The sequence below is a fragment of the Cupressus sempervirens genome, chromosome 7, assembly GCF_028749045.1.
Source record: "Cupressus sempervirens isolate cs-2001-9-10 chromosome 7, ASM2874904v1, whole genome shotgun sequence".
In the NCBI taxonomy this organism is placed as follows: Eukaryota; Viridiplantae; Streptophyta; class Pinopsida; order Cupressales; family Cupressaceae; genus Cupressus; species Cupressus sempervirens.
Window position 1 is genome coordinate 101474545 of NC_143124.1, and position 144179 is coordinate 101618723.

Consider the following 144179-nt stretch of genomic DNA (forward strand, 5'->3'; position numbering starts at 1 on the left):
GTAAAAGTTAAATGTATTTCACCTCCAGCCTCCCTTCCCTGACTGTAAAGATCACAAAGTTTCTTTCACACATTACAATCCATCCATCATTTAAACCAAATCAAAAATATTCTACCATATTACATCGAACATCAAAAAGACTGTAACCCTCTCTTAGCTACAAAGTTCTGAAAAAGAGGCAGAAAATAATGCCTATGCTTTGCTTCTCTCTATCCCTCAAGAAGATGAAAACTATTGTGTCAAAATTTCCTCCTTCCTTTCCTGAAGCCCAAAGTCTGTAGTCTGGAAGCTGGAAGAATCCCCTCATCTTTGCTATTGTTGGGTTATTTAGTTTCTTCTATTGTAGGTTCCTTTTTCAGTTTGGGTAGCTGATTCTTGAAAGAAAACTATCTCCCCCTTTTGATCAGTTCATCTTCCAGTTATAATTGATTTGGAACTGTTCCCACTTCCCTTTTTACTCATAATCATAGAACACCGTATATTTCCGCTTTCACCAATATGACTTCTCCATATAATATTTTATCGGGTCCATACTTTATAGGCATTATATCAATTAGGGACAAAGTAGTGGGGTGGTTTTTATGGAATTAAAGGTGAATGTATGTTAGGAAAAGTGGCTTTATTAATCAAATTAGGAGTTTTGATTCACAAACCAATGTATTGGGAAATGAAGGTATTCCTTTTTAACATTACTCGCAATCAGAATCCTTTTGTTTCCTTCATCCTTTTGCTGACAGGGGATGAGGCATGGCTTGAGGTTGAGTGGTAGACACATGTACATTTTGCCATCAATTTACGTTGTTTGCAATTACCTTATTTTTTCTTGTGTCTTCTTTTTCAGGTTTTGGGCATTATGCCAAAAAATTCATACACACACCTTGCCAAACATCCCATGACTTTCTTCACATCTTTTTGTGTGTTCAACTTATGGGATGATGCCACCTATCTGTAAGTTGAGCATAAAAACTACTTGGGCTTCCAAGATAGCCACTGATGCTTCAATCACACCTTTCTTTGAACCTGCCATCAATCAGATCAGAAGAGAAATGACTCCAACTGCTTCCATTATCTTCACCCGATATGCAACCACGTGACATAGACAAACCAAAACCTTGAGGGCAAAGTGAAGCACGTTATTATGTTGGAGCAGTGTTAAAAGGTCCTCTAATATATCTTCCAATGACCCAATTTATATACCCACCTTAGACGTTCATTTTCTTACTCTCTAATAGAAGATCACAAAATTAGGCAAGATCAATACATTTCAATAATCAAACTTGGATAGAGAAGGTTTTTGTTCCTTATTTAATCATGACTAGGAAATGACCGATGATGCCATAAGGAACTGCGGGTACGTTCCTACCCATTGACAACCATTACAACTTCCAAAAAGGCATAATGGGCCATCCTTCATTGTAATAGTCTCGTGGTTATCCTAGTACTCGATTTGAGTACTTTTCTGGTTCTTTAAACACTCGAGCCAGTCATTCTCTATCTAGAAGATTATATTATCCTCTAACAAATTAGCCTGAGCTTGTGAGCTACTTATGGTTTCTAAACCTTAAAAATGGGTCTTGGTATCTAACTTTCGTGACTTCATTGAGAGATTGTGAATCATTGAAACCCTTTCCTTGTCATCTTTCGCACATGCATGATCTATGTGGATTTGCACCGCTTAATACGTGATCCTTCATGTTTGCTATCAGAAACATCTTTCCCAACTTTAACATAATGTGTCACCTTTTGTTGAGGTGATTTCCTCAAACTACCATGAGGCCCACGGCTCCATACTGCCCATGTTCACTGATTTTTGGTATCTCCTTATTCATTAATAAGATCATCAATGATAATATCTTCTCTGAATAGAACCTCAGCATTATGGACCTTGTACTCATGCGGGATTTGATAACAAATTTTTTCATCCACGAGAATTGATGACATTGGAGGAAGAGTCATCAATTTTCTTCCTTTCAAAATTATCTAAGGTAGTCTATTTTTTAAATGTGATCCCACTGATTCTAACTCCCTTGTCAGCATTTGTCGATGATTCTCACTTTAGAAGCATCAAGGACCACTAACGTCAGATCTGAGGATTTGGCAACAGCAATTACCTGTCGCGCCATTTTGAATTCTATCTTTTTGAATAACAATGAAACTCCTTTTTTGTTTCAATGGCCTTTTAAGAATTTTTGGTATCTTTGTAGACACTCTAAATCTTATCTTGTTAGATAGTTCACATATCATCATGCTAGTGACTAAAAAGTCAAATGCTTCATTAACTCCTTTTCAATCTATAATTTGGATTCCCTTGAATCAAGTAACAGCTTGCATTTGTACCCAAGTTACCTTATTTAGCTTTCCCAAACATTTATTTAACTCTTTAAAGAGTCTGGAAGAGATTCATGAAGTCACTTTGAACCTAATTTGAAAAACTCCTCTGAAATAAAGAATTGGGAATTGAACTCTGAATTGCCGAAACAAGATGAATCAAAAAATAAAATCCTAGAGCCTTAATTATTGAACCAAGATTCTAAGCCTCCCTTGCACATTTCAATCTTTAGAACTTCAAACCGCTGAATTTCTATACCAAAATATTGAACTTGACAATTTCAGCCAAGACCTGAATCTGTGAGTGGAACCAATGAGCCACCGTGAACTTCTGTGTTGAACTTTGAAAACCAGTCCTGAAATTGGAACTTGGAATTGGATTTTGCAAACTTGAATCTTTGAAGCTCTTTGTGAAGTCATTTGATCTTGAATTAAATGGTCTTTACACCTCTGCACCGGATCATAGACATTGAAGACATTGAATCTGAAACCTGTCTCTGAATCTGCATTTTTAGCCCAGAATTTGAACTTCACTTGTTTTGAACCTCCAGGATGAGTCAATTGAACAATCAAACCACTTTGAACTACTTTGAACTAAGGTTCAAAGTGGTTCAAAAACATGAATTACAAGTTTTAAAATTATGACCATATCGGTTACTAACACATATGCAAGTAGAGTTCTTACTTCTTCCATCCTTGAAACAGGGGCAAATGTTTCCCCATAGTCTAGTCCTTCTCCTTGTGCATAACCTTTATAGACTAGTCTAGCCTTATTTCTTGTGATCTCACCATTCTCATCTAGCTTATTCCTGAATACCCACTTGGTACCAATCACATTCTTATCAACTGGTCTTGGAACTAAAGTCTAAGTTTTGTTCTTCTCTATTTGCTCTATCTCTTCTTCCATAGCTTTCCACCAATCATCATCTTTTAGTGCATCTCTCACTATTTTGGGTTCAATCTTTCTTATAAGACATGATTCATTTCTTAGTTTGTTCCTTGTCATTGGTCTAGCTTCCTTGTCACCAATAATTTGTTCAGCAGGGTGATGTCTTCTCACATACTTAGATAGCCTTGGTTCTATCCTTATTTCCATGTTTGGTCTTTCAGCATTAGATTCATTGTGCACATCTCTTTCAAGTAGCTCAGCATCTCTTTTATCTATTATAATTTTATAATCAGAATATACATTTTCTTCATTCTACAACTTGGCTTTTGAATGCAACTCGACATTCATTGGTGGTGACTTGGTAGATACTGAAACTTGTTGTTGATTCCCAACTTGATTGGTAGCTTCTTCTTCTATAGGTATTTCTTCATAGAAGTATACAAAACATCTATACTCTTCTAGTTTCTTGATGGGTTCATCATCTTGAACTTCTATATGCTCATCAAAGTTTACATTTGCACTCTCCACAATTTTGTTAGTGTTAGTGTTTAAACATTTATATGCTTTACTTCTAGTGGAGTATCCAAAGAATATACCTTCATCACTCTTTGCATCAAACTTGCCATTTTTAGAATCTTTAAGAATATAGCACTTACAACCAAACACTTTGAAATTTTTTACATTGGGTGAGTGACCATACCATAATTCAAAAGGTGTTGCATTTGTACCTTTCTTGACTTGTACTCATTTCAAGGTGTAGACAGTTGTACTTATAGCTTCTCTCTAGTTCTTTAGAGTAACATTCTTCTCCATCATTAATGTTCTAGCATAGTCCATCACTGATCTATTCCTCCTCTCTGCAATTCCATTATGTGGGGAAGTTCTAGGTGCTGATGTTTGTCTCTTAATTCCTTTGTCATTACAGAACATCTCAAATTCTCTTGATGTGAACTCTCCTCCTCTGTCTAATCTTAGGCACTTTAGACTCTTTCCTGTTTCTTTCTCAATCCTGGCCAAATACCACTTAAACATTTGAATTGCATCAAATTTTTCCTTTAAGAACATGACAGTCATCATTCTAGAGTAGTCATCAACAAACAACATTATATATTTGTCTCCTTTGTAACTTTGCACTTCTATTGGACCACATAAGTCATTATGGACTAACTCTAGTACTTCTTTGGAAGTATAGGATTTGCTTTTGAAACTTGACTTGGTCATCTTTCCTAGCTGATACTGTTTGCACATTGTATTGTCAAGCTTCTTCAATTTAGGCCAACCTCTGACTTTCTTCATATTGTTGATGCTAATCAAATTGTCAACTTTGACATGACATAGCCTTTTGTGCCATAGCCACACATCATCAAATATTAAAATAAAATAGGTAGCATCCTCCATATCTAGGTAAAATAGATTATTCCTATTTTGGTCTCCTTTTCCTATCATATTTCCATCAATGTCATAGATTTTGGCAGTTTTGTTTCCAAATTCTACGGTGAATCCTACATTGCCTAACTATGACACACCCAGCAGATTGTAGTTCAATCCTTCAACATAATATGCATTATCATGTGAAATTTTCTCTGTAATCTTAATGGAACCTTTTCCTTTGATTAGAAATGGAGCATCATTTCCAAATCTAACACTATTTCCATCATACTGAGTAAAGGTAACAAACTTACTTTTGTCTCCTATCATGTGATGTAAACATCCACTATCTATGATCCACCTGTCATTCTCATTTACACAAGTTACCAGTGTTGTTGCCTCATCTTCATCTGACTCATCCTTCATAGCTACATAGACCACCTCATCATCATTTTCATCAGAATTCTCTTCCTCAACAATGTAGTCTCTACTATCATCTTCTCTTCTATTCTTATACTTGTTGCCTTCTTTGTAGTTCTTCTTATGTGTACACCTTGTAGAAATATGTCCTACTTCATTGAAATTAAAACAAATAATAGGTAGCTTACCTTTGAATTTTCCTTTGCCTCTTTGAAATCTTCTAGCTAGCAATGCTTCCAACTGTTCCACATCTTCTTCATCTGTGTTGCTATCAGTAGATGCATATTTTATCTTTCTTTTCTTCTTCTTTGGTTTCACCTCTACAGTGTCTTTCAACAATAGCTTGGCCTTAGAGGCTGATTCAAGATTCTTAGGTCTATAGTCATCAAAGTTGGATAACTCAAATACAATAAGTCTTCCAACTATACCTTCAAGAGTTAGTTTGTTTCCTGGAATGCATCTCAACTCTTGGATCATTGATACTCTAATAGCATAGATGGGGAGTAAGGCTCTTAAGACTTTGCTAATAACTGTTTCATCATCTAAATGACTAGTTGCACTTTTTATTGCACTTACTACTTCCTTTATTCTAGAGGCATATTGAGCAATGTTCTCACCTTCCTCCATTCTCATGTCATCAAACTTTCCTCTTAGGCTTTCTCTTTTTTCCCTTTGGACATTCTGATCTCCTCCATAAATATTTGTCAAGGCTTCCCACATCTTCAATGAAGAGGTACATCACTTGATGTCATTAAATTCAGCATAGCTGATAGTAGAGGCAATCTCCAACATTGCCTGATTGTGCTCCTTCTTTTTCTTCATATCTTTTATATTAGGGACACCAGCTAGATCAACATGTTCTACTATGATTGAATTTTGTGCATGATCACCTATAGATCCAAGGTGTAGCTTCATTAAACTTATTCATGTAGCAAAGTTATCTTTGTTGAGCTTGGGAACTTCTCTCTTAGACATCTTGACATTTCCTACTTCTAGTACCTTTAAACTAAATTAGCAGATGCTTATGATACCAATTGTTAGAAATGCTTGAGATGAACTGAGATGGGGGGGGTGGGGGGGTGAATCGGTTATTCAAGGTCCAAATTTCCTAATAAAAATTTTCATATAGTATAGCGAGCCCATTCAAACTAACCATGCAGCCAAGCTAAACATTCTTCTTAGCAAGTTACTGATAAATCAACATGTGCAAATAAGACATGAGAAAATCAACACATAGCACAATGATTTACATAGAAACCTAATGTGAGAAAAACCACCAATAACATGCTACCTTGTTTCTCACTCTTCTAAAATGATGTCCTGTGAAAGGCCTACCTTGTTAAAGGCTACAAAATGCACTGTTAAATGTGACTCGATTAAGGGATTTCAAACACCCTGTTAGGAGTGTGCCTAGTTAAAGGACTTTAGAAAATTCACTTGGAATGTCACCCTATTAAAGAATTTCTCAATGGTTGCTAGACCAACCTAAGTCCATAGGATGTTTTCCTAACTGATACAATTGCAAGAGAGTAACAATAAGGGCTTTTGATCTGATTTAACTCACAACATAACTTGCAGATTTTAGATTTCAATTTAGCTCACAAATTTTCCTAGCTTTTAGTCTCTACAACTCTGACAGCTTGTCCTCCTTTCAAGCTTTATCTCCTTGAGTCTCCATTCTCATTGTGCCAATGCAATCACCACTATGGTCTCTTATCGAAGTAGAGTCTCTATACTTTTTTCTTCCCTCTCAATGCCTTCTCCTTGACACCACACACTCTCTCTAGCCAAACTCTTTTGCTTCATGACCTATAGCTCCTTAAGTAGGAGTTTGGAATACTTTTCCTGCTCAAATCTTTCCACTCATATTTTGGGTTTGAATTGATTAGGTAAGATACGATGTATCTTCTTGTCATCTTGTTTCTTCTAGAAACATCATGTGGAATCCACCTGTATTCCCCTAAAAATAGTTAACCTAGAATTCTGTACCACTAGCTCAACATCCTTATCTTCCATCTGGTTCAAAAAATTCAAGGTAACAAACTTATTAGCTTAGATCTGGTGAATCTTTGACCTTTTAAATAATGCAGCAACTCAACACTATTGACTTTCTAATACTTGGTACATATTGTGTTACTTGGCACCTACTGTGGATTCAATCAGAATCAACTAAGTGTTACTGATGTTTAGAACATACTGAGTTCCTCGGCACCTATTACATTTTGTCTAGCTCATCACCTAAACTTTCTTGGCACCTATTTTTTCACTCAGCACACACTAGATTTTGCATTTTCTTGGCACTTACTGATAATCTACTCGACTTGAACTAACTTGCTCAACACCCACTAATGAATTTAGTCAAGCTTTGTAGACAGACTTGTTAAAACTTATTCTTCTAGAGTTTCTAAGTATAGCCAACCTCTGTATCTTCAAGTGTATTATCAATACATCATTTTACCATTGTCTTCATTGATCCTTGTACTTCATTACAAAATCATAACTTAACCTTTCCCTTAGATGCTTTTGTTACATCTTATTGATTAAATCATCTTCATCAATCAACTAAGTGATTGTACTTGGATCTTATAAGCAATTATCATTCTAGCAAATAGTAGGTTTGACATTAGCGACAAAACAATGATTGAAAATATTCTTTGTCAACAATCTCCCTTTTCTAATAATGATATTATCAATTAGATTTCAAAAACTAATACAATTGTTAGAGAGTAATAGTAAGGCTTGATCTGATAACAACTTACAACTTCATTTGCAAATTATAGATCATTATTTTAGTCCTTAGTTCTGCTTGGCATTCTTACTTTTTAGCTCTGACAACTTTTTCACCCTTCAAACATTCATATCCTTAAGCCTTCTTGCTCAACATGCCAATGCAATCTCTTCTCTTAGGTCACTTGATGAAGCAAAAAACCTTGACTCCTTGTCTTCATTAAGTTCTTGCACTTAACCACCTTTTCTTCTGACTAGCCATTCCTATAAATAGGAAATTAAGATCTTTTGCCACTCATTCTCCATCATCTAAATTAGGGTTAGGATTAATTAGGTAGGATACAATGAATTTATCTTACATTCCATATCTCTTCTAGAAACTTCTACTTGAATCCTCTTTGAATTTGCCTAAAAATGGTTCCCCTTACTACCAGCTCATCAACCTTATCTTCCAACTAGTTTAGAAATTCCAAGAAAACAAATTAGTCAGCTTAGATCCATCAAATTCACAATCTTTTGAATAATATAGCCACTTTGCATTATCTGGCTTCTGATGCTCGGCACATACTGCATTGCTCAATGTCCTTTGTAAAATCACTTGTCATGAACTAAAGTTTACTAGTGCTCAACATAAACTAAAATTTACTTAGCATCCTTTGTTTTTCTTGGCATACTCTAGAATGAACTTTTACTTGGCTCCAACTGATTTTTTGCTCAGCTTCTTGGCACCTACTATCCACTCCATTAAGCTTGGCAAACAAACTTTGTGTAACTTACTCTTCTAAACTTGTTTAGTGTAACTAGCCTTTGTAAACTTAATTAGATTATCAATACATCATGTTATCACTCTCTTAACTAATTCTTGTACTTCTTTACATAATCATAACTTCACCTTTTTTCTAGGTGCTATTGTTACATCTTTTGATCAAATCCTCTTCATCAATCAAATAATTGATAGTACATAGTACTTTAATCACATAAGCAGTTGTCTTACTAGAAAATAATAGGTTTGACATCAGTGACAAAACAATGATTGAAACATATTGATCATACTTGTATGTTCTCAACAATCTCCCTCTTTTATTATTTTCAATCTATTCTAAACAAGAAAACTTGATTTATATTATTCAAATGATATTTTTTTCATAATTTTCATAACTAAAATATATTCTTCCTTTTTACCACTTTCCATCTTTATGAATTGATTATCATTAGCTACACACAAAATCTGACATTACATCCATTTGATACACTTTCCAATCATTTTGTGTAGCTATTGCTACAATAGTTCAAACTGTGTCAAGTCTAGCAATTGGAGAAAATGATTCATTATAATCAGCTCCATATTGTTGTGAAGAACCTTTAGCAAATAGCCTTGCCTTATGCTTAACAATTTCACCTTTTGCATCAAATTTAGATTTGTAGACCCATTTGACTCCTATACATTCTTTCCCATGTTTTATTTCTTGTAATACAGTCCATTTCTTCATTGATTTCCTTGATCCATTTATCTTCTTTAATTGCTTATCAAAATACAATGGATCACAAAAAAATAAAGCAAAACTTGAGCATATGTCTACATTCTCTTCTTCCTAATCATATATCTCTTTTAATCTTCTTGTTTTATTACCTTTGTACCTTAGTTTTAAGAATATAGCATCTAATTCATTACTTACATTTGAACGTGGAGGTGAGGCTCCTTGCACAAATTTCATTGGTGGAGTACTAGGTGGCATTTGAGTACCTTCTCCTTTTGATTCATCTTCACTTGGAAATATTGGTACTTCACTTGTGACTCATTTATTAGAATTTCCATCCCATGAATCTTCTTCTTCAAATTTAACATCCCTGCTAATGATCGATTTCTTTGAAATAGGGTTATATAATCGATAAGCCTTTGATTCTTCACTATAACCAATAAAGATGAATTTTTTACTTTTATCATCCAATTTCTTTCTCAACTCTAATGGAACCAATTAATAAGAAACACATCCAAAAACTCTAAAATGGGATACATTATTTTTCATACCATTCCATGCTTCTTGTGAAATTGTGTTCTTAACACTCTTTGTAGGACTCTTGTTCAAGATGCATACAACACATGCTACTGCTTCTACCCAAAACTCATTGGATAAATTTTTAGCCTTAAAAATACTCCTTTCCATTTCCATTATGGTTTTGTTATTCCTCTCTACTACACCATTTTTTTGCGGTCTGTACCTTGTGGTAAATTGCTTCTTAATTCCATGAAATCTGCAAAATTCTAGAAACTCGTTAGAATTGAATTCACCACCTCTATCAGATTGTAATAACATGATGTAGAGACCACTTTGTTTTTCAACAAAAGTTTTAAACTCCTTGAATTTTTCAAAATTTTCACTCTTTTGTTTGAGAAAGTATATCCAAATCTTCTTGCTAAAATCATCAATAAATGTTGGGAAATATATATTTTCTCCTAATGATGGATTTTGCATAGGTCCACATATATTAGTGTGAACTAATTCCAATGGTTCTCTTGCTCTATATGAACCTCCTACTGGGAAGCTTTCTCTATGTTGTTTTGCCAATATACAACTTTCACATGAACTTGGTGGTTGCACTATTTGAGGCAATCATCTCACCATATTTTTCTTTTGTAACAAGCTCAAAGCATCAAAATGAAGATGACCATACATCAAATGCCATAGCTATGATTTCTTTGAGAATATTGTCTTGAAACTAACTTTTTTTCCTCCTTGAATGCAATGAATATGAAGCGGGAACATTCAAATTTTGTGTCATGTTGACCCTTGTAATTAACCCACCACCAGGACTTCTATTCAAGATTGTGCAAACATCATTATCAAAAGTAACTTTTTAACCTTTTTGTACTAGTTGACCAACACTCATGAGATTGTGTTTTAATCTAGGTACAAAATAAACATCATGAATATATCTATTTCCTCCATTTTTTGTCAAGACATTTATAACACCTTTTCTCCATTACAGAGACTTTACTGTCATTTCCTAGCTTTACTTCAGATTTTACAAAATCATCCAAGCTATCAAATAAATCTTTATTTCCACTCATATGGTTACTACATCCACTGTCTAAGAACCATATATCACTAGAACTTTCTTGAGCAACATTACAAGTTATGAATAAACTTCCTGAATTGTTATTAGATACATCTAAGTAATTAGCACCATTTTTTTCAATATCCTCTTGTTTCTTTCTACATTCACCTGAAAAATGACTAAATATCTTACAATAATGGCATAGGATTTAAGATTTACCAAACCTTGATGATTGGTGTTGAAATGAACTTCTACCATGTCCTCTGTTCCAACTCTAAATGGATTGATTTTTTATTTCTTCTTGATTTGGACTTCCATGTCCATCTATGCTTCTATCTCTTCCTCTACCTCTGTAGTTTGATCTTCCTCTTCCTCTACCAAAAGATACTTGTGATCTAAAAGCATTCTCCAAAGAAGAACTATCCTTTCTATTCATTCTAGATTCATGAGATAAAAGTGACCCCATTAACTCATCAACAGAGAGTATTGTCAAATCCTTAGATTCTTTAATGACAACAACAATGACATCAAATTTTCTAGGAAAACTATGAAGTATCTTTTCAACAACTTTTTGATCTATTAAATCATCACCATATGATCTAATCTAATTAACCACATTCATTATTTGATTTATAAACTAATCAACTATGTTTGAATCCTTCATACACAAATTTTTAAAATCACACCTTAAAGTTTGCAATTTAGCAATCTTAACTTTTGATGTCCCTTGATATGCTATATCTAAAATATCCCATGCAATTTTAGACTTTTTAGTTATAGAAACCTTAGGAAAAATTGGTTCATCTAAAGATTGATGAATTAGAAACAATGCTTTAGCATCCTTTTTACTATTATCTTGTATTTTATATTTTTCATCTTGTGATAATGCAAACTCATCTTGTGGTTCATTAAAACCATTTTCAATAAGATCCCATATGCCTTGAGAACAAAACAATGTTTTTATTTTTATAGCCCAAAATTCATAATTTTTACCAAAAAATATTGGAATTTTTGATTGAGCTATACTACTCCCTAAAGCCATATTAATACTCATAGCTCATAGTTACAATTGCAATTTAGAATGTTTTCTTTACAAAGCAAAAATACTGAGAAAGTCTAAGCCAATGAAATGTGCTTAAACAAATAACAACTTATTTTCCCCACATATCTTCCCATTTGACTTCAAATCATACCTTCTTTCAACCATTTAACTGATAGTACCTTTGTAGTAACTTTACTCCAGCTTTACTTGACCTGCAAGCAACAAAGCATTAGAAACTCTATTCACTGCTACAGTAGTTACAAATATTTATTTTCTTCCTAGGCCCAACTCTTAATGCTCTGATACCAATTTGAGGGCAACAATTAAAGACAAATACACAAGAAGGAAAAATTATTATATTGCCTTACTGCCTTACTAAATACATTACAATAAGCCTCTATTTATAGAGCTCTACAACACTTTGGAATACAAACCATACTTATTATAATTAATATTATAATATATTATATTATTGCATAGAATTTAATATGGGCAGCTAAGTCAAGCAGTTGGAATAGCTGGGATGGATAATTTTTTGCTATCGACAATGGTGGGAGGCGAGTAGTTAGTGTGGACGGCTGAAGTGCGGATTGCTGATAGTGGGTGGCTAGAAGAAATTAATACTGCCAACATATATCTCCCCTTCTCTTCACATTTAGTAGATGCCTTGGTATACTCCCTTTACTATGAAGCAAAGAGCGAAAGGTTTTACTATGGAAAACAATGGAATGATCTGAACTAACTCCTACGACAACCATGCAGAATAAATTTTATCTTTTGGATTGTTAGACTAATTGTTAGCGTCTCTTTTAATAAATCGTAGCATCATTTAATAATTTCTTGTGTTTTTATAAGTCTAATTATTAAATCCAACATTAATTATAGTAATTGCTCTAACATGGAGAAAGATAGCTAGGGCAAAATAGATTGAATAACATTTTCAAAATTATACAGGCCTGAAATGCACCATCAAGAAAAAGTTAGATGAAAATGAAAAGCTAGATTAGGAAAGAAAGTTAAGATCAAAAGTAATTGTTTTATAAAACATCACTATCTTGGATAGAAATTCTAGGATGTGGCTATTCTATGATCAAATTTCAAAAAATCAAAAACAAAAAGATTTATTTTAAAATTTTCAATATTTGTTCTTCATGATCTATATATTTTGTGATTGAAACAACAAATTTTTTTAAAAAAGATCTCTTTGTTTCTTCCTAAATCTAAAAAAAAACATATTTTACTTCTTCTTCTTTTCCTTTGGTACATTTTATCCAAAGATTAGAAAGTGCCAAAATTTCAAATTAGAAGGGTTGGGTTTTATTGGTGAATGTTTAGATTTAATGAGGAAAGGTAAAGATAATGAAGTAAAGCTAAAGAAATGTTTGAGGTTACAAGAAATGTTAAGAATTATGAAACATTTACAAGGAAGACTTTCTCAAGCAACCAAATGCTTGAATGTTCTTATCTTAAATTATTATTGTTTCATATTCAAGGGTTTTGGTCATTAGGTTGTTTAGTGCAATATCACCAAGGAATAGGAGGTTCAATGCTTTAGTTGTCATAAGTCTAGGCATAAGAAAAATCAATGTAGAAGTCAAGTTTTTAATTTAGGTAGGAAGAATGGAATGAACAAGATATTTCATTAATTTTTTTATGACTGTATAGAGAAGGATATACTATTAGGTTGATCTTTCCATGGTCAATACTTCCAAATCTACATAAGTGGATCTCTCCAAATTGGAGTCTTATGGCAAAGGGTAAGATGAAAATTTATCCTTGTGGATTTGGATTTTTCCCCCTCCTAAAGATTGAGAATCTATTCTTGACATGCGGGATCATAAGTGAATTCTCATCCTCTCTCTTCATCTCTAGATGCTCCACTTTTAATCTTTAAACGAGTATAGTTATGTCTCCCTTTTATGGGTAATACTACTTTGTTTTCTCTTCTATATTTAGTGGAATAGAAACTATGACATTATTGGTAGTGCTTTGTGCCATTTCCTAAAGGTCCAATTGAAAACTAGCTATTTTCTCATACATCATTTATCCATATCCTTGTTGATACAGATTTGTTAAAGGATTTAGTAGGTGAGATTGTACTTCAAATGATTTTCCTTGGACTCCAAATATTTATTAAGATGACATTACTTTTCCTAAAGATGATTTTTTTTTCAAGGTCATAGGCTTCAACCCCAAGGCCATAGAGCTTTTGGGGCAGAGGAGGCTACAAAAGCCACCCTATTGCACAAATTCAAATCTTTAATGGGTTTGATATTAGGATCACATAGAGGAGCATCAGAAGGTGGAAAGTTTGGGCCCAAACAATGTTGTTTGATATCATCTATAATTTGGCACTTTCTTGTCCAATTGGTTCTATATTTAAATATATTGTATCTACAAATCCACCAAATTTACTATTCTCTATTTAAAAAAGTTTGCATATAATTCAATTTTATGTCATTTGCACAATCACATTAATTCCATATGAAATTCATAATGCAAATATCTATATTATATAATCACATTAATTCTATACAAAATTTACAATCTAAATGTTTATATGCTAGAATTTGATCAAGATTTAATGAGTTCATATCAAGCTGTATGGTAATATTTGACCAAAGGTCTATTAGTTTACATAAAGTTTGTCAAATATTTTATTAGAATTTTGGAAGTCGTATCAAACTCTATCTTTATTAATTTAAATTTAATTAAAATTTATATCTTTATGTTTTGTCATATAATATAATAATTAGTTAATACACTCTAATAAAAACTTTTCACACCTTTTTTTGCTCAAAATTATTTTTTTCTTGTCTAAAAGTTGTGATTTGTGAGCCCTCTTAGCAAAAAGTTTTCTTATCCAACTATACATTTCAGTTATTTTTCATATTTTCTCATTATTTTTAAAAAATTTAACATATGATTTGTCAAATCGAAAGTTAATCTATGTTTTCTATTAGATGTAAAAGTTATTTTATTAATTTTATAAGTTAAAACAGAAAAGTATATCTGATAGAATTTTCAATGTTGCACAATATCTAAATAGAGTTTTTATGTCAAATTTACAAATCTAGTCCCCAACCAACAACAAAAATAAAAACTCTATATTAGATTGAATTCAAACAAAATCTATGTTACACAATCCACATGAACACTATGTTTGATGTAGCTGGGAAACAACTTTATCATTTCTTTCTTCCAGAATTAACACAGAGTTAAATGAAACAACATAAGCCGTAGGTAAAAATTACCCTTTTATACACATAAATCAATAGACTATCCACCATAGATCTGTGAAGCCCTTCTCACAATGATGTCAAAGCTAGGGAAATTTTGTTCATGTGAAATAAAAAATGTATAGTGGCAGACCATTGAAGATTTTATAGTAACAAGGCAAAATTTGCAAAAATCTAAAGTTGCATCAGCTGGGCTCGTGGAGGATTCTAGAAAATATTTTTCCTAATTTTTAGAGTGAAAAATCAATCTTATCCCCTAGTAAGATTGTTGGTAACCAATTTAAAAAAAAAAACTTTTTGATTAAATATTAACTAAAAAATAAAATGGCTTTTGAACTTTATAAGTTCCTTACTTTTGATCATAAAAAATAATTATAAATTGCAACCTAGAACATTAGTACCCTACCTATAAGTGAATTCTCATCCTCTCTATTCATCTCTAGATGCTCCACTTTTAATCTTTAAAGGAGTATAGTTATGTCTCCCTTTTATGGGTAATACTACTTTGTCTTCTCTTATATATTTAGTGGAATAGAAACTATGGCATTATTGTTAGTGCTTTGGGCCATTTCCTAAAGGTCCAATTGATGAATAGCTATTTTCTCATACATCCTTTATCCATATCCTTGTTTATATAGATTTGCTAAAGGATTTATTAGGTGAGATTGTAATTCAAATGATTGTCCTTGGACTCCAAATATTTATTAAGATGGCATTAGTTTTCCTAAAGATGATATTTTTCTCCAAGGTCACATGCCTCAACCCCAGGGCCATAGAGCTTTTGGGGCAGAGGGGGCTACAAAAGCCACTCTATTGCACAAATTTAAATCTTTAATGGGTGTGATATTAGGATCACATAGAGGAGTACCATAAGGTAGAAAATTTGGGCCCAAACAATGTTGTTTGATTTTATCTATAATCTGGCACTTTCTTGTCCAATTGGTTCTACATCTAAATATATTGTATCCACAAATCCACCAACTTTACTATTTTCTATTTTAAAAAGTTTGCATATAATTCAATTTTATGTCATTTGCACAATCACATAATTCCATACAAAATTCATAATGCAAATATCTATATTACATAATCACATTAATTTTGTACAAAATTTACAATCTAAATGTTTATATGCCACAATATTTGATCAATATTTAATAAGTTCATATCAAGTTGTATGGTAATATTTGATCAAAGGTCTATTAGTTCATATAAAGTTTGTCAAATATTTAATTGGAATTTGGGAAGTCATATCAAACTCTATTTTTATTAATTCAAATTTAATTAAAATCTATATCTTTATGTTTTATCATATAAAATAATGATTAGTTAATACACTCTAATAAAAACTTTTCACACCTTTGTTCGTAAAAAAAAACAATTCTTGTTTGGAAGTTGTGATTCGTGATCCCTCTTAGCAAAAAGTTTTTTTATCCAACTATACATTTTAGTTATTTTTCATATTTTTTTCATTATTTTTTAAAAATTTAACATATGATTTCTCAAATAGCAAGTTAATCTATGTTTTCTATTAGAAAATCTAAATTTAATTTTGACTTTTTAAATCGATTTAGATTTTTATTTTATTTTTTAAATTAGTTTTTTTTAGTTCTATATATATTTTGTTTATCTTTTGACTTTATGTTTTATCCTATTATTTTTTCTTATATTATTTTTCTATTTATTTTTTATAATTATTTTTATATGAAAATTATTTTAGATAATAGTCTTATCCATATATTATGAATTACATATAAATAAATAAAACTTTCACTTACTTTATATATATATGTATACATATATGTACATATATGTATACATATATGTATATATATATATGTATACATATATGTACATATATGTATATATATATACATATATGTACATATATTATACATATATGTGCATATATATGTACATATATGTATATATGTACATATATGTATACATATATATATGTATACATATATATATACATATATGTACATATATGTATGCATATATGTACATATATGTATGCATATATGTACATATATGTATGCATATATGTACATATATGCATACATATATGTACATATATGTATACATATATGTACATATATGTACATATATGCATACATATATGTACATATATGTATACATATATGTACATATATATATATATATATATATACATACATATATATATATAATTAAAATTAATTAAAATTTAATTCATCACATTAAATTATATTTAAATAATAATTTAATAATTAAACATTAATTTTACCTTAATCATTATTTAATGAACTTGACAATATATGCAGTAGAACAAGAGTTCTAGAGGAGTTAGAGTTCTTGCCTTTTGTGGGAAATGATATATAAATTTATGTTTTGTACATAAATATGTACATATATGTACATATATGTACATATATGTATACATATATGTATACATATATGTACATATATATGTACATATATGTATATATGTACATATATGTACATATATGTATACATATATGTACATATATGTGTATATATGTATACATATATATATACATATATGTATACATATATGTATACATATATGTACATATATATATATATACATACATATATATATATATATATATATATATAATTAAAATTAATTAAAATTTAATTCATCACATTAAATTATATTTAAATAATAATTTAATAATTAAACATTAATTTTACCTTAATCATTATTTAATGAACTTGACAATATATGCAGTAGAACAAGAGTTCTAGAGGAGTTAGAGTTCTTGCCTTTTGTGGGAAATGATATATAAATTTATGTTTTGTACTAAAATTGAAGATGCTTACATTCAGATAAGTGGTAAAGAATTTTTTAAAATATTAAAAAGTAGAAAATTATAAAGAAATGAATGTTTAAAGCGTTTTTCAAATTATTTAAAGAGTTGTTGTCTTGTGTTCTAGCAATTTGTATTTTGAAAATAAAATGAAAAATAGATTATCAAATAATTGTTGTAAACTAGAGAGTGAATTTAGATTTTCTTTTAATATATTTATTTCAATTTGAATTTTAAATATAATGATAAAAAATATTGCTTGGTAATAGGAATTTTTTAGTTTAAATGCAGCGATAAAAAATTAATTGGTATTATATTTATGAATTATAGAAACTTATCTCCAATATGGATATATTACATTACTTTAAGTATTTTATATTTATTGATTAACAATAAAAAAACATTCATCTAATTTAATTACTTAATTCACATATTATTCATTAAGAATAAAAAGATAAGAAGCTAATTTAATTATTTAAACTTAAATGTAGAATATCTAGTATTGGGCCCTTCTTTTTTTCAATCAGATAATCTCCTAATATTCTCAATTCAAATTTTACTAAAGTATCTGTTGGCCCCTAATTTAACAGAGTTTAAACAACCAAGTATGCAAGGCAAGAATGTGTCTATGGGCAGCTATCTCCAATAATGGACACACTTCACCAAGAACCTAGGCCAACTATAAGGCTAGACCCTTCTTTTTCTTCAGGCTCTGCAAAACCTAGGCGGGTGAACCTATAGATTCTTTATATGGTACCAGTTGTCAAAGCATACATTGAATCTAATGTAAAGCAAATAAAAACTCCTAAATCTTCTAAACTTAACCAGGAATCACAAGCATGAAATAGCTAAGAACATAACTCATGAAACTAGCAAGCTAAGTGCAGGTTAACATTTGAATAGCTTTCAACATAAAAGGGAAAAATGATTTAATATGTTGATATCAGCAAGACCCAAGTATGAGCAACAGAACTTAAATATCCTATCTATGATCAGTGCCTTATCTATTGGGAAATTAAATGAATCATAACCATACATCTCCTGAAAACCTCAGACATATCCCTACATCAAGATCCCTGATCTATCTTTCACCTTGTGAATAGACATCTGCTACAAAAATAATCTCATACTTAGAACATCCTATCACGAAATCTGCAAACCCTATGACAAAAATCAACCTTTACCCCACCATCCGGACATTTTAATCACATATATTCCTAAACGAAATGCAACCTAATCTATGCTCTTTGATCACAAATTAGAAGAAATAACAGATCCATAATCAGGAGAAAAGATTTAGACAGAACTTAAAACCTTTGATGCTCTTTATTTGCTTTCCTTGAAACCAAATACATGAAATGTACAAAAAACAACTCATAAATCACCTAACAGACCAGAACTATCTGCATAAAACATGAATGTTGCTCAATCCAAAAGAGAAATGATGGGTGTGTGGCTTTCACAGCCTGAGCAGAGCTCCAAGAACTAGAAATAGAAAACCAACCAACAACCTGTTTCAGAGAAGAAGAAAGAATATGTATGAAGAGGGAAATTCTCAGATTGAATTTGCAGTCGACAAGTGTACCCTCAGAATTCCTTCCCAAGATAACTAAAAGCTTCTCTCTACATTCTCTCTGTAATTGAAAATCAAATCCTTTAATTTTGACTCATAAAACATCTCAAAATGTAATTATGAAAGGATGTAACTAATTCTTGATACTAAAATGAATTCATCGTAAAAGTGAAAATCTAGTTCAATGTAACTTCTAGAATGTAAGAAAACTACTTGAGGATAATTTTCTTCACATTCGGGTTCCAAAAGGTCTTCAAAACTGCCCTATAACTGATTCAGATGTTCAAAGATTAAATCTACTTGTTCTATTGCCAATACCTTGGATTTCACAAATTGGCCTACCACGTGAACCGATGAACACCTGTGTATAATCTGACTCCAAAAATAAAAAATTCAGCTCTTCTCGATTTTGACGGTATATTGGAGTGCCTATTTTGGATTAAAATAGCCCCAGTTATGTCGCTCTGAAAATCAGGCTTCAAGTCACAGGTTTGCACATTATTTTGCAAAAATTAAAACCTTTTATATAGTTTAAACTATATTAAAGTTTCAAACATTATTTAAATGGGAGAAATAATAAAATTTTTAAATTTGAAATTTCTCAAATTCTCCACCATTTTCTATCCGGGTCAAACTTGGTTGATCGACCTTGACACATGGCATATTCTGATTCGTTCCTTCCATGCACAGCTGTTAGACACCTCCAAGTGGGTGCCATGTGTCATCACCAGATTTGTCCATCTCATGGCCATGTCACCGATCGCCATGTCATCATTGCCACGTCATAGTCGTTATGTCATTGTAACATGTCAGCATCTACCATGTCATCAGCGACATAGCGACCTCGCGACACGTGTCACCCTCTACCACATCAGCACCTTGGGAAGCGTACCACGTCAGGAAGCATTTTTCACATGTCACCTTCTGGTTCGATGCTCCATATCCAAGTGGGACCCACGTGCTCGTTTTACCTTTTACCTGGATTTGAAATTTTTCGGCAGGTCGCCAACTCGCTAGCCGAATTTTCTGAGATTTTTCGGCAAGCACCATATCAACCTGCTGAATTTTAGAGTTTTTCGGCTGCTTCAATTTGCTGACATCATCATTTGGGCATGCATTTTCTTTCAAAATTTACTTTACTCCTTCTGGCCGATTGGGACCCACGTGCAACTCCCTTGCCTTTTCAAAATGCTTTGTCTTGTTGACACTATATGTTTGAGTGCAAAAGTATATAAAAACTAAAAATATTCCCCACCTGCTCAATGTGGGATAATGTTCCTCAATGGTTTTCCCTCTTTATGTTTGTTGTGATTGCTAAATGCATGGGTTTTCTTTTGCTGCATATGTGTGAGTTGTTCCAGCTCCTTTGGCATGAGTTTTTTATTCTAAATGTGAAGTTCCATCCTGCTGGTCATTTTTTGCTATGAATCTACAGACTTTTCATTGTAATGGTCATTTCTTATGCACATGGTCATTTAAAATTAGCTCCCCCCTTCTAAAAAATGTGATACTAACGTGAATACATGCTTCCTTGAGCTTTGTTTCAGCAAAAAATTTGTTCATTTTACTAAAAATGTGGATTGCTACATTTTTTGCTGCCTTGGAAAGTGGCATTTCCCCTTACAAACTTTGTTCTTCTCTTTGGATGCCTTGCAACATGTGGATGCCCCAAAACGTGGGTTGCTTTCAACTTTTTCTTGGTCTACTCTTGCTGCAACTTGTTTTATTTGCCTCGCGTATTTAAAAAAATGTAAAACTTAGCAAACTTATAATACAATCTTACTCCCATTGTATTCTAATTAGCAGCCAAATCATTTTTCATGGAATGCTCTACCTTATTAGCCGGTTACAACATTCTCCTTCATTTGCTTTCTTATTTTCATATGGCATCTCCCTTACAATTGTTTAAACAATTTCCCAAGGTCAACTTTCAGCCATTCTCTAGTGCTCTCTTGTATCCATGGAACATCTAATTCTTGATTAAAAGATCTTAACACTCTGCTTGTTGTTCGAGCATAAGAAGAAGAATAGCTCTGTATGCTTTGATTTTCCTTTTTCAAATTTAGCATGAGCTTTTTAATCAATTTGCCTATTATCATTCATAATGTAATAAAATTTATCAAGAATGTTTTGCCTTCCTTGATTCATATTTCCTTCATGATGTGTCTCCATTTATCCCAATTTGTCTTCATTTGAATCCCTCTCTGTATTTGAGAATTTTTTAATCAAATCTGAAAATTGTAAATTTGTGTCTGGAGGCCTACCAGCTAGCCTTAAAAACTGACTCAATCAATTAACCAAGCCATAAAAATTGGCATGAGTGTTCAATCATGCACGCTCTACCATACTGCAAATTTTTAGCGCATGAGGAATTCTCGATCAAAAGATTTTAATTGCCGAACATTCATACTTCAATTAACCTGCAGGCAAACAGTGTTAAAAAACATAAACTGGGCTCGGATTTGGCATTATAAACTGGGTTATTGATCACTTGGGGTTTTGAAAACTAGGATATAGGTTCTTTGCCATGAAGAGAAACTAATTCCATGTTTTGGGCTCATGAAAAATCACAAGGCACATTTGGCCAATTTTCGAAAATAGGCACTTGGAAATTTTAACTAAGAAATGTGTCAAAAAGTAATTTTTAGCAAATGTACGGACATGTGAAAGTATGCAGAAGGATTCGTCATGACTTAAGAACTGGCATACTTCAAGGATTTTCAGGACACAACACAATGGTACAATTCACTTTGGCTTACCAATCATAGGATCAAAGTTATAACGTGCCGAACAGGGGTACGGATCAATCAAGATACCTTAGCCATAACAAAATAATAGAAATTAGGTTTTTAATCATGTTTGCAAATTGATCAAATGGATTCCTCATGATCTCAAAATTGAAACATATGAAGTGTCTGACCCCTGAAACACAATGAAAATTTATTTTTTTCATTTGGGTCAACTGGGTCAAATATATGATTGGTCGAACACGGCTTCCCAGAATTGTGAACAACTAGTCAAATGCATAGAACAGTAAATGACCAACTTTGGGGGATGCAAAACCTCGTCAAATGGATTCAAAATGACTTGAAAATTGAAACATAGGTTCTTTATTATGCATACTAAACATCTCCAAAGTGGCTAGCCATGACACACTCCTAGGTAAAAGATATTCAGATGCAAACTGGGCCTTTGATCGCTATTTAATACTCGGGTAGAATTGCAAATTTTGACACTAGCTCAAAATGGGACTTCACAGAATGGTTCAAAATGTCAGTTTAACTTCATAGAACATATAGACGCACTAATTGAAAGGTTTTAGAAACATTAAGCACCTCTTAGGCCTCAGACTGACAACCAAGTACAATCTCATTTAAAAGCTTAAGGGCTTGATTTTTTCAATGGTTCTCAAAATTGACCATACAATTTTTAGTCCTAACAGTGGCTCTGTCTGGGGATGCATGTCCCTTGCAGGTATGGCAAGATTTCAGATCTTTGGAAGAAGCAGACCACAAACCTAAACAACAAAACTTTCTCGAACAGCTTTATTGAAAACAGGAATCTACTCTAACTATGTACAAGCGATGGCCCCGGACCACCAAAAAGTTTTAGAACTCCTTACCTCTGTCAAAAACCTGATTCTCATTCACATTTCCCTGAGGTAAATTAAAATTCTCATTATTATTTGTTTCACCCAACGTATCAACATTTGCAATTAGCTCAATAGGCCAAACAAAACTATCATCATCTTCATAGTGCGTATAAAAATCAGACATACTTTCTTCATCTTGCCCACTATGAAAATATGGATCAGCATGACCATAACAACTAATATCAAACTGAAAATGATCACTACTAACTGCGTCATGGATTCTTTCAACTAGAAACACAAAGTTCTCATATTCAACTTCATTTAACGTGTTACATGGAGCAGATTGTAACTCACCTCGTGCCTCCGTAAATGAAGAGTATGTGAAATCTGATCGTTGCCTACTTAAAACCATGTTACTCATCGAATCAAATTTATCCTTCTCTGAAACCTCTTCACATTCAAACAACTGATTAGTCACCAAAATTGAAAACTCATTCTGAAAGTACTGATCGAAACTATGCTGATGACTATCATCTTCTTCATCAAACTAAAAGTCAGAATACACCTTGAACTTATCTTCACAAGACCTATCAGCATATAAAGAAAATCTATAATCGGATTGACAACACTCACTGTTTTCCACTTCACCATATGAAACATCAAAACAATGTTCAACAAGATCAACATAAAAAGAATCTGAAACAACATTAACCTTCCCTTCATCAACATTCTCTACATCCAACAAATCGTCATGTGCAAAAATATTCGAGGTTCTGTTATATACACCTCCAAAGTCTAAAAAAGATTGTTCGGATTCTACCTCTTTTTCCACATCAAACTTTGGGAAATTGATTTGATTGAATGAGAAAGTATTATGAGAGAACATATGAAGATCCTTAGAGATACTTACATGCTTTTCAAACTCACGAGCCAACGAAATAGAGATTTCATTAGAACTCAAGAAGATTGCCTCACAAATCTTCTCTTGGCTATGATTGTCATCTGGGTAACATGAAGAACTTGCAACAGAAAGATCATTAATGTAACAATATGGAAAATCAGAATTATTACAACATGCTTTTGTATCATGGCAATCACTGGATCTACTGTTGTTACAACTTTCTTCAACTTCATTTGTACTCTAACTTTATTTATCTTCTCTTTTATATCCATCTTTTTCATGTTGATTGCTATTACCTGATTCATTAACATTTGGATCCACCTCTTCACAATCAGAAGATAGATTATCTTGCTCTACAGACTCATTGTATTCATTACTACCTTGGCTTTCAGCACACTCATTATCATTAGGAGATATTTCATGAAATCTATAATCACCACTTTCCATCTCCTCAATGAATTTTTCAATTTGCAAAATTATTTGTAACCTTATAGGTGTTGGCGAATTGACTGAATCGGGTACTAGAACATCAAGGAAAACACTAGGCAGTGAAGATTCCTCAGGTCTACAATGAAAAGGCATCTTACTGATTACTAACTTAAGCCTTAAATAACATTGTTCGACACTTAGACCTTGAGTACTGCCTACTTCAGTTCTTATAATATTGACAATCTTTTTGTAAATCAGTCTCTTCAACATAGCAATGTTATTATTCACGATTTCTAAACTGTCAGAATTTGGTAAACTAATCTCAGATCTGAGATCTAACTCCAAATCTGACTCCATTATAAAACAAAATTTCTACCTCTTCTTTCTAGTGCTGAAAATCACTGAATAGAGGCAACTTTTTTAAACACTTGACTTCCATGAAAAGAAGCATGAAAATCAAAATACCTCCAGTGTTGATGTTGAACTTTGATCTGCTGACTTGGCATAGGTGCAACACTCGAATTCCTTTACACCACTCATCAAACTTTGTAGAGTCGCCACCTCTTTGCAAGAGGAATAAAATAACCACTTCTATGATTGATTTTTTACATTTCAATTTCTTTATAACAACAGATTTCAAGCAGCACTTTAAAACTTATCAAGAATTTAAAACTTCCTTTCAAGAAACTACCAACAGTTTCAGATCTGCCCACACAACTGAAAATTCTTCAAAAATTTTACAATGAAATCAACTAGGAACAACTAGTACAGAGATTTGAGAGTCGCCACTCACTCATGTGAGAAATAAAACATAATTTGTCACTTGACAAATCTGAACCAGACTTTCAATGTAGGAGAACTTGTAGATCATAATTATCTTGAAAAGAAATTACACTTTATAAATTAATTCTTGACTCTGAACTTTCTCAACAGTACTTGCAAACTGAACTAATTGAAGATAGACCTATGACAGTCATAGAACATAATTTTTATCCAATTTTATAACCTACTGCTGATCATGAATAAAGCTTAACTGGGGAACATGAAACCTCAGCAAGGAAAAGGAACACATCTTGCTCTAGATTTGCTATATCCAATCTGTTTCATGGCAGAGATTTTGGTTCTTTCTATATGCAACTCCCCAGCAGAGTCTCCATTTTTTTGGCTCCTGATTTAACAGAGTTTAAACAACCAAGTATGCAAGGCAAGAATGCGTCTATGGCCAGCTATCTCCAATAATGGACACACTTCACCAAGAACCTGGGCCAACTATAAGGCTAGACCCTTCTTCTTCTTCAGGCTCTGCAAAACCTAGGCGGGTGAACCTATAGATTCTTTATATGGTACCAGTTGTCAAAGCATACACTAAATCTAATGTAAAGTAGATAAAAACTCCTAAATCTTCTATACTTAACCAAGAATCACAAGCATGAAATAGCTAAGAACATAACTCATGAAACTGGCAAACTAAGTGCGGGTTAACATTTGAATAGCTTTCAACATAAAAGGGAAAAATGATTTAATATGTTGATATCAGCAAGACCCAAGTATGAGAAACAGAACTTAAATATCCTATCTATGATCAATGCCTTATCTATTGGGCAATTAAATAAATCATAACCATACATCTCCTAGAAACCTCAAACATATCCCTACATCAAGATCCCTGATCTATCTTTCACCTTGTGAATAGACATCTACTACAGAATGAATCTCATACTCAAAACATCCTATCACGAAATCTGCAAACCCTGTGACAAACATCAAGCAATTACATGGTTCTTTGCCCCACCATCAAGACATTTTAATCACATACATTCCTAAACAAAATGCAACCTAATCTATGCTCTTTGATCACAAATTAGAAGAAATAATAGATCCATAATTAGGAGACAAGATTCACACAGAACTTAAAACCTTTGCTGCTCTTTATTTGCTTTCCTTGAAACCAAATACATGAAATGTATAGAAAACAACTCATAAATCACCTAACAGACTAGAACTATTTGCATAAAACATGAATGTTGCTCAATACAAAAGAGAAATGTTGGGTGTGTGGCTTTCACAACCTGAGTAGAGCTCCAAGAACTGGAATTAGAAAACCAACCAACAACCTGTTTCAGAGAAGAAGAAAGAATATGTATGAAGAGGGAAATTCTCAGATTGAATTTGTAGTCGACAAGTGTACCCTCAGAATTCCTTCCCAAGATAACTAAAAGCTTCTCTCTACCTTCTCTCTATAACTAAAAATGAAATCCTTTCATTTTGGCTCATAAAATATCTCAAAATGTAATGATGAAAGGATGTAATTGATTCTTGATACTAAAATGAATTCACCGTAAAAGTGAAAATCCAGTTCAATGTAACTTCTAGAATGTAAGAAAACTGCTTGAGGATAATTTTCTTCACATTCGGGTTCCAAAAGGTCTTCAAAACTGCCCTATAACTTATTCAGATGCTCAAAGATTAAATATGCTTGTTCTGTTGCCAATACCTTGGATTTCACAAACTGGCCTACCACGTGAACCGATGAACACCTGTGCATAATCTGACTCCAAAAATAAAAAATCAGCTCTTCCCGATTCTGACGGTATATTGGAGTGCATGTTTTGGATTAAAATAGCCCCAGTTACGTCCCTCTGAAAATCAGGCTTCCAGTCATAGATTTGCACATTATTTTGCAAAAATTAAAACCTTTTATATAGTTTAAACTATATTAAAGTTTCAAACATTATTTAAATGGGAGAAATAATAAAATATTTAAATTTGAAATTTCTCAAATTCTCCACCATTTTCTATCCGAGTCAAACTTGGTTGACCGACCTTGACACATGGCATATTCTGATTCGCTCCTTCTGTGCACAGCTGTTAGACACCTCCAACTGGGCGCCATGTGTCATCACCAGATTTGTCAATCTCATGGCCATGTCACCGATCGCCATGTCATCATTGCCACGTCATAGTTGCTATGTCGTTGTAACATGTCATCATCTGCCATGTCATCAGCGACATAGCGACCTCGCGACACATGTCACCCTCTACCACATTAGCACCTTGGGAAGTGTGCCACATCAAGAAGCATTTTCCACATGCCACCTTCTGGTTCGATGCTCCATATCCAAGTGAGACCCACGTGCTCATTTTACCTTTTACCTAGATTTGAAATTTTTCGGCAAGTCGCCAAGTCACTAGCCAAATTTTTGGAGAATTTTCGGCAAGCGCAATATCAACCTGCAGGATTTTTGAGTTTTTCGGCCGCTTCAATTTGTTGGCATCATCATTTGGGCATGCATTTTCTTTCAAAATATACTTTACTCCTTTTGGCCGATTGGGACCCACGTGCAACTCCCTTGCCTTTTCAAAATGCTTTGTCTTGTTGACACTATATGTTTGAGTGCAAAAGTATATAAAGACTAAAAATACTCCCCACCTGCTCAATGTGGGATAATGTTCCTCAATGGTTTTCCCTCTTTATGTTTGCTGTGATTGCTAAATGTATGGGTTTTCTTTTGTTGCATATGTGTGAGTTGTTCCAGCTCCTTTGGCATGAGTTTCTTATTCTAAACGTGAAGCTCCATCCTGCTGGTCATTTTTTGCTATGAATCTACAGACTTTTCATTGTAATGGTCATTTCTTATGCACATGGTCATTTAAAATGAGCTCCCCACTTCTGAAAAATGTGATACTGTTGCGGGAGGAAGCCATGGGCTTCAAAAACGTGACTACATGCTTCCTTGAGCTTTGTTTCAGCAGCAAATTTGTTCATTTTACTAAAAACATGGATTGCTACATTTTTTGCTGCCTTGGAAAGTGGCATCTCCCCTTATAAAGTTTGTTCTGCTCTTTGGATACCTTGCAACATGTGGATGCCCCAAAACGTGGGTTGCTTTGAACTTTTTCTTGGTCTACTCTTGCTGCAACTTGTTTTATTTGCCTCACGTATTTAAAAAAATGTAAAACTTAGCAAACTTATAATACAATCTTACTCCCATTGTATTCTAATTAGCAGCCAAATCATTTTTCATGGAATGCTCTGCCTTATTAGCCGGTTACAACATTCTCCTTCATTTGCTGTCTTATTTTCATATGGCATCTCCCTTACAATTGTTTAAACAATTTCCCAAGGTCAACTTTCAACCATTCTCTAGTGCTCTCTTGTATCCATGGAACATCTAATTCTTGATTAAAAGATCTTAACACTCTGCTTGTTGTTTGAGCATAAGAAGAAGAATAGCTCTATATGCTTTGATTTTTCTTTTTCAAATTTAGCATGAGCTTTTTAATCAATTTGCCTCTTATCATTCATAATGTAATAAAATTTATCAAGAATTTTTTGCCTTCCTTGATTCATTTTTCCTTCATGATGTGTCTCCATTTATCCCAATTTGTCTTCATTTGAATCCCTCTCTATATTTAAGAATTTTTTAATCAAATCTAAAAATTGTAAATTTGTGTCTGGAGGCCTGCCAGCTGGCCTTAAGAACTGACTCAATCAATTAACCAGGCCATAAAAATTGGCATGAGGAATTCTCGATCAAAAGATTTTAATTGGCGAACATTCATACTTCAATTAACCTGCAGACAAACAGTGTTAGAAAACATAAACTGGGCTCGGGTTTGGATTGATCACTTGGGGTTTTGAAAACTAGGATATAGGTTCTTTGCCATGAAGAGAAACTAATTCAATGTTTTGGGCTCATGATGAATCACAGGGCACATTTGGTGAATTTTCGAATACAGGCACTGGGAAATTTTAACTAAGAAATGTGTCAAAAAGTAATTTTTAGCAAATGTACAGACATGTGAAAGTATGCAGAAGGATTCGTCATGACTTAAGAACTGGCATACTTCAAGGATTTTCAGGACACAACACAATGGGACAATTCACTTTGGCTTACCAATCACAGGATCAAAGTTATAACGTGCCAAACAAGGGTACGAATCAATCAGGATACCTTAGCCGTAACAAAATAATATAAACTGGGTTTTTAATCATGTTAGCAAATTGATCAAATGCATTCGTCATGATCTCAAAATTGAAACATATGAAGTGTCTAACCCCTGGAACACAATGCAAAAATAATTTTTTCATTTGGGTCAACTGGGTCAAATATATGATTGGTCGAACAGGGCTTCCCAGAATTGTGAACTAGTCAAATGCACAGAATAGTAAATGACCAACTTTGGGGGATGGAAAACCTAGTCAAACGGATTTGAAATGAATTGAAAATTGAAACATAGGTTCTTTATTATGCATACTAAACATCTCTAAAGTGGCTAGTCATGACACATTCCTGGGTAAAAGATAATCAGATGCAAACTGGGCCTCGATCACTATTTGATACTTGGGTAGAATTGCAAATTTTGACACTAGCTCAAAATGGGACTTCGCAGAATAGTTTGAAATGTCAATTTAACTTCATAGAACACATAGACACACTAAATGAAAGGTGTTAGAAACATTAAACACCTCTTAGGCCTCAGATTGACAACCAAGTACAATCTCATTTAAAAGCATTTAAGGGCTTGATTTTTTCAACGGTTCTCAAAATTGACCATGCAATTTTTAGTCCCAACAGTATCAATTAAATTTAGTATACAAACTTCTTTGAATTATGGACCATATAGACGATGTAATTTTTCAATTTGATTGATTTCAAAGTTTGCTTTAGGTTTCTTAAGGAAACTTAGAGAACATCTTAAAAATCTAGATTTTAAAAAAACTAATTGAATGAAAAGTCAACCTTGATCTCCAAGACATCTTGTCATTATATTTGTTCTTTTTAATTAAATTATATATGTATGTATGTATAGGTTACTTCTTAATTTTGTATAATTAGTTTGAAAACTACATATTTCAACATAACATAAATGTATTCACAATCTTTTAAGACAAATTATCTTAAATAAAATATTATTTATATTTTTTTGATGAAATTTTTATAGTAGAATAATCAATAATATAAAATAATAACAATAAAGTATAAATATCAATCATAAATAAACCATATTCATCATTGATCTCATAAACTTAAAAACCCTTCTATTCTCTTCCATAAAAAATATATATATTTGAAATGTAAACAAAACTGTCAAATTAAACCTTGAGAGACCCCTTCTCTTAATGCTTCTCATTTAACCAGGAAACTCCTCTAGATGCCTCACAATTAATTAAAAAAACTGATTACAAGACAAAGTGAAATTATACGGATTTGACCGGGGGGTTAAATGTAATTTATCCATTGCTAGAGAATTGTAGTGGCCTAAGTGTAAAAAAATTGTTGGATCAGCAGTTCCCCTGCAGATGATCTATAATTGTTAACTCTGTTTACCCAAATCAAACAACTCTTTACCAATAATCTGTTTGGGCTAGGCGCATGATCAATTTTAGAGAACCACAGATAATGTTGGCATTTCGGCAAGATACAAAACTGGCATACAAGCCTTCATATGAATTATTTCTGGAAAAATTATTTTATTAATTATATAAGTTAATAGGAAAGTATATCTGACAGAGTTTTCAATGTTGCACAATATTTGAATAAAGTTTTCATGTCAAATTTGCAAATCCAGTCCCCAGCCAACAACAAAAATAAAATCTCCGAGTTGGATTGCATTCAAACAAAATCTATGTTACACAATCCAGATGAACACTATGTTTGGTGCAGCTGGGCAACAACTTTTCCATTTCTTTCTTTCAGAATTAAACGACAAAACATAAGCTGTAGGTGAAAATTCCCCTTTGATACACACAAATCGATAGACCATCCGCCATATATCTGTGAAGCCCTTCTCCCCATGATGTATCAAAACGTATAGTGGCAGACCATTGAAGATTTTATAGTAACAATGGCGAAAACTGCAAAAATCTGAAGTTGCTGGTAACCACTTTTTGATTAAATATTAATTCAAAAATAAAATAGTTTTTGAACTTTGTAAGTTTCCCGCTTTTGATCATAAAAATTAATTATAAAGTGCAAACCGGAACATTAGTTCCCTGCCTATATAGGCGGGGACTAATAAAACGTATGCAACTTTCCTTGAAGAATGTACAACACTAAAATTATGTCTCGACTCTCTATGAATTGTCGTTATGCTTTTGCTGTCTTTTTCCATTCTTACTGCGACGACACATCACGACAAACGATAGAGCATCTTTTCTCTAGTCTTCCTATTTACTTTGCAGGGTTCTGCTGCGCTGCACAAATGGCCAGATATTCACTACAAGTTGAAATAGCATATTCTTTAACATCATACCAACTTCAATGACTTCGCCGTAAAAACAAATGTAAAAACAAATGTAAATGACTTCGCCGCACAACCATTTGCATTATTGGAAAAATATGTACAACACTTTCATACAATTAAACAAATTAACACTACTATAGACCGTAGAAAAATAGAAAATGTGTTAGAAAAGCGAATGGATCATGTTCAAAACTTTCCATTTGGAAAGCCCAATAAAAAACTTGAACAAATTGTGTGAAGACAGGGTGTTGAAAAAGGCCCTAGATGTGTTACTAAGAATGGATTAATTTGAAGTGAGGCTTGATAAACACATGTATGCTTCATTGTTAAAGGTTTGTTGTAATTTGAGAGCATTGGGAGAGGGGAAAATTGTGCGTGTCCATAAGATTTAAGTGAAATTTAGGGGATACTATTTTGGGTACACCAAGCTTGTTATAATGTACATGAAATGTCAGATTTTGGAGTTCACACGTCATGTCTTTGAGAAAATGCCTCAACAAATGTAGTTTTCAAGACTATCTTGATTGCAAGATACACACAGAGTGAGAGAATTAAATATGTTCAGGCTAAGTGTTTGACTAATGAAAATTTATGGATTTATTTTTGTAACATAAGAAAATCATCGGTGCAAGTGTGATAGAGATGTTTCTCTTTTAAATCCCTATAGAAAAAATTGATCTAATTACAAATGAGCTTATCCAAGCTAATGCTCTCTAAAACCTAATCTTGTATTAAAGAACTCTACTTTTCTTCATCAATTTCTTCTATCATAACTGAGTATTGGATTTGCAAGTGAATATATATGTATTTCACAAATCAACTATTCTTTTAGAGAACTTATCATAGAGAATCTAATTAGAATAAATTCATAGATTTATTGTGTTTATGTTCTCATGGAAACTCACAATCATTAAAATTGATTTGTAAAGTAAAATTATGGTCCCTTGATTTTTTAACACTTTTGAGATCTTATTTAATGATTCGTTCTCCTATTCCAATCACAAGCTTTAGGCATTCTTGAAAAAAATGTTACGTATTTGGTAACATATTCATCCACTCATGCTATCATCTTTTACACTCGATGGATCAGACTGGTATCAATGCAATCTCAATCTAATATGTTGGAACGACTAACATCTAAGAGATTTGTTAACCTAGAAGGTTTGTAATCAAACACTTTTTAGTCCTCTTTAACCTTAAGTAAAGGTAGTTTCAATTATTAAACATAATATTTTATCGCTGATAAGAAAAAGATTTATATTTTTCAAATGATATTTTTTTCATAATTTTCATAACTAAATTATATTCTCCTCTTTCACCACTTTCCATCTTTGTGATTGATTATCATTAGCTACACGAAAAATCTACATGTGAATATCCCATAAGCAGGAAATTCTTCAACATTAATTCAATGTTAAAAAAAAAATCTATCCCCCATAATAAGCAATTTGAGTTGTCTATCTATTTCTTTTTGGTATTTTGTTATATAGGTCTCTATTTGTATAATCTTTGACAAAGTTGGAAATTTGTTATAGTAAGACATTGTATATCATTAAATATGGGTTGACTTATGGGTCCACATTCTATACTCCTTTCTTTTCTCAAAGTATTTGTACGGATGTATGCATAGAGAAATCTTTTCCTAGCTTTTGCTCTGTTAAAAATGTACATAATGTTGGAGTCTTTTTCAACAACATAGTATGACTCTTCAATGAAATTGGGCCCCATTTCATCCATCCTATCATTATTCCTAAAATTTTAGTTTCATTTAGAATGAAATGCTTATCAAAAAGGTAGTTTTCGATTTTCGATGTCAAATGTTTTTCTTACTATAGGGGGTCTCTTTGACCAACAACCTAACACTACTAGGTCTCGGGTAAGATATTATCTAGATCAGTAGATTCTAGCTTTATATGTCTTTGATATCTACATGTTGAAATTATTGTGACAATGTGATTTTGGAGCAATGGACTTTTGATATGCACATTTGCATGACTACATGATTTTGGACATCCACCTACAATAACTATCATCAAATACTTAGATGGGATAGGTGTGACCACTAGGCAATGAAATATATAAGATTATCGCATTGCACCTAAGAATATAGATTAACATTTTCTCTGTTATATATATATAGTCATAGTACATGAAAATATTTTAAAATACTTTATTTTGACTATATAATATTGAAGGGTAATTTATTTTGGGTTTATGCAATATCATCTCCTCATTTGCTTTAGTTTTGAATTTGCAACTTATCACTTCTTTTGTATCTCATATTTGATAACCAATCTAATACATTTTGTTCAATTATAACAATGTTACAACACAGTCCAACTCATACATTACAAGTTATTCAATTGATGTTACACATTCTAAGTAAGTATAACTCCTTTTACCCTTACTATTATTATTCAATATTGTACAAATGAGTAATATTGTTGGTGTAGAAACTTATATAATCACTACGAAAGAAAATACAATTGATATTGATACTATTTTGGGAAATGAGATTTTTTTAGCACTACACACAATACATTATATTGTTAGGGATTATTCGTTTGATAGTTTTAAAGTTTTGTTTAATTTTTGTTATATTTTCACTGAAGTCCAAAATGGTTTTATTGATTATTTCATCTTGTTAGTCCCTAATAATGATATAGATGCATCACAAAATTTTCATTATGAGTTACATTCAAGTGTGTTGCAAGACTTGCATAGGTGAGATAATGTGTCAAATTATCTTTCCAATTTTTTCTTGCCTGCATTGCCTTCTCTACCAAACCTAGAATAGGGACTGTGGGGTGATACATTTTGTATACTTTGGGTATGTACATGACTAAACATGTCTGTTTGATTGTCTTAAACTTCTAGGGAAAAATTTACACTTAATCAACTCAAATGCACAAACATATTTTATTTTATTTCATGACGAGAATCCTCCTTGTGGTTAGTATGAACTATTGATTTGTAAGAAAAATAATATATGTCACAACATTATAGTGCCAAAATACCTTTCTATTTTTTTTTTTTGAAATATTAAGATCAATATCACTGCATATTGAAAACTAAATAATGATTCATGGTCTAAAAAGGGTGTATTTATTAAGAATAGATTTTGGTGAAAGAATCTTTCATCCAATATGTGATTTATTCACTACAAAATTTGACACTCAAACTTTATAGTTGTGCGTTGCACAGTCCTTTTTTTAATGTAAAAAATCTAATGCTACAAGAAAACGACATCACATACATAAGTACATAAGAAAAAAATTACTCAAAACAAATACGTTGGTTATGAACTAGAAAGCTTATATTATTTGATTGGTAATACCTTATTAACAAGGTAAAAAGGAGATACTTTTTGTCTATAATGGGTAGAGTGTATTTTCAATACCAAGATACCTTTTTTTTTGTGTTTAACTACTAGGTAAATCAAACAAGCTTTTTGAATATAAAATGACATCAAAACATCATTCAACATGATGTCATTCCAAATAAAAATTACACATATGCACTATGACGCACTTCTTTCTACATGTGTGAGGACACTCTTTGTTTAAAAAATAAATCTCAACATAGTTTTTTCTCATATTAACTATTTAGTTCATGAATATAATATAAACAAAATCAAAAAGGGTAACTAAGTTAATTTAAAATATAATTATGAAATAACGAAAAAAGTAGAATAAATATTAGAGTGGGGTTGTCTTTGCACAAAAATATTGATCAATCAATGCCTAATACAACCACTCAGCTTTTGTAAAAAAGAGGCAATTAAGCCCTTTTTGTGAATCCCGACAGGAGCATTAAACAAATTTCTAACAATCTCCCCCTCAATGCTACCCATGGGTCTGAGGGTTCAAACCTATGACCAAGCTTTGATACCAATTTTTTTAAAGCAAAGTCCACTAAGATAATTGAGAGGAGGGGGGCAAATCAGTTATTAGATCAATATAACTTTTATAAATGTTATTAAACTTTAGCATGTGATGAAAATAATCAAAAACCATAAGAAGATAAACATAACCAAAAGCACCATATATGTTAACTTGTAAAACCCTTGATTAAAGGGAAAACCCTAGTGGGGATAGTATGCACAAAATGATGTACTAATATATAAGTTCCTTGTAAGAGGATGTACTCTGTTGGGAGACAATAAAATATGTTCAATATATATTAGTCCCTATTAGGAGACTTTGAAGCTCTGTGAGGGTATTCCAATGCTATTAGAAATTCTAGAAGGAAGAAGGTGCTGGAAATATAAGAGGAGTAACTAAGAGGGGAGGGGTGAATCAGTTACTACAAAAATTATTTCTCAAATCCCTTAGATGTTAGTAAAAATAAACTTAACTCTGCTAATGCTTCATAAAAAAAGAAATGATACAACTCAGTAAGCACTAAGAATACTCGATAATTAACATGCAAATCTTAAGATGTTATCTATTATTATTATTTATTTAACTTAGTTGCAAACATAGAAAAGAAATAGCATGAACACAATTGACACCAAAGTTTAATGTGAAAAACCAATTTGGGAAAAAACACCAATTGCAACTAGTTACTATTTTCACTCTCCTAAAGTGAGCCATGTTAGGAGCCAACCTTGTTAAAGGTTACAAAACACACTGTTAGGTGTGACCCTATTAGAGGATTTAATCACCCGGTTAGGAGTGGCCTTGTCAGAGGTCTTTAGACAATTCAATAGAACTACCACCTTGTTAGAGGATTTAAAAATGTTTGTTAAACCAACTCTGTTAAGAGATTTAGATCATTACTACAATGGTTAGAGAGTAACAATGAAATGACCTGATTGTGATGCAACTAAATTTTTGATTACAGATCTCGATTCTAGTTTGTACTTGACCCTTCTTGACTATTTTTATCTTTCCAGCTCCATAAAGACATTCTTCTTATCTTATGATTCACTTCCTCTTAGAATTTATTAGATCTTCAATGATTCCACTTCACTCATTCTATCCACAACTTGACCTTCTACTTATATCATTCACCTTGTCAACTTAGCTAGAATATAACTTAGAGTAACTAATATTCATTTCTTGTGTCGGCTAGAACCAATAGATAAATTAATTCTAGACTTTATATGCCAAAATAAGAAAATCCTTTGAAAGTTGGCCTAGCTAGGTAAACACTAACTCAGAAGCGATTTTCTTGTGTTAACCAAGTGAAGCTCAGTCAACACTACATACTGGAAAATTCCTTTGGTAATTGAGTGAGCTCAGTTAGCAATGGTTCCATCCAATATTTTCTTCATTAACTAACTGAGCTTGGTTGATACTCATCATCTACTGACTTCCTTTTGGTGCCTAAGTGAATTTGGTAGATACTACCTTCTAAACTAGGCAAACTCTAGATTGCTTGGTAGCCACACAAAACTATCTTCAATGCTCAAATGAGCTTGGTGTATGCTGACTGATAATGATATGAGATTTTTGTAACATGAAAGGCAAAAATCAATCAATCAATTGTATCCAACAATCTCCATCTTTGGCATTGATGGCAACACAACATGTCATAACACAATGAAATTTTGGAGCAAGAATAAAGTAAGTAGCATATCCTTATTTTCAATCAAATTATTATCCATGAGAACTTCCTTTGTTAGTGTGAACTATGCCTTCATTTTTCTCCCTTTGTCTAGTATAATTATATCAAGTTCATTCTCCCTCTTTGACAATTCTTTTCTTCATCACTTTATCAAACTTTCTATAATAGAAAACTTCTTCTTTTCAAAAAAAAATTATGAGATATGATAGTATATTTCTCCCTCTTTGAAATCTCATGCCACGGATAATGCTCAGTGAATATTAATGTACCTCATGTACAAATTTATTTCCAATGTGCCTTTGTCAATACTACACCAATTGATTGATCTTCAATATGCTCTGGTTGATGCATCACTAATCTTCATTTAGTGAGCTTCAGATAGGAGAATGACCCCTAGCTTACCTTTTAGATATTAAAATGCATCCTTAGGTAATGGCTTTTTGAATATGGCTACAATTTGTTCTTTTGTAATCACATATTCCAATCTACCTTCTTTATCTTACACAAGTTCTCTTACGAGATGATATTTCATAGCAATGTGCTTTGTTTTTGTATGCATTACTAGATTCCTTGATATATTGATTGCACTAGTGTTATCACAGTATATGATTACTGGATCCTTAATTTCTATCTTCATTCCTATCATCAGTTGTTTGAATCAAACAACATTTGATCAATTGACTATTGCTGCCACATATTCTACCTCTGTTGTGGATTGAGAGATGCAATTTTGTTTCTTGCTTGTCCAAGACACTAGTCTTTTGCCAAGATAGAATGCTCCACCACTAGTGCTCTTGCTATCATCAATACTTCCTACCCAATCAACATCAGTAAATAATTTTAGGTCTAAATTGCCTCATTTTTTACACTATAAGCCATATTCTTTAGTACCTGTCAAATATCTAATGATTCTTTTGATCACCATCATGTGATTTTCTTTGGGATTTGCTGAGAATATTTCCACCATAGTGAGTGCTAATGTAATATTAGGCCTTGTATGTACTAGCTACTACAATTTTCCAATCACTTATCTATATGTAGTCTGGTCTACCTCTTTGGAATCATCAGTTTTGGAAAGCTTATGTCTACTAGACATAGGAGTTCCAACTGGTCTTGAGTCTTCCATTCCAAATTTCTTTAGTATCTCATTGATGTATTTGGATTGAGTAATCTACATACCATCTTTCTTCTATTGAATTTGTAATCCAACAAAGAATTTTATCTCTCGAAACATAGACATCTCAAATTCCTTGCTCATTTCTTCTAAAAATGCTTTGCATAAGTCATCATTTCCTTTGAATGATGTGTCATCAACAAATATTTCAGCCAAGACAATCTTCTTGTCTAGTCCTTCTTTGATATATAGACTATTGTTAACATTTGTTCTTTCAAAACCAATTTGTATGAAGTAATTATGAAGCCTTTCATTCCAAGCTCTAGGAGCTTGCTTGAGACCATATAATGCCTTGTGTAATTTGTAGACCATGTATCTTTTGGTAGGATCTACAAAATCTTTTGGTTGTTCAATGTAGACTTACTCATCAATAATTCCATTCAAAAGTGTAGATTTAACATCCATTTGATAAATTTTAAATCCTCCATGAGTTGCATATGCAAGTAAAGTTCTAATACCTTCTAGTCTTGCAACAAGGGAAAAAGTGTCACCATAATCAATATCTTCTTCTTGAGAATATCCTTTACTTACCAACCTTGCTTTATTTCTAGATACTTTTCCATCTTCATTTAGCTTGATTTTGAACACCCATTTTGTGTCAATTATATGTTTATCCTTGGGTCTAGCAGCTAGAGTCTAGGTTTTGTTCTTATCTATTTCTTCTATTTCTTCTTTCATTGCTTCAACCCAACTTTCATTATCCAATGCATCTTTAATATTTCTAGGTTCAAATTCAGCAAGTAAACATGTACCTTTCAATTTTCTTCTTTTCATTGTTTCATCATATTTTTCTCCAATGATCTGATCAAGTGCATGATGCCTTCTGACATATCTTGCTAACACAGGTTCTTTGGATTTGGAATAAGTTTCACTAATTTCATCAGGCTTGGGTTCCACTATTTGTGACTCAGGTCGATCAAAATTGGTTTACTCTTGAGGTAGCTCAATACCCTTTGACTGCAACTCGGGTCCTTCAAATTGTGACGCGGGTTGCACTATCTACAACTTGATAACTATTGGAGATTTTATGGACTCGAGAATTGAAGCCTCTTTTCTTTTAGATAGATTTGGTAGGGTATAAGGTTCATAGTAAACAAATCTTTTGTAATCCTTTGGCTCTTTATTGCTTTCCTCTTCACTCTTTTCTACAAACTCATCAATTCTCACATGTGCACTTTCTATGATTTTATGGGTAGAAAAATTCAAAAATTTCTATTCTTTACTTCTACAAGAGTATTCTAGAAATATGCCTTCATCACCTTTGGCATCAAATTTCTCTTTTCTAGATATTTTCAAGATATAACATTTGCTACCAAAATACTTTTAAGTAACTTACATTAGGTCTATAGCCATACCATAATTCATAAGGAGTTTTATTAAAATATTTCTTCAACTTTACTCTATTTAAGGTATGAACTATAGTGTTGATAGCTCCATTTTAGCACTTGATTACAACATTCTTTTCTATCATCAATGTTCTTGCACAATCCATGATGGATCTATTTCTTCATTTAGCTATACCATTCTGCTCTAGTGTACTAGGGGTTGATACTTGTCTTTTAATTCCTCTTTCAATATGAATTCATTGAAGTCATTTGAGATGAATTCACCACCTCTATCTAATCTTAAGCATTTAAAATTCTTTCCAGTTTCTTTCTCTACTCTTCCTAAGTACCACTTGAATTTTTGAAAAGCTTCAAATTTTTCTTTCAGATACATTATAGTCATCACTCTAGAATAATTATCAACAAAAAGAATGAAATTTTTTTCTCCACTATAACTTTGTATTCCAATAGTTCCACAAAACTTTGTATGAATAAATTCTAAGACTTCTTCAGAATGATAGTTTTTACTTTTGAAACTAGTCTTTCCCATCTTACCAATTTTGCAATTTTTTCATAGACCCATATCAAGTTTCTTCAAAATAAGTATACCTCTTGCCTTTTCGTGTTTAGTTATCTGGACCAAATTATCAAAGTTTATATGACATAACCTTTTGTGCCATAGACAACTTTCTTCTATACGAGAAATCAAACATGAAATTTCAATAAGATCATGACAAAATAGGTTACGTTTTGTTTGTTTGCCAAATCTAGCTAGATTTCCTTTTTCATCCAGTAGTTTTGCCTTTCCATCCATGAATTCTACCTTGAATCCAATGTTGTTTAACTATGTCACACTTAATAGATTTGGGTTTAGTCATTCAACCCAATAAGCATTATCACATATAAGTTCATTGGTTAATGAGATATGACTTTTTCCTTTTATGGAACAAGGTTCATTGTTTCCAAATCTCACACTACCTCCATCATAATGTTCAAAATGTTCAAATTTTGTTTTATCTCTAGTCATATGATGTGAACATCCACTATCAATAATCCATGTATCATTTTTTCTAACATGAGAGATAAGTACCAACTTATCTCCTTCATCATGAGATTCATCTTTTATAAAAATATACACCATTTCATCTTTATTATTATCAGAATCTTTGGCCACAAAACAAGATTTCTTACCTTTGTCCTTGTAGTTCTTGTAATTTTTTAATTCCTTCTTGCCTTTTTACTTTCTCTTTTCATCCTTTCTTTCTCTATTTGGACATCTAGCAACAATAAGACCATCTTCATCACAAGAAAAGAACATTAGAGGAATTTTACCTTTGTACTTCCCTCTACCTTTAGATTATTTCTTTACAAGTAGGGATTCAACAATTTCAAGATCACTATCATAAATTTATTCAGTTTCTTCTTCACTTCCTGATTGATTAGTCTTTGATTTCTTGCTCTTTTCCTTGAGTGAGAGTTTGGCTTCAAATGCAGACTCAATATTCTTGGAATTAGGAACATAGTTATCATAGCTGTCTAATTCAAAAGTTGTCAATCTTCAAACTACAACATCCAAGGTTATTTTTTTATTTGGATCACATCTCATTTCTTGAATAGAAGATACTCTAATTGTATAAATAGGAAGAATATTTCTGAGTACCACACTTACAATAGTTGTGTCATCAATGTATGCTCCAGATGCTTTGAGTGTGCTTACACTAGCTTTGATTATTTCCACATATTTTGTAATGTTTTCATCTTCTCTCATTTTCATTTGATCAAATTGTCCTCTGATACTTTCTTCTTTGGCTCTTCTTACATTGTCATCTCCTCCATAGATGTCTTTCAATTTGGTCCACATTTCATGAGAAGTTATATAGTCTTTCACCTCATCAAATTTAGAATAACTAAGAGCAGATGCAATATCAATCATCATGATGTTATGATTCTTTTTTTCAGCAATATCTTCAACTAATAATGTTCTAGTGGGAGTTTTATATTCAATATCAAGATATTTACAACCTGAATCACTAATAGTAGCTAGATGTAACCTCATAAGTCCTTGCCATGTTGTGAAATTGTCTCTATTCAACTTGGGAATCTCTCTTTTGTAAGACATCTTAATCTTTAACTTAGGTCATTGACAGCTTCTCTACAAGCACCAAAAGCTCTAATACCAATTATTGGAAATATAAGCAGAGTAATTTAGAGGGGAGGGGTGAATTATTTACTATAAAAATTATTTCTCACATCCCTTAGATGTTAGTAAAAATAAACTTAACTATGTTGATGCTATGTAAACAAAGAAACATTATAACTACAACTTGTTAAAGGATTTACTACAGCCTGTTATGACTACTCCACCTAGGAGATTTAACTAAAATCACCTATTAGGATGTTTCAGCATAGATCTTGTGATTGGCTCTGGTTGCCTGATTAAAGATCAAATCTGTACATTGTCCTTCTTGATCCTCTTTGATTTTCTATAGCAATTTTTGTATCCTTCTATTCTTTTTTCTCCTCCAATTGATTCTACAATTCACTCTCACTGCTAAGTCACCTTGAATACTCTGTGAACAAATTCAATCATTCACCCCTTGTTACCTCCTGTAACATGATTTTTTTTAGTCCCTCACTTCATTATAATTGTTGGGGCTTCATATTCCTTATAAAGACTTTGGTTGCTTAGGGTTAGGTATGAATTTATGTCTGAGATTCATTCTTTTTGCCACTTAATCCTTCCTATTTTTTGATTGGCTGGATGCAAATATATAGGGATTCTACGGATAGATTTGTCCTTATCTTCAAAGAATCAAAATCTAACCTTAGGTTGGTTTCAAAATGGTTTACATATTTTTTTGTGCAATCACAAGCAAATATGTCCAATCTATGTTACTCAAAACTTGAACTTATTGGTGCTTGACACATACTATAATTCTATTACTAACTCAGCATCTGAATTGCTTGGCATCTACTATTCACTTGGCACTTGAATCACTCAGCATGGCCTATCTACTTGGCACTTGAGTGACTTGGTACATGAGTGACTTGGCACTCATTGCAAATTGACACAGTCTTGCATTTACATATTATACTTGGCATGCATTACTAGTTTGCAATAAACTAAGTAAATGTCTTAAGTGTCTTCACACTCAATTGCCAAAACCTATTTGGGATCAACAATCTCCCCCTTTGACATGAGTTTCAAAAACACTTAACTATACATAATCAATCTAATCTTCTCAAGTATAACATATTCACAACTCAGCTTATATACAAAACTTCAAAATTTCAAAAAAATTGTAATAACTTATGTACCCCAAAATTTTATTTCTCCCCCTAAGTTAATGTGCCTTATTTTCATGAAAAATATGTTCTCCATTCTGAGTAGATTTTTCTCTTTCTAATACTCTTTGACTTCACATTCTAAGTAGATTTGTCTCTTGCTGATACTCTTTCATCTGATATTCTTTGCTTCTATTCTTTTTTTGTCCGGAGCTTTCTTTCTCCTTTGTTTATTTTTTTTGCTCCCCTTTCATTATTCTCTCCTTTCTTTACCTACTTCTTTCCTTATTTCCTTTTCTTGCTATCTTACTCTCCCGCTTTGCTTTATCTCCCCCCTACTCTTCTCTTTCTCTCCCCCTTTTTTGACACTTATGTCAAAGGATCTCTACACTTATAGTGTATTTGTCCAAAAAGGATTTGTGGAATTCCATAATTATCTTCAAAGATGCATCCTATTTGTTACATGCAACATCTGGTGACTTGAGTTGGATTGCCAACTCAACTGCTAGGTGAACTAGTCCTTCTAGTGTCGAAAGATGAGGGTCTTTCTTTAACAAATTTTCTGCATATCCTAGCTCTTTATCAAGTATTTCAATATGTGGGTTGAGGAAGGCTTTAATGTTTTTCAACTTGGTTCTTATATTAGCCTCTTCTATTATTAACATAGCTAGTTGACTCTGTGATTGAAGAAATGCGTAAAAATACTTCTCACTCTAAGCTAGGTTTTGAGGTAGTTGCATACCTCATATATTGACATTTCTCTCTAGACTCAGAATTATATGTCTTGTGTCTTGAGTGAAGAGTGTGGGGTCACACAATTTAGTGTACAATGAGAAAATATTCTCAAGTACCTTCTTCATATCTTCAACCTTTGAAGTTAGTGCAACTTGAGTAAGTAAAATCTCACCAGATATTTTCTTGTTCACTTTACTCTGGAATTTCTTCTCTAAACACTCAAGAAGTTTTGCACCAGTGTCAATATCTTCATTGTTGGCCTTTTCAAAAAAAATTGACAATTGTTCCAATAGAGGCTTTGTTTCTTCAAGTGTAGGCAAGTTGAATGCATCTAAAAGGATTTCCTTGATGTCTTGTAATGCTTGATTTTTCCTAAATTCCTTTCTAAGTACTTCTTGGTGCTTCTTCTTTTCCAAAGCTTGTTGTAATATTCCTATTTCCTCTATAGTCATTGTTTCATAATCAAACCGAGGTTTCACTAATTCTTCATCCAAGGTTACATCACCATAGTGAGTTACCTTGTCAACTTTTGTAGAGCTTGAGCCTGGTGATGAAATTTACAAGGGTACAGCTTACGTGCTTAGCTTTTGAAGGATTTTTGTAGGAATGTTTGATGTTGGTAATGTTACCAATACTTGAATAGTTTCTTGCTCCTTTTCCTTTGGTGTATCCCTGCTCTCTTCAAATCTGCTCTCATCAATCAAAATGATTTGAGTTGCACTTTGTTCTTGTATTTTTTCTTTAGGTACAAATACATCTATCTATAATGTTTGCTCTTTTGTTGTCTGCTTTTCTTCTACTTGTCCTTGTTCAACTAAATCAACTATAACATTTGTGTCAACCTTAGCGGATGTGTCTACTGATGTTTGAATCGAAGGTTGAGCACTAGTAGCTGAAGGGATGGTAGAAGGTGGTTCGTGTGTATTCACCGTATCCCTTGAGATTTTAGCTACTGCCTTTTAAAGTTTATCTACACTGACCAATACTAGATTTTCACATAGTCTTGCTTGAAGTGTAGATTGGTCTAGTATCTTTTTTAGATCTTCTGTAGTTAAAGGATTGATGTTCTAAGTTGAACTATCAGGAACATCCTTAACAATTATGGTTTATGTAGGTATACTAGTGTCATGAGGAGGACTCATACTTGGCATTTGTGTGTCTTGCACACTCTGTTATTCCTACTACTCTTCAGCTATAGCCATGTCTTCATCTTTCTTTTGTGTCTCCTCCATAGTATTGTCCTTTTCTTTATCTTCCTCCTTGTCAGCATCTTCATCTCCATTATTTATGGCCCCAAAGGGATCTTCTTCTACTTTTTTGATAGTTGTCAATCCATAAATCCATTTCCACACTTGGGTGGATTTCTTCACAACATATTTAATGTTATTCTGAAGAATGTTGAATGCCCTATATTTTGGAGCAAACTTTTCACCATATTTCTTTTTGGTCTTGGTAATCTACCCTTTTGTCAATTTTGGCATTACCTAAGCTAATGTAGACTCTCTAATTTGTTTCTCTAGGTTTAAACAATAATGCCACTTATTTTCAACAATAGTATATAGTTCCTTTGGCATAGTGTTATCTAATTCAAGTGGGGTGTTCTTGAGTTTAGACATCATTTCATATATTGATTCTTCAATCAAATTTTTCTCTTCTTTACCAAGTTTTTCAAAATTAATACTTTTCAAACCAGTCAAATCTACATTATTTCTAACATTTTCATAGATATTTTCAAGATCAAATTTTGGTGGATGACTTACCACTCTAAATTGGCTTGTATCCTTTAATTTTGTTCTCTTATCATCAGTTTCTAGTTGTGCAATGTATTTTTTTCTTTGTTTCTTCTACTCCTAACCTCCTTGTTCTGTAGCCTTGGCCTTTTCTTTGGCTTTCTCCTTGGCCTTTTGTGTGGTGGCTTGTGTTCTTGCCCTGGTTGTTGGTGTTGTTGGCTTTTCTGGGCTTGTCTTAGCAATCTTCTTTGCCTTTTTTTTTTGCCACAGGATGTGCCTTGGCCTTTCTCTTCTTTGGTTCTACTTGTATTGGTGCTTCCTTGGTTTCTTCTTCCTCAGCACCTTCTACTTCTTCTTCATCCTTATCTTCTCCCAATCCTTAGGTTAATGCAAGAGGTTCTTGAGCTTGTTCTTGTTCTTCCTCTTCATCCTCTTCGTCATCTTCTTCTTCTTCTTTACCTTTACCTTCACCAAATTTGACCTTTAATTTCTTCGCCAATTTGTCTTTCTTCTTCAATGGAGAGGCAATCTTTAATTCCATCTCAACTTTGGACTTCATGACATCATAATTTCCAAATATTTTGGTCATTTTATCAACTTCTTTAGCAAGAAGTGCAGTGATGGTAGTTGAGGCTTCATCAACATTAATCTCATATCCTAAGGGTCTTAGACATCTTACCCTAGGTATGGTAGCCTGTACATATGTATAATCAATATCAACAAGAATGTATATGTCATTCTAATACTGTTCAACCAAAGAAACATGTATTCTCATCCTTTGTTTCATAGACTTCTTGAAGTCTTCAAAATAGCTTGTCATGATAATTTGAAAGTTTCGACCCATTTTCTCAATGTATTCAATGATTTGAATTGCAAACGATTTCCTTGTCTTCCAACTCAACTTTCCAAAAGATGGGAATGTGTTGTGAACATAGAAAAATATGAAAATTAGGATTGATCCAAATTTGCACTATGCACTCTTGGTTTTTCTAATGGTGCCTAGGTTCTCCATTACTTGTTGCAATTGTAGTTCAGCTAGATCATAGGTATGATCCCTCTTCACAATTTTGTAGCCCACATCTACTACAATACAGGGTATACTATTCAATCTGCTTGATTGATAAAACTTATGAGAAATTACCCTTATGGCAAAGTCCAATAGAGGATTTGTAATGGTATCAATTGTCATTTCACATTTGTTCCATTTGGTTCCTATGTTTTTCTCAATAAATTCCTTTGAATCACTTCATAGAGTCTTTGATTGATCTAGGGTTGGAAAACTAGTTACCCTATGAACTATTCTCTTTGGAATTTTGATAGGACCATCTTCCAACCATAAGAATCCATCATGTATTCTTCTCAACACTATCTTGATCCATTCTATTTTGAACACCACATGAGAGTCTAGGGCATGGGTTAAACCCTTCCTTTCAATAATCTTAAATTCTTCTTTCAAAATGTCATTTTCACAAAACTTCTCATAGGCTTGCCTTATTTCCATGTCACTTATTCCTCCTATCTTGTAGTTGTAGCATTTTATGTTGGAATTCTTTAGAATAGCTGAGGGGTGGGGTGGGGGGGGGTGGGGGTTGGTGGGGGTGAATCAGTTATTCAAGGTCTAAATGTCCAAATAAAATTTTTATAATTTAGTGAACCCATAAAACTTTCTTAATCATGTATGCAATCATTATGAGTTAACCAAAACTGATATGTTATAGATAAACTATCATGAAGAAATGTAAAGCATAGAACATAACACATTCACATGACACAATGATTTAACATGGAAACCCAATTTGAGAAAACCACTAGTAAAATGTTATTCCTTTCTCACTCTTCAGAAGTGATGCCCTGTTAAAGGCAAACCTTGTTAAAGGTTAAAACACGCACTATTAAATGTGACCCGGTTAAGGGATTTCAATCATCTTGTTAAAAGTGAGCCTTATTAGAGGACTTTAGGCCATTCACTTGGAATGCCACCATGTTAAAGGATTTTTTAATGATTGTTAAGTCAACATTTCAAGAAAGGATTTACTTCTAATTTGATACAATTGTTAGAGAGTAATAGTAGAGTTTGATCTGATACAACTTACAACCCTACTTGCAGATTACAGATCACTATTTAGTCCTCAATTTTGCTTGGCTTCCAGTCTTTCTCATTCTGACAGCTTGTTCACCCTTCAAGCATTCATCTTCATTAAGCCCTCTTGCTTAGTTTTCCATTACAGACTTCTTTACTTAATTCACTTGATGAAGCAAACCTATTTTCATACTCCTTGTCAGATTTTTGCATCCAAATAACTTTCTAACCTCTTTCTACTTTTGCTTCATGACTAGACATCCCTAGATATATGGAATTAGAACTATTTTTCCTACTCATTATCCATCTCAACAATTAGGATTTTTGATAAATTAGGTAGGATACAATGTATCTACCCCATATCTTGTCTTCTCTAGAAAATTCTCCTAGAATCCATTTGAATTCACCTCCAAAATGGTTTACATAAGATTATGTGCCTCCAACTCATCAATCTTATCTTCCTCCTAATTCACAAGTTCCAAGAAAACAAACTTGTCAGCTTTTATTCGACAAATCTTCAATCTTTTTCATAATGTAGTAGATCGGCATTATCAATTTACTGATGCTCGACACATATTGTGTTACTTGACATCTATTGTAAAATCATTCAGCATAAACTAGATTTTACTGGTGCTTGACACATATTTAAAATTACTCAGCACCTGTTAGTTTTCTCGACACCCACTAGAAAATTCTTTTACTCAGCTCCAATTGACTTTTTTCTTGGCTTGCATTATCTTTACTCAACACCTTCTATCAACTTGGTCAAGCTTAGCAAGTGAACTTTTTTCAACCTTTTTTCCATCTAAACTTTCTAAGTGTAGCCAAACATTTTGTAACACCAAGTAGATCATCAATAAATTATGTTATCCTGTCTTAATTGATTCTTGCACTTCAATACATAATCATAACTCAAACTTTCCTCTAGGTACTTTTGTTGCATCTTGTTGATCAAATCCTCTTCATCAATCAACTAAGTGATAGTGCTTGAAACATATAAGCAATTGTCTTACCAACATATAGCAGTTTTGAGATCAGTGTCAAAACAATGATTGAAAAAATTTCTTACAACAATGTTCTAACTGAAATGATATTTTCAATCATATATCAACATTTTCTGATGTCTCGGACCATTATGACTTTCGAGGGAATCATGGAAAGTGTGCCTAATGTGTCTTGTTTATAAGAAACATCTCAAATTGTTCTAAAATCTGGTTGTTTCATTTCATTTCTAACTAATTGAACATTTAAAACTTCTTGTCCCTCTACAATGCTTGAACTAGATGCCATTTGACAAACTAGCATTTATACAAATTTCAAACTGTGCGACTCAGTTTATGAGAAATACCTTGGAAATTCGATGAACCGGTGTTGCACATTGCTAGAATCTATACAACCACTTTGAATTGGTTTTTGAGTCACCTTCTGCTCTCCTTGTATTCACTCAAATTTGAAATGATGAAAAAGGAGTGAAATTTGACCTTATACCCTTCAAAAACCTTGCAATTAATGCTTAGTGCTTGCATAGCTGTAAACTTGGCATCAACATGATTTTTATTTTACTCGACATCTAACGACATGACCATCACTCAAAAACTATTGCACGCTTGGCCTCAATTGGCCTACCTAGCAGCTTGACACTAACTAGTGTTCCACTCGGCATACATAAGGAACTTTTCATACTCAGCAACAACATGAAAGCTTTGAAGATTTAACTTGAATTTTCACAACACCTTGCATCTTTATTCATGTTGATCGATACTTTTCAGTGCTATTTTCTTTTGGAACTTATGTATAATATAATACTTTAAGTATCAGTCCCACATATCTCTTGTTTGCTTAGTTTGATGAGGTGTGACCACTTGACCCATTGGGTGAAGTGATCCCTTCTCCATTTGATGTACTACAACCATCTTTCTTCTTCCATGTCTTATTCATCTTATTCTTGATGTGTTCAACATCTACCTTTCCTTTGCCTTTATCAAATTCACAACTTGATGCCTTAGACTTAGTTGGATAATGTTTATTGATGTGACCAATCTTCAAGTAGCAGAAACATGTAGTTTGACTCAACCACCTCTTGTAATTACCACTAAAGTGACTCCTAATGCAATTTTTAGGTACATGTCCATATTCTTGACAATATTGATAGCTATATCATGTATTGTAATCCCAATTATAAGAATTTCCATAGCTTCTTACCTTTTTTGGTTTGCTTGACGACCATGTGGACTTGGATCTGCATTCAAAGGCTCTATGTCCATACTTCTGACAGTTGTAGCAATATCCTTCAAATTCTGGTGCATGCATGGTTCTAGTTCTACATTCATGTGCCTGATGACCTTGTTTATTGCACTTATGACAGTGCACCATGTTCTTAGGCTTAGCATTTTGATTTGTATTCTTGCTCTTGCAAACATTAGCAGTATGCCCTTTCTTTCCATAATTATGACAAGTAGGTTTGGAATTCTTACCTTTTTTGTTCCTATCCTCAATATCGTTGGATGATTCTCCTTCTTTAGTGCTTGTGTAGCCAAATCCTAATGTATCTCTATTGGATCTAAGAGATTAGTAATTGCTCAAAGTACTTGATGGCTTCATTCAGCTTGTTAAAACTTTTAGTGAATTCATTTTCCCTTTTTAGGCCATTATGCAGGTGTTCATACTACGACTTCAATGTAGTTATCTCAATTTTATCTCAATGTCCTTGACATTCAACTCGTGATGAGCATTCATCATTTGGCTTAAGGTATCCAATTGCATGTTTGAGATCTTGGATAGCTCTGTTGACTTTTCTTCCAATCTATTCGCCAAAATTCTTTTGTCTTCTTCAATCATGGCCTTGTCTTCTATAGCTTTCTTATTTTGTTCAGTCACTTCAAATAGTAGTATAGCTTGTGATTCTTGTTCCAACCTGAGATTTTTAATTTCTTTAGCTATTAAAACTTTCACCATTCATTAGATGCATGTAATATATGAACTGAAAATAACCTATAAAGCACATACATCTAAATCATGTAAGCATATAATTAAAAACACACATACTTAACACCATATATGATTACCCACAAACCCTCCAAATGAGAAGGTAAAACTAGGGTGAGGATGACACCCACAAATCTTCACTACTGCAGCAATAAAGTGTAGCCAATAAAGGTTATAATAGTTTAACCATGAAACATGATCTGCCCTATGAAAGGCTTACGATGATTGTTAAGTCCTACCTTGTTAGAGGATTTCAACACCCTTTTAGAAGTGTTCCTAGCTAAAGTACTTTAGAACATCCACTTGGAATGTCACCCTATTAAAAGATTTACTACAACTTGTTATGACTACTCTACCTAGGAGATTTAACTAAAATCACGTATTAGGATGTTTCAATATAGATCTTGTGATTGGCTCTGGTTGCCTGATTAAAGATCAAATCTGTACATTATTCTTCTTGATCCTCTTTGAACTGCTATAAAAACTTTTTTATCGTTCTATTCTTTGTTCTCCTCCAACTGATTCTATAATTCATTCTCACTGCTAGGTCGCCTTGAATGCTCTATGAAAAAATTTAATCATTAACCCCTTGTTACCTCCTGTAACATGATCTCTTTTACTCTCTCAATTCATTATAATTTTTGGGGCTTCATTTTCCTTATAAAGACTTTGGTGGCTTGGGGTTAGGTATGAATCTATGGCTGAGATTCATTCTTTTTGCCACTTAATCCTTCCTATTTTTTTATTGGCTGCATACAAATACACAGGGATTCTGCAAATAGATTTGTCCTTATCTTCAAAGAATAAAAATCTAACCTTAGGTCGGCTTGAAAATGGTTTACATAGTTGTTTGTGCAATCACAAACAAATATGTCCAATCTATCTTACTTGGCACTTGAAGTTACTAATGCTTGGCACATACTGTAATTATATTTTTGACTCAGCATCTAAACTTCTTAGCATCTACTATTCACTCAGCACTTGAATCACTCAACATGGTCTATCTACTCAGCACTTGAGTGACTTGGTACATGAGTGACTCGACACTTATTGCTACTTGACACAATCTTGTATTTACATATTATACTCAGCATGCATTACTAGCTTTGCATAAACTAAGTAATTGTCTTAAGTGTATTGACACTCAATTGTCAAAACCAATCTGAGATCAACACACCAGTTCTCTTATGAAGTCATATTTTATAACAATGTGCTTTTTCTTGGTATGCATTATTGGATTCTTTGATATATTGATTACACTAGTGCTATCATAGTATATGACTACTAGATCCTTAATCTCTATCTTCATTCCTATTATTAGTTGTTTGAACCAAACAATATTCGAACAATTTACTATTGCTACCACATATTCTACCACTGTTGTGGATTGAGAGATGCAGTTTTGCTTCTTGCTTGTCCAAGGCAATAGTCTTTTACCAAGAAAGAATGCTCCAGCATTAGTGTGATTTGTGTCATCAATACTTCTTGCCTAATCAACAATAGTAAATACTTTTAGGTCTAAATTACCTCTCTTTTTATATCATAAGTCATATTCTTCAGTACTTTTTATTATCTCATATTTCTTTTGATCACCATCATGTGATTTTCTTTGGGATTTTCTGAGAATCTTGCCACCATACCAATTGCTAATGCAATATAAGGCCTTGTATGCACTACATACTACAATTTTCTAATCATTAATCTATTTTTGGTCTAGTCTACCTCTTTGGGATCATCATTTTTGGAAAGCTTATGTCTAGTAGACATAGGATTTCCAACTGGTCTTGAGTCTTCCATTCCAAATTTCTTTAGTATCTTCTTGATGAATTTGGATTGAGTAATGTAGATACCATCTTTCTTCTATTGAATCTGAAATCCAACAAAGAATTTTATGTCTCCAAACATAGACATCTCAAATTCCTTGCTCATTTCTTATTAAAATGCCTTGCACAAGTCATCATTTCCTATGAATAATGTGTCATCAACAAATATTTAAGCCAACACAATCTTGTATTTGGTCCTTCTTTGATATGCAAATTATTGTTATCATTTGTTCTTTGAAAACCAATTTGTATCAAGTAATAATAAAGTCTTTCATACTAAGCTCTGGGATCTTTCTTGAGACCATATAATGCATTGTGTAATTTGCAAACCATGTCTCTTTTGGTAGGATCTACAAAACCTTCTAGCTGTTCAATTTAGACTTCCTCATCAAGAATTCCCTTCAAGAATGTAGATTTAGCATCCATTTGATAAATTTTAAATCCTCTATGAGTTGCACATGCAAGTAAAGTTCTAACACCTTCTAGTCTTGTAATAGGGGCAAAAGCTTCACCATAATCAATACCTTCTTCTTGAGAATATCCTTTACATACCAACCTTGCTTTGTTTCTAGATACTTTTCCATCTTCATTTAGCTTGTTTCTGAACACCCATTTTGTGCCAACTACATTTTTATCATTGGGTCTGGGAACTAGAGTCTAGGTTTTGTTCTTCTCTATTTCTTCTATTTCTTCTTTCATTACTTCAATCCAACTTTGATTATCCAATGCATCTTTAATATTTCTAGGTTCACATTCAACAAGTAAACATGTACCTTTCAATTTTCTTCTTGTCATTGTTCCATTAGATTTGTCTCCAATGATCTGATCAAATGCATGATGTCTTCTAACATATCTTGCTAACATGGGTTCTTTGAATTTGGAATAAGTTTCACTGATTTCATCAGGCTTGGGTTCCATTTTCTATGACTTGGGTCCATCAAACTTGGTTTGATCTTGAGGTAGCTTGGTAGCCTTTGACTACGACCAGGGTCCTTCAGACTGTGACTCGGGTTGCACTATCTACAACTCGATAACTATTGGAGGTTTTAGGGACTCCCGAGTTGAAGCCTCTTTTATTTTAGATAGATTTGGTAGGGTATTAAGTTCATAGTAAACAAATCTTCTGTAATCCTTTGGCTCTTTGCTACTTTCCTCTTCAGTCTTTTCTGCAAACTCATCAATTCTCACATGTGCAATTTCTATAATTTTATGAGTAGACAAATTCAAAGATTTGTATTCTTTAATTTTGTAGGAGTATCCTAGAAATATGCCTTCATCACCTTTGACATCAAATCTGCCTTTTCTATAATCTTTCAAGATATAACATTTTCTACCAAATACTTTTAAGTAACTCACATTAGGTTTGTAGCCATACCATAATTCATAAGGATTTTTATTAAAGTCTTTCTTTAGCTTTACTCTATTCAAGGTATGAACTATAGTGTTGATAGATTCCTTCCACTACTTGATTGTAACATTCTTTTCTATCATCAATGTTCTTGCACAATCCATGATGGATCTATTTCTTCTTTCAGCTATACCATTTTGCTCTAGTGTACTAGGGGGTGATACTTGTCTTTTAATTGCTCTTTCAATACAGAATTCATTTGAGACGAATTCACCACCTTTGTCTGATCTTAACAATTTCAACTTATTTCCAATTTCTTTCTCTACTCTTTCCAAGTACCACTTGAATTTTTGAAAAGCTTCAAATTTTTCTTTTAGATACATTATAGTCATCATTCTAGAATAATCATCAACAAAAAGAATGAAAAAAATTTCTCCACTATAACTTTGTATTCCAATAGGTCCACATAAGTCTGTATGAACAAGTTCTAAGACTTCTTCAGAATGATAGTTTTTTCTTTTGAAACTAGTCTTTCCCATCTTACCAATTTGGCAATTTTTGCATAGACCCATATCAAGTTTCTTCAAACTAGGTATACCTCTTACCTTTTTGTGTTTTCTTATCTTGACCAGATTTTCAAAGTTTACATGATATAATGTTTTGTGCCATAGCCAACTTTCTTCTATATGACTAATTAAACATGAAATTTCACTGATATCAAGATAAAATTGGTTACCTTTTGTTTGTTTTCCAAATCTAGCCAGATTTCCTTTTTCACCCAATAGTTTTGCCTTTCCATCCATGAATTCTACCTTAAATATAATGTTGTTTAATTGTGCCACACTTAGTATATTATGCTTTAGTCCTTCAACTCAATAAGCATTATCACACATAAGCTCATTGGTTAATGAGATATGGCATTTTCCTTTTATGCAACAAGGTTCATTGTTTCCAAATCTCACACTACCTCCATCGTAATTTTTAAAATGTTCAAATTTCTTTTATCTCCAGTTGTATGATGTGAACATCCACTATCAATAATCCATGTATAATTTTTCCTAACATGAGAGATAAGTGTCATCTTATCTCCTTAATAATCATATTCATCTTTTAAAACAATATACACCATTTCATCCTCATTGTTATCAGAATCTTTGGCCACAAAAAAATATTTCTTAACTTTGTCCTTGTAGTTCTTGTAATTTTTGAATTCCTTCTTGCCTTTTTATTTTTTCTTTTCATCCTTTCTTTCTCTATTTGGACACCTAGCAGTAATATGACCAACTTCTTCACAAGAAAGGAAAATTTTAGAAATTTTACCTTTGTACTTCCCTCTACCTTTGGAATATTTCTTTGCAAGTAGGGCTTCAACAATTTCAAGATCACTGTCAAAACTTTATTTAGTTTCTCCTTTACTTCCTGATTGATTAGTCTTTGATTTCTTGCTATTTTTCTTGAGTAAGAGTTTGGCTTCAAATGTAGACTCAATATTTTTGGAATTAGGAATATAGTTATCATAGTTGTCTAATTCATAAGTTGTCAATCTTCCAACTAGAGCATCCAAGGTTATTTTCTTATTTGGATGACATCTCATTTCTTGAATAGCAGACACTCTAATTGCATAAATAAGAAGAAGATTTATTAGTACCACGCTTACAATAGTTGTGTCATCAATGTCTCCTCTAGATGCTTTGATTATGCTTACAATAGCTTTGATTATTTTCACATATTTTGCAATGTTTTCATCTTTTTTCATTTTCATTTGATCAAATTGTCCTTTGAGACTTTCTTCTTTGGCTCTTCTTACATTGTCATCTCCTCCATAGATGTCTCTCAGTTTGGTCCACATTTCTTGAGTAGTTTTACAATCTATAACCTCATCAAATTCAACATAACTTAGAGCAGATGCAATATCAATCATCATGATGTTATGATTCTTCTTCTCAACAATATCTCCAGTTAGTAATGTTCCAATGGGAGTTTTGTATTCAATATCAACATATTTGCAACCTGAATCATTGATAGCAGCTATATGTAACCTCATAAGTCCTTGTCATGCTGCAAAATTGTCTCTATTCAACTTGGAAATCTCTCTTTTTTAAGACATTTTGATCTTTAGCTTAGGTCCTTGAAACCTTCTTTGCAAGCACCAAAATCTCTGATACCAATTATTTGAAATATAGGAGGATTAATTGAGAGGGGAGGGGTGAATTAGTTACTACAAAAATTATTTCTCGCATCCCTTAGATGTTAGTAAAAATAAACTTAACTTTGTAGATGCTTGGTAAACAAAGAAATGTTGTAACTCGGTAAGCACTGAGAATACTCAGTAATTAACATTCAAATTTTAAGATCTTATCTGTGATTAAAATTTCTTTAACTTAGTTACAAACATAGAATATAAATAGCATAAACACATTTGACACCAAGATTTAATATGGAAACCCAATTTGAGAAAAAACACCAATTACAACTAATTACTATTTTCACTCTTCTAAAGTGAGCCCTATTAGGAGCCAACCTTGTTAGTAGCCAACCCTATTAAAGGTTACAAAATACATTGTTAGGTGTGACCCTGTTAGAGGATTTAATCACCCTTTTAGAAGTGGCTTTGTCAAAGGTGTTTAGACAATTAAATAGAACTGCCACCTTGTTAGAGGATTTACAAATGGCTATTAAACTAACTCTGTTAAGATATTTAGATCATTGCTACAATGGTTAGTGAGTAATAATGAAATGACCTAATTTTGATGCAACTGGATTGTTGATTACAGATCTTTATTATGGTTTGTACTTGATCATTCCTAATTGAATGTATGTTTTTAGCTCCATGAAAAAGTTCTTCTTATCTTCTAATTTGATTCCTCTTAGCATTTATGAGATCTTCAATGATTGCACTTCACTCCTTCTATTCACAACTTGACCTTCTACTTATATCATTCACATTGTCAAATCAACTATATAACTTAGAGTAACTAATATCCATTTCCTATGTCATAGATAAAGTAATTAGACTTAATATGCCAAAATAAGTAAATCCTTTGATAGCTGACCTAGCTTGGTAAACACTAACTCAGAAGCAATTTTCCTGTGTTAACCAAGTAAAGCTTAGTCAATGCTGCATACTAGAAACTTCCTTTGGTAATTGATTGAGCTTGGTTAGTACTAGTTCCATCCAATAGTTTCTTCATTAACCAAGTGAGCTTTGTTAACACTCATCATTTGCTGACTTCCTTTTGGCATTCGAGTGAATTCGGTAGATATTGCCTTTTGAACTAGGAAAACTTTGGTTGCTTGGTAACCACAAAAACCTATCTTCAATGCCTAAATGAGCTTAGCATATAATGAGTGATAATGATATGAAATTTGTGTTACATCAAATACAATGCACATTTAATCAATTGTATCCAACAGAAGGACCCACTGTCCAAATACCTTCAAGGGCAAGACAACCAAACTCATTGTCCAACTAGCCTATGTATTATCCCTTTTAGAACAATAGAAACTCAACTGATCTCATAAATTCTAACTCTTTCTTTGTCTTCTTACTTTTCCAGTACCACATCAAATACCTTTCAGATCTCAATACCATATCTCCAACTTCACATCAAAATGACCACTTATGCGTATTTACCAACTTTGCGTATTATTATAACTCATACATTACACACATTATCACAAGGAAAATAACCTTCCTTTATACCATGTCAAAATATTTCATTGAGTTGTCCTTGAGACTTTCCCAATTAATTATAATAGGAACTCATCATGATAATACAATTCATTATATCTTTTCATAATTGAAAAAAATTGTCAGCTCACAATAACTACAAATTTTTACAAGTTCAACCTTGAAACTCATGCACTTGTTGTTGTCATCATTACGATGTCTATTATCACTATCTAACTTTACTTATCACGATTTTATCCCTATTATGAGATACAATCCAAACACTAGAAAGCACTTTTTAGATACTCTGTCTACACACTGTCTTTTGTAAATCACAAATAATTCTCACATGTCTTTTGACTTCCTACACACACACTTGTTCACATCACCAAGATACATTATAGAACATATCCTCAACCGTGCTTGACCTTGTCACCAATAATCAATTTGTATGATCTTGTTCTCTATCTACTACTCTCACAATCTTCACTAAAATAGTACCATATTGACATCAATGAAAAATATAATCATGAATGCAACATATTAATCTCCCAAATGTTCTAGCAATGGTTATGATACTTCCCAAAAGGAATACCATCAGCATTCATGCTAACACTATCCATATTTTGCATTGATGACAACATAGATGAAAAACATCTAAGTTCCAAAAATACCAAATTCAACTCTACTTTTGTTTCTTCTATGATCTTTTCAAATCCTCTTCATTAGTTCTTCCTCATGCTTACATGGATGGGCATCAATTGTTCACACTTCTCCCCCATTAATATAATTCAATGTGCTTCTCCCTATGTGGTAAAAGATGTTATTCTCATCTCCCCCATTTTTATGTGCTCAACTCTCTTAAGTATACATCTCCCTAAAAAATATCAAAAGATATTTTTTCTTGTGATCACCTTCCCCATTGACATAAATAACAAAGTGATGTAACTAGATCCAAAAATATTAGTCTAGGCATCAATACCCAAAATTTCCAAGGCTACTCTTAAGCCTATAGGGTGACTACCTGACCCTATTACTAAGAGGATATTTCTCACAATTATCCCCTTCTACAAGATCTATCACACCAATTAATACTTCACTTCTTCTCTCCCTTAACTCATTGAGACTCCTAGCTAGGCATTTCTTGCTATCTTGCAAGGTAAGGAAATAATTCCAACAAAGAATCCAAAACCCATCAAAGTTTCCTCCTCAAGCTTGATATAAGCTTATTTATCAATCATAGTTCTTGTCTCACAAACCCACTTCACCAAGCTTCAAATTTCTCTTATTAGGCATAGTAGCCCTAATAGCCCCCAATTAGGCCTCATGTCAAGGTTTTCACACAACCACTCTAAAACTTTGAAAACAAGCTACTAAAATATCTAGTGATCTAGACACCCTTTTTGGATATGTTTAAGATTTAGTAGGTTTTAAACCTCCAACCTATTTGTACATGACCTTAGAAAAATACCATATATTTTAAGGGTTTTGGGGGTTTGAATATAGAATAACCAACATTAACATCAAAGCCTTGCCAAATGGTCTTGCCTAATCACTGAAATTGGTTCAAGGTATCTCCATAGATTTTCTCCACCTCCACTCTTGGATTGGCACAAACCAATCCTAATCACTCAATTGCTAGCTCTAAAACAACATATAACTCCTAGTTGGGTACACTAGAATCACCTAGGGCATGCTTGAAAATATAGAAAATAAGCTCCATAGAACCTCAAAATAGATATGTACATTATTTATAGAGTTATCTTTTTTATTCTAGAGGGCCATGGCTATTTGACTGGTGGAATTCAAAAAAGAGTCATTTCTCTTGTAGCAACTCAAAACAAGACAATGAACTATAGAATGGAAACATAAATTTAAAACACTTACCAAATAACCACTTCTAGATACCAAAGTGATATAGAAATACCTAAATTAAAACCCCTATCCATCCATGAAACTAAGAGATACCAATCAATCCATTCACATTTGATTTTTGGGTATTCAAATAGACTATATCTAGAAATGCTTCAAATTATGTTATTGCTTCAACTCCAGTTTATAAAATTTGAACACCAACCCTTCTCTTGGTTGTGTGATTTTTCTATATAGTTTTTATATACCTATAGAAACCTCCTATATGGACCCAATAACTGAAAAATACAAGTTCTTTTAGTTGGCCAAAAAGTTGTCAAAGTTGTCAAATGCAAGTTCTACAAAATTACAAAATTGCTTGAGCAACTTTTGTAACTTTTTCCTCTGACCTTGTATGGATCCAAAAACCTTAAATATGAGTTTGATATGGTCTAAAAATAACTTCTAACACCATTTCCCAACATTATTGTTTTATATCAACCCTTGATCTAAGATATCCACTACAAGCAATATTGGCAACCCTAAGACTCCTTATTCATTCACCTATATATCTAACCCTAGTCACACCCTTGGGGGTTTATATTTAACCCTTATTCATTTAAATTTGGATAGAACCATCTAAAAGACAAAATGTGTTGGGACGTTAACCTTAAATCCTAGGTGCTCATGTACCATTCTCCCCATGTAACAAATAACTTATGGTGGATGAACATTAAGAAGTTTTTTATGAATACCTTTTTTCTTAAACTTGATCTCATCTACCATGTTGCCTCAAATTCTAGTTGATTCCTCCATTTCATGAGATGTTCCATATAGATGTCATGCCTAGTCTTCTTCTTCACTCTAGAATCCAGAACTCTATCAACTTAAGGCTTGGAGATTGTTGGAACATTGACCTACTTAGTGTCCTCTTTGACCTCTATTTTTTGGCATTCCTCATTAATGTCACATCCTTTATATTGAATCAAATCTTTCACATTAAAGATAGGAGAAATTAGCAAATCTTGTGATAAATCTATCTTACAAGAATTAGAGTTGCACATTTTGCAACACTTTACGACCCTATCCTTCTCATATGTAACTTTATAGGAATGCCTTTGGTAAGTATAGATTTGGTCAAATGTAATAATAATCAATCTCCTACTTCAAATTACACATATTTCCTATTTATATCCATCTTTGGCTTCAAATTTTGAGTAGCTTCACCCATCGTGCTCTTGACCTATTTATTCACCTCCCTCATGGATTGTAAAAATTCATCTACAAAGTATAGAAGACATCGGTAAGAGGTTTTTGTATCCATCTCTTTTCTATATAAGAGCTACATTGTATAATTGCATGTTTGGGTAGTGGGCACTTCTTGCATATATTTGTATTTGTATTGCCAACTCCTAACAAGGTTGAGGCTTTTAAGATGGCCTATTGCTCTAACAAGGACCATGACACTATATGTAATGCATAGACTCCTAACAATGTCAATATCCTTAACATTATTCTTTTGTTTAGTGGATCATTTTGTGGGTACTATTTGCACCTAGATTTTCCCTTCGCTAGGGTTTCCATAGTTAACAAAATATGATGTTATGAGTTCTCTTTGCTTATGGATTTATCTACTATTAAACATTGTTGGTTTACTTTCATATGCCTATTATAAAGTAATTAACAATATTTACTTGTGGGAAAAAGTTTATAGAAGATTGATTTACCCCATCCCCTTCTCAGTATTATCTATTTCTAATAATTGACATCTATTGAAAATGAAGAACTTAATGGACAAGTGCAGGATTTGTTGTAGAAAGGTTTGATCAAAGAAAGATTGAGTTCATCTATTGTACCTGGTGTATTGGCACCTAAGAAGAATGAAGAATGGAGAATGTGTACTAATTGCAAAGCTATTAATAAGATAATGGTGAAATATGGGTTTCCTATACCGAGGATGGATGACATAATGGATTTTTTGAATGGATCAAAGTATTTTACCAAGATTGATATGAAGAGTGGTTATCATTATTTTAAAATAAGAGAAGGTGACAAGTGGAATACTTATTTCAAGAAAAAATATAGTTTGTATTAGTGTTTGGTAATGCCCTTTGGTTTGAATAATGCATCTACTACTTTCATGAGGTTGATGAATGAAGTTCTCAAGAGATTCTTATTTAAATTTATGATTTTTTATTTAGATAATATTATGATATTCATTAAGACTAAGGAAGAACATCTTGAGTATAGTAGGAAGTTACTGCAAAGGTTAAAAGAGGAGACATTGCTAATTAATTTGAAGAAGTTTTCCTTTATGCAAGAAGATATTGTGTATTTGGGATTTGTAATTTTAGCTAATGGTTTGAGAATGGATCTATTAATCTCAAATGGATTTTGACAAGTGAGTGTCTATACACTTAAGTCATTTACTTAGTTCATGCTGAATAAGTAACATATGTCAAGCACAACATGTAAGTTAGGGCACATCAAGCATATAGTGTGTGTTGAGTCATATAGTTGTGGAGAAAGTAGTGCATTTTGAGTCATTTAGTTGCTAAGGGATAGTATTGAAGTCATAGTTAGTGCAAAGAACTAGGGACTTCGAGTGCTGAGTAACATGGTTTTGACATAGTTGTCTGTATTGGCACAAACTACTATGTAATTTTTTTTTTATCTAACTAAAGGATTGATTTACAATATTTTTTTGATAAGGAAAAATCTTAAGTGGGAATCCCTATGTATTACATGCATCCAATCAGATAAAGGGAAGATTTAAGTGGCAATATGGGTGAATCACAACTGTTGATTCATACCTAACCCTAAGTCACCTAAGTCTTCTTAAGGAGGAAAAAACCTAAACTTTTCATGAATGATCAGAGAGAGAGAGAGAAGAAGATTTTACATGAAAAAATAGGACATTGATCTTGACCAAGGTATTTTTGTTTGAAGTTACATTACAGAATTAGTTAAAAGGAGAACAAAGGAAGGAAATAGTGGACAACATAGAGAGATATGATTAGAAGGGATCAAGTACACATCAGTATAGAGGTGATCTGACATCAAGAAATGGAGTGCTAATCAGATGATCATTGCTTGGACATTCTAATAGGTGAATTAGTTGAATCCCTTAATAGAGTAGTCCTAACATGCTGTATTGAAATCCTCTAACAAGGTGCTTATCTAATTGAGAGTTGAAGTCCTCTAATTAGGCACACTTCTAATATGGTATTGAAACCCTTTAACAAGGTAAGACCTAATAGTCTTTGTAAGCTTTTAACATGGAAGACCTTTCATAGGGTAGATCATGTTTCATGATCAAACATTGTAACCCCAGTTTTACCTTCTCATTGGAGGGTTTTTGGGTAATCATATCTTGTGTCATACATGTGTGAATGCTTACTTGTTTACATAATTTAGATGTATATTCTTTATATGGAGTTTTAGTTTACTTGTTAAATGATGAGATGGATGTATGGTGAATGTTTTTATGGGTAAAATTTTGAAGCACTAATTCACCCCCCCAACCCTCTCAAGGTTTACTTTTCCTATTGTAATTAAAAAAATTGGTATCAGAGCTCTATCCTCTAAAAGTGAAGCTTTGTAGCATTGAGTAAAGATCTTGGAAATGGAAGTCTACAAGTTGGGAAAGATTATTGAGAACCAAAAGATTGAAATATAACTCTTTCTACATCAGTTGAATGAAGCAAGAGAAGATCTAAAGAAATCATTGAGAAGAAGGAAGGAAATTGCTATTGACAATAACGACACACAATACCATGAAATGGACACTACTAAAACATTTGAAAATGGAAAATCCAATGAATTTGATGCAAAAGTTGTAGATCTAATCTAAAAGAATAGAACCCTAGCTAAAGAGATTAGGAATCTTAAGATAGAGAAAGAATCACAAGCCATATTACTATGTGAGGTGATTGAATAGAAAAAGAAAGCTATGGAAGACAAAGTCATGATTGAAGATGACAAAAAAGTTTTGACTAGTAGACTAGAAGAGAAATCATTAGGAATAAATAGGATTGCACACATGTAATTGGAAATAATGAATCAAGTCATGAACACTGAAGTTGCAGAATGAACAATTGAACAATGATCTGAAAAGGGAAAAGGAGTTTGTTGAAAGTTTCAATAAACCTAGTGAAGTCATCAAGTACTTTGAACAATTAATGAGATTCCCTAGATCTAAAAATGATACATCTAGACTAGGATACACTAGTACTGAAGAAGGAGAATCATCCAAAAGTGTTGAAGAAAGAAGTAACAAAGGTAAGAACTCCAAACCTACTTGTCATAATTGTGGTAAGAAATGGCATATCATTAATGTTTATAGGAGAAGGACAGTAAATTAGAATAAGAACATGGGTCACTGTTATAAGTGCAAAAATAAGGTCATTAGAAAAATGAATGCAGAGCCAAGACCATGCACACTCAAAGATTTGAAGGATACTATTATAATTGCCAGAAGTATGGACATAGAGCTTTTGAATGTAGATCCAAACCCAAGTGGTCATCAAACAAGAAAACAAAGGTAAAGAACAATGAAGACTCTTATAATTGAAATTATAATACAAGGTATAGTTCTCAATATTGTCAAAAGTATGGACATGTTCCTAAGAACTATATTAGAACACATATTAGAATTGATTACAAAAGGTGGTTGAGTCAAACCACATGTTTTTGCTATTTGAAGACTAGTCGCATAAGCAAATATTGTCCAAGAAGGTCAAAGGCACCAAGCTATGACTTCAAAAAAGGAAAAGGAAAGGAAGATGTTGAGAATTTCAAAGATGAGATGAAAAAGACATGGAAGAGAAAGGAAGATTGCAGCACATCAAGTGTAGATGGGATCACTTCATCCAATGGGTTAGGTGATCACATCTCATCAAATTAAGCAACCAAAAGGTATGTGGGACTGATATTTAAAAGGATATACCATACATTAGTTCCAAGGATTTAATTTTGAAAAGATTACATATGCATGAATAAAGATGCAAAGTGTTGTTAGGAATCAAGAATAAATCTTTAAGTTTTATCAATTTTCATGTCACTATCAAATATGAAAAGTTTCATATGGTTGTTGAGTGAAATTTTAGTTAATGTCAAGCTAACAAAATTTGTTAGTTAAGGCCAAACTCATAGTGGTTTTTGAGCATATGGGAAAACACATGGATGTTGAGTGAGCCAGAAATTCAATTGAAGTTGAACTTATAGTTGTGTAAGCAGTTGGCATTAAATGCAATGTTTTAAGGGCTATTTGATAATTTTTTGCACATTTAACATCATTCAAATTTCAAGAAGAGCACAAAGAGATAAAGGAGTTCTAGAGAATTTGATTTGAGTGTTTGTAGGAGATTTAAAAGGTTGTTCAACATCATTCCAGTAGGATTCACAAGGTATTTATCATGGGTCAAGCTACATAGTTTTAAATTTTGCAAACCCTAGCTTCATGTAATGGCATCTAGTTCATCGGTAAATTAAGGTATAGAGGGAAAGGAGTTTTTTAACATTCAATCGATAAGTAATGAATTCAAACAACCTACTTTTAGGGCTACCCCAAATATAGCTTATAAACATGATCCCTTCGATGCATTATCCATGATACCACTAAAAGTTTTAATAATTTAGGATATTAGGAATTGTTAGACATGAAAATTTGGAAGCATAGGTGATATGGAAATCAAAAAAACATATGAAAAACTACGTGAAAATAGAGTATTAGAGGAAGAGTTTAAAATTTTTGAGAAGAAAGGGTTAACTTGTGCCCTAGATTTCCCTAACGTATTCAAGATAGAGTGGATTCAAATTGCTTTAAGTAGAATTTATGATAACTCTGAATGGTCAGAAAATGGGCTAGTAAAAATCACTAAAAAGATTGTTCACAGAGTAATAGGGTATCTAACCCTAGATCGGCCAAAGACCATGAGAAGTGAATGAAAGGAAATAATTGAACAAAGAATAGTGGCTATGTGGAATACAAGAGGTATGACAATTGATACTATCACAGATCCTCTAATAGCTTTTGCAGTAATGGTCATAGCACACAAGTTTTATCAATCTAGGAAATTAACTAGTGCACCCTACATTGCAATTGATATGGGTTACAAAATTGTGAAGAAGGATCATACTTATGATCTTGCCGAGTTGCAGTTGCAACAATTGATTAAGAATTTGGGAGCTATGAGGAAGACCATGAGTGCACAATGTAAATTCAAATATATTCTTTTATGTATTTTCTTTTATGTGTAGAATACATTCCCTACATTTGGCAAGGTTGCATGGAAGGTGAACAAACCTATTGCAGTTCAAATAGGTGAATTTATTGAAAAATTAGGTGAAAATTTTGAATTCTTCATGACAAGTTACTTTGAAGATTTCAAATAAACAATGAAAAAAAGACTAAGGATACTAGTCTCACTAGTGGACAAACATTTTAATGATGTTTTCTTCCTATTTGATACTACTTTCACATATGTACAAGCAGCGATTCCCAGGGTGATATAGATAAGGCCATTAGGATATGAAATAAATGTTGATGAGGCCTCTGCAACAATCACAACATCACTTGCAGAAGAAGTGGACAAAGAAGCAACAACATTTGTAAATTATGACTTGGCCAAATCAAAGATCAATATGGAATTGAAGATTTTTTCAGTGATAAGGAAGAAGAACAAATTGGTAAAGAAATAGAAACAAAGATTTGGTGAAGGAGCCGAGGAAGAAGAAGAGGAAGATGAAGAAGAAGAAGAGGAAACACAGGCCTAAGCTCCACTAGAGAAGACCAGCAAGAAGAGGAAGTAGAAATTGTAGAAGGTGTCGAGGAAGAAGAATCAAATGAAGCACCTACAACTATTGAGAAGAAAAGGAAAGTAAAGGCTCAAGTAGTGAACAAACCAAAGAAGGATGCTAAACCTAATTGGCCCAAACTGACAACACCTACCACAAGGGCTAGTACAAGAGTCACTACACAAAAGGCTTAAAAAGTAGCCAAGCCTAAGGAGAAGAAAGCTGAAACACAAAGGAGACTGAGGAGGAAGTATGTGGCACAAGATAAGTCTGATGAAGAGAAGACTGAATAGGATGACAACAACCAATTTCAAGTGGTGAGTTATAGTCCCTCTTATGATTTAGATAATTTATTTGAGAACATTAGAAATAATGTTGATTTATCATGTTTCTCTCACATTGAATTTGACAATCTTGGGAAGATTGAGAAGAACCAAGTTGAAGTGGCAGTATATGCCATGATGGCTCTATTAAAAAAGACTCCCTTAGAACTTGCCAACTCCATACTTAAAAGTTTATATGATAGAGTTGTGAAAAAATAGCATTATTTTTTAAACACTGAAAGACAAATTAGGGAGACATCCCTTGCTCAAGTTATGTCAGAATTTAGTAAGGCTGAAATGTCTAAAGCCACTAAGAAGTACACTGTTAGATTTATGTCAAAATATAGGGCATTCAACATGTTACCAAACAAATTAGAGGATGTTTTATAGAAGTCTAAACAAATGTGGAAGTTAACATATGTACTGTCAACATCAAGAGAAGTTGAGTAGACACCTATTATGGTAGTAGATGATGAAAAAGATGATACTGAACAAGGCATAGTCTAGAGAGGCACATATACGAATATTGATAGCCTAGTACCAGAAAAGGAAGGGCAACAAACAGAACAAAGTATTCAAGATACACAAATTGCAAGTGCCAACCCTCAACAGGAGACAGGTGTAAACACTGGAATTATCAAAGTAAAGGATGTTTCTAAGACTACTACTCAGAACATCAATCCCCTTATAGAGGATGATTTGGAAAGGATACTTGCCCAGTCCACTCTCCAGGCCAAATTATGTGACAACCCTATACTAGTAAGTGTAGATGAAATTTAGAAGACATAAATAATAACTACATGGGAGGAAGCAAAAATGCAAGAAACATCTTTAATCACTCCTCAAGTGACAAGTGTACAACCTTCACAACCTTTAGTGTTATATCAAAGGAAGGAGACAAGAAGTTTCATTGTCAATACACATATGCAAGACACTCCAATCTCAGTGAATGTCCAAGAAAATGAAAAAGATAAGGATGAGACAGTTGGAGAGGACAAGATAGAAATATCAACAAATGATGGGACTGAAGTCCAAACATTTTAGGTAGATGCACCTTCCAGCAAAAGATCAAGATGCAAATGGAAATATAGAGGCAGAAAAGGACAAGACTAAAGAGACAAGTTTGACAACCAAGCCAAAGGAGCTACTAGCTATACAAGCACTGGTGACATTACCAAAATCTAGTACTCCTTCTAGTCAAGCTTTTTAGAGGCTAAGCACAGATGCTACACCATTGCAAATCTCAAGGCCAAGTCCTAGCTGATCTAAGGCAAAAGAGGTAACTACTTATGGAGATGTTAGCCTAGATGAAGATATTGTATTGCCTAAATTTGATCATGCAAAACTCATAATTGAGTAGATGGGTATATTACAAGAGGCCCTAGCAAAGAAGAAACATCAAGAACTGATTAGTAGGGAGCATAGGAAAAAGCAACCTTTGATTGACATCAAAGATATTTTCATAGATGCATTCAGTTTGCTAATTCTAGATGAAACCAAGCCAGTCATTAAACAATTAACCAATATAGTGGAAATGGTTAGTGACACGACTTGGGGACCAATGTAATGTTACTAGAATGGTCTAGAAAAAGGAAGTTTCAAAACAAGGTTGATGAGAAGATATCAATTAATATTGCATTAACACAGGTTGAGCTAGCAATTAAGATAGATAACGTGAAGAAGGTTCTAGAGAATATTTTCTTTTTGTACACTAAACAATGCAATCCTACACTCTTCACACAAGAAGTAAGGAATCACATCCTGAGTTTGCAGACCCATATGGAGACATCTAGTGCTACTTTTCCCAAGTCTCCAGCTCAAAGTGAGAAACATTTTATATACCTATTATAATCCTAGAGACAGTTAGCATCATTACAAGAAAATGAAGTCAATATAAGGGTTAAACTGATCAACATCTAGTTGGCATTGACTCGTCACATGGAGATTTTACACAAGGAACTAGGCTATGTAGAAAAACTTACGAAGAAAGATCCCAATCTTTCTACATTGGACAACTTAGTCCACTTTTCTATCGAGTTGGCCATCCAAATCAAGTCTTTGGAGGTATCTTGTGGTAATTTGGATGTTTCTCTTAAAATTATACTTGAGGTCCATAAATTGTTCTTGGAAAAATACAATATTAGTGTATAAACCCATTGACATCAGTGTCAAAAAGGAGGAGTAAGAGCAATGGGGGAGTGAGCAAAGTAGATATCTATACTCCAGGGGGAGTAAGAATAAAGAGGGAGTAAGAGAACAAAAAAATGCAAACATCAATTCAAATAGGAATAGAGAAAGAGTATTTGTTGATACATCATACAAAACAAGATTGAACATTCAACTCAAGGGGAGTTAAGAAATTTTGAGGTATAAGTCATGTATTGCAAAAATTTGGAATTTTGTATAGAAGCCGAATAAATATCTATGTTATGCTCATAAGTATAAGATAATTAATGCATGACCAAGTTTTTTTGACACTCATGTTAAAGGGGGAGATTGTTAATCTCAAATTTCTTTTGACAAGTGAGTGTCTATACACTTAAGTCATTTACTTAGTTCATGCCAAACAAGTAACGTATGTGGAGCACAAAATGCAAGTTAAAGCATGTTGAGCAGATAGTATGTGATGAGTCATTCAATTGCTAAGCAAGTAACACATGCCAAGTCATTCAATTACCGAGTGACAATGTTTAAGTCATAGTTAGTGCCGAGCACCAGGGACTTCAGATGCCGAGTAACTCATTTTTGACATAGTTATTTGTATTGGCATAAACTACTATGTAAACCATTTTTGAGCCAACTTAAGGATTGATTTATGATTTTTTTTGATAAGGATGAATATTAAGTGGGAATCCCCTATGCATTACATGCATCCAATCAAATAAAGGGAAGGTTTAACTAGCAATATGGGTGAATTACAACTATTGATTCAAAGCTAACCCTAAGTCACCTAAGTCTTCTTAAGGAGGAAAAACCCTAAACTTTTTATGAATGATCAAAGAGAGAGAAGGAGAGTTTGCATGCAAAAATAGGACATTCATGGTGACCAAGGTATTATGATTTGAAGTAACATTGTAGAATCAGTTAAAAGGAGAACAAAGGAAGAAACCAATGGAGACTAGAGAGACATCTGATTAGAAAGAATCAAGTACACTTCAATATAGAGGTCATCTAACATCAAGCAACAAAGTGCTAATTTCTAGATCATTGTTGAGATATTCTAATAGGTGAATTAGTTAAATCTCTTAACAAATTAGTCCTAACAAGTTGTATTGTGAGTTGAAGTCCTCTAATCAGGCACACTTCTAACAAGGTGTTGAAATCTTTTAACAAGGTAAGACCTAATAGTCTTTGTAATGTTTTAATAGGGCAGACCTTTCACAAGGTAGATCATATTTCATGATCAAACATTGTAACCTTCATTGGATACACTTTATTACTGTAGTAGTGAATATTTGTGGGTATCATCCCCACCCCAGTTTTACCTTCTCATTGGAGGTTTTTTGGGTAATCATATCTTGTGTCATACATGTGTGAATACTTACTTGTTTACATACTTTAGATGTATATGCTTTATATAGTATTTTAGTTTACTTGTTAAATGATGAGATGGATGTATGGTGAATTTTTTTATGGATAAAATTTTTAAGCATTGATTCACCCCCCTCTTATAGTTTACCTTTCCTATTGTAATTCAACTTCATGGCATAAAAATGTTGCTTGGCATGAGAAGGTGACATGTGATAGTTTTCTCAGCATATAGTGGATGCCGAGTGATAGGAAGATGGTGTCGAGTGACTTGGCACATGAAGAAGTTGAGTAAGCTTGGCACTAACAGAAATTCAGCACAAAAGGATGTTGAGTGAGCTTAGTCACCAAAGGGAAGGTCAAGCTCGGCATAGTGGTTTCTGAGTGAACTCAGTCTCCAAAAGAAGCTGGAGCTTGACAAGCTCGACAGCCAACAAACACTTAGACCAAGAGATCTTGGTCAATAAAGATACCGAGTGAACTTGGTAGGAACAACTAAAGAGAGAGCTTGGTTAAAGAGTGAATTGAGTGACCTATTTATTAGACTTATAGTCTGAGCATTATCGCCATTAAAATATAGAGTGGATAACTTCAAAACTTGCAATTATGAATATCTCAAGTCTAAAATATGTAATATAAAATAGAAGAGAGACAACAATATGCCAAGTATGCTTGCTTACTTTCTTGCTTTCTATTCAAACTAGGTTAAGACTATTACAAAATCTGGGAGCATTGAACCAAAAAACACTAAAAATTCAAATAGATAATTTAACTTTAAACTTAAACTTATAGCTCTAATGGGTGCATACAGAGATGTTTGGAGAAATCATTGCTTCATAGGACAAAAGAATATGAACTTACAGAATGAAAAGAAGATTCAACACATTGAAAGTTAACCTTCTTCCTATCCTTTGATCTTTGTTCTGAGTAGTCTTCCTCAGCTCTAATCTGTTGATCTTCTTCTCTTCTCTACACTTTGCTCTACTCTTCTTTGATCTCTCTAACTATTTTTTCCCTCTCATTTTTATTCAAACTCACCTACTGAGTTAATGAGAGTCAACCAGGTAGGTGGGCATTTGGCTCCAGGGGCAACTGATCAACCACATTAATTTTTTGACACATTCCCATGCCAAAGTATGAATAGGGAGTGTGCATACAAAGGAGCTTAGCCTCTACCCTCACTACTATATGGTATCATGTTTTAGGACACGTGTTTGAGACAAAATTTTTCTTTTACCTTTTATGTTTTATGTTTTTCTAATTTTTTTACATTTTTTATTAACGTATACACTTTTTATTTCTAATATGACAAAATATAAAAAATCATGAAAATTTTAAGCACAAATGGTAATTTGTTAGGTAGAGAAAAGAGTGAAAGAGGGCAATAATTTTGTTATGCAAAGGGTAGGGTTTTAACTGGTGCAAGAGAAAAACATTGAATGGAAGTTAAATAGAACAAAAGGGAAAGAATTTGGAAGCAGATCCATGCTAAATAAGGGATTCGACAAAGAAGCCAAACTTTTTTAGAGTCTTATCTTGGGTAAGACCTTAACTCTTTGTATGATACAATGGTATTTAGAGTTGGATCATTATTTTTGGTCCACTTATGTTTGGTAACTAGAGATCTAGGGATGTGTTTCATATATGATTGTGTAACCAAAGGCACCAACATTGAGCGTGTTTCCATATCTGTGCCAAGGAGATTTTTTTTGGTAAGATTTTATTCTCCACTCCTATAGTTTAGCGAACAAATAGTCAAAGGCATCTATTGCAATATTGGTTTAAAAATAAGGGTCTTAAAGTTCATACATTCACACAACCCAAAATGTTTTAGGTAATATAATGGTTTCTGATTTAGATAGAAAGTTATAGATGGGTCATAGATGTGACTGCATAAGTACAGATCTAAGGGATTGAGTTAGATTTGATCATGTAATCCAAGGAACCAATATTCAGTGCATTTCTAGATCTATAGGTAGGGAAGGCAAGGAGAATATTTCTTTTGTTAATATATTAAGCTCCTTTTTAATAGTTCTGTAGGACATGGATGGAGTGGATAGAAGACAAACACATACGCAAAGATAAACATTCAAATCAATAACTAAAACACAAAGACTTATCAATATGTGCTACAACACTTCATTTTCATTAACATAACTAAAATATATTATAAATCTTGAAAATGCTACAGCATTGTTTATCCACTGAAGATCCACAATGATCGGATAAACATCTGATGCTTAAATCCTTACATAATGCCTCTATTTATATAAGACTGGGAACAATCTAGACTGTAAACTATTACAGTCAAATAACATGTGAATAGTATGGAAGATGGTGCTAGAAACTTCCATATTTATTGTGGTAGTGGATCTATCTATAGTTTTTTTGGAAAACATTAGATGGTGATTAACAATGGTAGTCAATGGTTGGTAGAAATTACCACATGCCAACAAGTTCAAATAGTAAAGAATTTGAAGCATATGCTACAATAGGGCTACAACAAAAGATTTTTTGAGGTGGGGCGTTTGTTAACTTAGTTTTCCTCATAAACATATTCAATCTATTCTTTATCATAACAATGGATCATATATAGAGAAAAGATTTAAAAAGCCTCCAAAAAGCCATATTGTTTCAAACCATATAGCATTTGATATATTTTTGGAGGATCATCTGGTCTAGGATTATTTACCTAACAACAAAGATGATACAAGATCCATAAGATTTGGGCCTATTATAGAGATCAATAATGCAGCCAAGAGAATGGTGTTTAATCCTAAATATGACCTAATTGATAGCAATTTGTAACATGGCATTGATTCTTTGAAATCCCTCTTCAAGACAAATTCTCATAAAAAAGTTGGACTTTAGTTCTCTTTAGTGTTTCATTTGGGTCCTTGCGAAGAGCATCTCAAGTATGAAATCACATAATCTTATTTGTGATATTGATAATCTTATGTTTATAAAGGTCTCATCCTTTTTTCTTTTTTTAGAAGAAACCTTAAATCCCCAATTTCAAGATCTATGAGCTAGGGCTTTATTTTGTAAACTGTGGAATTTAAATTTGGATATTGGACATATCCATATGATTTTTATAAATCAATGATATGATATCTATAAAGTTTTTTATGTTGAAAAATTGAGAGGAACTTTTTTGTGTGTTATTTTGAGTCATCCCAACAGAGGGACTTGGTCCACTACATCAAGCACTAGATTTTTTATAGTGGTTGTATGACTCTGCAAGCATTGTCTCCTAATTTCCAATCTTTGAGTTTCAATGATAGGTTTGTGTCACTCTAAATTCAGCTTCTTAATCTAGTATTTGAATATAGATAGCATGAGATGATTGAGATTATAACTAATCAAATTGACATCTATTTAAACTAGACTCCTTGTCCTATTGTATGCGAACATTGGATACAAGTGCCACTGTTCCAAAGTAAATTAGATTATCATATGACATTGGCTACTAGGATATGGCCATCTTTACTAAATCAATTATAAATTTATATTGCAATTTCCATCTTTTGGGAACATACAAATAGCATATGAACTTCTTGAGTTTCCGGCTAACCAACAAAATAATAGTCTCATTTCAATGTTGTTATTCAATGGATGGAGAAAAGTTCTATTAATCCTACGGTTCCTCCATCTTTAATTATGGATTGAAATATTCCTTTTCTTGTCAAGCTATATATAGTTTTTTTTTCTTCTTCTATGAAGATTTCTCCAAGAAACACTTGGAACTTATTTTGGAAATCACCCATCTTCTGTGAATATATATCATCATAACATGCACTCATTGCTTTCTCCAATTTATGTTTCTTCCTCATTTTCTAATCTTCATGCATCTTTTCTTTTTAATCTCCTCCCACTCTTTCTTTTCTACCCTAAAGGTTATATACATCTATGATTTTTCAGCCTTCCTCCCTTTCTCTGAGAAAAAGAAGGATCTTCCAATGATACAATCTTATTCTACATTCTTATTTTGGTAGTATTGGGGAGAAACAACAGACCTAGAAAAGTATTAAAGAGGAAAGTTCACTATGTTATGTTAGAGTAAATAATTAATTAATTATTAATTATTTATTCTATTTACTTAAGCTTACTTAGTTTAATGTATTTATTTAATATTTAGTATTTAATAGTTGTAGTGGTTAGTTGTTGACAACACGGGACTTTGTTCCCTTCTAGCATGTTCCACCTTTTTGTGGATGCTTGGTTGTCAACCTTATCTTCTACCTCCTTCCAGCTTGTTCTACAAGCTTCCTTGAGGCCTTTATAAGCAGTCTCTCTCATTGTAAATTCATCCATTCACATAGCAATTTCATTCTTTCCTATTATAAAATATTTTCTCTTGCATTGTTGCTTCAAGCTCTTGCTCCTTCGGTTTCTCTTCAGCAAGCTATTTGCATGTAGGTGATCTTGGTGACTTTGGAGTTGGATTTCATCAACTCCTACATGGTACTAGAGCCTCCCTGTTGCTTGTTGTTTGAAAGATTTTTTTGAAGCCGTGATTCAGAGACACAAACCCTAGTTTGTTTGTGATTTTTTCTTCAATCGGGAGGAAGAGCATTTTTTTCAATAGTTGGAGAAAAAGGAGAAAGAGGATTTGACATAATAGATCTAATATTTTTTGGGCTTTTTTCTTTATTTTTTGGAGGTGCGACGGCAGCGATTCAGAAAAAATAACTACAGCGGTGATTTTCAAACATTGATATCTCCCTCATACGAACTCGTTTTTTTGAGCAATTTTTTTTTTTTTGGGGTAGGATTTTGTGATCTACACATTGGTGCAAGTGGTTTGAGATATTTGTTACTATTTTTTCTACAACTCACAATTCTTAATTTTTGCCACTTCAAATGCTTAGTATGGTCTCATCTTGACACATAATAAGGTTTTTTTTTTTGAAAGTGTATATTTTTTTATCTACTTTCCAGATCTGCAATTAGATTATAGGTTTTGTGGATACAAATATTACTTTCATAAATAAGCCCTAAAGTGGCTATTATAATCGCACTAAGTAAAGAGTGCCCAATTTATACATTGTGGGGGGGAGAATTTTCTTTTCTATAATAAGACCCTTCTACTTCTATGTTCTTCTTTCTCTCAATGGCGGACCTAGCTGTGACCTATCTCACACCACACAACTATCACACCTAGAAGGCACAAATGACATGGCTTCTCATGTCAAGGGGCTTATGGTCATGTTTGGACGAGAATCAACCTGTTATTACACGAGCTTTTGAGGTTCTTCAGCATAGGAACAAAATGGATGAGGCCATGGGATTGATTGAATTGAACATTTCAGACAATCTATTGTTTCACTTGGATGGTTTGACTACTCCACGAGCTTATTGGCTCAAATTTCAAACTTTGTTTGGCCAAGTGAATGAGTTTCAGGCACTTCAGCTAGATGTAGAGTTGACTTCTTTGACACCTAACAAATTTCCCACCATTGAGGACTTCTTGATGAAGTTCAAATCTCTACGTACACTTTTATAGGGATGTGGAAAAACCAAGACAGGTAATGAGTGTATCTTTTTGATACTCTCAAAGTTGAGAGGAAAGTATAAGATCTTCTCTTCCACTTTCTACTCCACTATGGATGCCTTGGGTGATATACATAGGATGCCTTCTTTTGAGACATTTTGTGATTAGTTAACGTGTGAATAGTCCAAGATTACTCAGATGGATTCGATTTTAGGCTCATAGTCACAGGCATTGCTTACACAAGAGCAGAAGATGAAACAGATATCGGATCCCTCTTCTACTAGTTCATCATCTTCTAAGAAGGAGAAAAATAAGACTAAGACTCCTACCTCTTCCTATTGTGGGAAATGATCTCATTATGAGGCACATTATTTTCAGAAGAGACTTGATGGCTATGAGAAACAAATTGTATATTTGCAAGCTCTTCTTCAGAAGAACACCATTTCTTCTCCATCCTCTTCTACCTCACAAGGATCTGCCTTTCAGTCTTCTTCCACATCTTTGCCATGTACATCGGATCTTGGAAAGGGTCATGCATTACAGGCTACCATTACATCTCCTTCACAGGTTCCTTGGATACTAGATTTAGGTGCTTCTCACCATATGACATCTTCTCAAGGTGTCTTCTCTACTCTTAAGGCTTCTCCTATTCCTCATATTCTCATGGGGAATAACACTGCACTACCAGTCTGCGGGAAAGCTTTAGTTCACATACAAGATGGTATATTCAATGATGTATTGTATGTTCCATCTTTGTCTACCAACCTTCTCTCAATTTCTTATATTACACACAGTGGATCAGGGAAGACAGTTGAGTTCACTACTGATTCAGTCTTCATTCGAGATTGTGTTATAGGAGATCTTATTGCTACAAGGACAATTGATCCTTCCACTCATCTCTACACCTTCTCACACTTTGGTCCACCATAGATCTCCATTGTTGGAGCACACTACTTCTCTTTCGCAGGAGCATCATGTGGTGCAGTCAGGATACATGAACCTTTGTATTGTTCCTGTGATCCCTATTTTGACTGCCACACCACATCCAATTGAGGACTTTTCTCTTCCACGAGATTCTTCTTCCATTCTACTTGATCCTCCAGCTTCATTCATTGAGACTCCAAGTACACTTGTTGTGGATACTATAGTAGACATTCATGACAGTGTCATCACACCTACCTTGGGGATTCCATTTTAGGATCCTCATGCTTTTTCTTTTGGGCATCAGCTAGGCCTTCCATTTTCCCCTCTCATTCAAGAGTTTTCTTGTTATGTGTCTTTGTTCCTTCCACATTGGAGTTTCATTGGTTCAATCATTTCTATAGGAGCTCCATCATTCTGGGGGGGCTTTGGTGTCTATTCTCATGGGGGGGTTGGTTGTACTTATGGTTTTGAGAGAGTCTCTTGAAACATTTTTGATGGAAGTTGTCCTTGGGGGGTCTTGTTGAGGCCTTCCTTCCTTCCTTCCTTCCTTTATTTTTCAACATGTTTGTTCTTACCTCTTTTTGGGGGAGGGTTTTTCCCATGTGGTTTTCTCTCTTTCCTCGTTTATAGAGGTTGTATCTTCTTGCATTTTACATGGGTACCTAACATGGCCTTGTTGCTGGGACCCATTCTGCATTTCATCTTAGTTTTGTGAGCTTAAGGCATTTCCCTAAGTTGGACTTAAGGGGGGGTGTTAGAGTAAATAATTAATTATTTATTTATTATTTATTCTATTTACTTAAGCTTACTTAGGTTAATGCATTTATTTAATATTTAGTATTTAATAGTTGTAGTGGTTAGTTGTTGACAACACGGGACTTTGTTCCCTTCTAGCATGTTCCACTTTTTTGTGGATACTTGGTTGCCAACCTTATCTTCTACCTCCTTCCAACTTGTTCTACAAGCTTCCTTGAGGCCTTTTTAAGCGGTCTCTCTCTCATTGTAAATTCATCCATTCACATAGCAATTTCATTTTTTCCTATTGTGAAATATTTTCTCTTGCATTGTTGCTTCAAGCTCTTGCTCTTTCAGTTTCTCTTCAGCAAGCTATTTGCATGTAGGTGATCTTGGTGACTGTGGAGTTGGATTTCATCAACTCCTACATACTAACCAATTCTAGAGATCAACTTGGGATGGTTAAATAATTTTGTTGAGGAGAATTTTGATATGTCTAGGGAAGAACATTTTGAGCAAGAAAATCCTCTATGTGAAAAGTTTAAAAATTAATCTCTCCTAGTAGTGAAAGAGAGCTTCTTGTAAGTCTCACTCTATATACTTCCCAAGTGAGCTTCCTTTATTATATAATGGATCTTCAATCATTTTTGGGAATCTTGGTCCCTATTTGGTTGTTAAGGTCTCATAGAAAGAGTAAACTAGATTATATATAATTTAACACCGAATATAATAAATACTTAACATTTATATATTGACTAGAATGGCACAATGCTTCCTATTTCCTATTTCGAATATATATTGATGGAGTGTCATTACCCTTTGATGGACCTATAATTGAAACTCTTAGAATTTAATTTTTTTTTGTAGAAACCTTTATTATTCTAGTTTTATTTCTTTTAATGCATGGAAAGTTTTAGACCATTCACCTATTACATATTATTTTTCATTACTCTAGATTGTCTTTAATAATATATATATGTGTGTCTTTAAAATGGACATCTAACTTCCAATTGATTTGAATGTGTTTGATCAATCCCAAAACATTGGGTTCTAGTATGACCTATACAATGGAAGAAATATTTGGAGAATGTAAAAATAAATATAAAAGAGATATATTCCATTGGTAATCCTTTCAATTCTATATTTTATCTACTTTGAGCAAGAAATTACAAGTTTGCATTCTCTTATGTATTAGTTCATGTTGTTAATGCAAAGACTCGTGTGTCCACATCCCAATATTAAATAAATTCAAATTTTGAGAATTGTGGAAATGTAGTTTAAAATAAAATTAGTTTTCAATTTATTATCAACATGATTTTTTTAATTTATCTTTTGCATTAGCTGAGCCCATTTTTCTTAGGGGTCTTTTCTTTACTTTCCATTGAAAAATTAATAATAGCTTGAATAAGTGGGAACCTACAAGCCAATGTGCCTTGGCTATTTTCAGCCATTTTAAATTCATTTTTCATTATCTCTATAATAGTCTCATAGCATATCTTTTTGAGTTCATTCAGTGTTGAGGGCAATAGTTTAAGAGAAGGAACAATGGTAGCTAGTCAAACAATTTTGTAGATACCATTGATCACAATAATTTTAAGTGTCCAACTACATACAATAGTGTTATTTCACATTTTTGACTCATATATTTTCAAGAACAATCATGTAGGGCCTATACTTGTTATTTTCTGGGGCTATGTTTCTTTTGATGAATTGTAGATTGCAATTCTTACAACATCCCTCACAATGCATCATTTGGCTAGATACTTCCTTTGAAAACTATCTCAATGTGTTGGAAGTATTAAATGGGAAACAAGATAGTAAGAGGAGGGGGCATGAATCAGAATCTATAAAAGATTTCACTCATTAACTATATTCATACCTAATCCATTTCATATTCCAAGTCTCATACCATATAAGCATAAACATGTAATGCCAAAATGAAAGCTGTCTAAAAATAACATCTATGTTAAATATCAACGATTTTGGTTACCCATAAACACTTCAAGTTGAAGGTAAAACTAGGGTGGGCAGGAAACCCACATATTTTCACTATTACAACAACAAAATTAACCTATTAGGGCTACAATCTGATCATATCTGATGATCTACCATGTGAGGGGTCTTCTTTGATAATTTTTTAAAACCTATTAGGTCTTACCCTATTCAATGATTTTACACTAACAATAAAGTAAGAACTCTATTAGGAAACTTGAAATAGGTCTATTAGAACCACTTTGTTAAGAGATTTTCCTTGACTCAATCTGTTAAAATTGATTAAGTACTTTATCCTTCAATTTTCTTTAAAAGTTTATTACGGATCTTCTCTCTTCAAAATCTTAATCTAATCTCCTTATCTGATATCTTTGTTTTGTCCTTCACTACTATGGTTTCCCTGTCTGTTCTCCTTTCAGACTTGGTTATCATTTGCTCTATTATTAGCTTGTTCACTCCTTCACTTTGTTTCCATTCTCTCATACACACACTAAGAACAATGCCCCCGAAGCCAAAAAGACCTTATATTGTAAAAGGCATTAGTTTTTATTTTTCTATTGGACAACTTATTCTAGCCCTAATTGTGAAGCAGTGAAAGGCTTCTATAAAAAGGATTAGGGTTAGGGATTTTATAATGTAATGGTGATATTGTAGCTTCTTGTAGTGGTATTGAGCTATAAGGGATTGCAGATTGTAATCACTAGATAATAATAATATTGGACTTGTTATTGGTGGACATAGCACAAGGATTGAGTGAACCATGTTAAATCCTAGTATCTTGTTTTCTCTTCCGTGTGATCTATTATTTTATGATATTGGTTATATTTGCATGTAACTATTATTTCTATTTGAGGTTAATCCTAAAAGCTTGATGTGTGGAATTATCTCTAGACTTGGTTGACTGACTCCCACATCTTTTGTATACTGTTGATGTGGCATTATTTTTGAGGCTATGGTCTTTAAATAATATCTTTAAAAGAATGAACCAAACCCAAATTTCACCCAAAATTATATGCATTTATGAATTCACTTGCACTATTGTCTTAGTAGCATTAATTGCAACTTGACTTGGCTATTGTTCCAATGCGATGTGACTATATATGCTAGTTGGTTGGAAGACAACTCTAAATAGACAAACAAATACCACATAACAACCTAAAATGGGTATTGTATGAAAATTATTTTTTATAATCATATACTTTATTTATATAATAAATGACATGATTGGAAGATAATGTTTAACTATTCCAACTTACTAGATAATTAATTAGAGTAAAAATATAATTATTTGCAGATATTCTAGTAGTACTTGTACATAAGAAAATTGAAGGGATAAGTTAATAGGAAATTAATAGATAACTTTATCATAGACAGATTTGTCATCTATGTGAAAAGGTTCGGTAGTTTGAGAAAACTTATTTTATATTTTTTGGAGATAGTTTTGAGATATGGGGTAAGTTTTCTAGCATCAAATTACAAGAACATGCCCTCAATTAAAAGTTAATTAACTACATGGATTAAAAATTAATTCAAATTCTTGTGCTTAAAATTAAATATATTTAATTAATTTTTAAAATTATTAATTTCAAAATAAAATAATAATTTGAAGTTCTTTTAGTTATTTAAAGATCCTTTTCAAATGGGAATCTATTATGAATTTCCATTGTACTTTGGCAATGTACAATATAGTACAAATCGCAACATACAATAGTCTTACTACAATAGTGGCACACAAGATATGTCCTCAAACCCTTTTCAAACCTAATGCATTATTCTAAAAGATTGAAATATTTAGAGGCAAATGTATTGACAAGATTAATACAAATATTTTCGAATGTAATATGAAATGATATTTATTTAATTTAATTTCAAATAATATTTCTTTATTTACTAGTATACTTATATTTAATAAATTTTAAGTAAATAAAGTCAAATATATTTATTTTGAAAAGAGAAATAGACCTTGTAGATAACCATAAAATGTATGTATAATAGAAAAATATTCTCAACCTATTATATTTGTAGAAGAGTTATTCAAATCTTATACATAATCTTTTGAACCATAAACCTAATTATATTTATAGTTTATTTATATTTAAATCACAATCTTAATCTTTGTTCAAATGTAACTATAATAATTATTTTTTAGCATTGCCAAACTTTAGCATAATTCTAGTTAAGCCATGAAGCAAAACAAACCCAAATTGAATGAGCCTCCAAACCTTAACTTTAAAAATAATTGAAATTGAATGAGCATCTAAACTTTAACTTTAAAAATAATTGAAATTCAAGTCTAAAGCTCTTTTGCAACTTACTATAAAATAATGATTTTTTAACAACTACACTATATACAAATTACTTAGTCTCTCTTGTTTGGAGTCAACGTTCTCAGAAAATGCAGCCAAAGCTCTTCCCGTTCGTTCTTCCACTGATGGATTTTGAAATTATTTTCCATTCCTCTTCATGCTCTATCATTAATGTTCTCTCTTCAAGGCCAAAAGACTCCTCTCATCCCCTTCAGCTCCTCTCTATGCTCTTCCAAATCATTGTATTTCCTCCTCTTTCCCTATGAAATTCTTTCTTAGGCTGCCCTTTGAAAGGATTTAAACAAAGAAATTAAATGTCGCAATAAGAAGAAATACACAACACCGGATTTATCCTGGTTTATTATTCCTTGCTTGTTCTGATACCACTTGTAGGGCCCATTTACCGTTGCACCAAAAGCCATGACTGTTAGTGAACATGGAACACCACATAATTAACCACCTGTGGGCAGGGGAGCGCGTCACATCACCCAACACCCTTATCAAGATTCAAATGCCCCAGATTTTTAGAAAATGTAACTGTGCAACAAGTTTTCAGCTTAAAAATTAGAAAATCTGACAGTTTGTAAGGAACAGAGTTTCTCATTTGAAATCTTCTTACCCTCTTTGTGATGATCACGGTTGATAATTGTATACGTAATATAGTTATGGATCAAAGTAAAAGGGTAGAATAATTTTCAGTTTTTGTGTGGATATAGGAAAACTGAAAAATTGAACAACAATTGAAATAAGGAAATTTCGATTTTGTGTAACGGTCTATTTCTCTTCCAATTCTATTGTTCATTCATCTTTCAACTCAATGCAATTCTAAACTGTTAAAATATATTTCTTTCAATTGTTTACTACCAAGGTTGATGTCATTGTAGAAGCTTTGGAACTTAATAAAAAGTTCAATTATTATTAACAACTAAAATTAATGTCACTTTAAAAAGCTTGTAGATTTAATATAAAAATATATATAACTGAATCTTATTTAATAAATATTATAATAATCTTCATAACCATAAATATTTAAGGGGAAGATGCAGGGGAAAAGCAAATTGAAAAAAGAATTAAAGATAAGATAATAACATGACTAACATTTTGTATACATGTTTCAAATCATATATATATAGCCTTAGATTGCATAGCAAATAATTGACAGTTTTTTCCCTGATATTTATATCCATCAATGACAGGAAGGTTATATGGGTACACGTAACTGGACTCTTGGTAAGCTTGGTAAGCATATTACTGCCACAGACATAATGATGTCTAGGTTTTGTTTCAGCTTTTCATTTGTATATTGATACTCTAATACGAAATTGATTAACAATAAATTATAGACTTTTTCTAATTCTCACTATTCAAGTTAGAACTTGAACATTCAGTATATGAGTCAAGGTTCTTATTGATTTTTGTTTCAATTTTTCATTTGCATATCAGCTGGTTGCTTATCTGACTAATTAATTTGAAACTTTGATTCGATTTTGATTAACAATAAACTATAAACTTTTTCTAATTTTCACTGTTCAAACTAGAACTTAAACATTCCACATATGACTTAAGACTCATATTTTCATATTTCTCATTTAAAAAAATCGATGTCATACCTAACTCTTATTTTCAAAATTTTTGTAAAATATCAAAAATTATATTAAAAAAAGAAGAAGCATACCCGCATGTCTTGTCCCCTGTTTTGAATAATAGACAGTACCCATAGCAGAAATCACACCCAAAGTACCCATAGCAGCATAGACAGCCTAATAAAAATTGTAAAGAAAGGAAAATATGCTTTTTAGAATCAGATTGAGAAATTCCATCAGAACCAACCACTTGACTTTGGCAATCATGATTGTAAAAAGACCAAAAGGAAACAGTTAACAAAACAATCCTTAACATAACAACAATATACAATCCCAATTTGTTATGTTATCTATGCTACACAACAACACATATGTTGTCTCTTTCATATTTACAACAATAATATTCTTCAAAATATATACCCAGCAAAGTGACAGCAACCAAAATAAAACTTACATAACCAAATGTTAAATAAACAAAAATATATATAATAACATGAAATTATATTCTATGAATAATTTTTTTCAATTTTACTGAACTACATAATAATAATTATCAAGAAAAGCATTAATTTTCTACATTAAAATAGTTCATAGAGAATGTACATGGACAGTTGTACACAGAAAATTTCTCAGTTTTCATCACTCTTCACCCCTACCAAAACCTTCAAAGAGAATGTAGATGGTCAACAACTGTACACAAAACTTTTCTCATGTCATCGTCGTTCTTCACCTCTATCCAAAACCCCTTCTTCATTATTCCAAACCTTCCGAATACATTCTCAATGTGAGTGTAATTGCATGAATCACATCCTACCATTGTAATTATCCATTGTCCTTGACGAATGTCAATGCTACGGTCATTGCCAATGTCAGGATCATAGCAATAGGCATTCTGTGGAAGTGACTTATTTATTTCTTCTGGTGAAATAGAACCATCAATCACAACCAAATAGCATCTAATACTTGCACTCGATTTTGACCACTTGGGATAATTTTTGTGAGTACCAATTTTGGTGACTTCATGAACACCAATATTTTCATCACAAAACAGTTTTTCATTTAAACATGGAACCACTCCATCCACTGCTCTTCCAATCATATCCAGTTCACTTGGCACACTCTAAAAAACAGAAAACAATGGTCTCGGTTAATACACATTAATAAGAATTCATTTACAGATCATTGAAGCGCCTCGCAGCAATACACACTATCTCAAAACAACGAAACAAATAAATGACATAGGAAAGTTGAAAGTCAATTATGGTGTTAATTATTGTTAGTTGGCCAACTGTTATTTCTGACCCGGAAATAGCAGTAGTATTTATGGGTAGCTTGGACAGCTGTTCGTCCTTATCTATGAATAGCAGTTGTATTTATGGGTGGTTTGGACAGCTGTTTGTCCACTTGCCAAGAATTAGTAAATGGTTATTATTTACTAATTTTTAGAGATTCCCTTTTGGACACTTTGCAACCAATTCTATTATTGGCTGTCGAGTTGTCTTAATCTCAGCCGTTGGTTTGATTTAATCTCAGTCGTTGGTTTACCAACAGGAGTAGTATAAAAAGGGGTCATTGGGTCATTTGGTTAAGAGGTTTTGGAAAAAAGTTTGCAGTGTTAGCAAACAGTCTTGCAATGTTAGCAAGGGCACAGTGTTAGCGTGGAGATAACAGTGGGGAATATCAGCAGGAGAAATTAGGAGGTTGTCAGAGTTCTGCCAGTGAGAGGCAAAGAATTTTGTATCTCTTGATTTGCTGAAGTTTAATATAATTCCTCATCTGTAGAACTGGTTTTCCCTTAGGGGTTTTCCCAGGGACATTTGTTCAAAAATATTGTGTTCATTGTGTTGTTCATTTCTTTCCGTATTATAAGTGAAATTGCAGTTGTGTTATTTTTCAATATTAGCTGGGAATTTGTTTTCAGCAGTTTAATAATCATTTATGATAGGAGATTAATAATCAGTGACTCCAATAGTTTGAATTTTCACATGGTATCAGAGCATTGTTAAGGGTAGAAGAATTTTTCCCTAGGAAAGAAATTTTGATCTCTTTAGATTTATTATTGCTTTAAACCCTTGAGATGGCTTCATCTGGTTTGAGAGATCAGGATAGATTGGATGGTGCCTCAAATTTTGGTGTCTGGAAGGCCAGAATTTCTTTATTGTTGGAAGAGAATGGTATCAAGGATTATGCTACCAGTGGTGTACCTGTACCAACGGATGCAACACAGCTTGCAGCATATAGGAAGGACGATGCCAAAGCAAGGAGGATTATCCTTGATAGTGTCAAGGATTATATTGTTCCACATATCTCGGAGCTAGATACAACAAAGAAGATGTGGGGCGCCATTCTAAATCTGTACCAAAATGCTACCACCAACAGGAAGTTGATTCTCAAAGAGAAGCTAAAGAATACCCGAATGAATCAGGGAGAAGACGTCACAAGTTACCTTACTAGGCTCAGACTTGTCAAGGATGAGTTAGCAGCTGTTGGAGATAGCCCTAGTGATGATGAGCTAGTGAGAATAGCCCTAAATGGGTTTACTAAACAATGGAGTGTCTTTGTTCAAGTTGTCAGTGGACAAGATACTTTACCGAGTTGGGATCGACTATGGACTGATTTCACTCAGAAGGAGTTTAGACTAAGTCTTGTCAATGGGGCCAACAAGAGTCAGAAAAATAAAGTGGAACAAGAGAATGTTGCCCTAGTGGGTAAAGGGAAAGCAAAGAAGGGATCTAGCAAAGGATAAAATTCACAAAGTGAAAAGAAGAAGGAGGACCTTTCTAAGGTCAAGTGCTTTGGATGTCACGAGTTTGGCCACTATGTTAGTGATTGCCCAGAGAGGAAGAAGGGTAAGAAGCAAGTGGCAGCTTCAGCAAGTGCAGAAGAACTCTCCAGTAGAATGGAAAATGAGTTTGCACTCATAGCTTGTATGGTTAGCTCAACCTCACAGTGTGTTTGGTATATAGATAGTGGGGTGTCATTTCATATGACAGGAGTTAGAGAGTACTTCTCCAGTTACAAGGAGGAGGACACCAACATCCAAATTTCTATGGGAAACTTGTCCAAACTCAACCCTGTTGGGAAAGGGACTATTCAGTTTCAGAGGGAGAATGGAAAGATAATTCCACTTCATGATGTGTTATATGTGCCAAGCTTAGGTATGAATTTGATTTCTGTATCTTTTCTTCAGGATAGGGGGTATAATGTACTCTTTAGAGGGACACATGTGTTTATTAAGCACAAGGATTGGAAATCACCCATAACTATTAGAGTTAGGAGTGGTCGCCTTTATAGATTGCAGTTTGATGCTCCTAAGGCACTTATGAACAACAATAATCTTAGAGATCTTGGAGAGCTATGGCATAGGAGGATGGGCCATATTCATCATGGAGCACTTAGATTGCTTCGTGAGACCGTGATAGGTGTTCCAGAGGTGAGCACAGAGCATGACGATGTATGTAAGGGATGTGTGTTGGGGAAGTTTGCAAAAGCATCTTTTCCAAGGAGTGACACCAGATCTAAGGGTGTTCTTGATCTAGTACATTCAGATGTTTGTGGACCAATGTCGACGAAATCTCTCAGAGGATATGAGTACTATGTTATTTTTATTGATGGTTTCTCTAGAAAGACCTAGATATACTTCTTGAAGACTAAGGATGAGGTTTTTAGTCGATTCCAAGAGTTCAAGGCTCTTGTGGATAACTTGATAGGAAAGAAGATAAAAGTTCTTTAGTCAGACAATGGAGGCGAGTACAAAGGAAATGTCTTCTAGGAGTTCTGCACCAGAGAAGGAATCAAGAGAGAATGGATTGTTCCTTACAATCCACAGTAGAATGGAGTTGCTAAGAGGAAGAACCATTCTATATCAGAGGTAGCAAGAGCTATGCTACATGACCAGGACATGCCCTTTTACTTATGGGCAGAGGCGTGTAATACAGCAGTCTACATTCAGAATAGAGTTCCACACAAGGTGCTAGGGAAGATGACACCAGAGGAGGCTTTCACAGGGAAGAAGCTAGATGTTAGTCACTTCAGGATATTCGGGAGTTTGGTATATTGTCATATTCCTGGAGATACACGTACAAAGTTAGATCAAACTACAGAGAGGGGGTACTTTGTTGGGTACAGTGAGACCTCAAAGGCATACATGATTTTCATTCCAGGGACTAAAAGAATTATTGTCAGACGGAATGTCAAGTTCATGGAGGACAAGGCATTCAAGAGATCCAGAGATTTACCAGTAGATGATCAGAGTGAGCAGCCAACAGAAGCTCCAAGACCAAGTCAAGGGCAGAAAAGCTCAAGTACAATTACCAGTACGAGTGTAGACTCAGTTAGTGAAGATTCACAGAGTATGGAGCAACAAGTGCAACAGGAAATGCATCTAGAAGACTTAGAGGTTGACATTGTGTCCTCTACAATTGGCAAGAGGAACCATTTGGTTCCAGATATACAAAGGGATACTCAGGAGTTTGTGGGAGCTCCTAGGAAGAGTACTAAATAGTGAAGACAGCCAGCCAAGTTCAATGACTATGTGGCATTAGTTAGTCAGTTGGTAGATAGTGAGCCTTCTAGCTATCAAGAAGTTGCAGAACATCAGGTATGGCGAGATGCTATGGTTGAGGAATATTCTTCAATAATGCAGAATGATGTGTGGGAGGTAGTACCTAGACCAACAGATAGGGCTGTAGTTGGATCACGCTGGATCTATAAGATAAAGCACGGTGCAGATGGTAGCATCGAGAAATACAAGGCTAGGTTCGTGGCAAAGGGGTTCTCTCAGAAGGAGGGAATAGACTATGAGGAGACATTTTCTCCAGTTGCCAGGCATACATCTATACGAGCTGTAATCTCACTTGTAGCATAGATGGGATGGCAAATCCATCAAATGGATGTCAAGACAGCATTCCTCAATGGTGAGTTGAAGGAGGAGGTATACATAGAACAACCAGAAGGCTTTGTAGCACATAGCAAAGAGACCCACATGTGCAGATTGAAGGAAGCATTGTACGGACTCAAGCAGGCTCCTAGAGCGTGGTATGAGCGCATTGATACATACTTGCAAAAAATGGGCTTTGTGAAGAGTGAAGCAGATGCTAACCTCTACTACTTGATGGTTAGGGGTGAGATTCTCATTCTTGTTCTTTATGTGGACGACCTATTTCTTACAGGTTCACTAGGGCTCATAGTGGATTGCAAGAGGAACCTTGCAAAAGAGTTCGAGATGAAGGATTTAGGACTTATGCACTACTTTCTAGGCATGGAAGACAGATGGGGAGATTTTCCTTGGTCAAGGGAAATATTGCATTGAAATCTTGAAGAAATTCGGGATGGAGGATTGCAAAGCCATGTCTACACCTATGATCATGAATTGGAGGAAGGTAGATACATCTAAGGAGAAAGATGTAGATCCCACTTTATATAGACAGTTGATTGGTTCGCTTATGTATTTGGTCAACACTAGACCAGATATAGCATTTGCAGTTAATTCTCTTAGTCAGTTCATGGTTGAACCAAAGAGAATGCATTGGATAGCGGCTAAGCATGTGCTACATTACTTGCGTGGTACAGTCGAGTATGGGATCAGATATGTTCGAGGTGAAGGTATCAGGTTGATAGGCTATACTGATGCAGATTGGGTAGGAAGTACAACAGACAAATGTAGCACTACAAGGTGTTGTTTCAGCTTGGGATCAGGAGTTGTATCTTGGTTCAACAGGAAGCAGAAGTCTGTGGCTCTAAGTTCAGCAGAAGCAGAATACATAGCAGCTAGCATGGCGACATGTGAAGCTATATGGCTTCGGAAGTTGTTAATAGCTTTGTTTGGTCAGAAGGTTGAGACTACTATGATACATTGTGACAATCAAAGTTGCATCAAGTTGTCTAAGAATCCAATGTTTCATGATAGGTCTAAACATATAGATATCAGATATCACTTCATCAGAGATTGTGTACAAAGGGAAGTTGTTCGACTACAATACATACCTACAGATGAGCAGGTAGCAAACATTCTGACGAAGGCTTTGAGAAAGGCCAAATTTATCTTCTTTAGAGATAAGATGGGTGTCATGCAGAACAACTTCCTCGCTAAGAGGGAGTGTTAATTATTGTTAGTTGGACAGCTGTTATTTCTAACTCGAAAATAGCAGTAGTATTTATGGGTAGCCTGGACAGTTGTTCGTCCTTATCTATGAATAGCAGTTGTATTTATGGGTGGTTTGGACAGTTGTTTGTCCACTTGCCAAGAATTAGTAAATGGTTATTATTTACTAAATTTTAGAAATTCCCTTTTGGACACTTTGCAACCAATTCTATTATTGGCTGTCGAGTTGTCTTAATCTCAGCCGTTGGTTTGATTTAATCTCGGTCATTGGTTTACCAACAAGAGTAGTATAAAAAGGGGTCATTGGGTCATTTGGTTAAGAGGTTTTGGAAAAATGTTTGCAGTGTTAGCAAACAATCTTGCAGTGTTAGCAAGGGCGCAGTGTTAGCGTGGAGATAACAGTGGGGAATATCAGCAGGAGAAATTAGGAGGTTGTCGGAGTTCTGCCAGTGAGAGGCAAGGAATTTTGTATCTCTTGATTTGCTGAAGTTTAATATAATTCCTCATCTGTAAAACTGGTTTTCCCTTAGGGGTTTTCCCAGGGACAATTTGTCCGAAAATATTGTGTTCATTGTGTTGCTCATTTCTTTTCGTATTATAAGTGAAATTACAGTTGTGTTATTTTTCAATATTAACTGAAAAATTGTTTTTAGCAGTTTAATAATCATTTATGATAGGAGATTAATAATCAGTGACTGCAATAGTTTGATTTTTCACATATGGGCATCTTTCTTTCAAGAGTAAATGTTCACAATAAGAAAAAAGATTATTTATGATAGATTAGATCCATAGTTTAGAGATTCTTTATCTAGAAATTACACGTAGATTAGACTTAATTGATGAAAAATATGATACTTATGATTGTCTATATAAAACAGTATTGAAATCACATGCTAAACAAAAAATTAAGCCTAAAAATGTATGAAAATGTGTGAAATGTTTAAATCATCCTGAATTATTACCTTTAACTTATAAATGCAACTTCGTATAACTGTATTGCTGCAATAACCAAGTTTCAAGTACTCTGATGCATGCAACTCTTCAATCCCTGACAGACTTTGCAGCTTCTCACAAGACTCAACGACAATTTTCTGGAAGCGGATGACTCTGAAAAGACTTGGGAACCTCTCAAGCTCAGGGAAATTTTCAATGCTCAGCAGTTTAAGCTTTGCAAGATCACCATTTACTGCTACACTCTGCAAATTTCTGCACCACTTTACAGACAGACTGTGAAGTGTTGGAGGCAATATAATGTTGTCTAGCTTTTCACAAGAGTCGATATCAATTTCCTCCAAGCAACTCACTCTGGCAAGACATGTCAACTCCTGAAGCATAGAACATTCTTTTATGAAAAACCGTCTCAGCTTTGTAAGATCACCATCTACTCCAATTCGTTGCAAATTTCTGCAACTTCGTGCATTCAGACTGATGAGTGTTGTTGGCAGCGTCATATTCTATAGCTTTTCACAGGACTCAATATTAATTTCCTCCAAGGAGCTCACTCTGCAAAGAAATGGCAACTCCTCGAGCTCAGGGCACTCGTCAACATTTAGTTGTGTAAGCATTTTAAGATCACCACTTACTGCTATGTGCAATTTTGTGCAACTTCCTACATACAAGCTGATGAGTGTTGCCGGCAGTATAATGTTCTCTAGCTTCCCACAGTAGTAAATCTTTATATGCTCCAAGCACGACTGTCTGGCAAGACTTGGTAATTCCTCAAGCTCGAGGCACTCGTTTATATTCAACTGTCTAAGGTTTGTAAGCTCACCGGTTACTACTATTTTTTACAAATTTCTGCACCTCTGTATAGACAGCTTAATGAGTGTCTCTGCAGTGTAATGTTATTTATATTGTCACAGTATTCAATATTGATTTGCTCCAAGTAGCAAAAGCTAGGCAACTTCTCAAGCTCAGGGCAATCATAAATATTCAACCGTGTAACTTTTGCCAGATCACTGGTTACTTCTACTCTTTACAAACTTCTGCACCTTTGTACAGACAGCTGGATGAATGTTGCTGGCAGATTAATGTTCTCTATCTTGTCACAGTATTCAATGTTGAGATCCTCCGAGCAGCTCACTCTGCTAAAACTAGGCAACTCCTCAAGCTTTGAAATATGACCAGTTCCTACCACTCTCTGCAAATATCTGCAATTTCTTACGCACAACCTGGTCAGTGTCATTGGCAGCATAATATTCTGAAGCTTCTCACAATTGTGAATCTCGATTTCCTCCAAGAAGGTCAGTCTGGCAAGACCGGACAACTCCTCAAATTCAGGACAATCTTTAATGTACAAATATGATAGTTTTGTGAGATCTGGTGCCAGTGACAATCTTTTAACTTTTTTACAGCCGGTAATGTCGAGAAAATTCAACGTCTGTATCCTTGCTAAATCCACTTCAACAAGTTTTTCCATATAACAAATTTTTAGAGATTGTAGACGTTGACAGCAAATGCCAGTAATTAAAATCTTTGTTACAAGACTACACCATTTAATCTCTAGATTTTTCACTTCCTTCATTATTGTTCTGGACCACTTCATGTGTATGTTTTCATCGCTGCCAATTGTTGTTCTAGACCACCCCTCATTATTGAAAACCAGTTCCCCCTTCAGAATGGGTTTGAAATCATTGATATACGAAGACTCAAAATAGGCACCCTCTGCAGTATCCCTTGTAAATCCCCAGCCCGTCATAGATAAACTACGGAGATTCAATCCTAGAGATCCTAATAAAAACCATACATCCATTTCAAATTCTTGAAAACTTAATACTACATCTTCAATATCGTCCGACTTTCCTGACAAATCTGGAAACTCTTTCAGATAGGTTCTACGAATGCGCAGCTCTTTTAAATGGGAGGGTGCCTGATAATCAAAATAAAATTATTTTTAACATTGGCGGTTCCCAATAGTCAAGACACTGTCATCACATAATACAGATCTAAGTATATCATTATTGAAGGCTTAATTTTCGATGGAGAAGGACAAAATACCTGCACATCTCTCTGCCATAGTCTTTGGAAACATCCATTTTTTATACCAATGCACTGCAAGTTTTCAAGAGGAATCCATGAAGGAATGCAGCTTGCATTTATATTGGCTCTTGGTTTAGGTCCTCTAGGGTAGTCAAGCTGAAGCCAGAGCGGGGAAATATAGGAACTATATTCCGACTCCCCTAAAAAGTATGTAATTTTACAACCCATGGATTCATCCCAAATTGACTGGAAACATCTGCCTTTGGTTTGAGCAAGGATGTTTTGGAATCCCTTTAATTCCTGCATTTAATATAGAATGCGGCTTAGTAAATATTGAAATTTAAATGTAAATAAGAAACCGATATTTTGGAGTGGCAAGCTTACCAAAGATTGCAGGTGTTGGGGTTGCCACACACGACTAGGATGGTTCAGTTCATCTGCCATTTCTCTTCCTAAGTCTCTCAGGTGGTCATGCATTCTCAAATGAAACCTGTCATCCCTAGTCTTCAGTTTGACTCCCAGGATAGGTTCTCTCGTGGCACCTCCACGTACTAGGAAGTTAACTAATTTATCTATTCCTTTTTCCTCCAGAAGACATTTATCTTTTAGTTTTTCCAAAGCATGGTGAGAGCTCCATCTAGACGCTTCCCATATCCTCTTGGCCATAGTCGCCGACTTTCCAATGAAAAAGCATGCCACATCCATGAAAACCTGTTTCTCTTCATTATCTAATGAATCAATGCTTATCTTCAGTCTCCTCTTCACATCTCCTGGCAGCGTCTTACTCAATTTTCTCAATTCATCCTTCCAATATCACAAATCTCTACCAAAAACATGCCGGCCTAGAACTTGTAGTGACAGAGGAAAGCCTCCACACACCTTTACAAAGGCCTTTACAAGATCTTCATATCCGCTACATGGATGGGATTGGCGGAACGCATGCCAACAGAATAATTCTTTCCCATCTTTTTTATTTAAACCTTTCAAATGGTAAGTAGTTTCAATACTGGCCATTATGAGAACCCCTACATCACGGGTTGTAATAACAGCCAGATAATTATCAAACTTATTTAATAAATCCAGGGGTATTAGAGCTTCTAACTGGTCCATGTGATTGATATCATCCAAAACAACCAAGAAGCTCAGAGAGGGCGGGCTCCTTTGGAAACAATCCCTCAGACGGCTTTTCCCTTCCTCGATACTTACAAAATTGCGATTTTCACAGAAGATATGTCTGAGGAGATCACTTTGCAATGTAGGTAATTTACCACTGGCAGAGGCTTCCTGAACATCAAACAGAAAACTTTTTGTTGAGTACTTAAATCTATTTTGGTTATACAACTCTTTGGAGAGAGTTGTCTTCCCAACTCCGCCCATACCAAAAATGCCAACAACATTGGGTTTTTTATCTCCTGATTTGTTCATTCGACACTGGCTTTCAAAATCTTGAACAAGATCTTGAAGGAACCTTCTTCCAAAATTATTTACAATCTTATCAAGTCCTACTGGATATTTGGCGACATGCAAATGTTTAGTCCTCTGTACTTCTTTTTCCATAGCGGACACTATTTCTCTGCAGTCACTAGAACTGCGACAGAGAGAAGAATTCTATCACACTGAGGAAGAAAATTCTAATTAATCTGATCGAAAAATATAAAAATATAAAAATGGATATGCCAAGTACATCGAAAATAGGCATAAAACTTACTCGGAATCCTTGACCTCATAGCCTGTGGTAAATGAAACTTTTTGCAGGGCTTCCTTCCACCCTTTTAGCTTGTCGCGATATCTTCCCTTCTCTTCATATTTACTGAATGCCTCAGCATATACTCCTTTTTCAACATGGCGGAGCTCCCGTGGTTCCACTTGATAAAACACGGGAATAATCCTACCTGTACTCTGTAACATGAGATCTAGCTCAGCGAGACACCAGGGGGAATGTGCATATCCTTTGGAAAAGATGGCAATGTGTGCTGAAGCGGAGAGAATGGCAGTCTCAATAGTGGAAGGAAAGGAAGCTCCAAGTTCTTTCTCTTCTGAGTCAAGAAATGCCCTGATATTCTTCTTCTCAAGAGCTCTGTAAAGCTTTGTAGCCAATGTCTGTTTGACATCGGGGCCTCGGTGGTTGATGAACACGTCAAAGAGTCTGGAAGATTGTTCTACTTCTCTTCTTTTGCCGAGTGGTTCAATTTCAGAGAAAGCATTTTGCTGGTGAGATGACGAAGTTGAAGCCATATAGGGAAGGATGGGTAATAAAAAATATTAATCTGTGAAGCTCGGAAGCGATGGAGATGTTCGGAGGAAGAATGGAGTGAGTTTGAGTTGGAGTAGGTCAAGGCCTGTATATTGCCACTACAGCCTCCTTCCAGTATGGGGAAAGTGAAGGATGCAATTACTGCTTCTTTGGGCAAATAAAAGGATAATATTGCGAGAGACAAAACCGTACTCTCAAAAGCAGAGAGAGGATTGATCCGTCTCTCCTAATGAGGAGAAAAAAAAATTCGAGCATAGTTTCTGATGAAACAAGTACATATATACGTGTAATCTTTGAGTGCACGTTATGCTATCTAATTTCCTTATGCATGGACTCATCGCACTATTTAATAAAAAATAATGATAATTGGGTGTGTTTTCTCTAAAATAGCGCGGAAGGAACGCAGAAGGAAGGACCGGGGCAATGATGTTATGGGCTTACAGCTGTGGTGCATTTCACTTTTCGTACGTTTTATCCTCTTTTGCGCCAAAGCAAACAACTTGCATTTTCTTCCTTCCGCAGGCCCATTCCCAATCAAGTCGCGACTTTGGATAATGGATAGGGGAAAACTTTGGGGATAGGAGTTCCATTAATTGTTATAGTTTTTGTGATAGATATTTTCAAATTATTATTATTTTAAAAAATTAGAAAATGAAAATATATGTATTAATAGTTAGTCATACATGTATTAATAGTGAATTATTTTTATTTTATTTTTTTGTTGGTGATTATTCTATTTGTGCATTATTATTGCAGCATTTCATAAAGATTGGTGAGACATTTAGCTATAAATATTGACATATTTTAATGAGTGACTAGACTGATGAATGAAAATAGTAGGTATTCTATGAGCATTTTAAAATGACACTTTTGGACCACTTCGTGCTCAAGAATTCTTAGAGAGATCTTCGAATACCCAAAATCCAAAACCTTAGCTTTAAACCCTTCAATCACCTATGGAGATACATAAAGAAAGGCAAAATTTGAATTACAGTTAAGGAGTTCTAAGTGCGCAAAGTTAGCCCAACCAAGGTGTTTTCCTATATCAAGAAAATTAAAACATAAAATATACAAAGTATGATGTAGTGCAAGGTAGGAGAATCTCCAAAGGAGATGTCCAAACCCCCAGCAAACAACCACACAGTAGAAATACAACAACACCACAACAATAATGCAAGATATGATACCAAATCACAATTCTTTATTCATAGATATAACTGATTACATGCAATATGCCCAGTTGTAAGGCCTTCCAAGTTAGGGCCAAATACAAACAACAATTACAATAATAATTATGCAAGATCCAACAAGATCCACTTACAAACTCAATTCCAACTAGTCCAGATCCACAACTGGATAAGAACACCAAGCAAATCCTCTGGTTCTCAAACCGTAGCCATAGCTCTTCAAAATTCGCATCTACACAATACCCTTCACTCCTCCAAATGAAATGAATTCTCCAACTATCTAAAGACTCCACAAAACCCTTATACCCAACTAAGCCACAAGTCGGCCTAGTTCATTACAAACTAAATTAAATTCCTCACATTAAATATATGTTCAGCCACAAGTCAGCCACAACACAAATTAAATACCAAAAGTTGGCTCACAAACAACTCGGCACAAACATAACCAAAACCAATACTGGCACTCGACACCAACAAGAACACTCGGCACTAATAGGTTTACTTGGCATCCACTAAGAGCTATAGTAACTTGACATCCACTAGGAGTTGCAGTAACTTGACATCCACTAGGAGCTACAGTAACTCGACACCCACTAGGAGCTATAGTAACACAGCCTCCACTACCATCTACAGTGACTTAGCATCCATTAGGAGCTACAATAACTTGGCCTTCACTACTAGCTATAGTAACTTGACCTCCACTAAACAATTCGGCTACAACAAAAAATTAGAAACCACTGGCACTCGGCTCCAACATGCAAGATTGCAAGAAATCCTAGGATGCTCCTATATCAAAGTAAGTCTAGAAAAAATATTAAGTAGGGGAAGATATTCAATAGTGAATTGGGGTCCAATATAGGTTTACTCACTTTTAAACATTGAATTGTCCAATGGCAAATCATTCATATGCCAATATTTGGTAACTTTTTGGCTTTTATGTTTTTTTTTATCCATGTTCGACTCATCTGTACACTTCTACTAGTAATTTATGAGCCACTATTAGAGATTTGTGAAGTACTATTGGATATCTTGTGAACCACTATTGATGATTGAATGAATAATTATTGGTGCAACAAGGGTCAAGTATCGGTGGACACTATTTAGGACCACTTTTGACTCTTCTATGGATAATATCTCTTGTAGAGTGCATTTTTATTAGTGAGAAGTTAAGACCTTTTCTTTATACACTTAAGTCGCACACAAGAACAATAACAACCAAAATTGGGATATTTATACATTGTTTGGTACCTCAATTGAGCATGCAAAGTTTTTTATAGCCACTACTAGGTATTTGTTACAAATAGGCAATACTGAGAGGGGGGTTGAATCAATATTATAACACTTTTACACCAATTAATTATCTCAAAAATTAACCATATGAATCCACAAAGAACTGTTAGAAATAGGAATTACTGAGAGAGGGGTGAATCAGTAGTCTACAAACTTTATTCACCAACTGGAAATTATTAATTACTTTGAACCATGCATAACAAAGTAAACAAGTAGCACTTGTTGAACAGTAACAGTAACAATGCACAAAGATAACTCATAACACCATATTTTGTCAACTAGGGAAACCTTGGCCAAGGGAAAACCCCAATGGGGATGATACCCACTAGATAATATACTAATATATAAGTTTCCTATTAGAGGATGGACCCTATTAGGAGTCAATGAGAAAATTCAGTATAGAGAGTCCCTGTTAGGAGTTGTAGTACAATAGATGCAAGATGAGCCCACTGTCCAAACATGCACTTCTAATTAAAAGAATAACTCATTTCCCAAAAAATTAATTACACTTCTAGAACATAGATATTGTAACGTCTTCCTTGACTGATCTTTGATCTCCAACTCGATCTCAAATAACAAAAATAGCTTCTCAAAACTTCACATATATCGCTTTCACAAAAAATTGCATATCACAATACATCACATGCTTTCAAAACTTACACATTCCACACTTTGAATTTGCAAGATGTCCTTTGCACAAATACCATCCTTTTCACAAATTGTTGCTAGGTCGGTTAAGACCATAATATACTTTTCCAACTTAGAGTAAACATCTAGGATGTTGGCCCTAATTGGTCAAGTAATTATTTTGTAAAAAAAAAATTCCTTCCTTTAATTTCATTGTCCCATTTAACTGGTAAAACATGAATATCACCTTTCCATACAGTATGTACTAACTTTCGAGGTTATACATGTCATCATAAACATGTATAGAATCTCCGTCTAACTTCGCTAGTCATAATATGACATAAGTAACAAGTTACAACACAATACACTATTATAAACCAAATTCATACTTAGACATTTTTCTAAGTACCAAAAGCTAAGTATCTCTATTTCCAACGTTTCTTATAAGCATGTACATCATGTGTTTCCATAAATGACAACAATTACATATCTTCATTAGCCAATTGTCAACAATCTCCCCCTTTGGCATTGATGGCAACAAAATAGGGAAAATTGGCTAAATATCAAAAACTTGTCAAAAACAATAAAGTAACATTGCATTGATCATCTATTACAACTTAACCATCTTACATATGCTCCCCCTTACAATATGATTGCATACCTTACAATTTTATCTTCTCCCTTTTACCCGATTTACAATTTTCTTATGCATTTTCTCCCCCTTTGACATCAATGACAATGGTTAGAATGTCAAAAACTGTCAAAAACTTTGTTCTTCTGCCTTAAGCTAATAGTATCTTCATGTAATCATCAAAACTTGCCTTAAGATTGGTTAAATATTCTATCCATGTATCCTTGGTTGTTTTAGCAGAGGTGAGAATTGCACATAAGGCATATGATGCAATCTCAACTGCATTAAGGTCAACATATAAAAAGTTCTAGAATGAGTGGCCTTGGCTTTGACACATTCCTCCAAGTGTCTCTCAATAATAGATTTTTTGGAGCAATAGATTCTCTGAAATCCAATAATCTCTTCAAAATTTGTTCTTTCTGAAGTTCTAGTTTCTTGATATCACAATGAATACTAGCCACTTGTTCGTCAAAGTCATCAATTTTACTAGAAGGTTGTTGTATCTGGCTAGATAGAGCCTCTATCTCACTCATCTTTCCTTCAATCTAACTATCAAGATCCTGGTCAACTTATGAGGTAGTGTACACTTGATGTGCAATACCTTTACATCCTATTGACATTTTTCGAAGTTCCTTGATACAAGTATCAAGACTTATCAAATCTTTCTTGATGTTCTGACAAATAGTGCTAAACAAGTTAGCATCATGTGAAATCTATGCCTTCAATTCTACAACATTCAACAAATTTGAAAATTCTTCATCAAAATATTTTAGCACTGCCTGTGCCCTTTGTTCAGGATCTGTCTTTGTATGCTGGACTGCCAGAGCACTATGTAATTTGTCAGTAACCTCCATCAAGGTTCTCTACATGCTCTTCACTATTTTGTTTTCATCAATGAGTTTTGACAAAGATGAGATCAAGTCAGTTTGATCATCATCATCAGTTGTCAGGCTAGCAAGCAAAAGTGGAGTAGATAAACTAGAAGGTTTAGTTTCATCTTCCCTTTGCTTCTTTTCAGCTACCTCTTTGACTCTTCTTTCTTCTTTCTCTTTCTTTTCTTTCTTTTTCTCTCTTTTCTTCCTCCTCTATTATCTTCCTCTTATCTTCCTCTAACTTCCTCAACTCTTCTTATCATCCCTTCTTCAAGCAATTTCTACTTGGCCTCTTCTATTTTCCTCTTTTCTTCCTCCAAAAGCCTTTTCCCTTCTTCAATTTGTTTCAATTGATCTTCAATATCCTCGGTATGAGATTCATTCTATTCAGAACTCGCAAAAGGGTTAGTATCATCAATGTTAATGGTAACATTGATTTGATCAATTTGCATTATGTCACCACTTACTGACACTTCTGAGGTTTTGGATGCTGATGAAGATGTTGCCTTGGATTTTGTCAACATCTGACTTATGGCTGTCACAGTTTCACTTCTTATCTTATCCTTCTCACCCACCATAAATAGATATGGTCTCACTTTTTTTCTTAAGTAAGGTTCCAGATTGTTCAACAATCTCTTGACTTCTCCATCATCATCAATTTTGCATATAGTCTTTATCATAGACTTTTGAAGTTGTATGTCCTCTTCTCAAGTTGGTGCCTTCTTCTCAAAAGTCTATCATAGACCTTTTGATTTACTATGCCTTCAATATCCTTAAGTTTCATATTGTTAGCTATTATGTATCTCACTGCAAAGAAATCCATCTAATCTTTCTCAAAATTATTATACAAGTCATAAAATTTGTTCATCTACACAAGGTTGCCTTCATTAACAATGGCTAAATTAATCTTCTATATCTTTGGCTTCCAGGGTTGTCGAGCTTTCCTTGCTAATTGTTTAGAAGTAGTTACCTAAACTCTACCTGTTTAGCTTCTTGTTCTTGTTCTTGTTCTTCACTAGATTCAACAATTGTCAATAATTTCTTTTGTCTCTTTCCTGGTGATCTAGTGGCTTGTTGCTTGACCCTTTTTGTCTTGGTGGTCACAACTTCCACTAATCTCTTTGATTTCCTCTTTGGCTCACTTGGCTATACATCTGATACTACTACATAAGGGATGCTTTGTCCTGAAGATGTCTCTACAATAGACACTAATAAAGGTTTCACAGTCATTATACCTTGTTTCATAGTTTGTTTGACTGCCTATGACTCACTTTCAGTCATACCAGCTTCTATTAAAGCTTTCTTCATTATTGTCTTTATCTTCTTGTGAGATGCCTTCTCTAAGGATGCCTAATGGGTTGATTGGTTAATCTCTTTATAAGTACCAAATCAGTACTCAACTTGGTCCTTCTCAGATTTCAACAATAAATCAATGTATCCAATTACTACTTCATCACTCAATTCATAACTTAAGGGATCAAGAAATGTTTCCCAAGGTTCTACTACTTGAATATAAGTAAAATCTGTATCAACCATAACACAAATATCTTCTTTAAATCTTTCTAAAATTGTAGGTGCAATTCTGAATCTCTGTCTCATCTCATTCTTAAATGTTTTCATTATCAAATTCCCACTATCTAGGATTTTGTCTGTTGGATGTCTTCTACATACATCTGTGATTTTCTCCATTGTACATCTCTCACTACTCATAATCTCTTTGATTGATAAATATGGAAATCTATTAAGTACATGAAAGAATATATGATTGATTAGTGACTAAAATCTAAACACACCAGTTTTAGTCCTCTTGACTTTCTCCAAGTTTTCAAGAAGTTGCATTCTTAGAATTTCACTAAGGTTAACTTGTTCCTTCTCAGCACATATCTTATAGGCTGCATAAATGAATCTGACTAATAATTCATCAATCTTAGGACTTGCACATATAGAGTAGGCAATTATTCTACTCATGAATCTTATATCATCTTGTTTAATGGTGTTGATCACCATGGCCTTTCCATTATAAACTGCTTTTGTGTAGCTCTCAACTTTCTTCTTAACTAGTTTCTCACCTATAGGTACACTACCTTGTTTGTTAAGACTAGTTAACTCATGAATAAGGTTGGCTAAAATATCAACTACAATATCTTCCATCTATAGTTTTCCATCATGTATTCTACTTAGTATGATTTGTTTCCACTCATCGGCATCCAATTCTCGGTAGAAATGATATTTGAAAAGATCTAGTTCCCTCAAATGTTCAAATCTAGGTTTCACAATCATATCATGATTAAAGACTAGCTCCATATCCTTGTTCATATACTCGCTCCCAATAGATTCAAACTTACTGGCAAGATAACTTCCTACATCTTCCAAATAAACTAAATCATTTAGAGTAATGGATAATGTTGAATTAGGGTTTCCTTCTACAGGTTTTACGAAAATAACCTTCAATTTCATTCTCTCCCCATTATTAACATTATGAACTATTGACATATCCATGATTCTATCAAATCTAAAATTTACTGAATAAATTATGTAGATAAATGATAAAATACCTTATTCTGAAAAGAGGATTTTCTTCAAAATCCCCTTGTCAAGTTGTTTTTGAGTGCTCTATGCTTCTAATCTAATAGCAATGAACTGGTAATCAAGTTTGTACTCCATTTTATTCATTTAACTCGAACTTACATTAATTGTGTACTTTGCAAACATGAAAGAGATGTCAATTACATTTTGAAATCAAATATCTACTCAATATCTTCTATCTAATCTTCAGATGCTACCCGAAGTTTACCATAGCTTCCTTCCATCATGAAAATGCTCCAAGAATCTTCACTCCATGAAATTCTCTATAAAAACATAGTTATCATTTTCTGCTACATAATTAACTTTCCCTATAATAACAATAACTCTTAATTCCTTTGTAACTAGTTTAGATATGCTCCAAATTGCAAGTGAGCTAAGATACAGTCTAAACTTATCTCGATACACCTTTTCCCAACTTCACTACCCATAATTTGATCTCTGAATGAAGTTTTAGATTCTGGTGCTATGAAAAAGCTTAATTCAACTTAATTGAATGAAACTTGATTACTGAGTTCGGTCTTCCTGTCTCATCATCTTCTAACTTTTCTTTTGAGATGTCTAATCCTTTTACAAATTCCTCATTGAGTTCTTCTCAAAGTTTACTAACTACATTTCTTTGTTCTTCATTGTCTTCCTTAGTTTTAGAGTTCCTCTCATGGTTCCTTTTTTCATTTCCGATGTTTCTACTATTATTACTTCTATTTCTGAAGTTTCTTCCATTGTTCCTTCTATCCCCAAAGTTTTTATCCATTCTACAATACTTTGTTACATATGTCTGAAGTTGTTACATAACTGACATACTAGAGTTCTGCTTCTAGGATTCTGTTGATCATCAGGTGCATGACAATTCTGAGTTGTGTGTCCGTAGTTGTTACACTTATAACACATGATCTATTTTCTTTCTTCATAAGGTCTTGCTTCTCTTGATGCCCTTTCATTAGATTTTCTTCTATCTGTAGGGTTAGTATTTCCAGACATTTTACTATTCCTTCTATTATTATCATTTTTAGTTTTCCTACAATCAATTGCTTTATGACCCATACCATGATAATTATGACAATAAAAATCCTTAGCATGATTAAATGACTTATTTGTACAATCTCTTTTCATATGACCTATTTCATTACATGAAAAACACTTACCTCTAAATTCATATCTAGTTTCCTTAGGAGATTCCCCTTGCTTTGGTTCATCCAAAACCTCAACCTCCTTGTCTTGTCCAACTTCTTTAGGTTTATCTAAAGATTGACTAGATTCAATCTTATCATCAAACTTATCTTTTTCTTTTAGATCTGATCTAATCTCAGGTTTCTTTATAGACATGTTAGATAGATAACCAAGACTAGTCTTATCATAAGTAGGCCTTTGTATTGACATTGAATCATCAAGCTTTTCTCTTCTAGAATAAAGTTTCTCGAGTTGTTGCTTATATTGAGTTAGTTCACCTTTGACAATAGTGTTGTACTTATGAAGTTCTTCATGATCTTCTTTCAATGTTTCAAATTCATGTCTTCTTTGCTAGACTTGCTCTAAGATTTGTATTCCCAATCTTCAAATCAGATTCAAATTTTCTAGGATCACTTCTCAAAGTCAACTTTAGATTTGTAATTTTCAATTCATGCTTTAAGATCTTGTATACTGCCTTCAACTTTGAATAATCATCATCACTAGTTTTAGATTAAGTGGATTCAGGCTTGGATTTGAGATGTCCAATCTTATCCTTTAGTTGTCCAATGTATACTCTGGAGTCTTCATATCTATTCTTTAGCTTATCTCTTTCTTCAGTAAGGAGATCAATTTGTTCAAGTACCTCTTCAAGGTTCTTCATCAACTGCTCCATATCCATAGGGATCTTACTCAATCTTGTAAGCTTCTTCTAAGTAATTATGCTCTGATACTAATTGTTAGAAATAGGAATTACTGAGACAGTGGGGGGGAATCAGTAATCTACAAAATTTAGTTTCCAACTGGATATTATTAATTACTTTGAACCATATATAAAAAAGTAAACTAGTAATGTTAAGTAGTAATAGTAACCATGCACAAAGATAATCATAACACCATATTTTGTTAACTAGGGAAACCCTGGCCAAGGGCAAACCTCAGTGGGGATGATACCCACTAGATAATATATTGATATATAAGTTCCTTGTTAGAGGATGGACCCTATTAGGATTCAATGAGAAAATTTAGTATAGAGAGTCCCTGTTAGGAGACTTTGAATCCCTATTAGGAGATTCCAACCCTATTAGGATTTGTGCCAACCCTGTTGGGAGTTGTAGTATAATAGATGCAAAATGAGCCCATTGCCCAAACATGCACTTCCAATTACAAGAAGAGCTCACTGCTCAAACAAGTAATTAGAGTTCTAGAATATAGATACTGTAACTTCTTCCTTGACTAATCTCTAATCTTCAACTCGATCTCAAATCACAAAAATAGCTTCTCAAAACTTTACATATATTGCTTTCAAAAAAGTTCGCATATCATAGTACATCACATGCTTTCACAACTTACACATTCCACACTTTGAATTTACAAGATGTCCTTTGCACAAATACCATCATTTTCACAAATTGTTGCTAGGTTGGCTAAGACCACAATATAATTTTCCAACTTAGAGTAAACATCTAGGATGTTGGCCCCAATTGGTCAAGTATTTATTTTGTAAAAAAAATAATTCCTTCCTTTAATTATGTTGTCTTGTTTCACTGGTAAAACACAAATATCACTTTTTTGTACAACCTGTACTGACTTTCGAGGTTTCACACGTCATCATAATAATGTACACAATCTCCATCTAACTTTTCTAGTCATAATATGATGTCAATAACAAGTTACATACAAAACAATACACTATTGTAAACCAAATTCATACTTAGATAATTTTATAAGTACCAAAAGCTAAGTATCTTTATTTCTAAAGTTTCTTGTAAGCATATACATCATGTGTTTCCATAAATGACAACAATTACATATCTTCATTAGCCAATTGTCAACAAGAACAATACTAAAAAGTAACACATAACAATAATGGACTCATAACACTATGATTTGTCTTCTAGGAAACTCCAGCCAAGCGAAAACCTCAATGAGATGGTACCCACAACTATATACTAATCTAAAAATACCATTTTAGGAGTTTTGAACCTATTATGAGTCATTGCATGCATTTAGTACATTAGTCTGTGTAGAGGACTTGACCTTGTTAGAGCTTTCAATCTTGTTAGGAGTTTTTTTTACAAACAGAGCTCACTGGTCAATAAGGACTCATTGTCCAATATATAAAAAGTAATAGATGCAATACGAAAATTATTGTTTTGACATCACAATGCTTGATTAATCCTTAGAGTATCTTTCATTTTATTTGACCAAACATCAAATCTCACATCTAATCATTAATACAACATCATCAGTATATCATACAAAGAATCCACATTTAATTATCCATGCTCACTTACAAAAACTATCATTGCTTACACCCTTCGAAAATAATTCTTCAATTTGTTGTGTTCACTTAACATGTAACACATTAACCAAATCTTGATACTATAATCTTCTATCCATTGGTTAAAATCTAGAATGTTGTCCCTTCAATGCCAAATAATTGAATTGACAAGGAAACTCAATTCCTTGAGTCAATTTTCCTGATAACTAACACATAATCTATTTTTTGTAATATTTAATAGTTAACATATTTTCCATCCAAAATATGTATCAACCACTATCGGAACACAAGTGAACATACTTATACCATGTAGACCTTATAATATAAATATCAAAATTTATGGCCATAACTGACTATCCTTCTAAGCTCGCTGATGGAAACAATCTGATTGTTCACTATTTCTTGCATTATACTTAGACAATTTTCATATACAAAACTTGACCATAGTTAAAACTGATGTTATACAATCATTCCTATTATCTTAGTTGTCATCAATGAAACCATCTAACTCATTATATATTATCACTTGCCTAATCTATATACTATATACTAATCTGAAAATGCTTTTTTAGGAGTTTTGAACCTATTATGAGTCATTGCATGCATTTAGTACATTAGTTGTTGTAGAGGACTTGACCTTGTTAGAGCTTTCAACCTTGTTAGGAGCCATTTTACAAAGAGAGCTCACTGGTCAATAAGGACTCACTGTCCTATATATAAAAAGTAATAGATGCAATGCCAAAATTATTGTTTTGACATCACAATGCTTGATTAGTCCTTAGAGTATCTTTCATTTGATTTGAGCAAACATCAAATCTTGCATCTGATCATCAATACAACATCATCAATATATCATACAAAAAAATCACATTTAATTATCCATGCTCACTTACAAAAACTATCATTGCTTACACCCTTCGAAAATAATTCTTCAATTGGTTGTGTTCACTTAACATGTAACACATTAACCAAATCTTGATATTATAATCTTCTATCGATGGGTTAAAATCTAGAATGTCATCCCTTCAATGCCAAATAATTGAATTGACAAGGAAATGCAATTCCTTAAGCCAATTTTCTTGACAACTAACACATAATCTAAATTTTGCAATATTGACTAGTTAACATATTTTCCATCCAAAATATGTATCAACCACTATCTGAACACAAGTGAACATACTTATACCATAAATACCTTATAATACTAATATCAAAATTTTTGGCCATAACTGACTATCTTTCTAAGCTCGTTGATGGAAACAATCAGATTGTTCACTATTTCTTGTATTATACTTTGACAATTTTCATATTGAAAAATTGGCTATAGTTGAATCTGATGTTATACGATCATTCCTATTATCTTAGTTATCATCAATTAAACCATCTGATTCATTACATATGATCACTTGCAAATCACCCCTTTTGGAATTGATGGAAACACTTGGTGAAAAATGACTATGTCAATGTCAAAACAAAACCTTATCACAAAAAGATTATTCATACACACTACTCCCCCTTTATACATATTGTATGACTTCACATTCATCACTCATTTTTTACTGGCTATTCTGTACTCCACCTTTGACATCAATTACAAAGGAAAAATTCCAAAGGGTACTATATATATAGTAAAAAATTGTTTAACCAAAAACCTAAACAAATCTTCGCACATATGCAAAATTAACCTTGAGGGCTACAAAATCAATATCACATACCTTCAAGTTTTTTGCAACTTGAATTTCACCATAAATTGCATATGCTTCTACTTATGTTTCTTGTAGATCTATTGACCTAAAAACTCCATAAGAATTCTTGGATGTCTCCAACAACTCCAATTCCTTTTGAATAATCTCTAACTTTGGTTAAAGAAGACTTTGCAGTAGTGAAAATGTTTGTATCACCCTTTCTCTCTCCCTCTGTAACACACTAGTTGTATCAAATGTTTGATTCAACTTGTCAATCTCCATAACACTCTGGTTTGATTTCACTAAAGTTTATGCACTTTTCTCTAACTTATAAGTCTTCTTCCCCGATTCCCTTGTCTACCTCTTTCACATGCTTAACTAAATTGATACAAGTAATATATATCTTTTTCCTTCTTCTATAGATCCCTTAATATTTTCATATTAACTTCATGTTATTTTCTATAGAAGCACATACCTTGAGGAATTTCTTTTTAATGTAGTTTCGTTATGCTTTTTCATTAGCAGATTGCTCTAGTGAAGTGCAATGAGCAACAAAATCACTAAGCATTATGTCCAAATTTTCCACAACATCATTTTCTTAAAAGGTTATGTGCATGGGAAATGCCTTGTGCAATCTATCCAAAGCTCTTCTTAGAATATTTTTATTCTTTCCTAATTTATTTCTTTATTGATCTTTGGTCTTAGTAGATGTCATTAATGATATCTTCATCAAAAGATTATAGATCATCATCCTTATGTACACTAGAAATGGTTTTTCGTAAGTCATTTTCCAACAATGTCACCATGCTAGATGAAGTAGGTGTAACTATCATACTGTCCATTACTTTTCCTTCAACCTATGCACTAGTTGTGATGTTATCATGTGTTATTGTGCCCTAATCTGATAGTGTGACTAATGGAATGTCACCTTGTTCAACTATGTCAATTGTGATTAACGAAGATTTGTCTTCATTGATAACATTCATTGTTTCTTCATTAATAATAACTTCTTTTTCTCTCTTTCCTTTTCCTTTTCATGCTCTTCATCATTACTCATTCCATCTACCTCATTTATTGCTTCAAATACGATATCTTGGATTTCATCATTGGAGATAAAGTTATCCATACAACCTTATTTTTCTTGTTCTTATTCTTCCTATGAAGCATCAAGCGTTATGGGTACACCAGAGAAAAAAATGCTTGGTTTGTTAATTGTACTAAAGAAATGATTTGCATCCTTTGTTTTGTCAGGAAGATTCATTGTTTTTTCTCTCGTTGTTATTCTAACACATTTTGGTGTAGGTAAATGTTGAGCGGTCATTTTACATGATGCCAATGATAGAAACTCTTATGAGTTTCTCCCTTGAAAAGTTTATCTAATTGGACAAATCCAAGGTTCCAAATGGTTGTTTTTCAACCTACTAGGTAGCTCAATTGAAGATAAATGTGAATGTTGATAAGGAGGCCTTTGTTGGTACATTAATCTGTAAGACTTCTGAAGGAATACAATACACAAACAAATATTTTATTTTTTTATTTTTTATTTTTTGATGAATGAAAATTATGAAAATTCAACTACTGTGTTCAAAAGAAAATGACAGAGTTAGGGTAATAAGAAATTTAAAGGAAATTATCAAAAATGAAATTCCTAATGGACATAAGTCAAATCCACGATGCTTCTGCTAATTAAATCTTCAAAAGGATAAAGTAGAACACTAATGAAATTAGGAGAAATGTATCCTCAACTCCACTGATGCAATCATCAAAGAGAACAATAAAATCATAAGATGTTTCACAATTCATCAAATCGGATAGCCATGGAAAATGCAATTACACGAGACAAATCACTATGCAAGAACTTGAAGGTGATCATTTCTCCAATTCATCACCACAAGAGAAATTTTTAGCAAATGACAAACACCAGAACTAATTGATTGCACAAGCTTTAACATACAATAAAACTATTGGCTCCATCATTATTCATGAACATAAAATTCATAAAGGAAATGCACATTCTAGCAAGAACGCTAGACATAAAATGAGAGAAGCAATAGTATACTTTATTGCATCAAAATACTAGCCTTGAATACATATTATATCTCTATATTTATAAGAACCCAATCCTTAATGAATTTTTTGGATCTAGGGCTTTTTCCTTGCAAAACACATGCTTGAAATACTAATTTCAAGCAAATTATGTACAAATGGACTCCTAACTAGGTGCTAAGTAGGAATCCATTCTTATTTTATTCATTAAGTGGTGCATAGGCCTTTACATGACTCAAAAGCTCAGAAAGAAGAAAACAATGAGAAGAGAGAAGACTTGAGATGATTTGGAAGTCTTTGGCACTTGTTTAGAGGAGATCTTGAGCTTCACTATGAGTCTGCCAATTAAACTGCTACCAAAATGTGTTTTTGGTGCATGAAACACTCAAAAAATAGAATTGATGGTTAATTGTTGGCACTACTAAAAAATGGTCAAAAATTGTTGGCACCACTGCAAATTGCAAAAATATTTCTAATTGTCAAAATTTCAATTTCCAGCATCTGGGTTTTGTGACCCTTCCACCATAATTATGTTTGAATGTTCCCCTTTGAACTTTTGGATGGTGTAGGTGATTTCTTGAGGATCTCAAAAATATAAAGCTTCATACTTTTCCCTCAATTCCCTGTGGAAATTATGAACTTCTTGCCTTATTTATGCAAAATCATCATACTTAGAGTCCAACTCCCTTAGCGTCTCCTTAGTTTTGAAAATGCATCCAACATTATCCTTAGAGGATATTGCTTCAAGTGATGCTTGAATTTTTGTACAATTATTTTCACTAAGCTATTGATCTCATTTTGGTTTTGACAAGGTAGTGACAAAACACATAAGTAATTATCTATTAGAAATATAGTGCAAGCTAAGTGCATAATATATGTTGAGCATAAGGCTCCAGATAGTCCATGTCAACCAATATGATAGTTAGTGGTGAGCACTAGTAGGTTGTCGAGAAACCAATGTGTCTCGATTCATTTAGGTGTTGAGCCAACATATTAGTGATTAGAGTGATTAGAGTGTTGAGAAACTAGTGAGTTGAGTGATTAGTATTTGCCGAGTGATTCAGGTATCAAGTAAATAGTGAGTGTTGAGCTATTTAGAAATCAAGTTACATCATTAAGAGCACGGTAATAGATGAACATTAGAGTCTTTATATGTTGAGTTACCAGTCAAAGACATAGTTTTTTGTAATGGCACAAACTACTATGTAAACCATTTTTGGGCCAACATAAACATTATTTTATGATTGTAGAAGATAAGGATTGAGTCATATTCAGGATCCCTATGCTATCCATGCAACCAATTAGAAAAAGAGATGAACTAGGCAAAAATTTGGATCAACCATAGTCATTGATCACTCCTTAGCCCATCTATGCAAATGCCTATTTAAGGAGATAAAACCCTAAAAAGTTTGAGAGTGATAAGGGTGTATGGGATACACAAGGTGATGAATGCTAAGAGTAGAGATAGAATTCATGGGGGTTAAGATGGCTAATACATAGTTATGAATTGTAGAATTGGCTTAAGGAGAATAGAGAAAAGTGGTGAAAGGATATAGGAGACATGTCTGATCAGAAGGATCAAGGATTTGATAGTAAAGAGGAGATTTGACATCAAGTAGTAAGGTTCTAACTAAAGGATCGAGTGTTAGATCATTCTAATAGGTGATATAGAGTAAATCTCTTAACAGAGTAGTCCTAACAAGATTTTGTAAATCTCTTAATCGAGTGCTTACTTTATTGTGAGTTGAAATCCTTTGAGCAAGGTAAGATCTAATAGTCTTGTAAGCCTTTGATAGGGTAGACCCCTCATAGGGTAGATCATATATTATGACCAAAACATTGTAACCATAATTGGCTTCACTTTACAACTATAGTAGTGAATATTTGTGGGTGTTATCCCCACCTCAGTTTTACCTTCTCCTTGGAGGGTTTCTGGGTAATCAAATTTCTTGTGTCATGTGCTAAATTTGATTTATACTATGGATGTGATGTATGGTAGTTATTTTTCTTTACATGCTAAATTAGGAGATGGATGTGTGTTGAATGTTTTAAGGTTAAAATTTTAAACTGTTGATTCACACCCCCCCCTCGCCCTCTCATAATTTACTTTTCCATTGTTAATTAAAACAATTGGTATTAGAGTGTTGGTTATCTTGAAGGAAAGCTTGAAAACTTGAGAGGAAAAAGGTCTTGAAGATAGAAGTCTACTTATTGGAAAAGAATATTGAAAATCAAAAGATTGAAATACGACTTATCCTACATCAGTTGAATAAAACAAGAGATATATTGCACCAGTCATTGAAGAAAAGAAAAGAAATAGCCATGCAACAAAATGACACATAATATAAAGATATGGACACTACTAGATTATTTATAGGGGGAAACTCTAAAGAGTTTGATGCAACAATTACAGATTTGATGGAAAAGAATGGAGCCCTAAATGAAGAAGTCAAGAATATCAAAAGAGATCAAGAAATGCAATTAGTATTTCTTTGTGAGATGGCTGAAAAGAAAAAGAAAGTTGAAGAAGAAAAAGTCATGATTGAAAAAGGAAAAAAATGTTGTCTAACAGAATTGAAGAGAAGACATTAGATATAGAAAAGCTTGCCAACATGCAACTGGATACAATCAATCAATTAATGTTTGCAAACCATGAATTGAATGGAAAGGGCATTGAAATCACAAAATGACCTACTGCAAAATGAATTAAGAACAAAGAGAGAAAATCTTAATAAGCCAAGTGAAGCCATAAAGCATTTTGAGAAATTGATGGAATCACCAAGACCTAACAATGATACTACTAGATTGGGATACACTACTATTAAGGAAGGAGAATCATCTAGAAGTGGTGAAAAAAGGAATAATAAATGTAAGAACAATAAATCCACTTGTCATAATTGGGTCATACAACTAATGTCTACAGGAGAAAAACTGTCAACCAAAACCCTAAGCAAAAATATAGAGAATATTGCTACAACTACAATAAGCAAGGAAATCAGGCACATGAATGTAGGACCAAGAACATGAACACTTAAAGATTTGAAGGATACTATTACAATTGTTAGGAGTTTGGACACAAAGCATATGAATGCAGATCCAAGCCGATGTGGTCATCAAACAACCAAGCAAAGGTACACCATACTGGAAACTCTTATAATTGGGAATACAATACAAGGTATATTTGTCACTATTGTCAAGAATATGGTCATGTTCCTAAGAATTGCATAAGAACACATTTTAGAGGAAATTACAATAGATGGTTCAGTGAGATCACATGCTTTAGTTGTTTGAAGACTGGTCATGTCAATAGAAATTGTCCAACAAGGTTACTAGTACCGAGTAGTGAATTCAACAAGGGTATAGAAAAGGTGGATGTTGAAAAGGTAAAGGTGCAAATGAACAAGACATGGAAAAAGAAGGAATATTGCAGCACACCAAGTCATGATGAGGTCACTCCATTCAATGGATCAGGTGATCACATCACCCCCAACTAGGCAATCAAAAGATATTTGTGGGACTGATATTTGAAAGATTACATTATGCATCAATTCCAAATATATAAGATCTAAAAATTATATATATGTATGAATTAAGATCCAATGAAGAAGCTCTAAGTATGAGTTATACATTAGATATGATGTTTTCTATGTTGTTTCCAAGCATGGAAAATATTATTATTATTACTAAGCATTTTGGAAAATTGTAGTGTAAGCCGAGTGATGGAGTTATGTTAGTGTGAGCCAAGCTCACTATGTTAGCAAAGCATACTGGGAATCCTATGTAAGCCAAGTGTGTTGGAAATCCTATATTGGCTGAGTTTACAATTGTATATGCACTGAATATTTAATGTCAAATATGAAGGGTTATATAGTCAATTTTTGACTCACTTGCATTCACCAAAGTTTGAAGAGCACGAAGGAGATTGGTGAAAAAGAGTTTTCAAGTGTTTGGGAACTAGATTCAACTATTTCTCAACATAATTCTACGAATTTAAGAGGTATTTAACTAGTGTTGAGTTACATTGTTTGGTTTTTGCAAACCCTAGGAAGATAAAATGGCAGCTAGTTCTTCATCTACTATTAGAAAAGAGGAGAAAGAAGTTTTGCATACAAGGGAGACTCATTTGGTGCACTATTGATGATCCAGCACCGAAGGTTCTCATGATTTAGGATGTGCATTGTTGTTACACATGCAAAGTTGGTGAAGTTGGAGACATGAATATTCGAGATATATACAAAAATTTATGTCAAAATAGTGTTTTGAAGGAGGAGAACAAGATTTTGGAGAGAAAAGGGTTTACGCATGTCTTAGACTTTCCTTATGTCTTCAAAATAGAATAGATCAAAATAGTTTTAAGCAGGATTCATGAAAATTAGATTTGGTTAAAAGGTTGACCTATAATAATATGTAAAAGGATTGTACATAGGGTTATAGGGTATCCTACCCTTGAGCAACCTAAAAGCATGCAAAGTGATGCAAAAGAAGTCATAGAGAAAAACATAGGTGCAATGTGGAATAAGAGAGGGATGTCAACAGATATGATATCTGATCTCATTATTGCCTTTGGAGTCAAAGTGATAGCCCATAAACTCTTTTAGTCAAGAAAAATGAACAATATTTCATGTATGTAAGTGGATTTAGGTTACAAAATAGTTAAAAGAGACCATTCCTATGACATTGTGGAGTTACAACTATAGCAGCTAATAGAAAACTTGGAGGCCATAAGGAAAGCCAAAAGTGCATCATGTAAATTTTGTTCTTTAATTATTTTCATATTCTTCTACATGAAAAAAAAATTTCCCACCTTTAGAAAGATTTTTTGGAAGAACAACAGATTAGTTACCCAACAAATTGTAGAACTCATAGAGAAACAAGGAGATAACTTTTAGTAATGACTAGTTACTTTGAGGATTTTAAGAAATCCATGAAATAGAGAATGAGGATACATATATCATTAGTAGAACAACATTATAATGATGTGCATTTTCTAGTGAATGTAGGCTATACATATGTGCAAGTAACATTACCCAAGGTTATATGGTTGAAACCCTTTCCATATGAGATTAATCTTGATGAGGCCTTTGTGGCAATCACAACTCTACTTGTAGAAGAAATTGACAAGGATACAATGTTCTTTGGTAACATGAGGAGGCAAAATCTAGAATAACAATCAACTTACATACTACCTCAGTGTTGAGAAAGAAGAAGAAGAAGAAGAAGAAGAAGGAGAAGGAGAAGGAGAAGGAGAAGGAGAAGGAGAAGAATAGGGCCAAGTACCATTGAAAATAACACCGTGTTAGAATATACAAATGGGAAGATTACTTCTAAGAGGTTGGGGGGGGGGAGGTGTGAATCAGAAGAAACACACTTTAACCATAAAACTTTTTAACTGAAATAAATTGCATGCATACCATATAAACACATGCATCAAGACACATAACACCAGGTTTTGGTCACCTAGAAACCCTCCAAAATGAGAAGGTAAAACTAGGGTTAGGATGACACCCACAAATTATCACTACAACAATATTGTTTGACCACTTCCAATGGTTTGTCCTGTGAGAGGCCTACCCTATTAAAGGCTTTACACTCTGTCAAAAGTGACCTATTCAAAGGATTTATAAACACTTACTTGAAGTGTTACCCTGTCAAAAGATTTATCACCTTGCTAAAGGTTCTACAACATAGCTATTAACCTAATCTATCAACATAGGATTTTCCTTCCTAATAAAATTGCTAGAGAGTATTGACCTAATAGCTTACAATCATTTATTGCTGATTTTAGGCTCTTACCTGCTCACTCTATTTTGATCCTCTCTGATTTGATATCTATTCAAAACTCTGATGTGTTATTATTATCAAGTGAATACTGCAATGCTAAACAATCTCTAAGTCTTGACACCCCTGATGCAGTTAACTCTCTTCAAAAACTCAACAAAACTCCTTAACTACTCTTAATCATGGGGTCTTTACCTTCTTATAAAGGCTTCAAAGACTAAGGGTTAGGTTTTAATACATGAACTTCTTTTCTCGCTCAAATCCTTACACTTTTCCTATTGGTTGCATGCATTCTCCAATTTTCTTATTGGCTACATGAAAATTACATAGATAATGTAAAAGATTCAATCTTATCTTTAAATTCCTTCAAGATTCAGCTTAAAATGGTTTACATCTAAGTTTTTGAAGGCACAAACTCATATGTTGATTCTATGTTACTTGGCATATACTAATTCCTGATGCTTGGCACATATAGGATTTCTGGCTTGCTCGGTACACATAGTAATTCTATCTTGCTTGGCATCTATTTAGTGCTCAACACCAATTTTGACTCAGCACATATAGTTTACTCAGTACTTTAAGTCACTTGGCATCAATTATCTTGCTCGACACCTATTGGATTTTTGGCTCAGCACATACTATAGCTTGACATGTATAGTGTACTTGGCTTTAACTAGAAAATTGGTTAAGTGTGTTGACACTCAATTGTCAATACCAATCTGAGACTAGCAATCTCCCCCTTTGACATGAGTGTCAAAAACACTTAACTAAGAATTATACATCTAATCTCTTATGAGTACAATATACATTCTATTCGGCATATGTACAAAACTTCAAAAACTTGTTCAAAATTTTGTAAAAGACAATATAACTTCAAAAAATTGTAAGTCCCCCTGAGCTAATGTGCCACTTCTTCAGCCAAAAATCTGATACACTTTATGCTTGATCTATCTCATGTTGATATATCACTGCCTTGTCTTGATGTGCCTTAATTGACTTGTTCTATTTGCTCTATTTTCACCTGTTCTGCACTTGTAATTTTGTTCAGTCTCCCCCTTTCATCATGTCTCCCCCTTTTGGCTATCATAGGGTATATACAATCTTCCCTTTTGATTTATTCTCCCCAAAAGGAATGAAAGAATGTAAAATATATTATATCCCCCTTAGTTATTCTCCCTTATTCTCCCCCTTAAGTTATTCTCCCCCCTTTTGACACTTATGTCAAAGGGTCCTAGGGATGAATTGAAAACTTATCCAAAAATGTTTTGTTTACCTCCAAATTTATCTTGAGAGCAACATCCCAATTGTCTAAGGAAATTTCTAGAGCTTTGAGCTGGATTGATGTCTCTGCTGCAAGGTGAACAAGGTCATCTAATGTTGAAATATTAGTATCTTTCTACAAGACATTTTTAGCATAGGCATGTTCCTTGTGGAGTACTTCCATGTGGGGAGTGATAGCAAACTGAATCTATATAGGTTTGGCCTTAATGTTGGCTTCTTTTGCTACTAATACAACTAATTCCCTCTATGTGTGAAGCAATGTTGCAAAATGCTTCTCACTCTAAGCTAGACCTTTAGGTACTTGTGAGCTAGATACCTTTAAGTTTCCTTCCAAACTCAGTATCCTTTGGTTTGTCTTCTATGTGAAATGTGATGAGTCACACAATTTGGAGTGCAATGAGAAAACATTCTCAAGTACTGTCTCAACCTTTTCAATTTTCTTGGCTAGTTCCACTTGACTTAGTACAATTTCACTAGATATCTTCTTGTTCACCTTCATTTGAACCTTTTCTCAGACCATTCTAATAATTTGACATTTGTGTCAAGGTCTTCATTTTGTACTTGGTCCACTATGTTGGACAATTGCTCTATAATAGGCTTAGTTTCATTAGGTACTTGCAGGCTAAAAGTATCAAGAAATATGTCTTTGATCTCAACTAATACTTGTCTTTGCCTATACTCATTTTTTAGTATCTCTTGCTTCTTCCTCTTCTCTAGTGCCTCTTGCACTTCATATATTTGTTCCAATTTCATTGTTCTTGAGTCATAACTAGGTATGACTATTTCTTCATCAAGTTTTGGGTCTCCATAATGAAGTACCCTTGTCACCTTAGTAGAGCTTGAGCTTGGTGTAGAAGTTTTCAATGGTACTATATCAGTACTCAAATGTTTTGTAGGAGTCCCTATTGTAGGCAAGTTCACCAGTGTCTACATTGCCTCTTGCTCCTTCTCCTTAGGGGATTTCTCCTCTTCCTTTTCCTCTTCTCTTTTACCTTGATCAATAATGGTGATCTAAGGAGGTGCACCTTGGGTTTGTGCTATAGGATCAGAGACATCTATCTGTCCTTTTTGTTCCTTATCTTTCTCCTCGGTAGTAGTGGTGACTATCACTAATGAATCAATCATAGTAGTTATATCTAGTATTTGTTTCTCTTTTGGTTGTTCACTAGTAGTTGTAGGAGTTTGTGAAGGTGTTTCTTGTGTGTTCATCTTCTCCTTTTTTATTTTAGCTACTTCTTTCTGCAACTCTTCTACACTCACCAAGATAGGGTTTAGACATAACCTTGATTTGCATATATGTCTGGTGAAGGATATTTTTGAGATCCTCTATAGTCAAATGATTGATGTTCTAACCTAAAGTGTCAAGAACATCCTATACTATTACTAAGTCTGTTGGTGTAGGAGTAACATGTGGAGGACTAGGTGGTGGTAGTTGTGTGTCTTGGACACTCTGTTCCTACTGTTGCACTTCAACTATTGCCTCGTCACCCTCCTTTATTTTCTTCTGCTCTTCTTTTTCTTGTTCTTTCTCTTCTTCTTCCTTCTCTTTTGCTTCTTCTTGTTTCTCTTCCTCTTCTTCCTTTACATCATCCTTTCCTTCAAAAGGATCTTCCTCTCCTTCTTTCACTATTTTTAATCCATAAATAACCTTGCACATGAGTGTGGACTTCTGCACAACATCCTCAATATTATTTTTCAAAATGTTGAATGCCTTATATTTTGGAGAGAATCTATTTCCATACTTCTTGTTTACCTTTTTAATTTGTCATTTTGTTAACTCGGGCATCACATGAGCTAAGGCTGATTCCCTAATTTCCTTCTCCATGTTCAAACAATAATGCCATTTTTTTCTACTATGGAGTATATCACTCTTGGCATTGTGTTGTCAAGCTCAAGAGGGGTGGTCTTGAATTTGGCCATCATGGTATAAATGGATTCTTCTACCATGTTTTGTTGCTCCCTAGAAAAGTTATTAAATTCAATGCTTTTATGATCTGATAGGTCTGCATTATCTTTGACATTATCACAAATAATTTCCAAGTCAGATTTAGGTGCATGGCTTACCACTCTAAATTGATTGTTGTCATCAGACTCTTTCTTTTTATCATTAGTTTCAGGAGGTGTCACATATTTCCTCCTTTGTTTCTTCTTCTCTGCACCAGTTTGCTCTATGGCTTTCTTCTTTTCTTTCTCTTTCACTACCTTGGTAGTTTCCTTTGTCTCTACCCTGGTGTTCAGCTTAGCTAGGCTCAACTTTGCTACTTTCTTCTTGGGTTTGGGCTAAGGAGCAAGTGGTTTTTGTGCTTTTCTCTTCTTTGGCTCTAGGTGCTTCCTACTCGGCTCCTTATTCAACATCTTCTCCCATTCCTCGAGTCAAGGCTAATGAGACTCCCCCCTACTCATCTTCATCTTCATCATCCTCATCATCATCTTCTTCTTCAACTTCTGATGTCCCTTCTCCAAATTTGGCCTTTAGCTTCTTTACCAATTTATCCTTTCTTTTGATGGTGGAAGTAGTCTTTAGTTCCATATCTACTTTTGACCTCACCACATCATAGGTACCAAAATGTGGATCACTTTTATCAATCTCTTCTATAAGAAAAGTTATTATTGTTGTAGATGCCTCATCTATGTTTATCTCATAGCCTAGAGGTCTTAACCATCTAATCCTTGGAATAGTTGCATGTATATATGTGTAGTTTGTATCTACAAGGAAATAAACATTAGTCACATGTTTCTCAACCAATGAAATAGGAATCCTTAACCTTTTCTTCCTAGTCTTTTTGAAGTCCTCAAAATAGCTAGTCATTAGTGCTTCAAAATTGGTTCCCATTTGCTCTATGTATTCATTCACTTGGGTAACCACTGACCTGTTTGTTTTCCAGCTAACCATCCCAAAGGATGGAAACTCATTCTACACATAGAAGAATATGCAAACCAAAATTGCACCAAATTTGCATTATGTTCCCTTTCTCCTCTTTATTTCTCCTAGGTTTTCATTTATTTGTTGCAATTGCAACTCTACAAGATCATAGGTATGATCTTTCTTAACTAGTTTGTAGCCCACATCCATTGCAATGCATGGAATGTTGTTAAGTCTGTTGGATTGATAGAATTTATGTGAGATGACTCTAACAACAAAGTTAATGAAAGGATCCTAGATAGTATCTATGTTAATCCCTCATTTGTTCCATTTTGCTCCAGTGTTTTTCTCAATAACCTCCTTCGAGTCACTTCTTTATGTCTTTGGCTGATCTAGGGTTGGGTACCCTCTAACTCTATGCACGGTTCTCTTGGAAATTTTCACTGGGCCATCTTCTAACCATAGGCTCCCATTATGAATCCTACTCAACACTAGTCTTATCCATTATATTTTAAAGACAATGGGAAATTGAGTGCACGGGTTAAACCCTTGGTTTCAACAATTTTGTACTCATCCTTCAAGACTCCATCTACACACAAATTATCATAGGATTCCCTAATTTCCATATCACCAATGGCTCCTATTTTCCAGTTATATAACCTTCTAACATGTTGAACGATGACAACATTGGGTGGAATAATGGATAGAGCACTGACTGGATCATTTTTATATGCAACTTCTAGGATAGGGTGAAAATTTGGTTGCTTAACCTAGTTGGAGACTAATTGGACCTTAAATGATTCTTTCTCATGAGCTTTCCTTGAACTAGATGCCATTTCTTCTTTCTAGGGTTTGAATTTGAAGAAAAATAGAGACTACATAACTTGCCACTTCTATAAATACCTTTAGATCGATGTAATTGTGTTGACTCATAGTTTAAATCTGCTCAAATGCCAATTTATTTGCTTAGAAATTGCTCTACTTTCTTCTTTCATCTTCACTCTTTGATCACAATGAAGAAAAATGAATGAAAATGTGATCATATACCCTATTTTTGTAGCATTTAATTCTTAATGTGACTATAACTATTCACGCGGCTTCTTAAGCATTTTAGCATTACTCAACTTCTATTGATTCTCAACCACTTGTCATCTAGTGGAGTTTCCCTTACTCAACATCAACTAAGACTTTCATTAGCTCAACATCCACTACCAACTCGGTTGCAACTAACAACTTGACATCTTGAGGAAACTCGACAACACTTGTGAAAAATTGAAATTTTAACTTTGCATCTTTACTCATGTTTATTTCTCCTTTGCAATATTTGCTTGTCTTGGAACTGATGTATGTTAAAGCTTTGTATATTAGTCCCACACACCTTCGCTTGCTTAGTTGGATGAAGTGTGACCACTTGACCTCTTGGGTGAAGTGATCCCTCCATTGGATGTGTTGCCTCCATCTCTTTTCTTCCATGTTTTGTTTATCTCTCCTCTGATGTGTTCAACATCAACTTTTGTTTTTCCTTTGTTGAAATTAGATTTGGGTGCCTTGGACTTGGTTGGACAAAACTTGCCGATGTGTCCTATCTATAGAAAACTGAAGCATGTGGTTTGAATCAACCATCTATTATAGTTGCCAATAAAATGTGTTCTTGTGCAGTTCTCAAGAATATGCCCATACTCCTGATAGTAGTGACAACTCTAACTAGTATTGTAGTCCCAATTGTAGTGGTGTCCATGGCTTTTAGTCTTTCCTAGTTGGTTTGGTGTCCACATAGGATTTGATTTGCACTCAAAAGATCTATGACCATACTTTTTGTAATTGTAGTAGTGACCCTCAAATCTTGGTGTCCTTATAGTTTTGGTCCTGCAATCTTGTGTTTGGAGTCATTGCTTATTGCATTTGTGACAATGACCTTTGTTCCTAGGTTTGTCCTACTTATTGACTTTCTTACCCCTACATACATTAGAGGTATGTACCTTTTTACCACATAAATGACAAGTGGGTTTAGTGTTCTTACCTTTGCCACTTCTTTCTTCTGCACTCTTTGATGAATCTCCTTCTTCAGTGCTGGTGAAACCTAGTCTAGAAGTGTCATTGCTAGATCTTGGTGATTTCAGCAGCTATTCAAAATGCTTGATGGCTTCACTTGACTTGTTAAAGCTCTATGCTATCTCCTTTTCTCTTCTCAAGTCATTTTGCAGTTGTTCATTTTGCATTTTTAGTGTGGAGATCTCGATGTCCTTGACATTCAACTCATGATGTGCATTCATCATTTGGCTTAGGGTGTCTAGCTGCATGTTGGAAATTCTTGCAAGCTCTATTGACTTCTCTTCGAACCTATTGGCAAGGTTTCTCTTGTCATATTCAATCATAGCCTTATCTTCAATGGCTCTTTTCTTTTGTTCAGTTATTTCACAAAGCATCATGGCTTGTGACTCTTGCTCAATTTTGAGAGATTTGATCTGTTCTACTTGAGCTCTATTCTTCTCAATCAAATCTGCTATTGCTGCATCAAACTCTTCAGTATCACCATTGGAAAACACTTTTGTGGTGTCAATCTCCTTGAATTGTGTGTCATTTTTAGCTATGGAAATTTCTCTTCTTCTCTTTAAGGATTTTCTCAACTCTTCTCTGGCTTCCTCTAAGATGTGTAGAGTGAGGTGTATGTCAATCACCTAGTTCTCTATGACCTTTCCAAGTTTTTAAACTTCCATCTTTAGATCTTTTCTCCAAGTTGTAAGGCTTCTCCTTGTGTGAACTTAGCTCTGATACCAATTGTTGTAATATGAAAATGGGAAGATTACTTTTGAGAGAGGCAGGGGGGGGGATTGAATCAAAAGTAACACACTTTAACCATAATTTTTTTAAACTAAAATAAATTGCATGCATATCATATAAAAACAAAGTAAACACATGCATCCAGACACATAACACCAAATTTTGGTCACCTAGAAACCCTCCAAAATGAGAAGGTAAAACTGGGGTGGGGATGATACTCACAAATTATCACTGCAGCAATATTGTTTAACCACTTCCAATAGTCTACCCTATGAGAGGCCTACCCTGTTAAAGGCTTTACATTTTGTCAAAAGTGACTTGTTCAAAGGATTTACAAACACTTACTTGAAGTGTTACCCTATCAAAGGATTTATCACCTTGCTAAAGGTTCTACAACATAGCTATTAAGCTAACCTATCAAAATAGGATTTTCCTTCCTAATACAATTGCTAGAGAGTACTAGAATGTATTGATCTGATAACTTACAATTCTTTATTGCTGATTTCAGGCTCTTGATCTGCTCACTCTATTATGATCCTCTCCGATCTAATATCTATTTGAAACTATGATGCTCTGTTCTTATCAATTGAATTCTACAATGTTGAACAATCTCTAAGTCTTGACACTCCTGATGCAATCAACTCTCTTCAACAACTCAACAAAAAATCCTTAACTACTCTTAATCATGGGGTCTTTACTTTCTTATAAAGGCTACAAAGACTTAGGGTTAGGTTTGAATACATGAACTTCTTTTCCTGCTCAAATCCTTACACTTTTCCTATTGGTTGCATGCATTCTCCAATTTTCTTATTGGCTGCATGCATATTACATAGGTAATGTAAAATATTTCTAGCTCACTCATCGCATATATAGGATTTTTGGCTCACTCATCACACATAGTAATTATATCTTTCTCGACATCTATTCACTACTCGACACCAATTGTGACTCATCACATATAGTTTACTCGACACTTGAAGTCACTCAACATCAATTATCTTGACCTCCAAGGAAGTCTCGGTGCTTCACCCCTATGAGCATCACCTAGATCTAGTGAGTGCTAAGTGTTTCATTTAGTCTCATGAGAGATGGATTCATGTTGAATCACTACTCATGAAACATGGGTCAATGTGTTTGACTCAAAAATCACACAATTAAATCCTGATAGCAGTATCACAATTTGACTTGCTGTAGAAATTATCTCCTACTTATCAATTGATGAGCTTAAGGGGCTTTCTAATGAATGGTTCATAAGGAACAACACTTGGTGAAGGTTTTTACAAATGGGGTTGCAAGCTTTGGGTTTAACCATGGAGGAAACTTTATCGTTAAGCGTGCTCAAGATGGAGTAGTACTGGGATGGGTGACCTCCCAGGAAGTCTTAGTGCTTCACCCCTATGAGCATCACCTAGATCCAATGAGTGCTAAGTGTTCCATTTATTCTCATGAGATATGGATTCATGTTTAATGACTACTCATGAAACATGGGTCAATGTGTTTGACTCAAAAGTCACACAATTAAATCCTGATAGCAGTATCACAATTTGACTTGCTGTGAAAATTATATCCTACTTATCAATTATCTTGATCAGCACCTAAAGTTCACTCGACACCTATTGGATTTCTAGCTTGACACATACTGTAGCTTGATGTATATAGTTTACTTGGCTTCAATTGGAAAATTGGTTAAGTGTGTTGAAACTCAATTGTCAAAACTAATCTGAGACCAACACACAGGGCCTAGGCAAACATGAACAAGATGATGTTGTTCAAAACAATTGGTTAATAGTGTATTGTATTTGATGTTACACAAAATGTCATATCTTTACTAGTCAGGGTATGTCAAGCTCGCTCAGGTGGTGAAGACAATTTCCTATGTTTGCGAAACATTCCAATGTTTGCCAAGTTTAGAAGACAGTGTATGCCAATTTCACTTAAGTGTCGAAGAAAAGTTCACAAAAGTTGTGTGTTAACTGAGTTCACTTAGGTAATAAAACAAAGTTGAATGGAACTAGTGCCAACCAAGCTCACTCAGTTACCAAAGGAAGTTCATGAAGATGTAGTGGTAACTGATTTCACTTGGTTAACACAAGAAAATCATTTTTGAGTTAGTGTGTACCGAGCTAGGTCAGCTAACAAAGGATTTTCTTGTTGTGGCATATTGAGTCTAATGGTATTTTTTTTTGGTTCTAGCCAACTGAGGAGATGAATATTAATTATTCTAAGATGTATTCAAGACAACTTGACAATATGTATGATATACGTATGAGGTCAAGTTGAGGATTGAATGTGTAAGAGTGTATGGAAGAATAGAAGATGCTAAGGGGAAGCAAACTAGAAGGATAAGCAGAATATCCTTGAAGAGCTGCAAAGATACTTTCAATCAGGAAGAATCAAGTATTTGAGCTAGAATTTAAAATCTAAAATTAGCAATTTAGTTGCATCACAAATCATGTCATCTCATTTTTTCTCTCTAACCATTGTTGAAGTGATCTAAATCTCTTAACAAAGTTGGCTTAACAACTATTTGTAAATCTTGAGGTGGTATTTTTAGATTGAATTGTCTAAAGACCTCTAACAAGGCCACTCCTAACAAGGTGATTAAATCCTCTAACAGGGTCACACCTAACAATGGTTCCTAATAGGGCTCACTTCAAAAGAGTGAAAATCAGTAACTAGTTGCAATTGGTGGATTTTCCAAAATGGGTTTCCACATTAAATCTTGGTGTCACTTGTGTTCATGCTATTTATTTCATGTGTATGCAGATAAGTTAATTAAGGTTAATCACAGATAATATCCTAAGATTTTTATGTTAAGAATTTGTCGAGTTGCAATTTTTATTTTAGTGGTTATAGAGTTATAGCATATTATCATTATTTAATAAAGTGCATGTGTGTTTACCAAGTGCCTGTGTGTTTATTGAGCTTCAGTATTTTTTAGTAAAGCATATTTTTTTCCTGACATCTAAGGGATTTGGGATTTATTTTAGTGGTAACCGATTCACCCCTCCCCTCTTAGTTAATCCTCTTATATTTCCAAAGATTGGTATTAGAGTTCTTGATGCTTGAAGAGAAGTTTTCAAGGACCTAAGCTAAAAGATTAGGATGTCTTACAAAAAAAACATTCCCAAGCTGAATAGAGATAACTTTGAGGCATGGAAAGAACTTATGAAGTTGCACCTAGAAACCATTAGTGATTTAGTTTTAAAATATTTGGACAATGCTTACAAGGTTCCCAATGGAACATTGATTATGGAGGAGATTGTTGAAAAGAAAAATCATAACATTATAATGATTGACATTACATTAGCTCTTAACTATGTTGAATTTGATGAGGTCAGAGGATACGCTATTGTTGATGACATGTGGACCAAACTGAAGGACATTTATGGAGGTGATGATAATGTGTAATGAGCCAAAGTAGAAAGCTTGAGAGGTTAGTTTGATCACATGAAGATGAGAGAGGATGAAAACATTGCAAAATATGTCGAGAGAATCAAAGCTAGTGTCAGTGCAGTCAAAGCCTCTGGAGGGAAAATTGATGATGTGACAGTGGTAAAAAAGGTACCTAGAACCCTTCTTCCTATCTATGGAATTAGAGTGTCTTCTATTCAAGAGATGAGATGTGATCCAAATAAGAAGATAACTTTGGATGCTCTAGTTGGAATATTGACAACATTTGAGCTAGATAACTATGATAATTATACTCCTAGTTCTAGCAATCTTGAGTCTGCATTTGAAGCCAAGCTATCATTCAAGAAGAAACCTACAAATTGTAAAGGTAAAAAATCTAAAAGTGAAGAGGAAGATAGTTCTAACAATGATCTTGAATCCATTGAAGCATGTCTCGGAAGAAAGTATCCCAAAGGCAAAGGGAAGTACAAAGGTAAAATTCTTTTAATCCATTTTTATTGTGAAAAAGTTGGTCACATTTTTGCAAGGTGTCTAAACAGAGAAGACAAAGATGAAAAGAAGCACAAAAAGTACAAAGGTAGGAAGGATTTCAAGAACTTCAAGGAATACAATGAAAAAAGGTAAGAAGTCTTGTTTCATGGCTAACGATTCAAATAGTAGTGAGGATGAAATGGTCTATATTGTTGTAAAGGATGAATCTAATGACAAAGAAGATAAAATGCAACTTATCTAACATGTTAGAAAAAATGATACATGGATTATTGATAGTAGCTGATCACATCATATGACTGATGATAAAATATTGTTTGAACTTTTGGAACACTATGATGGTGGAAGTGTAAGATTTGGAAACAATGAACCATGTTGCATAGAGGGAAAAGGTTGTATCTCACTAACCAATGAACTTAGATGTGATAATGCTTATTAGGTTAAAGGACTAAAGAATAATATACTGAGTGTGGCACAATTGAATAATATTGAATTCAAGGCAGAATTCATGAATGGGAAGGCCAAGTTGCTGGATGGAAAAGGAAATCTAGTTGGATCTGGTAATCAAACTAAAGGTAACCTATTCTACCTAGATCCTAGTGAAAGTTCATGTTTCATTGATCAAATAGAAAAAGTTAATTATGGCATAAAAGGTTATTTCATGTGAACTTTGATAATCTGATCAAGATAAGCCAAAACAAAAGAGTGAGAGGTATTACTAGTTTGAGGAAACCTGATATGGGCTATGCAAAAATTGTCAAATTTGTCAGATGGGCAAGATAAGTTTCAAAAGAAAGAACTATCATTTTGAAGAAGTCTTTGAGCTAGTTCATAGTGACTTATGTTGACCTATTGGAATTGAGAGATGTAGTGGTGATAAGTACTTTAATCTTTTTGTTGATGATTATTCTAGAATGATGACGGTAATGTATCTAAAAGATAAGTCTGAAGCCTTTCAAAAGTTTAAGTGGTATTTGGAAAGAGTAGACAACGAAACTAGAAATAAGATGAAGCGTTTAAGGTCAAATAGAGGAGGTGAATTCATTTCTAATGAGTTAAATGAATTTTGCACTAAGAGAGAAATCAAAAGACAAGTATCATCCCCTAGTACAACACAAAAGAATGGCATAGCTAAGAGAAGGAACAAATCCATCATGGATTGTGCAAGAATTTTGATGATATAAAAGAATGTTACAATCAAATACTAAAAGGAAGCAATCCATATTGCAGTGCATACCTTGAACAAAGTATAGCTAAAGAAAGATTCAAATCAAACTCCTTATGAACTATGGTATGGCTACAAACCTAGTGTAAGTTACTTGAAAGTATTTGGTAGTAAATGTTATATTCTAAAAGAGACTAGGAAAGGAAAATTTGATGTCAAAGGTGATGAAGGCATATTCCTAGGATGCTCCAACAGAAGTAGAGGATATAAATGTTTGAATTTTTCCAATCATAAGATCATAGAAAGTGCACATGTAAGAATTGATGAGTTTTCATAAAAGAGTGAAGAAGAGAGAAACAAAGAACTTGAGGGTTAAAGAAAGTTTATTTACTTTGAACCTAATACATTGTCAAATCTAATTTGATTTCAGAAAAATTCACCTCCCGAGTCTCAAAAATCTCTAGAAGCACCCAAGTTGCATCCAATGTAGCCCAAGTCATAGTCAGAGGTTACCAAGTTATAGCCAGAGAAAAATGAGTCTGAAGGACCCAAGTCACAGACAGTGGGAATTAAGTATGATGCACAAGATCATGGTGAGGCAAGTGGGACAAATTCTAAATCCAAAGTACCTATGTTAGAAAAATATGTCAAAAGGCACCATGCACCTGATCAAATCATTAGAGACAAGTCAAATGGTACAATGACAAGAAACAAATTGAAAGGTAAATGTTTGCTTACTGAATTTGAACCTAGATTAGTTAAAGCTTCTTTGGATAATGAAAGATGAATTGAAGCAATGAATGGAGAGATAGAACAGATAGAAAGAAATAAGACTTGGACTCTTGTTCCTAGACCCACAGATAAAAATGTAATTGGCACAAAGCAGGTTTTCAGAAGTAAGTTGAATGAAGATGAAGAAGTTTCTAGAAACAAAACAAGATTAGTATGCAAAGGTTATTCTCAAGAGGAAGGCATTTATTGTGGTAAGAAAATTTCTCCTATTGCAAGATTGGAAGGTCTTAACACTTTACTTTCTTATGTTGCACATAAAGGATTTAAAGTTTATCAAATGGATGTAAAATCTGCATTCTTGGATGAAATTCTTGAAGAAGAAGTTTACATGGAACAACCAGAAGGTTTTGTAAATCCTAGCAAAAAGGATATGGTTTGTAAACTACATAAAGCATTGTATGGTCTCAAGCTCCTAGAGCTCAGTATGAAAGATTGGTTTTCAAAGGACAAATGATAACAACAACCTATATATCAAAGAAGGACTAGACAAGATGATTGTGTTGGTAGAAATCTTTGTGGATGACACATTGTTTACTGAAAATGATGACTTGTGTAAAGATTTTTCAGAAGAAATGAGTAAGGAATTTGAGATGTCCATGTTTGGAGAGATAAAATTCTTTTTTGGATTGCAAATTCAATAGAAGAAAGATTGTATCTACATTAGTCAATCTAAATATATCAAGGAGTACAAAATAAGTTTGGAATCAAAGATTCAAGACTACTTGGAACACCTATGTCTACTGGACATAAGCTTTCCAAAAATGATGATTCTAAGGAAGTAGATCAAATCACATACATATCAATGATTGGAAAACTGCAATATGTAGTGCATTCAAGGCATGATATTGCATTAGCAATTGGTATCATGGCAAGATTTTTAGCTAATTCTAAAAAAAATTATATGATGGCAATAAAAGGAATCATGAGATATTTGAAGGGTACTGAAGACTATGGACTATGGTAAAAGAAAGGATGCACCTTAGATTTGAAAGCCTTCACTGATGGTAATTGGGAAGGAAGTGTTGATGACAGGAAGAGCACTAGTGGTGGAGCATTATTTCTTAGTAAAAGACTAGTGTCATGAAAAATTAAGAAGAAAAATTATATTTCTCAGTCTAAAGTAGAGGCAAAGTATGTTGCAATAGTAGTTAATTGTTCCAATTTTGTTTGGTTCAAGCAATTGTTGGAAGGTATGAAGGTAGAGATCAAGGATCTAGTGGCTCTCTTCTGTGATAACACCAGTGCAATTAATATATCAAATAATCTTGTGATGCATACCAAGACCAAGCACATTGCAATAAAATATCATTTTCTAAGAGAATTAGTGCAAGATAAAGAGGTAAGATTGGAATATGTGAATACTAAAGAACAAATTGCAGACATATTCACTAAGCCATTACCTAAGGATGAATTTTTGTATCTAAGAGCCAAGTTAGGGGTTATTCCCCTAACTAAAGCTCATTAAATAAAGTTTAGTGATGCATCAACCAATGTATGTTGAAGATCAATCAAGTTGATGCAGTAGTGAAAGAGTAGATTCCATATGAATTAGTGAACTCACTGTATATTATCTTTAGCATAAGATATCAAAGAGGGAGAGTTTTTTGTCATATCACAAAAATTTTCTAAAGAGGGAAAAATGTCAAAGAAAGAGAACTTAGTTTGAAATATTTAGAGGTGGTATCAAAGAGGGTGATTTTTCTATCAGAAGAAGATGTTGAAGATAGAGTGAATAGGAAGTGTTTTCTGATAGAGGGAGAAACTAAAGACAAAGGGAGTTCAAATTGATAGAGGGAGTTCTCATAGATGAGAATCAAAATGAAAATAAGGATATTATCATTACTGTTATTTTTCTCTAAATTTTCATTATATTATGACATGTTGTGCTGCCATCAATGCCAAAGAGGGAGATTATTGAAAACAATTGGTTAATTGTGTATTGTCTTTGATGTTACACAAAATGTCATATCTTTACTAGTCAGTGTATGTCAAGCTCACTCGGGTGATGAAGAGAGTTTCTTGTGTTTGTTGACCATTCTAGTGTTTCCATGTTTAGAAGATAGTGTATGTCGAGTTAACTTGAGCATCAAAGAAAAGTCTATAGAAGTTCTATGTTAACTGAACTCACTTAGGTAACAAAGGAAAGTTGGATGGAACTAGTGCTAACTGAGCTCACTCAGTTACCAAAGGAAGTTCATGAAGATGTAGTGTTAACCAAGTTCACTAGGCTAACACAAGAAAATCATTTTTGAGTTAGTGTCTACCAAGCTAGGTCAACTAACAAAGGATTTTATTATTTTGGTATATTGAATTTAATGGTTTTGTTTGTTGGTTCTATCCAACTAAGGAGATGAATATTAATTATTCTAAGATGTATTCAAGCTGACTTGACAATATGTATAATATAAGTATAAGGTCAAGTTGAGGATTGAATGTGTAAGAGTGTATGGAAGAATAGAAGATGCTAAGAGGAAGCAAATTAGAAGGATAAGAAAAATATCCTTGAGGAGTTGCAAAGATACATTCAATCAGGAAGGATCAAGTATTCAAGCTAGCATTTATATCTAAAATTAGCAATTCACTTGCATAAAAAAATTAGATCATCTCATTGTTACTCTCTAAGCATTGTAGTAGTGATTAAAATCTCTTAATAGAGTTGGCTTAGCAACTATTTGTAAATCCTTTAACAAGGTGGCATTTCTAGATTGAAATGTCTAAAGACCTTTAACAAGGCCACTCCTAATAGGGTGATTAAATCCTTTAATAGGGTCATACCTAACAGTGTGTTTTGTAACCTTTAACAAGGTTGGCTCCTAATAGGGCTCACTTTAGAAGAGTGAAAATTAGTAACTCATTGCAATTGGTGGTTTTTCCCAAATTGGGTTTCCACATTAAATCTTGGTGTCACTTGTGTTCATGTTATTTATTTCATGTGTATGTAACTAAGCTAATTAAGGTTAATCACAGATAATATCCTAATATTTTCATGTTAAGCATTTGTCGAGTTATAGTTGTTATTTCAATGGTTATCGAGTTACAACATATTATCAGTATTAACCAAGTGTCTATGTGTTTACCGAGCTTCAATATCTTTTAGTAAAGTTTATGTTTTGTTCTAACATCTAAGGGATCTGGGATTCATTTTAGTGGTAACTAATTCACCCCTCCCTTCTCAGTTACTCCTATTATATTTCCAATAGATGTTGAAGGTGTCAAGGGATAAGAAGTCGAGGAAGCACCTAAGGAATCAAATAAAAAGTGAAAAGAAAAGGAATACACAACAAAGAAACCTAAGAAGACTATGAAGCAATCATAGTAGAAGCCAGCTATACCTACAACTAGGTCAAGCACTAGGACAACCACTATGCAAGCTAAAGAGATTGCAAAGCCTAACGGAAAATGAGCTAGCACCACATCAGAGCCAAGTGGGCCTTTATAGAATACCCATGAAAGATTAAGAGGAAGTTTAGACCGTAGGCAGATTCAAATAGTTAGATGACTTAATTCAATTCAAAGTGGTAAGCCACAATCCATCCTCTAACATTGACAACTTGTGTGATAATATCAAAACCAATGCAAATTTATCTAGTTTTACATATGTTGATTTTGATAAGCTAGGGAGTATAGATAATAATAAGGTTGAAGAGTCCATTTATGACATGATGAGTACTTTCAAGACTACTCCTCTAAAGATTTTTGACCCCTTAATTAAAAATCTATATGACAGAGTTGACCAAAAGTGGCAATATAGTTTGACCAAGACAAATAAGAGAGGCTACATTAGCCCAAGTGATGCTTGGTTCAGATAAGTAGATGATGGCTAAAGCCATTAATAAATATAAGAGGAGACTTGCCCTAAGTACCAAGCATTTAACATTTTAAAGAATGAGGTAGAAGAGGTGGTGACTCAACATACAATGCTTTGGAAAGTCATTTATGGATTGTCCACCAAGGATGTAGAGAAGAAAGGAGATGGTGAGGAAAATAAACCTAAGAAAGGTGAGGATGAGAAAGATGAGAAAGAAACACATGTCCCAGTCAAGGAAGGTAATGTGGAGGGTATTGAGGAAACATCAGAGGAGGCTACAACTAAAAAAGAGCAGCAAAATGTACAAGATGTACAAGTGTCAAGTGCTAGTCCCCCACAAACAAATCAAGTGAGTGTCAAGAATGTTCTTGATACAACAACACAAAATGTTAATCCATTGACTAAGGAGGATCTAGAGAAAATATTATAAGACTCAACCAACACAAAAATATTATGCAACAACCCTATATTGGTGAGAGTGGATGACTTATATTAGGAAGAACTTGCTTCATGAAGATACACCAAATGTTCCCCCATAATCCATAGAGGTGACAGAGAAGGAATCACATGATACAAATATAAATCTTGAATAGAAAGATGATACATTGCAGACACAATCTACTATGCCAACAATTGACATCCAGATGAAAGAGGTAGAAGCACAACAATTAGGTATATATGTGCCTAGCCTACAAAGTTCAATTTTACAAGCTTTAGTTACTATTAATAAGGATGGAACAAAAATACATAAGGGTCAGGAAGCTAGTCCTGTACATATTCCACCATCATAGGCTGAAGTGCAGAAGGAAGAAGATAAGACTAAAGAGTTGAAGTTGACTACTGCTCCAGAGGAACAAATTTCTATACAGACTCTAGTTACATTACTAGTTTCTACTACTCCTCTTAGCATTCATACTCTTTAGAGGTCGAGTACCCATGCTACACCATTATAGATATCAAGGTCAAGTCCAAGTACATCAAAGAGTGTAGATGATACATCATATGGTGATGTAAGTTTAGATGAGTTGATTGGGTTTCCTAAATTTAATCTTAACACAATCACAATTGAAGAGATGAGCATTCGTCCAAAAGCTCTACAAAGGAAAAAGATGCAAGAGTTGCTAAGAAGGGAGCACAAGAAAAGGAAAGTCTTATATACATAATAGACATATGTATTGATGCTTCTAGCCTCCCAGAACCTAATGAAGATAAGCCTATCATTGAGTAACTTATCAATATTATGGGTAAGATAAAGGATAAAGACCTAGAGTCAAATGTAAAATTGCTAGAATGGTCAAAAAGGAAGTTTGAAACAAAGGTATTGGAAAAGATATCTCATGCTATTGCACTAAGACAAGTTTATCTAGCAACCAAAATGGAAAGTGCAAAGGTGTTAGAGAATATTTTCTCTCTGTACACAAAATTATTCGATGAATATCTATTCACCAAGGAAAACCAATCGGCCATTGACTAGATGCAAGAAGATTTCCAACTAACAAGTACTACTCTTAAGTAATCTCTTGGTCAAAGTCAAATACATTTTCAGAGGTTACTGGGTACGCAAATTAGGCTTGCATCATTGCAAGCAATAGATGCAAATATTATACATACTTTGATTAGTATACAATCCATGTTAACTCCCACATGCATGTATTACACAAGGAACTAGCCTACGTTGAAACTTTGATGAAGAAAGATTCCCAACTTTCTGCACATGAAGGCTTAGTTGACCTTGCTAAAAATTTAGAAATTCAAGTACATTCATTGGATGCAACATGTGATAATTGGGATGTCACCCTAAAAATCATAATGGAGGTACACAAACCATTTTTGGATAAACACATTATAAGTGTATAACCCATATGAATAAGTGTCAAAAAAAGGGGGATAGTAAAGCAATGACTAACAAGGGGAGTAATGAATACAAAGGGGACTGAGACTGACAAGGGGCTGATGAAGAAAAAGTGAGATAGTAAATTTTGATAAGGCATAAAGCATATATCTGGGTAAAAGCACAAACCTGTGTCACCCTTTATAAAGAAATGTGATATCAGAATGCGACAGTTCAACATTAGTGACAAAACAAATGGTATTTGTGTTTAAAATATGAAGATGATGTAAACTAATGAAATTTGTAGAATTGGATGAATTTTATGCCTATAATTTTTATAATTTTTTTGAATAAAAATTTATTCATTTTATTTTATTTTGAAGTCCCTTTTTTAACTATAAAAAATATAGGGTGTAGTTCCCGTCAAATAAGTATATGCAAATCATCTTTTTTTGTTCTAATTTGAAAATATCTTATAGATGACATGTATAGCTAGTGCACAAAAAAAGAAATAATTATTTCTGATGTATATTTTCTTTGTTATAAGTACTCAAGTTCGACCTTATCAGAATGCAATAGTTTTTTCCTCCCGTGAAAAATTTCCTATTAAATCTATACTTTCTTGAAAAAAAATTACTTATTCATGAAGAGGATTCTCTCCTCTAGAGATAAATATATTTTTTTTATTTTTTTGATATGATTTACTTTTTTTTTCCTTTTTTGAGGGAGCATCTTCTAAAATGTTGAAATATTGACTTATAATACTTTGAGATTATAACATATTATAACTAATCAAAACACTCAAAAATTTATATAATGATGATATTGAATCTAAGATCTATAAAAGGGTATTTTTAGTTTTTGAAAAAAAAAGAGTTTTGATAGAGAAATGAGATTTGATCAAAACAGGTTTTGTGATCACAAATGGTGACACGGATATGTGCTTTTACCCATCTACTCGGAAGGAGTAATGGAACCCAAAATAGAAATGAAGCATTTACTCAGGGGAAGTAATGGAGTAATAAGGTATGCAAGAAAGTAAGCAATTTTTGCAAATTTTGAAGTTTTGAAAATTTGTTATGGGAGTTGAGCAATGAAGATACATTCTCTAGTTTATGCTCATAATAAGGATGTATATGCATGAAAAAGTGTTTTTTCCACTCATGTCAAAAGGGGGAGATTGTTGATCTCATTTTGGTTTTGATAAGGTAGTGAAAAAGAACTTAAGTCATTATCTAGCAAAAATATAGTGCAAGTCGAGTGCATAGTATATTTTGAGCATAAGCATCCAGACAATACATGTCAAGAAATATGACAATTAGTGTAGAGCACTAGTAGGTGTCGAGTAGTCAATGTGTGCCAAGTTAATCAAGTGTCAAGCCAATAGAAGGAGCTGAGTGATTAGTATGCATCGAGTGATTCAAGTGCTGACTAAAAAGTAAGTGTCAAGCTATTCAAAAGTTGAGTTATAACATTGAGAGCATGGTGCTAACCGAGCATCAGAGTCTTTAGATGCCACATAAATAGTCAAAGACATAGTTATTTGTAATGGCACAAACTATTATGTAAACCATTTTTGGGCTGGTAGAAGATAAGGATTGAGTCATATTAAGGATCCCTATGCTATGCATGTGACCAATTAGAAAAAGGAATGAATTAGGTAGAAATATGGATCAACCATAGTTGTTGATCATGCCTTAACCCATCTATGCAAATTCCTATTTAAGGAGATAAAACACTAAAAAGTTTAAGAGTGATAAGGGTGTATGAGATACACGAGGAGATGAATTCTAAGAGCAAAGATGGCATTCATGGTGGCTAAGATGGGTAAAACAGAGTTATGAATTATAGAATCAGCTTAAGGAAAATAGAGAAAAATATTGAAAGGATAGAGGAAACATATCTAATTAGAAGGATCAAGAATTGGATAGTAAAGAGGAGATCTGATATCAAGCAGTAAGGTGCTAATTGAAGGATTAGGTGTTGAATCATTCTACTAGGTGATACAGAGCAAGTCTCTTAACAAAGTAGTCTTAATGGGCTTTTATAAATCTCTTAACCGAGTACTTACTTTATTATGATTTGAGATCCTGTAAGCAAGGTGGGATCTAATAGTCTTGTAAACCTTTGATGGGGTAGACCCCTCACAAGGTAGATCATGTTGGTGTTTGAAAACGTTGGAAGGTTTTCAATTATCCCAATGAGAACATGACATATCTAGGGGTAGCTAACTCCCGTCTTCAACACATCATTTTAGACACCAGGCCAACTATAAGGCATGACCCTTCTTCTACTTCAGGCTCTGCAAAAACTAGGCGGGTGAACCTCAGATCCAATTAATATGGTACCAGTGCAAAACATATCCTTGGATCTAACAAAGCAGATTACAACCCTTATATCTCCAAATAGCTCATGTAATAACACAGATCTATAGTACCAAATTGCAAATCCTATGATATTCACAAGCTAAGTGATGGCATCATATTTAGGTTCTTCAACATGAAAGGGAAATACAATTGATTATTGATGTTGATTATCAGCATAACCCCAAATATGTAGAAGTATAACAAGTGATCCTATAACTGATCAATGCCTAATCCATTGGGCAATTCCATGAATTCAAAACATACATCTGGATATTTGATACTTATTTATATATTTAGATATAAGATCTATCTATTTATCTTGTAAATAAATATCTATGCCCAATCCTAACCTCATTCTTACATGATATCCCCCTCAGTAAACTTGCAATCGTGTTGACTTCTCTAAAGCATTTACATAATTCTTTGAATTACAAGAAACAATGAAATAATATACAACCTTAAGGGACTGCAACTATGACCTAGGCTCTTTGTTCAAAGACCATAAAACATTGGAAATTCACTAAGACAGGAGACGAGAATCAAAATGAAACTAATGAAATTCTTGTTCATTTGTATTCATTTCCTTGAAATAATACAACCGAATGCATGAAATTAACTCATAAAAAACCTAATAGATCTAAACTATCTATATTTATCTTCCTACTACTGTTCATACAAGAGAAAATGCTGAAGAGTGAAGGTGGAATCATAGATCTAGATCCAACAAAGTGGTCTCATAGAAGGACTGAAGATTTCCAACCAACAATGGTCTCATAGTGAAAAAATTGGAACCAATACAATGAGAAAGAATGAGAATGATATAGAGGAAGGGATTCCCGGATCTACTCTGCATCTGACATCTGTCCACTTGAAATTCCTTCTCTTTGCCATGAAAAGACTCTCTCTAATCTCTCTCTTCAATGAGTGAATCAAATTTTTTTGTTCATTTTACCTCTCAAAGGCATCAAATATCTCAAAATTGATGAGAATTGTAACTGATTTTGATATCAAAGTGAACTCAGAGTAAAAGTGAAAAATCAATTGAATAAGACCTTTAGAAACCAAGAAAACCTCTTAAAATTAGTTTTCTTCACATTCACACCTCTACAAGCCTTTATACCTATTTTCTAACCAATTCTGATGATCAATGGTGAAAAATGCTCATTCTATTGAGAATGCCCCAAAATTTACAAATTGACCTACAGTGTGAACCGGTGAACACTTGTGCAAAAACTGACCTCAAATTTGGAAAATTCAGTTTCTCCCAGTTCTAACAATATATAACATCACTATATTTTCTTACCAGAAACCTTCAAAATCTTAGTTTGAAAAAAGTCCCCCTGCTATAAATGTGTGATCTGTAACTCATTTTTCAAAAATTTAAAATGATTCTAAAGTATAAACTTTAGAGTAAAACCTTTTGCAATTTTAAAACACTTATACGTGCCCTTTGATATAAAAAAAATATTAAAATTTAATATTTTATTTAAAAGTCCCTCTTTCTCACTGGGCCCACTGGGCACCACTTGGGCTGCCATGTGGCAGCCCCTGATAGGCTGGCCTCTGCCACATCACCCCTTCAATGCACTTGCCACATCATCATCCTTTGAGACCCACTCACTACTGCCACGTGGTAGCTCCCTACTAGCTCACAAACTGCCCAATTAGCACCTACCTTGTCACTGCCACATCATCACCATTTGGGACCCACTACCATGTCTGCACCTACTCATCGCCATGTCAGCAAGGTTGTTATATCACCATACATATCAATCGAGCAACTTCCCTTAGCGACATAGCAACGATCATCAGATCGTCCACATGTCATGATCTTGACGCAAGTTTCCATGTCATCGTGGCAACATACTGGGTCAAAATTTTGTTATTTGTATGGTCCAACTGTCATCCACGTGTCTAGTTGACTTCATCATCAGGCCCCATAACATAGCCGCTACCTTTCCAAAAGGCGCCATCTTTTCAAACAAATAGTGTATTGTGAGTGGGAGTATTTAAACAAAGAAAAATATCCCCACTTTGAAAATGTGGGATAAATGTCTTCTCATCTTCTTCTCTCTTTGACTATTCATGGAACTCTTTGGCATTGCCTGCTACATAAGCCAACATAGGTGAAATAGGGCCAAGGTCGATGAGCTCATCTTGTCTTTCGACAAAGTGAAAACCTAATCCTAATGGGAATTTAGGTTCTTTGACACCATCTGCATGCAAATTGTGTGGTTTCCCACTCTATTCTTTGCATATGGGTCCAAGCTCCCATTGAGATCCCTTGTCATCAAATCCTTGACCTTGAGAACTCGCATATAGAGATAGCCCATCGACTCCACTAGATGGTACGTGTTGTCTTTGTTGCCATTGATGATGGAGCCCAATGTCTCCATGGGGTAAGGCTTGGTGAGTTGGTCATGGTGGCAAAAAATGGCTTATTGCTGGTACTTTAGCACTAGTTTTTTGGCTTGCAGTGTGGGATTTTCTTGGTTTATCAGCGGCTTCCACCATACCAACTATGTGGATCTTCCTCTGACTATAACACTCCCCTGCAATTATGTAGGCCTATGTCTCTACATACTACCTTGGGCTTTCTTATCGTGGATCACCTTTTCATAGCATGCTACGCTTTCTTCCAAACACAAGTCTCTTGTTGCCCGAGTCTCTTCTTTTACATGTTTCTTTTTTAATAATTGTCTGGCTTCTTCCTTCACAAACTTGCTATGACTTGGTTGTGTGAATCTGTGTGGAGCTGTTTGTTTAGCATAATTCTACCTTTTGTTTATTTAATGAAGCTAACTCCCTTCTTCATGTGGGCTCTACCCTTGTATAATGCATGGAAGTCTCTTTTTACATTGTGTGGTTTCATACTTGCTTTGACTTGTGTTGGCTCCTTCTTTCTAATGCCTGGCTGCTTCATTCATTAGACTCGCCTTCTTATTGCAATTCTATCTATCCTATTCTGAGTGTGAAGGTGAGAAATACACATCCTTATGTGGCTCTATCTATATGTGAACGTGAGCTATAGGCACTTCTTTATCAATGCCTGGTTATGGCTACACTTAGATTCAAATTTTCCTGTGAGTGATCAATGTCATTTGAACTTGTTTGAGGCTGCAAAATGTCTTTTGAAAAAGGTTGTGTAGTTTGGGAACTTGTTGAAGTTCTCCTATCCATGTCATCAAATGGAGATGAAGCATGTTTTCAAGTGCAGAAAGTAGTAGACAATTTAATCATCTTCTGTAGCTCATCTGGTGACATACTACTAAACATGTTAGATGCAATCTTGACATTTCAAAAGTCATTTTCCCCTCAATTAAAAATAGCCACAGACTCTGGGGAAAGGTTGGTCATCTGTGTTTTCACCTATGGAAGTGTCCATGTACCAACTGACAATTGCTTTTGATTTTGATGTTGCACATGCCCTTGCATTGTTTTGTTAGACTGAACCTGGTTGTTAGTATGTTGAATAACAGAAGGCTCCACATCTGTAACCCCTGGCAAAGACATCTCATAAGCAAAAAGATCATCAAGATTTTTTCATGAGATAATATTTAAGAAAGTGACCCTTGTATTTTCCAGATCTTAGAGACCTGCTTTCTGCCCTTTTTTCTTTGTCTAACGCTCCCATATTATATCAATCTGATGCAATTAGCCGGGCCTCAAAGCGAGTATGGCTAAAAAAAATTTGTTTCTGAATGACTGAGTCCCCAAATTAATCCATTGACCTTCTAATATTGATCAAAATCAAATTTGATCATCGAATTATCTTTAGAAACTCATTTCTCCCCTTTAAATCCAACTGTCACTTTTGTGTTAGGAGGTCTGTTGACTGGCCTTAAAAACTAACCAAAACCTCTGACTAGGCTCTGGAATTTGACCCACTGATTCTCTGTTCTGCACCCTTGCACCATGTCAAATCTCATCTCATGAATAATTTGGGGTCAATAGATATTCACTTTCAAAGTTGACCTCTCAGAATCAACTACAGATAAACATGTCAGAAAACACTAAATTGGGTTCTGAATCAGCTTTGAAAACAAGGCAACTTAACACTTGGGAAAATGAAAACTGGGATGTTAGTTCTCTGACACAAGGAGAATATGGATCTACTATTTGGGCTCATGATGAATAACTAGGCGTAAATGGTGAGCGGTCAAAGTGGGCTACTCGGATTTTGCAGATTGAAACAATGATAGAAAACATTTTTTGCAAATGGAAATGACCTGGAAAAGTGTGCAAATGGATTCATCAAGATGTGAAAATTGGCACACTTAAAGTATTTTCAGTGGATAATGTGGTGGTACAATCCATTTTATCTAACCTATCATGGATTAGGAGTTATGACATCATGAAGAGGGGTACTGAACAATCTGCACTTGTTGACGCTAGTAAAAAGCTAAAAATTGCATTTGGAATCGCGTTTGAAAACTGATCAAACAAATTTTTCATAAGTTGAAACTTGAAAAATAACATGTCTCTAACCTCTAAAATGCAATGCAAAAGTAATTTTAGCATTTTGGTCCACTGGGTAAAAATTATAGCACGTCAAACAAGGCTTCCCAAAATTCTAAACTAATTGCATCAACATGACAATATTAAATGACCAAATTTAAGGGATTCAAAACCTAGTCAAACAGACTTGAAATGACTCAAAATCTAAAACATAGGTTCTCAGGTATGGACACTAAACACTCCCAAAGTGATGGGTCACAAAACATTTTTGGGTGCGAGATATTCACATGCAAACACAACCTCCTATTATTGTTTGGCACCTAGGTGAAAATGCAGATTTAATAAATGCTCAAAATGGGACTTCACGAAATGGCTCGAAATGATAGTTTGACTTCATAGAACACTTAGACACACTAAATGTAGGGTGTTAGAAACATTGAACACCTCTTGGGGCTTAAAAGTATAGCCAGGTACATAGGCATCAAAAAACATTTATAGGGCTCAAATTTCTCAATGGTACTCAAAATTGCCCATGCAATTTTTAGTCCCAACAAATCATATCTAATGATTAAAACATTGTAGCCATAATTGGCCACACTTTGCAACTGCAGTAGTGAATATTTGTGGGTGTCATTCCCACCCCAATTTTACCTTCTTGGAGGGTTTCTGGGTAACCAAATTTCTTGTGGCATGTGTTGAATTTGATTTATACTATGGATGTGATGTATGGTAGTAATTTCAGTTTACATGCTAAATTAGGAGATGGATGCATGTTGAATGTTTTAAGATTAAAAGTTTAAAGTGCTGATTACCCCCCCCCCCCCCCCCAGAATTTACTTTTCCATTATTAATTCCAACACAAGATTAGTTGTGTTCTAGATTCATCATCAAAAATATCTAAGTTGGTTGTACTATAGTATGTATTCACTTCAAATAGTTGGGAATGTGTTCTATGCATATCTTGGATATCTTCATACATAGATAACATGGCCTTATTACTGGAGTATATATTCTCAATCCAATCATTGATCTTATCTAGTTCGTCTCTTGTATAATATTTATCAACATTTGATAGCTCTCACTTGCAAGACTAAATCCATGAAGTGTGACATCTTGGGCACTCCTTGGAACTTAAAAGTCATGGGTTTGGTGTGGTCTTAATTGCTTCTAAAGATGAGGAAGCCATGGTAATATTGTGGACCTTTGGATGTTTTAGATATGTACACTAGCGCACCTTCAAACTTAACTCACCTTCACACTAGGGCACCTTTAGATTTAGCACACCTTTGCACTAGCTCATCTTCAAGGAGTTTCGCAAGGTGCTCAATTTGAAATCCCAAGGAACCTATGTTGAATATGCACATGCAATACCATGGTAATTTTGTGCTTCTATGGATGATGAGGGTTCCATAATTACCTACACAAAGGACAAACATTAGTTGTTTAAACAAAATGAAATAGATGGACTAAAATCAAAAAAGGGGGGAGTCAAAAGTGGAAATTTTTTTTAAATGGGGAATAGCACACTAGCACACCTCGTGCACCTACGTAGGTGTAGTGGGAATCTACCTTGTAGTTTTAGCAGTTAGCACTCATACCATATTTGGTGCAGCCCATGCGTATTACTAGGATGCACACATGCGTAAGGTGTGTAAGTGTGCACATGTGTAAGTTGCACAAATGCACACCTTGACATCATTTGTTACACTCAAAAGGGGAAGTGCAACTTGTTCATGTATGCAAGTGGGATAGTGCAGAAGGTGCGCACTATGAACTTAGTACCAAATATTTATTTTTAGTTTCCAGATCTCGAAATGACATAGACCCGGCCAACTCCTAGACCTTAGTCATAGTAGTCCCACTCTCAAAGGTATCTCATAAGATTCCTAGTTTTGAAGAGAAAATCCCTACAACTAAAACACATAGAAAAAAGGGGGTCCCTATTTTTAATCAAAAAATGAGGGATATATTGTGGACCACAACAAAAAGCCCCAACAAAAGGGAGAAATAATAATGACATTTTTTTATCGGCAAGCTCCCTCAAACTCAATCAATCAATAAAATTAATACTAATAATATAAGAGGTTACAAAGTGTCTCAGCCATCAATCCAAAAATTTAAATTTCATGTTTAGTCTGTGCATAATGTGTTAATTCATTTTAATTCTCAAGCATAGGCAACCACAAATGAGCACTAACCAAGACCAATCTTCACCAACCAATGAGAGCTTCTATAATCTTTGAGAAACCCATTTATGTCACTCTTCACCAGATGTTAGGATCCATCTAGAAGGCTCTTCAATGAGTCATCTTTTAGCTTTTTCTTTTGACCAGGTTTATAATTTCAAAGAGCTTGTATGCTTTCTTTTGATTCCTCTTTGAACTTTTTCTATGCACAAGGCAACTATTAGGCTATAATACCTTGTGTGATCTTTTCTTTTTCTTTGCTCTCTCTCTCTCTCTCGCTCTCTCTCTCTCTCTCTCTCTCTCTCTCTCTCTCTCTCTCTCTCTCTCTCTCTCTCTCTCTCTCTCTCTCTCTCTCTCTCTCTCTCTCTCTCTTTTAAATGCTACGGTATCACTTAGATAGTGATACTGGAGCATTTGAACTTTCTTGATTACTTCCTTAGACTCTCATTGCTTTTGTTCCACTTTTTCTTTTTGGGGGACACTCACACACCAAGAAGCAACATGGAGAGGATTAGATAACCATCATTACTCATACCAATCAGCTTGGATGAATATCAATAACTACTCACCTAGATTAACAACAACCTGTATATCTCTCTTAAATGTGTGAAGTGGTTAGAATGATCAATTTTTGATATAATCTCAACAACCAAGGACCAATGCTTCCTTCCATAAGATATGTATAAAGTTTCTTAAAATATAAAACCCTTGAGTGCTTTGACTAAGAAATACCTCTTCCAAAAATCAGAATCAATTAGGATGGAACATTTTCTAGGAATAGCCCTGACAAGACATGATGACTCCCTGATTCAAAACTAAAAAGAAAAAATACTCAAAAACCAAAACAAAAAAGGACTTGAAACAAAGAGAACTAACACCTAACTAAAAAGACTCAAAAATAAAAAGAACAAAAAATTATATACAAAAGACTTAAGCAATCACAAAATGGGTTGGTTATCAATAGATTTCTCACTATGTGCAATAGTAATAATCCAATACCTATAACTCTACAAGATGGTGACTTGTCTTTCTACTCAGAAAAAATAAACTTTGGGAAACCTTTGTTCAAATTATGGGCACAAATCATACAAAATCAGAAGTTGTTGCAACTCTCCATGGTTGTGATTAATCCATAGACATGTTTTCTTACCTTTAACATCATATTCAAATTGAAAATCATCAAAATAAGAGGGATAATGGAAAGATATTACATGATCTAATGAGTCCCTAACCATAGGGGTACACTCACACATTACAATTTCTCCTTCTGGTGGTCTTATCTAATGGTACAAAAATTCACATGCACATGGAAACATTAGCATAAATAATATAATATAGCTCTCAAAACAAGACCCAAATGATAGAACATTGTGTTTATGGTCCTTATTATCACCATCAATAGCCCTAAACCATGAATTATCACATTTAGGCTCCTTGTAACTAGAAAATTCAATCATATATAAGTCTTCCTTTTGAATTGTAGGGTTCATTGATATCATTAGTCAATGTATTTCCTCCCTTGTATCCCAAAGAATCATTTTCAAAATCATACTTACCTTCCATGGTGATCTTCTAGGCTAACAACAAATTCGGACAACTTACTTCTGAATGGAACCCAAATGGATGTTGGAAATATAAGAGGAGTAACTAAGAGGGGAGGGGTGAATAAGTTACTACAATAACAAATCCAAGATCCCTTAAGATGTCAATACAATTCAAAACAAAAATCTTGTTGAAGCTCAGTTAACACTAAGAATTATTGTCACTTAGTAAACACTCGCTTACCATTGAAATAATTACTTGTCAAGATGTTTAATATGATTAACCTTAATTAACTTAGTTGAAGAAGAATAAAGGAAATAACATAAACATAATAAACACCAAGATTTAACATGGAAACCCAATTTGGGAAAAATTACCAATTGCAACTAGTTATTATTTTTCACTCTTTTGAAGTGAGCCCTAGTAGGAGCCAACTCTGTTAAAGGTTATAAAACACATTGTTAGGTGTGACCCTATTAGAGGATTTAGCTCAACCTATTAGGAGCAACCTTGTAAGTGGTCTTCAGACACTTCAATCTAGAAATGACATCTTATTAGAGGTTTTACAAAATAGTTGTTAGGATAACTCTGTTAGGAGATTTGATTCATTGTTACAATTATTAAAGAGTAACAATGACTTGACCTAATTCCTGATGCAACTAAATTTTCTAATTTAGATCTCAGTTCTGGCTTGATTACTTGATCCTCCTTGATTAGATTGTTTACTATAGCTCGGTTGACTCAGATACTCTACTATCCTTCCAATTTGCTTCCTTTATTCATCTTCTTCTCTTCCACATGTTCACACATTCAATCCTCAACTTGACC

The 144179-nt window shown here is 33.8% G+C and overlaps 1 pseudogene; it reads right to left on the bottom strand.

Moving 5' to 3' along the window:
• Nucleotides 1–925: 925 nt before the first annotated feature.
• Nucleotides 926–94206, bottom strand: LOC149545696 (disease resistance protein L6-like; annotated as a pseudogene).
• Nucleotides 94207–144179: the final 49973 nt, after the last annotated feature.